Genomic DNA, 121,896 nt, shown 5'->3' with positions numbered 1-121,896 from the left:
CCCCGCCCACGCTCCTTCGTCCTTGTCCCCCACCCCCCCCTCGCGCCTCCCGCTCTCTACCGAGGGCCCGCTCCCCTTCATGGCCCCCCCGCTACCTCTGTCAACACCTGGGCGGCCGCGCGACTCCACGCGCGCCCGCTCGGCATCCATATCCCGCCGCCCGCCCGCTTCCCCGCCCCCCACCGCCCCCTGGAAACGCGGCGAGGCGCCCCTGGCAACGCGCCTCGCACGCGACCCTCCGTCATCCGGGGCCGCGCTCCTGACATCGGCGCGGCCCCGAAGACTCACCTGCAACTTCTGTGATTTCCTCGGTGGCGAGCAGGCCAGAACGGCCGCCGCCACCCCGAACGACGCCTGCCTCACCGGCCGCGCCTCCCGCGGCCCCACCAAGAGGTCCATCCGCCCTGCTTCACTCAGCAGGCGGATGGCCTCGAGTACACGAATATCCTCTGCTCCCGACATCACGAAGCACCAACCTACAATGACCGACGCAGCTACAAGCTAAAGCACCTCACACGACAAGCTAAAGTACTTCACACCCAGCCACCAGGTTACAATACCTAAAATGGTGGCTGGGCGGAAGCGGAGACCCGTTAAGAAGCCGTTATTTGGGCTTGCTAGTAGTATTTGGGCTGCCTTTGGGCTCTCCCAGGCAGCCCATCCGGCGGCAAAATGGCAGCGCCCATGAAACCCCTTCCCCCTCCCAAACCTGCCCGGGGGGCAGACCTCGTGGCTCGGCTGCCCCCCAAATCCCCCTTGTTAGACAGGAACAAATGCAGTGAAGTGACAGCACAATTTTCTTAATCAAAGAGATATCACGTAGTTGGTGAGGATAGTGTTATTTACCTCTCAGGTTTGTAAATATATAACAGCCATGAAAACAAATATTGAAAACGTGAATTTTCCTACTTTCAAATGAAATGAAGGCAGATATATACAAAGAACTGCTTTGAAACAGTTGTTTCAAGAGCAGAGGCAGAATTGGCAAGTAGCACCTATTGAGCAATGTGTCAGGTTTGGCACACCCCACCAGCACAAGGATACTGCCACGGTAGATGCTACAAGAGGTAAAATGTCGAATATATGTGCTTTGGGGACGGTATGAGTAAGTGGGTTTACGTAAATATGCTATTTTTAGATGTGCAAGAAACAAGTCTGCTTTGGAAAAATAATGGGCCATTGTGGTGCTGTGCTACCACATTAGCATCATGGCACATTCAGAGGGCTCTCACTTGGAGGAAGATGAACTATAGCGTTTACCCTCTCCATGCTCTTCTAGGATTTCTAAAAAAGCTAAAGTGCATCGTACAAACACTGACCATGTTGGGTGTGGGCAAGGGGACCAGTATGCTCTGTGCAAAGGAAATTCTATGACTCATACTCACGGTTACAGCTAAATTGAATTGTGATGGTCTAGTCGTATGATTATAATACCTTCATTGGCATCATTCCAATTATTTTCAGGGAGACAAATTGAAGTACTCCTGAGGCCAGGCTTACATCCCACACCCTAAAAAAAATATATAACATAGTGGGGAGCCGCCACCGACGGCTAATAGGTCAAGGGTGCCGTGGGTTGAAAACGTTTGGGAACCACTGCGCTAGCCGCAAAGATTTTTCCTGTTGCATACAATAAGGCAATCTGTCGGTAGTTGCCGGGATGTAAGCGAGAGCCCTTCTTAAAGATGGGAATCACAATACTCCCTTTCCATGATTTCGGAATTTTCCCTGTGGTGTAGCAGTGAGAATATAAGAAAACCAAAAATGTGCTCCACATTTCCGAGTTGCTTTTAAGAGCCTTTATCAGGATCTGGTCCGGACCCTTGGCGGCTGTAGACCTTGCAATCTTTATATACTGCTCTATTTGACATGCAACAGGGGCAAGATTGTCTTGAGTGTTTTCCTCCAGTTCACTTGGTGCTTGCCTCCAATTTTTCGCAGCTTGGGTTTGGCTTGTATAAATTGGTTAAGTCCCAGTCGGTTGGAGGAACTGGTGATGCTTGCAAACATTTCTTTGTTCCTGTTTGTTTAGCTATTAAATTCCAATATGTGTGAATATCATGATTATTAGCTACAATACGGATGTCAACCCAATTTTGGTCCTGTTGCCTTTTCCGGATTTTTCCTTTTTCCTTCCGTCGCCATTTTTTTAGATGTTTGATTTCTTTATCACCTGCCTCTGAAAATTGTAAAAATTGCTGACGGGTTAATTTGTTTAATGCACCAGTTTTTTTAATTCAAATTCTTTTTTGTATGTTTTATCACCGGAGTATCCCGGTGTTTTAAGGTCTCCTCCATGAGTTGCATTAACTTGATAAGGGTCATTTCATAATTCCCTATAGGATCTGAAGAGTAATTTATTTGTAGTACTTGAGTTTTAGTGATTGCAAAGTTGATTTTCTTAAATATGATAGAAGTCCATATTAGTCGCCCTTGAGCCTGGTTCACCATTATAGTACTGTGGGAATACATAATAGTTGGAGAAGAAGTAAGTTGCAGCGTAATTCCGGTTTCGAGGCTTAATATTGCGTGATCACTTCCTAGGACAAATGTTGTAGTTAATTTTAATACTTTTACAAACAAACCATGACTACATATCATATAGTCCAGGAATGATGAACTAAAGTTACCCTTTCCTGTCAAGGAAGCGGGGATATCTCCTTCTGTGCATCCATTTAATATGACGCCGTTTATTACTGGAAGAGAAGACAGTAGAATTTTTCCACGATTATCTGCTTTAATCCCTGCTGGTAATAGTGGACTATGGATTAGCAGTACTTCCTCTTGTTCGCCATAGTCACATTTTTCGAGAAGATCATTGGAGATCTTCCCATTAAAGTCACCTAATAGGAAAGCAGAAGGAACTCCTTCAGCTTCCACCACCTTTTCTATTTCCTCAAATGCTTTGTGGATATGGATGTCTATTGAGGAACCTGGTGGAAAATAACAGTTGAAAATTAGTGAATTGAATAAAGTGTCTGCGGGAGTACTCCAACATTTGACCTTTATACATTGAGTATTTGTTTGATGCATAGGTAAAAGTTCTTGGTCCCAACGGTAGTCCTCGTGTAGTAATATTGCTATACCTCCTTTGGAATGTCCCCGGCTTACCTATTCTGCTGGTATATCATATACGAAATAGACATTTTGGAGAAAAGATTTTGTTTGCCAAGTTTCTTGTAACGCGACTATCACAGGGGAATCTTTCAAAACTAGTGCCATTTTCTCCTCGTTCTTCCCTCCTATATTCCATGACATTATGTTCAGCCTTCTGTCAAAAAGGGAGTTTATTTTCTCGTCCCTGTTTGTATTTGTGTCTATTTAAATTTTCCGGTAGCCAGGACCAATGTTGTTCCTTAGAAATAGTCTCCTTTTTTTCTATGTTTTTGTTTCAGATCTCTCTCTCTCCATTTTTGATCGAGATAATTAAGTTTCCACCCTGATTACTGGTTAGATTTTTGGAACCCCTATTTTTTTGATCAAAAGCCTGTATTTTCATGTTATTTTTTCCTTTAAACATCTCCTGTGATTGGTCTCCTTCATTGCATATAGTTGCGACATCGTATCCATTTTTATATAGGATCTCGCTTTCTTTTAGGATTATTGTCGGAATTACATTAGACAAGAATTCAACAGTAGCCACCGTAGTTTTAGCCTTTATAGGAAACATCACTAATTTTATTTCAGAGCTTGTGATAAACTGAAGCACAGGGATCTTTTGGATTAAGTATATTATTCTTCCTCTATTTAAAGGGTCATTACCTGCAGGGAATAGATCAGAAATTTCCAGGCAACAAGACTGACTTTGATGTCTCTGAAGGCTAGTCACTCCAGACAATTTCTCTGTGTTTTGAACAGGGATCAATACCAAATTATCGTGATCAGGCCCTGATGTAGAAAAACTTGGAGCAGATGGATTCAGTTAGATGCGGGTCTTTCTCCCTTTAATTTGTAAATTATAATGGTCATTTGCCTGTGGGTCTATTTCAGTTTTTGTAGACTGCTTAATTACTGGAGATTTACATTCTGGGGTTAAAATCTTCGGGAATTTCAACTTCTGGGCTTTCTTTTTCAAGAATCGTCTTTTGGCTTTTTTCGTGTTTTTTTCACAATGAGCCTTTTTGGTCCTTTTTTCAATTTTTACTTAGGTCAGAGGATCCAAAGTTAAAGATAACATTTTTGTTGTAGCTTTTTTATTTATTGCATAATTATTAGAAATACCTTAGTCTCCTCGCTGATTAAAAATTGAATAATATGGAATTACTTCAGCTTGTTCTTTTTAAATATTTGACTCTTTAAATAACTTTTTTAGGGAGAAAATGTTTCCATAATCTGTTTTCTTCCTCATTCCTTTATGAGACTTCCATTCTGTTTGGGTCGCCTTTTGATTCTTACATAAGGTTGAAATTTCTGTTAGCATGTTATCCTTAGGTGTGTTAGGGTTTCTAACACCCTCCACTTCTCCTCTTGTTTTTGCAGATTGCTGATTAAGTTGTTGTAGTTTCTATTTCTTGTTGACTAAATATTGAAGCATACCTATTTGTGTGTCCGGAATTTGTTCAGAATTGTCCATTATATTTCCTAAAAGAGATAGTATTGACTCCAAGATTTTTTGTAGAGTGAATAGTGAATTGGACACCGAAATATGACCGTTTGTTGGAGATTGAAAGAAATTCTCTACTAGGGCTGATATTTTTTGTGAGGTACTGTTTGATGGAGCTGGCCTCTCCTTTGTTATTATCTTAACTTGGTGAGATAGGGTGTCATTAATATTAATATCAGGTAGGTAAAATCAGTATGAGAGATTTGACGGATCTTACTACCTTCTTGGCTAGTAGATGCATCTAGACCTCCTTGTTGGTCGTCGTTTTTCATAGATGGCAAAATTGTAGTGTCATTTGTCGTATCTTTGACATGCTCTTTATTTTTTCCTCTTGGAGTGTTGCCTGTCTAAGTTTTATCAATTCCTTTTTCATGAGCTGTTCCTTGTTCTGGTCGTACATTCCCTTGGTCGGTTTTTGAAGTTTTTACGAAGAATTTTGATATGTCTTTACTCCCTGAAAGAAATCCAATATGGGGCGCCTTACCAGGGCGTTTTCTTAATTGTTGTCCCGTACCTATCCTTTTCATGTGGATTGTACGTGTTCGTAATTCTTTGTAAGCTATTATGAAAAGAAGATAACACGTAGAGGACCAGAAAATGTTTAGTTATTTAAGCCTTTGTTTTAGCACTGCGATCAGTTACTGAATTGATCGTAGAGCGTTCAGGTGGAATTAAAGCGAGGTAGGGCTCTTTTTATGTTGCAAATTCCGGTCAGATATCCAAAAAGTGCTGGAGAAGGTTTCAGTTTACCCGCTCTCTCTTCCACCTCTCAGGAACTCTTACGCAGATTTTTCAGCAGATTATCCCACCTCTGGTAAGATTCTTTTCTGGTGCAGTAGATTACGATGTGCGGCCGAAAAAACGAGTGGGGCTCAACAGGTGGGCATGAGCTGCATCCGGTGCTAGCCGGGCCGCCTCTGCCTCTACCTGGAGCGCACTCTCAGCAGCCTCCGTCTAATGGGGCTGCACTCGCTGCATGCACAATACGCTCAGTTTCTGGTGTTGCTTGCTAAACACAAGGTCCGTTTGGTCTGAGTCCTGAATCTCACTCTCCCCAACGAGACCCGGAACCACAATACACCCGCAAGTATGTACACCTGCGTCTTGGATGGGACTGCATCCGTCTTGCCTGCCTTTTCTTGCCTCCCGTCCTTGCAGGGAGGCCGTGCACCTTCTGTCGCGTTTCCTCCAAGTTACCTCCGATGATTACCATGTTGTCCGGTGCCCCTGGTCGGGGCTGGGGGTGCAGCACCTAGGCCTGGACCCACGCGTTGCACATTACACTTGGACGCGATTATGCGGCGGGATAAAGCCAATCATGCCTCACTAGGCGCAGGAGCTGAAAGAAACGTCAGTGGGAAATATCAGTGGACGGGAGTGCCAGAAACCGGGGGTCAGCAGAGTTGGCCACAACAAGCCGCTGGTTACCGCCCGCGGGACACCGCTGTTGGAGCTGCTGCTGCTCTATGTCCTCTGCTCTCTCTCGCAGTTATGTTATGTTATGTTATATTTATTTATATGGCGCACGGCTGCCCCAGCAAAGGGGCGTCCCGGCGCAAGCTGATCGTATCAAGAAGGTGGTAGCTGCTGATGGAAATTCTGCAGAAAACATAACAAGACTAACAGAAGAGGTGAGTTTTTATGGCCTTTCTGAAGGACAGCAAGTCGTTAAGTCCACGTATCTGGGCTGGAAGTTTATTCCAAAGCCTTGCTGCTAGGTATCTAAAAGAACGACCGCCCATCCGGGCGAGTTTAACGCGGGAGACAATGGCCAAATGCTGTCCTTCCGACCGTAGATCGCGTTGTTGGCGGTCAATGCAAAACCGTGGCAACTGGAATCCTCACTCACTATGTCATAATGTGCTGTATTAATGTCAAAGCTACCACTTGGTAAAGAAATACACTACTTTAATTTTGAAGAGATGGCATCATATTTTAAGTGATGTTTGTTGCTCATGCACAGGCTCTATTAGCTGAGCCAGAAATTTGGCTCGCCTCTGGGTTGGCTCTCCCTGTTAATTTGTGAGCATGCCCACCTCTTCTTTATGTGCCTAAAAAATCTCAGGAGATAATAATAATGGCAAGATAACTCTGGAGGTTATTGCAATTGATGGAGAGATCTGTGTTTTGTCAAGTCCCAGTTTTGAATCAACGTAGCCTAGAGGGTTAATGTATCACCTGTAAAACACATCATGTAACATGCAAGTGGTAGGTTTTGTTTTACATAGATAGGTAAGTTTCTCCTTTTAATACAGAGTTCCTTTTGTTATTTACAGTTCATAAATTGTAATCCTTCAACTTTGGCACAATGAGCTATGAAGGGCATGAAACTCCTACACCTTGTAACCCTCACTTTTATGTAACACATCCTGTACATTGATTTACACACATGCATGATTTGTTGCCAATGCATTGTATATGTGTGATGTAAAGTTCTCTGACGCACTGCATTGTGATGAGTACTGCTATAAAAGAAACAAAACATAAAAGTGGTATTTAAAGTGTTAATTGTGTAAATACTTGGACAGACAAACACACTTGACATTCTTACAGTGCATGCATATCTCTTATATACAAGGATTGAACAAAGTCAAAACTAACACCTCTCTTGAGTACCTGTGAAGTGATAACAAGCTGTGTGCCTTTGTTTTCCCTCCATTTCATTGATGGAGCAAAGTGGAGAAACAACATTTTGTGTACCCTTGCAAATTAATACTTCCATAATAATAATTATTTAAAAAAAATCTTTTTATTATTTTCAACACAAACAACAAACATGAGGATGGGCTACCTCCTCTACATAGAGGCCGACAATTAGGAATAAAGGAAGCATTGACATTATCCCCGCAATCAAGATAAATCAACAATCCAGAATCAACCCATAGGCACAGATTCCCCGCATTATAACTATCAATACAGTGTCCTACGCATCAAGCTCATGCCCGACCCCATCCTCAGGTCTCCCCAACCCGAAAGCGCCCCCCCCCCCCCCCCGCCGGCACTACAATCTTAAGGCTAAGTGTAATCAAATGACAAATCATATTGTATAGGTTCCACAGGTGACACCATTCTAACAGTATTATTAAACATTCTGACTATTATGGAAGTCGGGAATCGCCTCACGCGGCTCCTCAATATCAAGGTAACTAGTCTACTGGTCCTCATCCACAGTTAGCGCGCTCGTCTCTGAGTCAGTTTCTAGCTCTGTCGCCTTCAGCTCTATTACAAGGGCCTCCCAAGCCCTCGCCGCCTCCAATGCCTTGTCATTATGTGACCCGTGGGATTGTTGCAGTCGAACTGAGCTCTCGCTGTTTGCCCACGTAAGTAATGCAGTCTTCCATCTAAGGTAGCTAGGCCCCGCCGCTGCTTTCCAGTGGGATGTAATTTCCCGCTTAGCAAGCAACAATCCTAAGTCTTTAAATTTGCTAGTCAAATTTGTTTTGCTAGTATGTGTAAACCAATGTAGCAAATAAGTCCCCCTATCTGGAGTAATCCTTCGCCCCCTTACACTACAGAGTAAAGTGGTTATCTCTTCCCAGTATGTACCCAACTGCGGGCAGTCCCACAGCATGTGCAATAGGTCAGCGCCCTCTAGTCTACATCGGGGGCAGAGTGCCGTATTAACATGGAAATATTGGTTGATTTTTTCCGGCGTAAGGTATGCCCTGTGCAGAATAAAAAATGGGATCAGCTGGAATCTAGCATTTCTGGTGCCCTTCCATGCCCTTTTAAGTATTTGCGACCAGGCTGCGTCGGGTATCTCTTTAGCTATATCCATCGCCCACTGCTCACGTAGCCTCTGCAGCGGTGCCAGCCCCTCTCCCAGGATACGTTTATACAAACAAGTGACCGCCTTATATGTGCCCGCTGCCATCATTACATATTAACACGCCTCGCTTGTTGGCGGTTCCGAAAGGCCAGTGCCCCAGTGTTTCTGGATGGCGGCAACCAGGGCCACATGCATTAAGAAGTAACCCCGCGGGAGGCCAAAAGTCTCCTGCAATGCGCCATAGGGCAGTAGCACACCGTCCCCAAACAGATCCCCACCATCTGTAGTCCCAGTGTTTCCCACTCCGTAAGGGCAGACCAATCCCCACCATGTGGTAGGGCTGTGCACATGTCCAACGGTATTTCTGGGGCATAATGTTGTTGCACCCCAATTCTATTGTGGTATAGTTTTCAGCAATGCCTCAGGGCGCATTCTGCAGTCGACAAACCACTAGCCCGCGAACGTTGCTGCAAGACCACAAATGATAGGACATGCCGTGGCACATCCGGTTCAGGCTCTCGCTCCGGCCCTCGAAACTCCTGCGCCACCGCCTGGGTGAGGTGCTGGAATTGTGCAGCTAAATAATATAGTTCAAAATCAGGGACAGCAAGGCCTCCTTCAGCTATTGGTCGCATCAAAGTACCTAACGCTACCTGACGCCTCCCTGCACCCCAAATAAAGCCCCCCACCACAGAGCGGAGCTGCCGAAATAGTGCCACGGGAATTGGTATGAGTAAGGTCTGGAAGAAATATAAAAGCTGAGGAAGCGCCACCATTTTTAACAGTGCTACTTGACCCGCTACTGATAATGGTAGAGTCCCCCAGAAGTGCATGCTGCCCTTAAGTCCCCTTAGTGCTCTACCTGTGTTACCTTCAAGAAGATCTTCCTGAGTGTGATAAATGTGCGTCCCCAAGTAGGGAAGGCACCTAGGTTCCCACACCAAATCAGGCGGTAGAGCAGGTGGGTCACATGCTCTAGCCACTGGAAACACACAAAACTTTGCCCAGTTGACTCGCAGGCCAGAGATATCTCTGATTCGGCTGAGCAAGGAACGCGCTCCCTGCAGTGCTCCTCCAGCATCTCTCAAAAACAGTAGGAGATCGTCCGCATATAGCGAGATGTAATGTGACTGACCGCCAAGTCTCAGGCCTCAGAACACCCTCCCCATCCTAGCCTGCGCCGCCAACGGTTCCATTGCTAGGGTATAGAGCAGCGGGGAGAGTGAGCAACCCTGTCTAGTGCCACGGTGTTGGACTTGGCCCTTCTGGCACGTTCACCACTAAACATTATGCTTTTGATAGGTGACTTGGTGCCAGTGATTTTTGGTTTCTGCGCACTTTACCACTGTGTCACAGGGTAAAGTGTGTGCATGTAGTGAGGTTGGCCAGCCCTTCCATAGGAATGCATGGGGAATGTATGTGTCCCTGGTAGTTACTGATGCGGGGGTGTGCAGACTCGAGTTTGGTATGTGCGGACTCGTGTGATTAAATGCTGCGCGATGATGTGTGCGGCATGATTGTGTCTAGTGTGGAAGTGCCACTTCTAGAAGTTGGCATACCTGTGTAATTTATGTCTGGCGTGTGATTGGCTGGAGGTGGCTGGTGAGCCTGGCTCCAGGAGTCAGGATGGGTCTGCCCAGATGGTGAGTGGAGAGATTAGCATGCTGATGTGAGGGAGGAGTGCACCTGGGACCTGAAAAGTGGTGTAGACTTGCTTGTGGGGCGCTGGGAGGGTAGAGCGGCCCCAGCATGCAGCGGGCTGCTCCCCCAGCGAGTCGCCATTGTAAAGAGCCCCGAGAGGCTCAGGGGGCATCCTGTGAATTCGAGTCCCCCAGGGAGGAACTCCAACGGCGGGCATTGTTGTTCTAGAGCCCCCGAGGCTCAAGGGGGCATATTGCAAAGAGCCCTGAGAGGCTCCGTGGCATAATTTTATCTCGAGTCCCCCAAGAGGGACTCCATTGATTTGGGGGCATTTTTGGGCATTCTTTCTTCGGAGCACCGAGGCTCCCACCTTGCCCCACAGTTGTTCTTGAGCCCAGCGAGGCTCACGGGGCCACGAGTGTTTTGGTGGCCAGAGCCCACAAGGCTCCACCGTGTTGGTCCCATTGTTGCTACAGCTGCTCAGCACTTAGTGGGCAGCTGCTCCGTTTAGGCCCCCTGACATTGCGGACATAGGGCGTCCTAGCCCCAGAGAGGCCAGTTGGCCTGAGGACAGTCACAGGTTGTAGCCTAGGTGATTTCTGCACAATTGTTCTTTGCTGCACCTCTGAATGTGTTGTTATGCGTCATGTGTTTTTCCCTACACCGCAGAATGTATGTTTATGCATCATGTGTTTTTCCCTACACCTCTGAATGTTGTGATGCATCATGTGTAATGTTCTTATGCCTATACCCCTAAACGTATAGTGATACTTAGGTGGTTGTTCTTACTAGTACACGTGTTGCTAGTGAGGTCCTGGTTCCCTGCGTGACATTCTCCTAAGGTGGTTAGGGTGGCGTAAGTGGTACTTACCTCTCACCAGTGATTACTGGTTGTGTGCTCTATTTTCTATTTTTGGTGCTACAGTGATTTTATATTCTGTGTTCTAAGTGCTAATTCTAACAAATATTCTAAGTCTAAAAGTGCATATTTCCGACAGTGGTCTATGTGGCCCTGTCCTGTACATATATTTCCCCTGTAAATTCTGCCCGTGCCTGTTGGCACATTGTAAAGTGTGTGTATTTATCTAATGTGTTTGCTACAATACAAAGGCTATTGTTGTATATAGGCTTGTGTGGAGTTTTCTTTGTGGTGGGCCTTGAGTGTTGTTGCTGGGTGCGCGTGCAAACACTTAACCTACATCGCCTCCGGGATATGCCTTACTGCTCGCCCCACGTTGCCTAGAGGGTGAGCAGGGGTTATCTTTGGCGTTTAGCTCCCTTTCCCTGACTAGAGTGGTGGTTTCTGCCTGGCTTTGGCGCAAGCCTCAGCCAACCGCAAATCCCATTTCTAACACACGCCCTACGGGGTATGAAGAGGAAATGACTCTACCAACCCTCACCCTGGCACTTGCCGATGAATATAATATTTCAGTCCAGCGGGTAAATCCCTCACCAAGCCCGGAGGCTTTCATGACTGAGAACAAATAGGGCCATTCCAGGCTGTCGAACGCCTTGGCAATGTCCACCGAGAGGACGACTGCCTGCTCTTCTGCTCCATAGCCCCCATCCAATAGCAGTATCAGACTGCGTATGTTGCCAGCAGTGTTGCGAGTCGGGATGAAGCCGGCCTGGTCAGAGTGAACCAGCCACGTCATAAAGGAAAGGAGTCGAGTAGCCAGCACACAACTCAGTATTTTATAACCAGTGGTGAGCATAGATAAAGGCTGATACGCGGACGGGTCGGTTGGGGATTTCCCAGGCTTAAGAAGGGGAATGATTATGGCCTCCCTGGTGGAGGTCGGCAGTACACCCCGCAGCTTGGCCTCTCTATACACCGCCAACAATCTGGGAGCTAGGAGGTCGATATATGCTAAATAGAATTCAATGGGTAGACCATCACTGCCCATAGTTTTGTTGCACGCCAATTGTTTAATGGCGCAACGAATTTCGGTAATCGTGATGTCCTGGCCAAGGGACTCTGCCTCTTCTGCCTCAATGGTAGGCAGCTCTAGTTCCTCCAAGAACGCCTGCACGTCCATCTGCCTGGTTTGCAAATGGCTCGTATACAAGTCCGCATAAAAGGACAGAAATCAATCATTTATTTGATGTTGAGTGTATTCTAATCATCCCGATGATGAAGTCAGCGCCAGTATGGGCACGCATCTAGGGGCGGGGTCAGCCAACCACGCCAATAGTGTGCCCACTTTATCCCTTTCAGCATGCTCGCGGGCCAAGTAAGCTCTGTGGTCGGAGCACCTTAAGCGCTCTACAACCACTGCCACTGCTACCCTCTGGGTCTGGACCGTGTCCTGTGCCTCGGAACCACTGGAGTGGGCTCTTTCAGCCTCCCTAAGGGCCTGCTCCCCAGTTTCAATTTCCTGCAGCAACAGCTTCCGCACTCCCACCCACTTAGTAATACAAATCCCGCAGACCACTACTTTAAAAGCGTCCCATTCCAGGGCAGTTGTCGTGGCCGTACCTTCATTCTCCGCAAAATATTGTTCAACCCCAACTCCCAGCTCAGCACAAAAGGCTGGGTCCTCCAGTAACTCCGGGCGCAGTTTTCAGGTCGGAACAGTAGGGCGCTCCGCAACCCAACAGAAACTCACCAGCAATGGATTGTGGTCTGAGATGTGCGCGATAAGTATTCGCTACTAAACACCATAGTCACCAGACCGGGGCTACACAAGACGGCATCAAGTCGTACATGCAAATCATGTAAAGCCGAGAAGTACGAATAGTCTCTATTGTCCGGGTTCTCCGCTCGCCAAACATCCACAAAGCCCCAGTGATCCTGCAACTGGGCCCTGATTTTCGCTAGCTTATGAATCGGGCCGTGGGTAGTGGAGGGTGTGATCTGTCCATGGTCACATCTGCAATAGAGATAAAATCTCCCCCCCATCAGGACCGGGTTCGTAAAATAATTTGCTAGGGTGACAGATAACCTCTCTAAGAAGGGCGCCTGTTCTACATTAGGCGGTACAAAAGGGGGTGGTGATGGACGGAGCATCTGAATCAATCAAACACTCACACCCAGTCAAAAGATCTGGGTTTAATCCATCACCGTTCTTTAGCCCACTCTGCCACCCCAGTTCAGACATGGCTATATGCAAATCAGTCTGACCCTGTGCCTCATGGGAACAGTCCAGCCCGAACTGCCAAGCCATGTCTTCCCTGGTGCGGAAACAAGCTTCCGAGGACCGGTTTCTGGCATTCCAGCCGTCTTCAGCCCGGCTTGCTTGAATCCAGTGGCAAAGTGAGCAAGAGACTCACGAACTGAGCATACCCTGTCACACTTATGGCGGCTAAAAGCGGTACAAAAGGGGGTGGTGATGGACGGAGCATCTGAATCAATCAAACACTCACACCCAGTCAAAAGATCTGGGTTTAATCCACCACCGTTCTTTAGCCCACTCTGCCACCCCAGTTCAGACATGGCTATATGCAAATCAGTCTGACCCTGTGCCTCGGGAACAGTCCAGCCCGAACTGCCAAGCCATGTCTTCCCAGGACCGGAAACAAGCTTCCGAGGACCGGTTTCTGGCATTCCAGCCGTCTTCAGCCCGGCTTGCTTGAATCCAGTGGCAAAGTGAGCAAGGGACTCACGTCTGAGCATACCCTGCCACACTTATGGCAGCCAAAAGCGGTACAAAAGGGGGTGGTGATGGACGGAGCATCTGAATCAATCTAACACTCACACCCAGTCAAAAGATCTGGGTTTAATCCATCACCGTTCTTTAGCCCACTCTGCCACCCCAGTTCAGACATGGCTATATGCAAATCAGTCTGACCCTGTGCCTCATGGGAACAGTCCAGCCCGAACTGCCAAGCCATGTCTTCCCTGGACCGGAAACAAGCTTCCGAGGACCGGTTTCTGGCATTCCAGCCGTCTTCAGCCCGGCTTGCTTGAATCCAGTGGCAAAGTGAGCAAGGGACTCACGTCTGAGCATACCCTGCCACACCTATGGGGGCCAAAAGCGGTACAAAAGGGGGTGGTGATAGACGGAGCATCTGAATCAATCAATCACTCACACCCAGTCAAAAGATCTGGGTTTAATCCATCACCGTTCTTTAGCCCACTCTGCCAACCCAGTTCAGACATGGCTATATGCAAAGCAGTCCAACCCTGTGCCTCATGGGAACAGTCCAGCCAGAACTGCCAAGCCATGTCTTCCCTGGACCGGAAACAAGCTTCCGAGGACCGGTTTCTGGCATTCCAGCCGTCTTCAGCCCGGCTTGCTTGAATCCAGTGGCAAAGTGAGCAAGGGACTCACGTCTGAGCATACCCTGCCACACTTATGCCGGCCAAAAGCGGTACAAAAGGGGGTGGTGATGGACGGAGCATCTGAATCAATCAAACACTCACACCCAGTCAAAAGATCTGGGTTTAATCCATCACCGTTCTTTAGCCCACTCTGCCACCCCAGTTCAGACATGGCTATATGCAAATCAGTCTGACCCTGTGTCTCATGGGAACAGTCCAGCCCGAACTGCCAAGCCATGTCTTCCCTGGACCGGAAACAAGTTTCCGAGGTGAGGAAAATTAAATTTTGGCCATGTTGTGTTCCCTAGCGCGTACCCCACCGACTCCATGTACCAGCTTAAAGTGCATGTAACTTCCCTCCTGTGCCAGCTATGAAGACGCAAATACATTTGCGTCCACCGTTAACTTGTCCTCTTTCAGATCCACCATGAATGGATTATGTAGTCCGTTCCTAAGTATGCTATGCCACCGTCTCTTTGTAGTACACTTTTCATGTATTCCTGCTCTAGCAAGAGTAGGCCCTGAATTCCTGCCATCTGAACCTCTTTTGTGGCTCCTGACTCTGCCCAGGCTACCTCTGTACCCGTGAACTCTGTCCTACTTTCAGCGCGGCCCCTCGCGCTCAGCTCAGCCTGCTTTCTGCCAAGACTGACTATAACCTTCGAGTTATCTGTTCCGCTCCCCGAGAATACATTCCTGCCTACTAGATCCTGTAAACATCCTCTCCAGCTGCAGAGCCAAAGGGCCGACCTGTCTTAATGCAAGTAATTCATAACCTCTGTTGCCATGCTTCCATGGAAGGCCCCGTGCCCCACGCTTCACATGTAGACACTTAGGCGCTTATACACGCATCCACAGTTAGCATAGAACAGCTTCTGCCCTAGAGACCTTTCCGCCCAGATAGTATAGTTCCTAAACACCAGATATCAGATATGATAGAAGTACAAGTTGATCTGACATGCCAGACTTCTGTCTCTTTCCGTCAGTGTAAATGTCAAGTCCCCTGCACCCCGTCAATCACACGTCATGCAGCTGCGCGCGCATCCAAGCTTCCGATTTCTGCTGACATTGCAACATTCTGTTAGCACCACCCCTTGGTGCCCCCCACTTTCGTCACCTATCAGTGACGTTTCTAGCACACACCTCTGGTTCACGCCTAGTTTACGCCTCTTGATGATGTATTAGTATCACGTGTATACTGTTATCTTGTCTTCTCTCAGCTGTTACGCCTCTTACATTGATTCTTATGGTATAAATCAAGTATATAAGCTATGTATTGTCAATAAACGAGAGCGCGCTCTATCCCTTCTGACACCCCTGTGGTGGTCAGAACATGATATCCTGATTCCTTTATGAGGAATAAAACCCTTAGAAACTCTAACACCACGGACTCTGTCTTTTTTCATTCCGATTGAGTTATTATTGATTAAGTACTTACCTGCATAGAAATTAAGAGAGTAAATTAATTATTTACGTCATTTTGGCGCCCGAACAGGGACCCCTCCCCCACCTCACGCGCCGGTTGGTGCGTTGCAAGCTGTGTCCCCTGCCATCAGTTAGATGGAACACACGTGTACTGGCAGGATTTCCTGCATCTCCCTCTGACCCACGGAGGTGACGAAGACTGCGATCAGTGCCCAGACGAGGCGGTGAGGAGTGCGGAGGATCCCGACCAGAGCCTAGCCGAAAGAAGCAAGGTCCGAGGTGTGAAGAGGCCCACCAGTTTTCCGAAGTTTTCCGAAGTTTCCCGAAATTTTCCGAAGTTTTCCGAAGTTCCGAGTCGAGTCCAGTCGAGTTTTCCGAGGCCTTCTGTTTCCGTGCTTCCCGGTGAGTACCGTTGCTGGGTCGTATCTAGACGGGTTTGGGTACGCAAGTCCGGTCTGCACTGTTTTTAGGCAGTGTATCTGTACTGTTTAGCAGTATATCTAGTATTCCGAATTTCTGCACTGTTACACCAGTGTATCCGTACTGTTGAGCAGTACATCCAGTATAGGGGGGTAGTCATCTATGTCTTCAATGTTTTTATGTGATTAATGTTGTGGTATGAATGTGACTGTTTAAACGTGTATTATTGTGTTTCTCGTATAACCTAGCTATCAAGAGTATTAAGGAATAAGGATCTAGCATTCAGTAATAAGTAAGCAAGATGCCGTTTTTCAACAAGTTAAAACAGATAGGAACTAGGAAAGGGTTACTGGAGGAAGAAATTCCTATCCCCCCTAGGGACACTCCAGGCAATTTTATGTATCAGAAACATGGCATAGATGCCATATTATATCTAGATTTATGGGCCGATTACACCAAACACCTAGACGAAAGACACAGATGGCCTGTTACCGGAACGTGGGATGCCGAGTGCATCATGAGGGTAGAAGAAGCATTATGGAAAAAGAAAGCTAGACAATCTCAGAAGGACGCCATAGAATTTTGGCGTAAGGAATCACGTAAGCGTGCTGACAAAGCACTCCGTAGAGAAGACAGACTTAAAGAATCAGATAAAGACCAAGAAAACGAATTAGTTACTGAAGGGATCCGAGTAAAAACAGAACAAATAGACCGTGCCCGAAACAATCTTGTAAACGGTATGTATCTTGCAGCAGATGGCACATCTGAAGCCCAATCAGAAACACCGAAAAACTTACCGACATCATTAGTTCCAACTAAAGTAATGCATAAAACTACTAAAGACCTATTCCTAAATTCATATCTAGAGGATGTAGCACCAGCTTACACCAATCTGCCTGTTCGTGCCCTGCCTACAGACAGGGATGGGGGTGGCACTGCGCCCCCAGATAATGTTCCGCCAGTATCACGACAGACCTCCCCTGTTCCGCCAGCTCCGCCACTTCCCGCACTCAAAACAGACCTACCGAAACCAGTCCTACCTGATCTTACTAAACGACAAATTCAGACTCAGATCCAGACTCCGCGGAGAGATAATGCTCAAGCATCCGCCTCAGGAGGGGCGACAGCGGGTCTACAGACCCCGCCACCGACACATAGATTAAATTTAAGGGACACGCAGAATCCTTTCCAGTCTCCCCACTTATCCCGGCTTGACGCATTTAAAGAGAAGATGTCAGTTTGCAGATATGATCCAGTACCCGGAAAAGACGATTTAATGATATTAGCATCACTACGATTAAGATCTGCCACCGATAGCTTGCTATGCTATGTAGGAATGCAGGAACGCCTCGACAGACTATATGAGTTTATACAGACAGGGAAAGACCCTGACAGTGTCAAAGATGCCATGCATAAACAGAAAGTTGACATTCAAGCACAGATATTACGATTTTTCATAAATTGTGTAATAAGAGAACGAGACAGGCCCGAGACAGACCAAAGTGAACTAGACGCATTAAACAAGTGGGGAGACAGCTCACTCCCGATCGCATTCAGTTAATTGTAAATATGCCGCGACCCCAGACACAAAAGGAAGTGCGGGCCTTCATAGGCCTCACCTCGTACTGCAGACAATGGATTCCTCAATATGCATTTCTAGCTAAACCACTCATTCAGTTAACGACGCAGGAGGCTGCAACTTCCATTGCCCTCCCTTGGACTCAGGAACACACACAAGCCTTTGAGGAATTAAAGAAAGCTTTATGCCAAGCACCAGTTTTAGCGACACCATGTTACAGCAAACCGTTTACACTTTTTGTTACAGAACGTGACGGTACAGCATTGTCTGTCCTCACTCAAGATCAAGCAGGTTCACATAAGCCTTGCGCTTATTTTTCAAGTACATTGGATTCAGTAGCACAGGCACTCCCTGCATGTTTAAAGTCAGTAGCAGCAACAGCGTTAGCAATCAGACAAAGCGACTCAATTGTTTTAGGTCATCAGTTAACAGTACAAGTTCCACACTCTGTAGAGGTTCTGTTAAACAGAACCCAGACTCAGCACTTGACTATAGCACGACTCACAGGTTACGAATTGACATTATTCCAGCCACACATAGAAATCAGACGCTGCAGTATCCTGAACCCAGCAACACTGTTACCTACAGTTATGACAGATCCAGCTCCACATGATTGTATAGAGATCATTAATGCAGTAACAAAGCCCCGACGAGATTTAACAGATGTTCCATTGACAAATCCAGACCTGACACTTTATGTGGATGGTTCATGCATGAGAACAAGTACAGGAGAGTTAGTGGCCGCGTATGCCGTGACCACTGAAACTGAAGTTAAAGAAACACATCGTATTGATACACTGTCTGCTCAAGCAGCAGAGCTCATTGCTCTGACCCGAGCCTGTATTCTAGCCAAGAACAGAAATGTTAACATATACACAGATTCCCGTTATGCGTTCGGAGTCGTACACGACTTCGGCATGCTGTGGCAAGAAAGAGGTTTTCTGACCTCTCATGGTACAAAGATCCAACATGGTCCTCTCATTCAAGCACTGTTAGACGCAATACATCTGCCTTCAGCCATATCCGTCATGAAGTGTAAAGCACATACTAAAGCCACAGATTCTGTTTCCCAGGGTAACGACCTGGCAGATCAGACAGCAAAACATACAGCACTGACCGACACTCAGATAAATGATACGACAAAAACAACAGATCCGATAAACTGTATGACAGTCAGGGATCCCACACTAGATGTTATCGACATTCAGACACATGCTACTCCAGAAGAAATAAAGAAATGGATTGAACTAGGAGGGATCCAGACAGATCAAGGTTGGATGACGAAGGGAAAATCTACATGGTTTCTCCCTGACTCTATGGTTCAAGTCATGATAAATACAGCACATAGTCCTGCACATCTAGGAGAGAAAGCAATGCTAGACAGTTTACAAAATCTCTGGAACAATAAACACTTACGAGCAGCCGCAAAACAGAAAGTGCGTACTTGCATGATCTGTTGTCAGTTCAATCCAGGTAAAAGCGTCCCTGTAGAGCAAGGTGGATTTCATCCTCCCGATCACCCTTTTGAAGTCCTCCAGATGGATTATATCCAGATGGACCGTTGTCGAGGATTTAAATATGTTCTCGTAGTTGTCTGTGCTCTGTCCCGCTGGACCGAAGCATACCCAGTCCCAGATTACACTGCTCCGACCACTGCCAAACAGTTGGTTCGTGAATTTTTCCCACGATACGGCCTGCCTCGTGTCGTGTACTCAGATAACGGTCAGCCATTCTCATCTGCCTTAATGAAAGAAGTTTCCTTATTACTAGGATACCAGTGGAAGTTCCATTGTGTCCGACACCCAGAAGCCGCAGGCCTTGTTGAAAGGCATAACCAGACACTAAAGATCCGCCTTGCCAAAATATGTCAGGATAAAGGGGTCGACTGGATAGTCGCCCTGCCAGTGGCACTATTCTATATGAGAATGGTCGCCCATTCGAGATCAGGGCTATCTCCGTACGAGGTGGTCTTTGGAAGACCACCGAATATGTGGGGGACGCCCATTCCAAAAAAGATTACTGATGTTGATTCTAATATGTTGACAGATTACCTTGCCTCCTTGATGTCTGCACTCCAATCATGTCGTTCACAGGTTGCCGCAGCCTTCCCTGACAACACTGATGTAAAGGCACATGACGTCCGTCCCGGTGATACTGTCCTCGTCCGCAACTTCGACAGAAAAAGTCCGTTGGAGCCCCGCTGGAAGTCTCCAAAGACCGTTCTTCTAACAACAAGGACGGCGGTGAAAATCGAGGGAAGAAAGGGGTGGGTACACACGAGTCATATAAAGAAATTTGCTGGACTGAAACCTGACCCAGACTCGTCCACCCCCACCAAAGACTGTGTTACCAAAGACTTTACCGAATCGCAACGAGAAAAGACTCCTCAAGAACAATATCGCATGAAATTACGATCTAGCAAGTCAGACAGTTTAATTGTTTAAGTCCTCCCCTAGGTGAATCGGTTAAATAGTTTCTGACATGTATCCCCTAGATCGAGATAGAGAGAGAGAAGCAAAGAAACGTACATATTGCAAATCACTTCGTAGTCACTGCATAGTGACACTAATAATCATGTTTATTCTCAGTATTTTAATTATTGTTGCTAGCATTTTATTGCCTATCTACTATCCTATTTTCAAGCGTGAACAATCTGCTTACAATGTCTCTGCTGAACACACTTTTAGTGAGTTACCTCCTCATGAGCTTTCCTACAGACTTGCGCTGCGCAACAATACATTCATTAGTATGTTACATCATTCTCATCAAACTAACAATGCTACAAATTGCTGGATATGTGGCCGACTCCCTCCCTACCAGAATTACAAGGGAGCTCTGCCCCTCTTTCCGTACCCGTTCTCTCACAATGGCTCCTGCGGAGCATGGTTCAGAATAATTAATTCTTTAGATCCCGACATTGCTGTTTTCGATGGGGGTTGGGTTTGGGGAAACTTGAACTTGGTCCTGCTAGACGTCTGTTACCCAGATAAGGAGGGACTTCCCACTAGAATAGGAACTGATCTAGAAAATGAAGTATATGGATTAGGTAATTACACAATCAGCCTTATGATTCTTACTGTCGAATCCGAAGCCACACCAGTTCTACCTATTATGTCAGTACTGCCAGTCACTGGTGAATTATGTATCAAGAAGAAAGGTTCAGTACACTTAGGTCATAGTAAATGCACTACTGTGGTCGAATTCAGTGATCATGGAAAGTCATCTTTCAAAGCTGTCAGTCATTCTTACTTTGTTTGTGGTCATACCGCATACATACGTCTACCTCCAGATTGGGATGGTACCTGTTACATTGCATTCCTTCTGCCACCTGTTTTTCTAGCTCCTCCTGATTACCATAGAAATAGCAATCTAGTAAAGAATAGACCCAGAAGAGATGTCCCACTTGTCGACTACACAGAAACGGCATGGGAACAGTACACCGATTTTAATAAAGGATTCTTTTTCTTTTTAGGACCTGTCCAGAATAGTAAATTAATACGCAGATTAACTAGAACACTTGAAGCAGTAGTAAATGAAACTGCCTCCGCCCTAGGTAACTTAACAGAAGAGCAGTCCGCTATGCGGGTTGTTGTCCTTCAGAATCGTCTTGTAATTGACGTCATCTTGGCAGATAGAGGTGGAGCCTGTAAGGTCATCGGGTCAAGTTGCTGTGTTTTCATTCCACAAAACGCACCATCAGTATATCAAGCTATTACCCGTCTTCATAATATTGCAAATCAGATACATCAGAATCCAGGCACCTGGACTTGGTCCGGTTGGTTCTGGACCACGTTAACAGCTTGGGGATGGAAGATCCTATCCTTCCTAGGCATTGGCCTAGTCCTTGTATTCAGTTGCTGCCTGTGCCTACAGTGTGGGCCAGCGATTTGTGGACTGTGTGCCACTTCTTGTATTGAACATTCCAGTTTCCTCTCAAAACGTAACCGAAAGAAAGAAGAACAAGTGATGTTACAAGAACAGACTGATCGATTCATGAGGATCGATATTTCATGAAGGGTCCGTAGGGAACAAGGAGGGAATGAGGAAAATTAAATTTTGGCCATGTTGTGTTCCCTAGCGCGTACCCCACCGACTCCATGTACCAGCTTAAAGTGCATGTAACTTCCCTCCTGTGCCAGCTATGAAGACGCAAATACATTTGCGTCCACCGTTAACTTGTCCTCTTTCAGATCCACCATGAATGGATTATGTAGTCCGTTCCTAAGTATGCTATGCCACCGTCTCTTTGTAGTACACTTTTCATGTATTCCTGCTCTAGCAAGAGTAGGCCCTGAATTCCTGCCATCTGAACCTCTTTTGTGGCTCCTGACTCTGCCCAGGCTACCTCTGTACCCGTGAACTCTGTCCTACTTTCAGCGCGGCCCCTCGCGCTCAGCTCAGCCTGCTTTCTGCCAAGACTGACTATAACCTTCGAGTTATCTGTTCCGCTCCCCGAGAATACATTCCTGCCTACTAGATCCTGTAAACATCCTCTCCAGCTGCAGAGCCAAAGGGCCGACCTGTCTTAATGCAAGTAATTCATAACCTCTGTTGCCATGCTTCCATGGAAGGCCCCGTGCCCCACGCTTCACATGTAGACACTTAGGCGCTTATACACGCATCCACAGTTAGCATAGAACAGCTTCTGCCCTAGAGACCTTTCCGCCCAGATAGTATAGTTCCTAAACACCAGATATCAGATATGATAGAAGTACAAGTTGATCTGACATGCCAGACTTCTGTCTCTTTCCGTCAGTGTAAATGTCAAGTCCCCTGCACCCCGTCAATCACACGTCATGCAGCTGCGCGCGCATCCAAGCTTCCGATTTCTGCTGACATTGCAACATTCTGTTAGCACCACCCCTTGGTGCCCCCCACTTTCGTCACCTATCAGTGACGTTTCTAGCACACACCTCTGGTTCACGCCTAGTTTACGCCTCTTGATGATGTATTAGTATCACGTGTATACTGTTATCTTGTCTTCTCTCAGCTGTTACGCCTCTTACATTGATTCTTATGGTATAAATCAAGTATATAAGCTATGTATTGTCAATAAACGAGAGCGCGCTCTATCCCTTCTGACACCCCTGTGGTGGTCAGAACATGATATCCTGATTCCTTTATGAGGAATAAAACCCTTAGAAACTCTAACACCACGGACTCTGTCTTTTTTCATTCCGATTGAGTTATTATTGATTAAGTACTTACCTGCATAGAAATTAAGAGAGTAAATTAATTATTTACGTCAGAGGACCGGTTTCTGGCATTCCAGCCGTCTTCAGCCCGGCTTGCTTGAATTCAGTGGCAAAGTGAGCAAGGGACTCACGTCTGAGCATACCCTGCCACACTTATGGCGGCCAAAAGCGGTACAAAAGGGGGTGGTGATGGACGGAGCATCTGAATCAATCAAACACTCACACCCAGTCAAAAGATCTGGGTTTAATCCATCACCGTTCTTTAGCCCACTCTGCCACCCCAGTTGCCAAGCCATGTCTTCCCTGGACCGGAAACAAGATTCCGAGGACCGGTTTCTGGCATTCCAGCCGTCTTCAGCCCAGCTTGCCTGAATCCAGTGGCAAAGTGAGCAAGGGACTCACGTCTGAGCATACCCTGCCACACTTATGGCGGCCAAAAGCGGTACAAAAGGGGGTGGTGATGGACGGGGGGCATAGATACTGCAGAGGGTCACCTCCCGCCCATAAAGGCGTCCTCTAACCACAGCATAGTGGCCCTCAGGATCTACTAGGTGGTCAGTCATTTGAAAGGGGACCCCAGCCTTAATCCAAATCAACACCCCTCGCGCAAAAGCTGAATAAGTGGTATAATAGAGCTGTCCTCGCCATCTGCGCTGCAGTGCCAACCCCTCTATTCTAGTCAAGTGAGTCTCCTGCAGGAAGGCTATCTGCGCGCCTCTACACACTAAATAAGAGTGGACTTTATATCTGCACTGCATGGAGTGCAATCCCTGCACATTCCAAGTCACACATTTCACATCAGGTGATGGACCCATAGTTTCGATGTAAAAAAAACAGGAACCTCTCATTCCTCCCTAGCCGCGCCAGCGGCACCATTCCCCGCCCAAACCATTCCCTTCCCCTAACAATCCCATCCCACCTGCAACATCTCCCTCCCCCCCAAGAACAGGCACTAACAAAGTGAATCCCATCCAAACTAACCCAACAATTGCCTTAAACTGTATTAAGGCCAACTAACTGGGGACCATTCGGTGGGGGCTGGATAGAGCCTAGCCATTAACCAGTAGTTAGTCAGTGCAACACCCAACCCCCGCCCCGGGACCCCCCACTACCCCATCCCCCGTACCCTCCAAGCATAATTCCACACATCACAATGGCCTAAGCATTAATCCGTACTGTCCACCTTGAGCCAAGCCCGGGGCCCCCTTCACCTTAGTACCAATTAGTCCCCTAGGGAGCTCACAACATTCGCATTTCCCCCATGCGCTCTTTCCACATCAGGTCAGGCCCCCCTCCACTGGACAACACACAAAGTCTACTCATCCATCAGGCCGTTCGCCGTTCTCGGTGTAACCAGTGGTAAATGCACACTGTCCGATGTTGAAGTGTCCGCCTCCGAAAGCGTCCTTGTCATTCTCCAGGTCCGAGCCTCTTGGTGAAGTAAGCAACAATTCCCCAGAGATCGCCGACACCGCCGCCAATGCCCCTTTGCGCTCCAACTCAGTTTGTCAGGTCGATGGTTTCCGCAGTCCCCGCTGCCGGCGACTTATACGCTGTGATCTTCGGGGAAGCGAGTCCTCAGCCAGTGCCCGTGCTTCTCATTCCGGTCCATCTCTTCCAGCACGATAAGATTCCAGCCAAGTCCACGCATCCTCGGGAGGTATAATGAAAGCAGGCTTTCCCATCCAGTATTGTGCGAAGTTTGGCCGGGAATAACAGGGAGTATTGTATCCCCTCTGCTCACAGTTCTTTCTTGACTGCTTGGAAGGTCGCTCGGCGCCGCTGAGTCTCAAATGATTCATCCAGGAATAGGGTGACTTTACTATTGCCGACCTGGTAGGGTCCATCCGTAGGAGCCTTCTGAAAAAGCAAGTCCCTGTCTCTAAAATGTAACAGGCGTCCCACCACTAGTTGAGGAAGGCGTCCCTGTTGTGGGAGTCTAGCAGGGACGCGGTGCGCACGTTCAAGAGTGTAGAAGGCGGACAAGCCCTCAGGGTCCACCTCCGTTCTCAGCCAGTCCTCCAGATATCGCACCATGTCGGAGCCCTCTGTTTTCTCTGGCAGGCCCACCACTCGAATGTTGTTCCGCCTGTTCCTTCCTTCTGCATCCTCCGCACGTTTCTACAGCACTGCGATCCGGTCCAAAGCGCTTGTCATCGTTGCGGCCAGGGTGGTCTGTGCAGGCGCTTCCTCTTGGATTATGTCTCCCACATGTTTCACCCGATCTGATAGTTTCGAGTGGTCCGCCCGCAGGAGGCCCAGCCCCGTCGCCACTTGTGCAATGTCCTGCTTTAGGGCAGTGCGTGAGTCCGCGATGGCGGATAGGATCTTATCCAGCTGTTGCTGCAAACCAGGCTCCTGCACCAGGTCTTGCGTATTTAGCTTGAGATGGGGACTCAGCATCAGAGGGCTGGGGGTCTTCATCCTTCTTCCCTCATGGCTTGCCCATGGCGTCGGTAGGCTGCACTCAGACGAAGGGCCTGCAGAGCCTAAACACACTGTACGTACTGGGCGGGCACGTGGGCCAGATCTTAGTCCAACGGATCATCCAGGGCTCCCATCGGGTGCTCAGCCCGTCTTCTGCCGGTATTGCCCCTATCAATATCACCATTTAGTGCCTTCCGTGCACTGCGCCATCCGCATAGGCTCTAGCAGGCCACCCAAAACAGGATTATCTAGTCCAACGTGCTCTCGAGCCTGGTGGTCACTCAGCGGCTCAAAGCATGACAGCACCCGGGTTCACGCCAGGTCTCATGTGTCGCAGCGGTCGCAGCCTCCGCGCTGCAGTGCAGTCCAAGCCCTCCTTCCCAGCTCTCCGTGAGATTACTCGTTCGTTAGGCCCGCTTCAATCATGAGCAAACGTTATGCGCGGGTGACCGGTATCTCCAGGCAGTGGGCCTCCCCTCTACTTCCTTTGCGGGCTCATCTCCGTAAAAGTTGCCCCCAGTGAGTCCAGGACGGACCGCCTTGATCGCCCCGCTATGGCCAGCCAGATTCTCGAGTCACTAGACTCTACTCTCGCCTCAGTGAGCCATTAGCCGCGTCCCAGGGCCATTCATCCACCTCCGACATCCATAGCTCCAGTAGCCGCCTCTCTGCGCTCTCCGGCATAGCCCCGACAAGCATGCAGGCCTCAGGGAGCCCCGGATCTCGGCCTCTGTCACAATGGCCTCTGGCTCATGGCGTGGATCAAGGGTAGGCCAGGGCCTGCTCGTCCGTCATCTGGGCGCTCCTGTCCCGTGCGACGCGATCACTGGCGCATCGGCCTTAAGTACCAGCCAGCGCGGGCCGCCCCCGCACCAGCGCCGCAGGGCAGGAGTCACCACCAACAGTGCCCCACACCCAGGGCTGAGCCGCTCCTCCGTTTCAGGGCCCGGCCGCCAGCCCTAGTATCCGCCGCAAAGCACAGCCCGGCGATCCTCCCCCTGCATCCTTGGGGACCCCAAGCCGATGCAGCGCAGCACCCACGCCTTAATCCGTCTGCTTTCCTGGCCTCCGGTGCCGCTCCAATGCGGCCATCCGCGGCCCATGCGGCGCTCCGTAGGCTCCTCTCAGCATAGTGGAGCTGCCATTTTGTGAGCACCGATTGCACTCAGCGCTGCCCTAGAAACCCCTCAATAATATCGGGTTTCGCCGTTGGGCAAGTCCGGATCGCCTAGGACCAGCTCCCCTCTGCCATGTCGCCCCCAGTGGTGCTTGGGGGGCCAAGGGGATCAATTTCCAGGCTAACAGCAGGGTTCGCGAGCGGAGCCCAGCGCTCACACCGCCGCCCGCATCGGCGTCCAAGCCACGCCCCCTTCTTAATACTTCCCCACAATCATAATCTGAATTAACTGAGAGACGCATGAAACTAATCAACTTAGAATGAAAGTTGCACTTACACAAAGACACTTGGGAAATTAACATTGCTTATGTTGCAATCATAAATAACTAATCCTGTGATTTTGTCATGTCCTAAACTAATGAGCAGCCGTAAGATAACGGAATGCAGCATAAATGTGCTTTTGTTTACGTATTATTGTGGCAAAACGCGAGGATAAGTGAGCATATTACGCTTAAATGTGGCTTTTTGCTAGGTAAATACTAATAGGGAAAACCTTAGAAAGGGGGGCGGTAAACAGATGGGTTAAATTACTTAAAATTAATATTCATTTGTGTTTGTTTCTATGATAGTTCCCATTTTTGACTTGTGAGGCCTAAAAGAAAATGGAGTCACTCGATTATTGTGGTTACAAAGGAAGTACGCACGCACGAGCAAAGTCTGAGTCTGAATGCAAGCTGCTTGTGCCTGGAGTGACTACGGTTCAAGGACGGAGTGGCCTGGAAGCATAGATGGCTGCCAAAATGATGAGCACAATTGTTCAGAACGTGGGAATACATGGCACAGTTGCGAGTAGAGAACAGGACTAGGCCGGACTTGGGCCAAAACAAAGGACCCATTAGAAATTTGCGAACGGAAGAAAATGTAATATTATGATGATGAGATGATGCTCATCCACCCCAAAATTGTCCAATCAGAACTCAAATTTAGGCTGAAAGTTACACTTTTAGATAGATAGAGCTAATGAAAAGGGTATAAAAAGTGCTGATTTTATTGAAGAAAAAACTTCTCTTCGATTTCCTCCAGAGATGCTGCTGGAATGCTGATTTTTCCTGAGATGTAAGACTCTGACTAATTTTTCTATTTCCTTTCACAGGGAGATGTACTTTAGCTGAGGGTTTAGTTAAGGAAGTTAGGAGAATACATGATTATTTGGGAACTATCTGTCTTTTGCTAATACTTGACTGATAAAATAAATGAAAATGTCTATTTCAGAGTTTTCTTAAATAAATGAATCTAACTGTCTTGAATTTAGAAATCCTTATTCTTTAAAATGTCGTTTTTTAAATAAAGAAATAAACAAAATGAATACATTTTAGACATGCTGAATTTGCTCTTAATAAAAATTAGATAAATGGAGAATTAAGCTGGTCTTGAGTTTTCCTACGCCTCATTTTTTACTAGCAGATCCGTCAACCTTAGTGGTGGCGTGTCTAATTAAATGTTTTATTAAATAAAAACCATGGCAAGCGCATTCAAACTGCAGGTGTAAATAGTATAAATATGTAGTTTTAGTTTAGACACTCTACCATGATACAGCAGCTCTCCTTTGAATGTTACCGATCCATGAAGTAGGATGGAAGTGTTTTGTGAGTGACTCACAGTGTCATGGGCCCCACTGTTGAGTATATATGATTTTGTACTTCAGGGAAAGGTGTTATGGTAATAGAAATTATTTCCGGAGTACCGCTGCATCAGTAATTAGCTTGGTAGCATAGCACTGGTTGCTATAGAATTAGTTAGGATTATGTATACAGTGATATATAAGGGTTTTGATGTACAGAATTATGACTAACATCTGTTAAGTTTGTATTATGTTATATGAAGTCCTGAAAAGGCTTCCGCGTATTGCGTGAAGCTGGTTACTCTGTCTTCAAGCAGAGGAAGTGTGGCAAGTGAAGTCACACATCGCATAGTCTGTTTCAAAGAAGTAGTATTGTCGTATACTGCTGTGGTATCGTCGTATATCACTGTTTAGGGACACTACGTGTGAAAGGATAAATGCATAGTGAGGATAGGGCACTGGAAGAAAGAGTGTAAGTATCCACCAAGGGTTAATCCGGAAAATACATAATTGAATCCACAGGTGCAGCATGAGGTAATTCAACAGCAACCGCAACAGCAGCAGATAGTTACTCAGCAAAGTCAGGTGCCACAACCGCCACTTCCAAACAGTATAAATCAACATAGATACAGTGCAGACACAGGATTCACCGGAGTCGAACAGGTAAACAGAGCACCTTGAGTGAATGTGAGTTAACAGTATTGGTTGCAAGAAGAAGGTGGAAGTGAGTCGGATGAAAGTTTCGGACGGTGCCTTAGACAGGGAGATAAGTGTGTGCTTGGAGCCTCTCTTGAGGTAGATCAGTCTGGTCCATTTGTAAATGGAAAAGTGAATGATGTAGAAATAACTTTCCTAGTGGACACTGGTGCTACCCGTTCTACTGTTAGATCAGTGGAAGTCCGAAATCTTCCTCTCTCGGGAGACTCCATCGAAGTTGTAGGTGTTGCCAATAGACCGATTAAAACTTCTTTAACACAACCAGTTGAAGTAGAAATTCGAAATTTCAAAGACATGCACCGGTTTGTGGTGTGTGATAGTAGCCCCGTAAATCTGTTAGGACGAGACATTCTGTGTAAGATGAACTGTGCCATATATTGTTCATCAGATGGCTTAGAATTGCAAACCCCAGATGAAGACAGTCTGTATAAATTGACCATGCTCATGATTGAGGCAGAACAAAACAAGTTGTTTCCTGTGTTTGATCGAGAGAAGATACCGGAGGATTTGAAAAAGGTAGTGACTGAAAAAGTGTGGGATTTGACAGGAGAAGATATTAGATTGATGAAAGATGTAGATCCTGTAAATGTCTCTATAAAATAATGTGTGAGTTACCCAAACATTCCCCAGTATAAAATGACGACAGAGATAATTGAAGGAATAACTCCAGTGATAAATAAAATGATTGAGCAAGGAATATTGAGAGAAATAGAGAGTAGTCCTTGTAATTCACCAATAATGGGATTGAAAAAGCCTAATGGAACATTTAGGATTGTACAAGACATTAGAAAGGTAAATAAAATTGTTGTTCCATGTTGTCTGATTGTACCAAATTCAGCAGTGATTTTATATCAAATTCTCCATGATGCAGAATGGTCCACTGTGATCGATTTATGTAATGCGTTCTTTACTGTTCCATTACATCCAGAAAGCCAACCAATTTTTGCGTTTAGATTCGGAGATCGAATTTTGGCATGGTGCCGAATTCCTCAAGGGTATACTGAAAGTCCATCTATCTTTAACCAGTTGCTAAAGAAATCATAAGAGAGTTTGAGCATGCCTGGAGAGTCTGTATTGGTCCAATATATTGATGATCTCCTAGTGGCATCAAAGACAAACGATGCATGTGTAACTGATGCCATAGCATTGTTAAATAATTTTGTTGAAGTATGACATAAAGTGTCTCCATATAAATTGCAATTTTGTCAGAAAGAAGTGCAGTACTTAGGTCATAAGATTGCTAAAGGAATCAGACAAGTCACTGTAGAAAGAATCAAAATGATACAGGGAATGCAACCACCAAAAACTAAAAGACAAGTAAGGATGTTCTTGGGAATGGTGGGTTTTTGTAGACAGTGGATAAGTGGATTCTCATTGATTGCAAGGCCATTGCAGAGATTAACCAAAGCAGATATCAGAGACCATATAATTTTGACCAAAACTGAAATGGAAGCATTTGAACAGCTGAAAACAAGCTTATGTGAAGCACCAGCTTTAGGGATGCCTGACTATGAGAAAGAGTTAGAATTATACTGCAGTGAACGGGAAGGCTGTGCGTTGTCTCTATTAATTCAGAGTCATGGAAAACTGAGAAAGCCTATTGCGTATTTCTCAGCTGTTTTGGACCCTGTTGCAAAAGCATTGCCAGGCTGTCTGAAAGCAGTAGCAGCTACAAGTGTCAGTCTTGAGCAAAGTGAAGGAATAGTGATGGGATTTCCTGTGAGGGTGTATGTACCTCATTCTGTGGAGATTCTCCTCACAAGAACGAAAACACAGTATCCGACCAATAACAGAATGACTCGATACGAAAAGACAATTCTGGGAGCAGAAAATGTGACAATTTCTAGATGTGTGAATAGAAATCCTTCTACATTATTGCCTGACACCATGGAAACTGAAGTGAGAAATGAAGTTGATCACAAGTGCCTAGATGTTCTTGAATACTGCACCAAACCAAGACCAGACATCAGAGATGAGCCTTTGCCTGAATCAGACTATGTGATGTTTGTCGATGGTTCATGTCTGAGAACAGATGAGGGTGCTCTGAGCGTAGCATATGCAGTCTGTACTGTAGCAGATGTAATGGAAGCTTCTTGTTTGAAAGGAATACGTTTTGCTCAAATAGCGGAATTGATTGCTTTGATTCGAGCATGTGAGTTGGGAAAAGAGATCAAGGTAACCATAGTGACCGACAGTCAATATGGTTTTGGAGTTGTCCATGATTACGGACAACTGTGGTCCCAAAGATGTTATTTGACTTCTGCAAGATCCCCCATTCGGAATGCAGAATTTGTGAGAATGTTGCTGGATGCAATACAACTACCTGATAAACTTGCTGTTGTTAAATGTGCAGCTCACTAAAAGGGGGATGACTATATCACCCGAGGTAACAGGTATGTAGACTCAATTGCTAAATACTGTGCTAGAAATCTTGCATCAATCAACAGGGACCTGGAGAAAGAACATGTTTCAAGTCCTTTAATGCTAACTAACGTAGTTGACACTTGGCAGGAAGTGAGACAAATGCAGGAAGAAGCTGATGAGGAAGAGAAAAATATCTGCTTAAAGGCAGGATGTAGACAAAGAGAGGAAGATGAAATTTGGGTTTACAAAGATGAAAGACCAGTAATGCCCGATAGTATGATTTCAAACATGACCGGAATGTACCATGGTCAAGCTCATATTGGGAGAGATGCCATGCTTCGCTTATTTAGGCAAACGTGGTACAATCCCATGTTCAGGATGATTGCTGAGAGCCTATGACAGAGATGTTTGGTGTGTCAGCAGTTTAATTGAAACAGGAAAACAATTGTGAGTTTGGGAATCATAGGACGGGAGGGAGGTCCATTTACACGAATGCAGTTGGACTTTATTGTGCTTCCGCCATGTAACAGACTCAGATATGTTTTGGTGATCATCTGTCTGTTCTCTCGATGGGTAGAAGCTTTCCCCACAAGAAGGAATGATGGGCTAACTGTTGCAAAATTACTTCTAAGGAAAATAATACCAAGGATCGGGTTCCCAGTGACAATTGAAACTGATCATGGCCTACATTTCCAAAATGAACTCATGCAAATGGTATGTGAAGCACTGGACATTCGTCAGAGGTTGCTTTGTGCTTACCGACCTGAGGCTTCTGGAGTGATAGAACAAGTGAACGGAACAATTAAGTGCAGGCTTGGAAAAATGTGCCTAGCAACAGGATTAAAGTGGCCTGATGCCTTGCCACTTGTTTTGATGACATTGAGAAGCATTCCTGACAGAAAAACTGGATTGAGTGCACCTGAGATCCAAATGGGTAGGGTAATGAGACAAGCATTTGTACCAGTTGCTAAATGGTTGACAATTAATGATGACATCATACTGGATTACTGCAAAAACCTGTCTGACATGGTGACTTCTGTGTTCCATCAGGTGGGAACTGAATCGAACACGAAAGAGAAAAATCCAGCTCATGATCTAGTGCCTAGAGACTGGGTGCAAATAAAAGTGCACCGCAGAAGAAACTGCTTGGTACCTCGTTGGCAGAGACCGAGAGAAGTCATATTAGTAAGCACCAAAGCAGTTAAATGTGCCGGATTAAAAAGATGGGTACATGCAAGCCACACAATCCGTGTGCCTGAACCTGAAAATATAAACGAAGAAGGAGAAAGTACAACTGATTCTGACTCTGAAGGTGAGCCAGAGAAAAATTCAGATACAGAAGATCGACAGGAACGTCGACATCTGGAAGTATCTGATACAAGCTCTGCATCTGAAGGAGAAGGAGAAATTCTTGAAGTACCGAATTCTGAAGATCAATCTGAAGATCGAGAATTGGTAAAGACTGACACCAGTAAGCACACTGAGCAAAGTGAAGATAAAACTGGTGAAAAGGAAAATTCTGAAGGACAGACTGGAAACTCTGAAAGCAGGAACGAAAATCCTGACACTTGAAAAGCGGAAACAGTTCACAAGATGGACTGGACTGTAGACGTTCAGTAACACAGGCCCTATTGGTTAGCCGCCTGGACTACGGCAATGCGCTATTTGTGGGGCTGAATGAACATCTATTCTCTCGACTACAGGTACTGCAGAACTCGGCCGTGAGACTTATTTGCGACAAGGGTAGGCTAGACTCGGCATCGGAATGTCTGAATACACTTCATTGGCTTCCAATGCGTCAGAGGGCTGCCTTCAAACTACTTTGCCATGCCCATAGGGTCCTGCATAGGACAGGCCCCACCATTCTCTCAGGGAAGATTGAATTTTACGTCCCCACTAGGAACCTAAGATCAGCTCAATCAGCATTAGCCAGGATGAAACGCATTTATAAAGTTAGAACAGGTGGCTGCTGCTTCTCTTATCTGGCAGCCAGGAGGTGGAAATGAGCTTCCGGATGACCTCAGACACACCACAAATTATCTCTTGTTTCGGAAAAAGCTGAAGACCCACCTCTTTCCTATTAATCGGTAGGTCCTATTGCCTCAGTCTTCAGTAGCGTTCACTTGGTATAAGCGCCGTGATATCCCTCGGGATGAGTGTCGCGCTCTACAAAAACGATAAATAAATAAATAAATAAATCAATAAATGGATGAGATTCCAAGGTCCAGCTATGGAGATGTTTCTTACAGAGTGAAAGAACTGTCTAAAGAGAAAACTGACTCTGAAAAAGAGAAAGATGCTGTAAAAATCATCATAAATGAAACTGTCAAAGATACTGAAAGTGAAACAGATGACAGTGGAGATGAAACTCCATTGAGAAAAAGTTCAAGAAAAAGGGCTTGGAAAGTGGAACATAACACCACGGAGCCTAAGACGAAAAGAATTTGCAAAGGAGATAATTGGCCTAAAGGAAATGATGGATTGCGATTCAAACTGGTTAACAAAGAAAGAAAACAAGAAGAACAGGTTAAGGAAATAACCAGTCAGAGAGAGACATTGGGAAAGAAAATAGAAGTTGTCCAGAGGCCAAAAAGAGTAAGAAGACCAAATCAGAAGTACAAATCACCTGAATGGACATACATTGTCCTACCTCCAATAGAAGAGGTGAACAGCAGTCAAGAAAACTTGAATTACCCAAAGACAAATGGGAAAAGTGAGTAAAGGACTGAATTGCAAAGAAAAGTAGTAATTGATCAAAGAAATAAAGTAAACTTAAATCCTGAAATCCTGATAAGAAAGGACACTGTAAGTGAAAAGTAAAAGTTTGTAGGTGACACAAGGTCAAAGAGATTTTGTTAGAAAAGAAAAAGATTGTAGGACACAAGGTCGAAGAAAATCTGTTAGAAAATGTTGCTGTGTAAAAAAAAAAAAAAAAAATTAATAACGAACATAAGACATGGGCCAGATGTAGGTCTGCAAATACAGGTCGGTAACGGCCCAAAATCGGTAAAATCGGCCGTTACCAAGCGCTATAGCGAGAAAGAGATGTAGGTGCCAAAAAAATACCGAATCAGTAAATATCAATCGGAAAAATTCCGACTCGGAATTCTCCGAGTTCATATTTACCGAATCGTTATTCACCGATAGGAAAATTACCGAGTCAGCATACACCGCATCGGTAAATAAGGAATCGGAAAACATGGCCATCGAGATGTAGGAAAGGCCAAAAATACCGAATTCATCCAAATTCGGTATTTCGGAGTCGGTATTTACCAAGGACTGAAAGGTGGTGGTAACCATGTGGATGCTATAAAAAGGCTCCCAAAATGCAACCCTCCAGTCAAAATGGCTGCACTCTATGTGATAGACAGGCAGCAGGACTGAGGGTATGGCAAAGGGAGGAACAGGTGTACAGGCAGAGGTTCACTCTGTTCCAATTGACTGAGCCTGAGATACTCCAGAGGTACAGGCTGCACCCCAATACCATCATGGACCTAATAAGGGACCTCCACCCATACCTGGATCATCCAACACCCAGGGCCCACGCCATACCTCCCCATGTTCAGGTGCTGTGCAGCATACACCTGCTTGCCTCTGGGAGCTACCAGAGTGTGATAGCTGCAGTAGGAGGTGTATCCCAGAGCTGTTGATCCCGTTTCTTCAGGAAGTTCCTGGATGTCATGACTCAGAGAATGGGACACTGCATACAGTTCCCTGACACACCTGAGGAACTTGCCAAAACTAAAACAGACTTCTATGGACTGGCTCACTTCCCGTATGTGATAGGCTGCATTGATGCCACCCACATTCCCCTATGCCCACCTGCAGCCACGGAACACATATATAGAAACCGTAAGTCTACGCACTCCATCAACGTGCAGGTGATATGCAATGCAGGGAACATCATCACCGACATAGTTATTAAATTTCCAGGGAGCACGCACGACTCCTACATATTCCACAACAGTGGAATATACACACGGCTACTGAATGGCGATTTTGGAGATGGTTATCTGCTAGGTAAATATGTAGCACACACCCTGAAATGTATCTCAGCTCTATGTGAAATGTGTATGAAACTCATGTACCTCTCATTCTCTCCCAGGTGATAGTGCATATGTCCTGCGTTCCTTTGTGCTGACACCGTACCTGAACCCAACCAACAGAGCAGAAAGGCGATACAATGTGGCACACAGGTCCACCCGCAATGTTGTGGAGAGAAACTTTGGACTCCTGAAGAGCAGGTTCCGTTGCCTCCACAAAAGTGGAGGTACGCGACAGTACACCCCCCTCCTGTGTTGCAAAATTATAGTGACCTGTGCCATATTGCACAATCTTGCTACCAAGGAAGGCACAGAGGTGGAGTTGACACATCATGAGAACATAGATGAGGACCAAGAACATGCAGAGCCCCAAGCAACAGGGCCAGCCGCACTAGATGGCAGATTGAGACGGACTGAAATTACACAATGCTATTTCTAGGTAAAGTATGACACACACACAGGTATACTTCAGGACATGAGTAGTTTATTCTGCACTACTTCATGATGGTCACATGACTGTACGTCAATGTCACTGGCTGCACATACTCAGTTGCTGTCACTGTGTGCAGTACAGTCAGTCCCCTACATAGTTCAGTGCTTGCGTCCTCGCACTACATTGCGGGATTTAGGTGCCTGTCCTTCAGGTTCCCTGCTGGTGCCTGACTCTGCATGGCTGTGCCTGCCGCTCCTGCGCATCTCCTGGACAGGTGTACTGGAGCCACTCCTGCTGGTTGACCCCTCAGTCTCCTCCACACCCGTGTCACCAGCATTGCCTAGGTTTGAGGTCAACATCTGCTCCATTGCAGAGGTCACTCTACCCATGCCCCGGGTTAAGTCAGTTCAGCAGTGCTCTATTGCTTCCTGCATTGAGATGGAGCGTCTGCAGAGGAGAGCTGTGTTGGCAGCAAACCTATTCATGGCCTTGGTCTGTTGGCGCATGTACTGCCGTTCCCTGGCACGCTGGAGATGTTCCCTGTCAAGCTTGTCGGAGAGGACCCCCATGTATGTTGATATGTCAGAGATCCCTTGTGCTATCAGGTCCAGGCTAGTAGCCATTTGGGTTATGCCCTTGTCCATGTTGGACATTGTTGCGCTCAAACCGCGCACCTGCCGCTGCATGGCTTGCAGTGATTTGGCCTGCTGGCGTTGCACCTTCACCATCGTGCCCTCCAGCCCACAGAACACGCTCTCCCCATCCTGGCCCTCCCCACCATCACGTGCCCTCCTGCCAAGGACAGTAGTGCGCGCTGAGCCTGCAGACATAGTTGGTCTTGGCCTGCCAGGCACTGGCGCACTCTTCTGGGGGACATCTTCCTCATCCTCTGAATCAGAGGTCTGCAGAATCCTCTGCGGGGGCTCCATCTGGCTACTTTCTCCTCCCGGCAAGGGCGTGTTTGTGAGGTCAGGGGACCCAAACAACAGAGGGGACATTGTGATCGGTGTAGTGGGTGGGTCCTGGGTAGGGTCGTCTCCACCTTCTCCTGCGCTGTGATGACTTTTCCTTTTTTCTTTCTCCCCTCTTTTAGATGGTGCTGCCCTCTCCTCCCTCAGCGGTGCAGAACTACGTGACGACTCTCCTGTGGAATGAAATTGACATAGGGTCAATGCTGTAGTTTGTCTGTGTGTGTTTCTTAATTAAATGGTCTGCACACCTTTGCACAGTCCACATTGCTTGTTTGGGGATGTGTGTGGCATGCCTTGCTGAGTCATGTGTGGTGTACTTTGCATCTGTGTGTACATGACTACGTCTACCATGATGCATTGCAGGAAGCAATTCTGACCTCTCCTGCTGTGTCATGTGTGTACACAGTGGGGTGCAGGGTTGGGATAGCTGGGGGTTCATGTGGGTACATGCCTCTTACCTTGTTTCTTGGCTGCTTTCGCTGTGCTATCCAGGTCTCCTATCCCATAGATGCATTCAGGCTCCATGGTGGCTGCAACTTGCTCCTCTATTGGTGTCAGTTTTGGGGCTTTGCTCCTGCTACCTCCAGTCATACCTGCATCCTTTTTCAGTCCTGCAATCTTCTTCTTGGTCACTATGCGCAGGTCATACCACCGCTTTTTGATGTCCTCAATGTCCCGGTGGGTGACTCCTATGGCATTCACTTTGCCCTGAATTGCTAGCCAGATGTTCCTCTTCACAGTCTCTGCAAACTGCAGAGACTGCCTCCCAAATATTTGGCTGTAGTGGATGACAATTTCATCCACAGCCACCTGTAGTTCCTCTGGGCTGAACATCAGCTTCCTTTTCCTCTCAGCAGCATCCTTCTGTCCTTCCTGTGCCTCCATTCTGTCAGTCTGCTTGCCTGTGGATGCTCTGCTCCTCTCTGCTCTGCAAATTTGTTTGTTCAGTTGGTTTCCACCTGCATGGATGTGGCCACTCCCAGGTACTGGGGTGGGGTGCTTCTCTCTCATTGGTTGGATTCACAGGGCCTTGGCTGTGGGGTGTGTAGGCTCTCCCTGATTGGTTGACAGGCTCACATGGCGTGTTTCAAACTCCCAAATCGGTAATTACCGATTCGGTAAATTCCGAGTCGGTGAAATCCGATTCGGGATTTTTCGACTCGGTGAATCCCATTCATTCCTATGGGCAATGTGGCCCATAGGATTGCTTGGGTTTCACCGACTCGGAGTTTACCGACTCGGTCAATTCCGAATTGGTAATTACCGATTTGGCTTACCGAATCATACCGAGTCGGTAACTTTTACCGACTTTTTAGCTACATACCATTTACCGATTTAGAAATACCGATTCGGTATGAGTCGGTATTTTCCAATCGGTAAATGGAATTTACCTACATCTGGCCCAAAGTGTTCTATTTTTAGAAAATGGTCCAGATCCTTCCTAATTTGTACTGGATTACTAATATTTTTTTTTTTAAGTAAGTAACTTTAGCTTTATTCGATTTAAATATAAAATCATAAAAGCACATTGCAAAATATATACACAATTACAAATCAGATTAATTCAGTTCATTTCAAATCATGTCACATAAAATAAAAAACTTTTTTTGTTTTTTAAAAAGTCAGGTAGCGAATCAATGGAGTGACCAGAGAGGGTCTGTATATTAAAAGCCCTTCACCCCGGAGGTGTATTGGCCCAACCAAAAGTTAATCTCGGCGATGATCTTGTATGAGGGTGTAGTGCTTCTCTAGGATAAAAATCGGATAAACCCCAGGTGTGTATAGGTCCGTCTCCTATCTGTGGTTTCCAAGATTGGAGGTAAGGGACAACATTGTTATTAATGAACTTTATTAGCACCAGATCACCAGATCTCTCTTTTCGGAGCGGGCCTAACCATCCCACCCTTCTAACACATTTTATTCTACCATCAATGTATGGGGGTAGGGGTCTATTTTTTGTTAGCCAAAATAGTGTCTTATTTCTCAGCTCCTGTTCGCTTTCAGATTTACCCTTTGGGAGTTCCGGCACCCCAGACAGGACACCCACGAACGGAGCAGCCTCCGGTGGTAGATGGATGTGGTTAGTTTTCCTTTGCATGTTCCGTATCATGGGGGGTGGCGCTTTCGGTGGAATTTTAGCATTATTCAGCCTCGTTGTGGAGGAACAGCTAGGTATTGTTTTTGTTTTGATGGGGGCTTTCCCGCTAGATTGAGTTGGCGTACCTGCGCTTGTCCGTTGGGGTTGGGATACTCTATTTTTTGAAGTTGTTGAAGGCTTAACATTATTACGTGGAGACTGTGATAGATTGGGGTCTGCCACGTTATTTTGGGGGAGAGAGTTTGTCTGGATCTTTTCCTCCATTGCCGTGATCCGGACCCCGAGGTCCTTTATTTTTTCGATTAGCGGGTGTATTGCGGCATTGATCATAGTCTGTATCTGGGCCAAGAGTGTTGGTGTGATTGAGTGGGCAAACGATATCTCCTTAGCATGAGTGCCTATATGTTTGTCCGCAGCATGATTCCTTTCACCAGAGGGGTCCTGGAAAGACATTATTGGGTTCATGTTACTTAATTCTGGTGGGCCGAGAGGAGTATCCAAGCGGTTTCCATAGGGTGAGCATAAAGGACTGAGGTGGGGGCTTGAAATGGCTGTAGGACAAAAGGAGGCGTTGGTGTGCTCTGATGTCGACTTAACGGCCGCATATTTGGTATGGCATAAGCTGTTAAGTTCCCCCAAGAAGGATAAGTTTGGAGAGGCGACGATAGACTGAGGCTGAGGGGGAGTAATGTCATTATTGGGATGGTCGATAAACAATTGATCTTGTGCTAATCTTACTGGTTGTTGAACAGTGGACGGTGCCGTATGTATTAGGTATTGTACCATTGACCCCTTGGCCCGATCACTAAACCCAGTATGCAGTTTCTTGGCCCCTTTACAAGACATGTTGACAGTAGCAGCAGGCACCTAAAGGGATTTGAAAGACTTAGCACAAGAAGTCTTACCTATTTCAAAGGAACGGCCAGGGGGGATGGCCCGTCCCGGCCTCCTCTGGCCTATGATGGCCTTAGATGGTCCCGCCTTGTCCCGGCCTTAACCTGGCCGCTCCCGCGCGCGACTCGCGGTGCGAGAGGTTCTCCTCCTTTTCTCCCGCGCCTCCGGGCGCTCCGCTGACGTCACCCGACCGCCGGGGCACCTGGGGGATGTAGTCCCTTGCCCTCGCGGCGGTTGGGTTGCTGGCACAAAGTTCGTTCTTTCCTGCCGTTCCCCTCACGGCGCCTGGGTCTCAATGCAGACCTCCCCAGAGCGTTTTGCCTCCCTGGGCGTCTGGCTTCCCGGTGGCTGCTTCCCCCGCTGCGCTCACCTGCAGCGCTCGGCTCTCCTCCTTTTCTCCCGCGCCTCCGGGCGCTCCGCTGACGTCACCCGACCGCCGGGGCACCTGGGGGATGTAGTCCCTTGCCCTCGCGGCGGTCGGGTTGCTGGCACAAAGTTCGTTCTTTCCTGCTGTTCCCCTCACGGCGCCTGGGTCTCAATGCAGACCTCCCCAGAGCGTTTTGCCTCCCTGGGCGTCTGGCTTCCCGGTGGCTGCTTCCCCCGCTGCGCTCACCTGCAGCGCTCGGCTCTCCTCCTTTTCTCCCGCGCCTCCGGGCGCTCCGCTGACGTCACCCGACCGCCGGGGCACCTGGGGGATGTAGTCCCTTGCCCTCGCGGCGGTCGGGTTGCTGGCACAAAGTTCGTTCTTTCCTGCCGTTCCCCTCACGGCGCCTGGGTCTCAATGCAGACCTCCCCAGAGCGTTTTGCCTCCCTGGGCGTCTGGCTTCCCGGTGGCTGCTTCCCCCGCTGCGCTCACCTGCAGCGCTCGGCTCTCCTCCTTTTCTCCCGCGCCTCCGGGCGCTCCGCTGACGTCACCCGACCGCCGGGGCACCTGGGGGATGTAGTCCCTTGCCCTCGCGGCGGTCGGGTTGCTGGCACAAAGTTCGTTCTTTCCTGCCGTTCCCCTCACGGCGCCTGGGTCTCAATGCAGACCTCCCCAGAGCGTTTTGCCTCCCTGGGCGTCTGGCTTCCCGGTGGCTGCTTCCCCCGCTGCGCTCACCTGCAGCGCTCGGCTCTCCTCCTTTTCTCCCGCGCCTCCGGGCGCTCCGCTGACGTCACCCGACCGCCGGGGCACCTGGGGGATGTAGTCCCTTGCCCTCGCGGCGGTCGGGTTGCTGGCACAAAGTTCGTTCTTTCCTGCCGTTCCCCTCACGGCGCCTGGGTCTCAATGCAGACCTCCCCAGAGCGTTTTGCCTCCCTGGGCGTCTGGCTTCCCGGTGGCTGCTTCCCCCGCTGCGCTCCGGATATGGATAATATTAGCTATTGTTATTCCTTTTCGAGATAACTTAGTGAAGTTGAAGCATAATGAAAGTACAGGTGAACAAGATGTGGAATCAAAGTCTAAAAAGCAGCAGTATATAGGCCAGAATTACATCAAGATAGCTCAATTAGTGACTTAACGAAGAATACATTTTCAAGATTGTTATCAGAATATGTCAGGACAATGGATGCTAGCGATTGTAAAGTTACCTGCATCTGTTTCCGAAGGGGTGACATATCACCACGCTCCGCTTACATATGGAGTTACTTGTAGTGTGATTGCCAGCCTGTTTTACCAAACAGGAAAGCTAGAGTACTATTATTCAAATTCAGATGAGGTGTTTGCGAAGTTGAGAATTGATAAAGCCTTAAATAAAAAGAAAGATGCTACAATTATGGGAGAATACTTTTTAGAAATAGATGAATTAACACACGATTATGCTTTTAAGAATAATTTGACAGGTAAAATGAGAGTGGAAGAGAAAGCATTTTTAGATATGGTTGAAGAAAGGAAAATGGCTTATAAACGTAAAGAAAAAATAAAGCATGAGAAATCAAAATATTGGACATTTGATGATGAAAATCTTGATGAAAATAATGTGAATGTAGCTATAAACATAGACACTCCATTGTTAGGGAAATTATGTATTAGGAGAGACAATACCATGTATGACAATTACTTTGTGGGAGCAAGTCAATGTAAAAACACTTATTGAATTCAAGGGGGTTTGGGATTTAAAGGGGGAAAAGATCCAGTTTTTCCTGGCATCTATTTTATTTGTAGAAACAAAGCTTATTATAGGTTACCTGACCACTGGTACGGGACTTGGTCTTTCCTAAAATCTTTCATGTAGACAGAGGTACTAACGGTATACATGAGATAGGTAAACCTTTAAGTCGTAGAAAAAGAGAGAGTGTAATAGAAATAATAGGTGAAATCTTTGGAGCACTGATACCAGCAGTGGGAATATCTTTCAATGCAAATCGAATTCGAAGATTGTCAACGATAGAAGATCGTTTGTAAATTGACACAGCAGGTGGATTCTTTTTTTTTATTTATTTTTAAAAATTTTTGTAAACCTTTATTGTGCATGAAAATATAACAAATACGGGCCCACAACCGTCAGGCCGGCCACGGTACGTTTGAGCACAAGAGCGAACAATACAATTCCTCAGCAGCACCAGGTTAAGAGCAGCAATCAATTAACAGTACACTAGACAGATTCGTGTCGCCGAGAAACAGGAGCATTGAAGGTTAATTTTAAAGTTTTTTTTGGTCTTAAAATATATAACAGTGAAGAGTAGAAATCAAGGAGAACTGAGTCCGTACAGTTACTTCACATGAACCAATCGTGAAAGCCATTCCAGGCAGTATGGCGGGTACGAGTAAAACAACAAGGTCGTCAGTTTAGCAATTCCACGCCATGTACAGAGCAGCCCACTTCCCACTCGTCCCTATCCCGGACCCAGAGCGGAAATTAGGTAAGAAAAGCGCAGAGAAATAATAAAAATAAGGCCCATAGAAACCAACATGAGAACTAAAATCTTCCCCCCACCCTACATCATTGCAGAGGCTACGGCCTCCCCCCCCCCCCCCCGCAGTGTGTCTGTCGCCCGCTAAAGAACCCAAAATATAGACAAAGGAAAAAGAGAAAGGGAAATCCCTAAGAAAGAGAAAGAAAGAAAAAATGTAACTTCTGAAATATAGGGAGAAAGAACAGACAATCCTAATCTATAACTCCCAATAAAGAAGAAATGAGGGGAGGAGCCCACCAAACACTAAGTCTCTCCGGCACCCCATCCATGCAGCAACTCCCATCCTATTTGCCACCGGAAGAGTATAAAATATGCAGTACGAAATAAATAGGGAGAGATCACACGTATCCTATCAGCACGCACATCAAGGGTGTCCCGTCCCGAGGTCCCACTCGCCTGACAAGTCTATCCATCCCATCCCCCATGTGTACCAGCAAGAACAATGAGCTGCGAACATCGTACAACACAAGGAGAGTTACACTCGCACAATGTAGGGAACCGTTTCAATCTGAGATTTAGTCAGCCAGGAAAACACAGTCCACCAAAAAAGTCTGCTAACCCTGGCCAGTCCGTATTCGCCCCCACAGCCAAAACCCTCGTAGGGCAGCCCACACGGGCCGAACAAAGGGACAAGATGGCCGCCCTCGGCAGGGAGATGTTGTTCCAAAACAAAATGGATGGGTCCGTCCTCGACCAGTTCCATGTACCCCGCTAGATAGCGCCAGCAGTTGCTCCCTGGTCAGCGAAAGAATGAAAGTCAGAAGCAGGGCCAAATGAGCACGGACAAGCAGGCTAACTAGTTGCTGCGTCTGTGGCGCCATTACCAAAGGTAGCAAAGCTTCGAAGGAAACCATGAGCTCTGGTAGAGGCAAAAACATTGTAGCGCCGGTGAAGTAAACAGGCAGCAAATCGCATCCGCCAACACTGCCGGGGAGCTGAAGGGTAGAGCACTCGTTTGGCAACAATGTAGCCTGGGCAGGAGAATTGACAGACAAAGCATCCCAGTGAGAGAGGCAGATCTGCGATGTGCTATTCACCCCGGGCGTAGCAGCCCCAAGCTTCTCGGTCAACGATAGAAAGCTCACACGCATCTCTGCCCAAAAGTCATGAAGTGCATCGAGAATGGAGCCATAAGTTGGGGCCGCCGGGGGTTTCATCCTCGCCTCGATCACAGGCGCGGTACCCCAGTCAGGATAGTGTCCAGGGGACCTCAGCACAGTCCAGGTCTCATCCGAGGCAGCGCTTGCAGTAAAAGCAGCCGGATCAGCCATCGCAGTAGCCCCACCGGGGGACGCACAGGGGCGCGGGGGCGCAAGTGCCACCGAGAACACAGGGATGCAGATAGCTGTTCTAGCGCGGACACACAAGCAGTGGGCGACCCGTAATGGAAGCCCCACGATGGTCACAACGGGTCGGGAGCAGGCTTGAGGGGGAGCTGCGGTGTTTAAATGTCCGCCATCATGGGGGGACGCTGCGTACCTCTATTGTAGATCTCGGCAGTGGAGGCGCCTGTGAAAGCTCCCGGTCGGCAGGCACACCGTGCACAAGTGAGTGGCAGGCGCAGATAGTAGCAGGTAGAGGCGCCAGTCAGGGCGCTAGGTTCACTCCGCCTCCGTAACCTCGGTAGCTCCGGCAGCCGCCATGCCAGCGTCCCCGCCCGGGTCTCGGTCTCAGGGGTAAGATGAGCTCCGCAGTTCACTCAGCCGTGCAGTGGGTTCCAGGCAGGCAGGAACGTCGGGAGAGCACCAGTCAATTCAGCACACTGTCCCCGTCCCCTCGCTAGCGTTCCGTGGCAGGATAAGGTCAGGATTTCGGCGAGAGGAACAAAGGATCGGGGAGCCGAGAGACTACACGTCCGTTCCCATCGCCATCTTGGCTCCTCCCCCCATTGTTCAGCAGGTGGATTCTTAATGGTAAACACCGAAATGATTGCTATGAGGACTATGGTAATGCAAAATTGTCTTGCTCTTGATATAATTTTAGCAAAATAAGGAGGAGTTTGTGGAATTTTGAAGGTGCAGCATTGCTGCACCTACATACCTGATAAAAGTCAAAACATTGAAAAGTATATTACAAATATTACAGACTTGCATAGAGAAATTGAACCACTGGAGGTTGATGGTATTCTTGAGCGACTTGGAAGAAGTTTACAGCAGTTAAACATTGGTTTCAAGAAATAGGTAGCTCAATTATAGGCAAGATACTAATTCTGATAACAATAATAGTATTATTAATTTTTATGATAAGATTATGTTGCATATATAGAAAGAGAAGGAATATTAGAAAGTCATTGAAGAAGATGATCCAAGAAAAACGAGAAAGAGAAAAAGGTGATATAGAATTCTGAGAAAAAGTATTTAAAGAAACTAAAGAGAAAGATACTAGAGTATAAACCTGTACTAATCTGAAGAATTTGAAACATGTTTTGATAGATTTTGGGAAATATTTGGTGACAAATCACCAAAAGGGGGAGTTGATGGAGCAAGTTGGAGACACAAAATGTTGTGTACCCTTGCAAATTCATACTTCCATAATCATAATCTGAATTAACTGAGTAACGCATGAAACTAATCAACTTAGAATAAAAGTTGCGCTTACACAAAGACACGTGGGACATTAACATTGCTTATGTTGCAATCATAAATAACTAATCCTGTAATTATGTCATGTCCTAAACTAATGAGCAGCCTTAAGATAATGGAATGCAGCATAAATGTGCTTTTTTTATGTATTATTGTGGCAAAACGCGAGGATAAGTGAGTATATTACGCTTAAATGTGGCTATTTGCTAGGTAATTACTAAAAACGAAAATCTTAGAAAGGAGGGCGGTAAACAGAAGGGTTAAATTACTTAAAATTAATGTTTATTTGTGTTTGTTTCTATGATAGTTCCCATTTTTGACTGGTGAGGCATAAAAGAAAATGGAGTCACTCGATTATTGTGGTTACAAAGGAAGTATGCATGCGCGAGCAAAGTCCGAGTCTGAATGCGAGCTGCTTGTGCCTGGAGTGACTATGGTTCAAGGACAGAGTGGCCTGGATGTATAGATGGCTGCCAAAATGATGAGCACAATGGTGCAGAACGTGGGAATACATGGCAAAGTTGCGACTAGATAACAGGACTAGGCCGGACTTGGGCCAAAACAAAGGACGCATTAGAAATATGCAAACAAAAGAAAATGTAATATTATGATGATGAGATGATGCTCATTGTTAGATTTGGGGGTCTCTGGTTTACACAGGTATGTACTTGTGTCAAACAGGGTAAAGGGGCTCACTCCTCTGAATAACCCCTGCTCACCCTCTAGGTAGTGTGGCACGAGCAGACAAGGCTAAACTTCAGGGCGATCATTGGTGAAGCAGTTATGACAATATACAGTACTTCAATAAGCAACCACAAAAGGGACACCAGTCTAGGATGTATGTAAAAATAAGTATTCTGTTTATAGATGTATTAAATGCAGGCTTAAATACAAGACCAAATAACGTTTTTAGATTATGCCACAATACTTTCTGGATAAGAAGAGTTCTTTTCAAAATGCTTGGTTTTAGAATTGTCTGGTGCAAGTCGGGCCTCTTAGGTTGACCCTGCGGTGTTAAAATGCTGCCACCGTGTGCAAACACATGAAGCGGACCCTCGGGTCTAAAAGTGCTTCAATTACAGGGGCGAGTCGCAGACAGTACCTGGGCTTGTCACGGACACAGCGTTGAGCAAACTTGGCATTACAGGCGGCGTTGTCTCCCTTCGTGTTGCGAGCTACGGCTCATATGGGCCCAAAGTCACGTTACTGGGGGAGACTGGGCTTTCCAGGTTGCGGGGGCTGCTTGTTGCGGCGTACACGCCGAACTTGAGGAGCGGGTGCTGGGATATGCTTCCTAGCACAGTGCAATGCTGGTAGTACGCTCCAATTGTGCGAGACGTACTGCCTGGACGATCCTCTCAGCGCAGTGCGATGCGGGTGGTACGCTCCTGGAGTGCGAGCCGTACTTGCTGGGGACAATCCTTTGCACACAGGCGGAGGCTGGTAGTACGCTCCTGGAGTGCGAGATGTACCCGCCGGTGCGATTCTTTGCACGCAGGCTGAGGCTGGCAGTACGCTCCACTTTGCGAGACGTACCTGCCAGAGATGCTTCTTGAAGCGCTGCAGCCAGTCGAGGTTGGAAGCAGGGTGCGGGGAGAACAGGACGGTGCGAAGGGCTGCAGCCAGGGGACACAGCAGAGTCCTGCCTTCGCGTTGCGAGCTACGGCTCATAGGGGGCCAATTTAGTCGTGTTGCTCGGGCCAGGCGAGTTCTGCCTTCGCGTTGCGAGCTACGGCTCGTAGGGGGCCAAGTAGTCCCGTTGCTCGGGCCGAGCGAGTCCTGCCTTCACGTTGCGAGCTATGGCTCTTATGGGGCCAATTAGTCGCGTTGGTAGGGCGGACAGCTGGGCACAGGTCCTTCAAGTGCGCGGTGATTCTCCACTCGGCGCGCACAGCTCTCTGCTTCAGGGTGGCGGGGAAGACGGCAGTTTCGGCTCCTCTCCAAGTCGTTAGAGCCCAATGGTCCTGGGGCTCTGTTCAGGGGGCAAGCTCAGACACAAGCCCTTGGAGATCGTTTTTCAAAGATGCACAAGTTGAAAATCAAAGTCTTTATCAGTCTTAGGGTTCTCTCCTTTTTGCAGCAAGGCACCCACCACAGGCCAGTCTCTCAGGCTAGAGACAGTAATCCTCCATGTAGCTTTCCTGGGTCCTCCTCTTCGGGCAGAGTTTCTTCTTGGCGAAAACAGGATCGACTTTCTTGGGCGCTGGGCTCCTCTTTTTATACCCAATTTCCTTTGTTCTCGCAGGCCAGGGGGGCCTTTGCCTAATCCAGTCAGTCTCTGAGCACTTTGTTTTGCTGTTCCTGGCTCCTTCTTTCAGAGAGCAGGGCAGTGACATCAGACGCTCTCCAGGAGGTGGAGCCAGCATTGTGGGGACAAGTACAGTAAGGGGCACTCTGCTGACAGTCTTCCCTCTTCCTGGACCAGGTGCAGGGCAGAGTCATCAGTCGCTCTCCAGGGGGCGGAGCCAGCATTGTGGTGGCAGACCACAGCCCTATTCAGAGTCAAGGGGCACTCCCACCACCCATCCTTGTGTAATCCCTCTATTCACCACCTGTCATCTCCAGCCCTGTCACTCACAGAACCCAGACAGCAGATACACATTCTAGCAGAGGTGGGCTGAAATGGTTAGGCAAGCAAATGCTAACTTTCTAAAAGTAGCATTTGCAATCACAGGATATTAAAATAAACGTTACTAAAATAAGTATTTTATTATTCTGAGTTCAGGCATACTAAACTTGACTTTCTACCATGCTCCCTGAGTCTGTTGGAATTATATAGTGTAATAATTCCAGCAGCCCATATTGGCCTATGGAGAGCAGGTAGCCTTACAATAGTGAAATACGAAAATGGCTGTAATTCACTATTAGGACATGCCACACACCTCAGGGCGTGTCCTACCTTATGCTTACAATGCACCCTGCCCTAGGGCCTACCATAGGGGTGACTCACATGAAGTAAAGGGAAGGTTTAGACAGTACCAGACTGCACGCAGGTTCTGCAATGGCAGACCTTAGACACATTTTAAAAGGCCCACTAGCAGTATTTGTATGTACAAGCCCTGGCACTCCTGGTGCACTTTACTGGGGACTGACAGTAAATCAAATGAGGCAATCATGGAAATCAATTACAGGTACACTTTACATTGGGAGCACTTGCACTGCTGCACGGATTGGCCTGAGCAGCTAACACCAGCAAAACATCTGAGGCACATCAGTAAAAAGTGGGAGGGAGACTCATGCCAAGGTGCCAGGTCTAACACTCATCCACCCCACATTTGTCCAATCAGAACTCGAATTTAGGCTGAAAGTTACACTTTTAGATAGATAGAGCGAGTGAAAACGGTATAAAAAGTGCTGATTTTATTGAAGAAAAAACTTCTCTGCGATTTCCTCCAGAGATGCTGCTGCAATGCTGATTTTTCCTGAGATGTAAGACTCTGACTAATTTTTCTATTTCCTTTCACAGGGAGATGTACTTTAGCTGAGGGTTTAGTTAGGGAAGTTAGGAGAATAAATGATTATTTGGGAACTATCTGTCTTTTGCTAATACTTGACTGATAAAATAAATGAAAAAGTCTATTTCAGAGTTTTCTTAAATAAATGAATCTAACTGTCTTGAATTTAGAAATCCTTATTCTTTAAAATGTCGTTTTTGAAATAAAGAAATAAACAAAATTAATAAATTTTAGATATGTTAAATTTGCTCTTAATACAAATTATATAAATGGAGAATTAAGCTGGTCTTGAGTTTTCCTACGCCTAATTTTTTACTAGCATATCCGTCAACCTTAGTGGTGGCATGTCTAATTAAATGTTTTATTAAATAAAAACCATGGTAAGCTCATTTTCTGCAGGTGTAATAGTATAAATATCCAGTTTTAGTTTAGACACTCCACCATGATACAGCAGCTCTCCTTTGAATTTCCCCGATCCATGAAGTAGGATGGAAGTGTTTTGTGAGCGACTCGCAGTGTCATGGGCCCCACTGTTGAGTATATGAATGATTTTCTACTTCAGGGAAAGGTGTTATGGTAATAGAAATTATTTCCGGAGAACTGCTGCATCACATTTGCATCTAGGTGTGAGACTCCAGGTAGCTCCCAGCCAGGAAACTCGAACAAAAGGAGGCCTGATGGTCCCTTAAATTCGGCCTTTGTTTTGGGCCTAGCTGGAATATAAAATAACAAAGTTTCCGCACCACAGATAACATGCAGGAACTGTTGAATGTGTACTGGTTTCCGAAAATTAGACTGGAACCAGTGAAGCATATTTAATGGTGTCCAGCTTCTTGGCAGAGAGGACGGTGTCCACCCTGTGAAAATAGTGGCTGGACTTATTCTACCCATGTGTACCGCTGACTTGTGCCCTGCCCTCCGTGGGTTAATAATTAGAGCCGAATGTTGAATTTACCTGCCTTTATCGGGGTCGCGTTTTTGCTGGCTTCGATGCTGGCTCTCTGGCCCATAACAAAAGTTTGAATTTTCGCACACAATTGCATAAACTGCCATTAGGCACCACCTCCCTCCGCCTGCTCGCCCATGACTAAATGCCCGTGGCTCCAACATGGAACCCCCTTTATTAGGTTTCGCTGGGGAACGGAGCTGTAAGCTCCGCCTCCAGAGAAATCTCTTGATTTCAGTAGTGACTCTGGAATACGCCCCCCTGTCCCATTGGCTAGCTCCATAAATGGAGGCTAGCCATTGGAACAGAGAGGCGTCCGTCATGGCCGGACCAGATTCGGGGGCGTTTGGCTACGTCATGATACGTCAGCCAAAAGCCGGGAACGCCCCCGAATCTGGTCCGGCCGGGCCGTGCTTGCTGCTGTCCTGCCTTACTCTGTGTCCCTCCTCCCGCCGTCCCCCTCCCGCTCTCCGTGAGCCTGTCTTTCTCTGTCTGTAAAGTGTATATTGACAAACGAAATCGGACCCGGAAAGACGCTCCTCTGAATACCGCCGCAATCACGCCTCTTCTCGAGGAGATTCAAAAACGGCAGCGCATCTCAATGCCCATAGGCGGTCCCGGGATAGGAGAGCGCCCCCCCCCCCCCCCCCCCCGGCACTGCTTGTGCCGCACTCCGGTAAGCGCCGCTCAGCCCTGCAGCGCATCTCAATGCCCATAGGCGGTCCCGGGATAAGAGAGCGGCCCCCCCAGCACTGCTTGTGCCGCACTCCGGTAAGCGCCGCTCAGCCCTGCTGTTCACGGGGTGTACGCGCCAGAAGTCTCCTCACCCCTGCCGCTCCCGACACCCTGACCGCTCTCCCTCCTGCCGCGTCCGATGCCCCACGCAACCGGCAGTTCAAAAACTTGATGGGGGGCATACGGACTCTTTGTTGCACACACAACCTTACCGCTTACTGTGTAGTCGCGCTCAGGGTTCCCACCGGCTCCATGCGAGTCTCTCTGCGCCCACACACCGAGCCGCAGCCACCTCAGCCGGGACCAGCATCTGCCCTGAATTGCATGCGTTTCTTCGGCACCATAGGGGGAGCCCACCGGCCCGAACCGCTACTTTCCTCCACCTTGCGTGACTTGCGTCACGGCAGCAGCGCTCACCACCGCCCGCGGCTACAGTTTCGGTTTCGCCAGCCAGGGCTCCCGGACGCCTGTGTTCTCCGAGCGGCCGCAGACGGTGTCCAGAGCAGAACTCCTCACAAGTTGGACTCGCTATGCCAGCTCGAGTCGTCTCACCACATTTCTTGACGGTCAGCACCAGTTACTTGTAGGATTATGTATAATTGTGGGCACTGAGGTTGTGATGTTTTCTGTGCTGTCTCCCACAATTCTGCCCATCACTGTTGCAAAGTGATTTAAACTTGCTAAAAGGGCTGCTAGCCTCCTTAAATGTGTGTTTTAGGCACAGGAAGGTGTGAGCGTGTCCGCTTTGTAACCAGTTTAGAAAATAATCGTTTCTTTCGTCACCAAAGCCGGGTCAAATGTTCCTGTGACGTGGTTTGTGCTTCCCTTGTCATGGGTTTTTTGTGTGTTGCTTTACATCCTCCCCTGGCCAGGTTGTTATTGATGTACTGCCGGAAAACATCTGGAGAGGACCGGGTTCCTTTCATACCTCATTAAACGGAAATGGACTCTGCGACCGGACTGGTTTTCAACCTATGGTTTTACTAGGGTGTGTTTTTCTGGTTGTGAACGTTGGCCTTCAGCACTGTTGACGTGGCCCTCCCCCCCCCTCGCTGTCCTGTGCCCCGTTCCCGCCCCCCCCCTCCCCCCCCCTCTCCCCCCCCCCTCCCCCCCCCCCCTCGCTGTCCTGTGCCCCGTTCCGGGGACCTTCATTGTGTTTTAAAACAAGCATTTACAATGCAATGGTTTCGCCTTTGTTAAAGTTAGAGCTATTGGCATTGCTCTTGACATTATTTTTATTTATGTATTTTTTAACATAAATAAATGGCATTGTCATTTACAATGCCACTAGCTTTATCTCTCGCAAATGACACACACAGAGCCCCCCCCACACACACAGCCACACAAAGCTCCCCACACACACAGCCGCACAAAGCTCCCCACACACACAGCCGCACAAAGCTCCCCACACACACAGCCACACAAAGCTCCCCACACACACAGCCACACAAAGCTCCCCACACACACAGCCACACAAACCTCCCCACACACACAGCCACACAGAGCCCTCCACACACACCCACATGGCACAAGCAGGCAACAGGGGCACACTGAGGCACAAGCAGGCAACAGGGGCACACGGACGCACAAGCAGGCAACAGGGGCCGACTCACAAAAAAACGTAATGTACACATCGCAGACTTAGCGCTCCAAAATGCAAAATCCAGTGCATATTTATGGATTCAGAAAAATCCTCATCTTATATGCATAGACATATAGAGAAATTGTCGATTTCAATACATTGCTACTTCTGCACATCTTTGTGGATCTGTGCCTGCATATGGCACATTCGGTGTGCCTGTGAAGTGAAATTCAGATGCACAAGAAGTCTCGTGAACGGAGACGAAAATATTTTAGTTTCACATTTCTAGGTTCTACGATGATCTTTTCTGCCCTTACCTTTTCAATAAAAAAAATTAAAAGCAACTTTCCTAATAGTTCCATATTTTGGGTCAAAATCTCTTGTTTCAATACAGAACCCCCCCCCCCCCCCCTCCCCCACCACCCATCTCCCAATATTAATCAAACCCTCCCTGTGGAGTGATTATTTTGTGATTTACAGCATAATTATTCCATGACTAACTGACTTAATACCAGTTTTCCAATATCCATTCTACCCACCACTATGCAGTACTAAGCCTGAATGAGGCAACACTGGTTGCTTACAATAATGCCATTAGAAGAACAACATTATCTTTAAAAAAATGAAATGCCATTGAATGCTTTCATTAGTTCTCTTTAAGTCACTTTGTGTAGTACTACAATTCACAAGTTTTGGCTTTATTTTGTCTTGTTTTTCATCATAAGTAAGGCAAGTAAAAAGTGAAATCATTAATAGTGTCCAAAGATAGCACCAGCCCTATGCACCGATTTCTGCCTCTCCACGGCACTCTGAGAATACTAAGATGAGGGGGTGCAGCTACCCTTACTGTAGTATACACAGAGGCGAAAATGCCCAGGGATGCATTCTTTGTGCACCCCTTTGCTCGAAGCCTTCCTGATAAAGGATTTAATTTCCCCCCTAATAAAGAGTGGGGTGACGTCAAAGTAATAGGAATTTGGCTGTTAGTATCTGGATAGGCGCACCCTACACACTGGCTCCACATGTTGACCCTGAAGGCTCCCATAAGTGTAGGTGTGGTCACACCTATCCAGGGATGGCAGAGTTATGTGGTGTGCCCGTTTCCAACATATATACTAAACTGGACATGTTAGAGATAGCAATTTTGCTTTTAATGGGGCACATGAACCTCGCACTAGCACATTGGGGCACAACCAAGGCTATACAACATGCCGCCATAAACGATAGTAATACGGTGCCTTGGACGGGTGAAATCCCGACTCCCTGCCAAGTCTCACGCTTCCCGCGTGAGACGCGATCGGCCCGGTCGGGTCTTGTAGAGCGGATGGCCCCCCTGGTCTACAGGACCCACTCGGTGGGGAACCACCGACCTCAGGGCTATCCAGGGGGAGGGAAGGCCCAAGGACCCAGCGCCGCCTCAGTCACGCGGGCGGGGGCTTCGTTTGCAGCCTGCTGGACCCGACCGCTAAAGGATTCCAGCGGGAGGGGCTGGAGCGCTCTCGCAGCGCGGAGCTGCAGGCAGGCAGAGAGACACAGAGCGATTTCTGCCTCTCCACGGCACTCTGAGAATACTAAGATGAGGGGGTGCAGCTACCCTTACTGTAGTATACACAGAGGCGAAAATGCCCAGGGATGCATTCTTTGTGCACCCCTTTGCTCGAAGCCTTCCTGATAAAGGATTTAATTTCCCCCCTAATAAAGAGTGGGGTGACGTCAAAGTAATAGGAATTTGGCTGTTAGTATCTGGATAGGCGCACCCTACACACTGGCTCCACATGTTGACCCTGAAGGCTCCCATAAGTGTAGGTGTGGTCACACCTATCCAGGGATGGCAGAGTTATGTGGTGTGCCCGTTTCCAACATATATACTAAACTGGACATGTTAGAGATAGCAATTTTGCTTTTAATGGGGCACATGAACACCTATCCAGGGATGGCAGAGTTATGTGGTGTGCCCGTTTCCAACATATATACTAAACTGGACATGTTAGAGATAGCAATTTTGCTTTTAATGGGGCACATGAACCTCGCACTAGCACATTGGGGCACAACCAAGGCTATACAACATGCCGCCATAAACGATAGTAATACGGTGCCTTGGACGGGTGAAATCCCGACTCCCTGCCAAGTCTCACGCTTCCCGCGTGAGACGCGATCGGCCCGGTCGGGTCTTGTAGAGCGGATGGCCCCCCTGGTCTACAGGACCCACTCGGGGGGGAACCACCGACCTCAGGGCTATCCAGGGGGAGGGAAGGCCCAAGGACCCAGCGCCGCCTCAGTCACGCGGGCGGGGGCTTCGTTTGCAGCCTGCTGGACCCGACCGCTAAAGGATTCCAGCGGGAGGGGCTGGAGCGCTCTCGCAGCGCGGAGCTGCAGGCAGGCAGAGAGACACAGAGCGGTGCGAGTCAGCGGGAAGGGGCGGCTCGCACCGCGGGGGATATCAACAATACCTTGGCACTTGCAGGCAGGCTGGCAACCCCAAAACCAAGGGGGGAAACAAACGTTGCGGGCCCCGAGCCCGATGATAGTCTCGGTGGCGGCTTTTCTCCGGGGACAGATGCGACACGGGGCAGGAGAGACGTAGAAGTGCCGGCAATGCCGGACCAGACACGGGGGCGTTCCCGGCGTCCCGTGACGTCGGCAAAAGCCAAAGAATGTCGGGAACGCCCCCGTGTCTGGTCCGGCATTGACGGACAGGCCCCTCGTCCAATGGCAAGGCTCCGTTTACGGAGCCAGCCAATCAAGGACGAGGGCCGAACCAAGCCACCCTACGGTTCTCAACAGGATTTCGCCTGCGCCGAAAAGATGCGCAGAGCGCATCTTCGGCGAGGCGAAACCTAAAAACAAGCATTTACAATGCAATGGTTTCGCCTTTGGAAAAGTTAGAGCTATTGGCATTGTAAATGACAACTTTTGTATTTATGTTTTGGTTTTGAAAACAGATAAATAAATGGCATTGTCATTTACATTGCCATTAGGTTAATCTCTCGCAAATGTGAGACCTATTGTACCCTACGGATGAGCTCAGCAGACAGCAATTACTACCACACACACACACCCAGAGCCACACACACACCCAGAGCAACACACACACCTTAACCGGTATTATTTCATGGTGCTCTCAAATGGGAGGACAATGATAAAGGAGAAACCGTGAAGAAAACTAATTGCTCACAGTGACACCGTTTGGAAAAGCTGGGAAGCCAGGAGTGAACCCAAGGTTTTTGGGTCAGAGAACCGCTGCTACGTTTTGCCTCCGGTTCTACAAAAGAAAGTTTCTGACTGATCATTTTACGCAAGTGCACTCACAACATAATTTGCTTTTTCATAAATTGGGGCAGCAACAGTGGGAACATTCCAGTATAGAGCAGGTACACCTTGGACAGAAAGAGTACAGCCTTTTGCAATTACAGAACAGGTCAAATTCGGGCAGCAGCAAAGCAAGCTTTACTTCCTCACAGAACAGGCATGTCAGCAGGAAAGCAAGCTTTCTTTACTCATAAAAGGACGCAAGTCCAATATTTCATTCCCTACTGAACATATCCAGAAGCGTAAACAAAAACAAAAACAAACTTTCAGCGCTCACAGAATATGTACAGTTAAGGAATGACTGACAAGTAGATTACAGACATATCTGGAATGTGCTCAAGTCTCAGAGTACTGTATAGGTGGATAAACAAATGAATACTTGAGTTCTGACACAAATTCTCACTTAGACGATACTCCATGTCAGCATCCTGAAAGCCCTGCTGCTAGGACAGGGAGACTTGCCTACTGTTTGTGTTGATTCTTGGGGTTTCCATGGATTTAGAAGTAGCAATACCCATAATATCACTGTATTTTGGATCAGCACAGCTCAATATGCTCAGGACAGGTACACATGCACCATTCTCTTCTAAAATATTCTGAATGCGTGTGCGCAGGGCTGGATTAAGCAAAATAAGCATGTGCTTAGGGCATCAAGGGAAAAGGGACACCACAGACATTTTCAATTGCCGGATTTACCATGAACCATATAATGCAAACTTGCAAATGGTGCAGCTGAACCTATAAAGTGGAAGTATACAAAAACAAACTTTATCCATCTTACTCGAAGTTTTATTTCATTGTGAAATAATAAAATGTTACTTTACAAGTTATTGATTATTTTTGGAATTAGAAATATATGGGGCACCAAAATCTTACGTGTTTAGAGCCTCTAAAGGTCCCTACGTAATCCCAGTCTCGGAGCGACACTCGTTCAGTGTTAAGAGCCATAACAGATATTTGAAACAAAGATCAGTGGGGAAAAAGGGGGGGGGGGGAGGCAAATGAGGGTCATGAAGACCCAGTAAGGACAGCAAGGGGGCGGGACGGCAGTGAAACCTCTACAAGCTAATTAGATGCAGCGAGTGATCCACAAACCAGGTAAGTCTTTTTTTATGAAAACCCCTGCTGTGCACTCCACCCGCTGTACACTCCCCCGCACCTCCTCCGCCACTCTTTACTTGTGTCAGCCGCCACTTAGGGTTAGTGCAGGTTCCCATTCAGTGCAGGGTGAGAGCATTGGAGCAGAGGATGCAGGCTGAGTGTGCGGCAGCAGAGGGTGCAGGGTTAGTGTGCGGCAGCAGAGGGTGCAGGGTGACTGTCAGAAGCAGATGTTGTGGCGTGAGTGCACGGGAGCAGATGATGCAGGATGACTGTCAGAAGCAGATGTTGTGGGGTGAGTGCACGGGAGCAGATGAAGCAGGATGATTGTCAGAAGCAGATGTTGTGGGGTGAGTGCATGGGCGGGAGACGATGATGCAGGATGACTGTCAGAAGCAGATGTTTCAGAGTGAGTGTCAGAAGCAGACGATTCAGGATGAGTGCATGGGAGCAGACAATTCAGGATGAGTGCATGGGAAGAGACAATTCAGGATGAGTGCATGGGAGCAGACAATTCAGAACGAGTGAGTGGGATCCAACAATGAAGAGTGAGTGTCAGGATCAGACTATGCAGGGTGAGTGGGTGGGATCAGACAATGAAAAGTGAAGTGTCAGGAGCAGACTATGCAGGGTGAGTGGGTGGGATCAGACAATGAAAAGTGAGTGTCAGGAGCAGACTATGCAGGGTGAGTGGGTGGGATTAGACGATGAAGGGTGAGTGTCAGGAGCAGACTATGCAGGGTGAGTGGGTGGGATTCGACAACGAAAAGTGAGTGTCAGGAGCAGACTATGCAGGATGAGTGGGTGGGATTAGACGATGAAGGGTGAGTGTCAGGAGCCGACTATGCCGGGTGAGTGGGTGGGATCAGACAATGAAAAGTGAGTGTCCGGAGCAGACTATGCAGGGTGAGTGGGTGGGATTAGACGATGAAGGGTGAGTGTCAGGAGCAGACTATGCCGGGTGAGTGGGTGGGATCAGACAATGAAAAGTGAGTGTCAGGAGCAGACTATGCAGGATGAGTGGGTGGGATTAGACGATGAAGGGTGAGTGTCAGGAGCAGACTATGCAGGGTGAGTGCATGGGATCGGACGATGAAGGGTGAGTGCCAGGAGCAAACGAGGCAGGGTGAGTGCGCAGGAGCAGATGGTGCAAAGTGAGTGCATGAAAACGAATGGTGCACATTGTTTGCAGGGGAGCATAGACTGCAGGATGAGTGGGCGCATATAGTGCAGGGTGAGTGCACAAGAACAGACAGTGCCAGGTCAGTGCACAGGAGCAGATGGTGCAGAGTGAGTGTGTGAAAGCATATGGTGCACATTAATTGCAGGAGAGCATACACTGCAGGCTGAGTACGTATGAGTAGACGGTGCAGAGTGGGTGTGTGGGAGCAGACAAGGAGGGTCAGTGTGCTGGAGCATACGGTGCAGGGTGAATGCACGGGAGGTTATGTTACAGTGTGAGTGTGAGTGTGTGGGGGCAGAAGTTGCCGGTTGAATGCCTGGATCATAAAACATGGGCCCACCATCACATAAATAATATATGGGCCTCTGAGTCACGGTGACTTGACGTAGGGCTTCTGGACAAATGCATCATAGGAACCAGTGATTAATAATACAGCGACGCATGTCTTTCAATAACAGGGTACCTCAGTGAGGTGGTCATTTAAGGGGCCTGGCATTGTTCCTGCTCTGCGGCTTCTGCTACAATGCACTAACCTAAGCAGAGGCCACAACTGCGGCACTTCCAGAGTGCAGTGATGACGCCGTGGCAGGGGGGCGTATCAGTCTGTGACTGCAGACAGAGAGTGTGACACCAACACCACGAGGCTCCTACATTGCCCTTCACTGCACACAGGGACAGTGACACCAACACCACGAGGCTCCTACATTGCCCTTCACTGCACACAGGGACAGTGACACCAACACCACGAGGCACCTACAATGCCCTTCACTGCGCATAGGGACGGTGACACCAACAACACGAGGCTGCTACAAGGCCCTTCACTGCGCATAGGGACGGTGACACCAACAACACGAGGCTGCTACAAGGCCCTTCACTGCGCATAGGGACGGTGACACCAACAACACGAGGCTGCTACAAGGCCCTTCACTGCACTCTCAGCAGCAGCCGCACACCAGACGCCACTGGAGGGACGCCACCCGCAGCAGCGGTACTCACCCCGCACCGCGGTTCTCGCACCCACCGCCACTCCACTCCTTCCAATGAAAGGCCCTTCACTGCACTCTCAGCAGCAGCCGCACACCAGACGCCACTGGAGGGACGCCACCCGCAGCAGCGGTACTCACCCCGCACCGCGGTTCTCGCACCCACCGCCACTCCACTCCTTCCAATGAAAGGCCCTTCACTGCACTCTCAGCAGCAGCCGCACACCAGACGCCACTGGAGGGACGCCACCCGCAGCAGCGGTACTCACCCCGCACCGCGGTTCTCGCACCCACCGCCACTCCACTCCTTCCAATGAAAGGCCCTTCACTGCACTCTCAGCAGCAGCCGCACACCAGACGCCACTGGAGGGACGCCACCCGCAGCAGCGGTACTCACCCCGCACCGCGGTTCTCGCACCCACCGCCGCTCCACTCCTTCCAATGCTGTTCAACTACCTCGGACACAGCTCATTCAACAGCGGGACCAGGACACAGCAAGGGGCTGGCCTCCGAAGGGGGCGGAGCTGGGTGTAAACAGCAAGCCATGTTCCGTGCAGCAGGCGGGAGAGGAACGGACGGCGGGAGGGGGCGGGAGGGGGGCGGGAAAGGACACTAGAGGAACGGACGGCGGGAGGGGGCGGGGGCGCGCGCGGCTGCACCAAGTACCTCACAACTAGGGAACAAGAGCGAGTGGTCTTAGGTTACGAATGTTGACGGGCCCATGTGGAACAGCAGGGCTGAAAGAGGCACGCCAAGCGCGTGAGCTTACCCCATGGTCCTGCCTTCGGAAGCAGCCGGACCAGCTTGCAGCTCTGCCCAACTTTCTTTTCCTGAAGTCTCGAAGAGCCGCTGCGAGCGAAGTGAAAGCGAGTCACTTCCTGAAACAGCACGTGTTTAATTTCCCACACCAGGAAACAAGCGGGAGGGGGAGCAAGGGAGGTGCCGGCAATGCCGGACCAGACACGGGGGCGTTCCCGGCGTCCCGTGACGTCGGCAAAAGCCAAAGAATGTCGGGAACGCCCCCGTGTCTGGTCCGGCATTGACGGACAGGCCCCTCGTCCAATGGCAAGGCTCCGTTTACGGAGCCAGCCAATCAACGACGAGGGCCGAACCAAAGCACCCTACGGTTCTCAACAGGATTTCGCCTGCGCGGAAAAGCTGCGCAGAGCGCAGCTTCCGCTAGGCGAAACCTAAAAAGTGAGCTTGGCGACTGATCTTGCAAGTTTACTTTTCACGGTCTGCGTACTCCTTCGCCGGTCTGGACTGAAGCAGCACGACTGAAATGACTCTCGAGGCTGCAACTTCTTAACTTTTATTCTTTTTGGCTTGTTTATTTGTAAGAGTGGAGCCCGGGCGCCTTATGTTTGCTGCGCTGTAGAGTACCCGCTGTGAATTTGCTCCGGGAGGGAGGGGAGGTGCGGTTGAGCTTGTGAGTAAACTGTAAAAAAAAACAAGAGTCAGATGTTTCCTCCATACTCGGACGGGTGGTCTTCTCGTCTGCAGAACGTATACTGATGTATTGAGAAACGGAGCATATACTTTATAAGCTAAGGAATGTTTTATGTGCATTACTGTACACTCCTGTAGCGGGCACCGGGCTTGTTCCTGGTGCGCCGGAAGGGTAGGGGTCGGTTTTGTTACTGGGGCCAGCTATGCAGCGGTTCTGCAATATGGGCACCGGCCCCCTGTAGCAAAAGCGGCAGTATTGAAACTCGTATTCGTGCCATCCTTCACGGCCCTCAGCTTCCCAGTTACCATCCCGTGGCCGGTCTGTTCCCTGTCCGGTGTGAGTGTTTGTAGAGCGTCCTTATAGTATTTTATAGGTTGTCGGGGACCTTCCTTGTGTTTAAAAAAAAAAGTGTGTAGAGATATATATCTAGATCCATATTGTTCAGTCTTCTTTGTGCCCATTCCCGTACCCCCCTCCCGCTGTCCGTGCCTTTCCCACCCCCCTCCGCCTGGCTGCTTTCAATGCCGCGCCACTTGTAAAGAAACTGAACGTTTCACTATCAAAGCCGAGCTAAGATTCACAGGCTTTGATCTGTGTTGCTTCCCCCAATCCCCCGTCTCTCTCGGCTTTTCTTCATTCTCCGTGTTGCTTCTCCTGCCCCTACTCCAGCTCGTCCTTTGCTTCCTATGTCACATCCCTCTTTTTTTTAAACATATCCAGCCCTCACCCGGCTCTTTCCTTGTTCCTATTATTTTATTTTAAAACACCCCCCTCGGCCCCCACCTCCGCGCGATTCCAGGGGTAGAACTAATCTGACTGGGCAGAGACTGGTGCAACTTCGTGATGGCGGAGGGCAGGGGATAGCAGTCTCACTCTCGACGTTTCACAACATCCTGTGAATCTGCGCAAATCACTTAATGCTGGAGCCTAGCGATCAGGTAAGGTTTCCTCATAATAAGAATGTGTTTTTACCTATTTGTGCATTTTTTATGTAGCGGGAACTCCACTAGAAGGCATCGGAGCGCTTTTCACGAGCACCGGTTACATTTCGGAAGTGTTATTGTTCACAAGCACGGGGAGATTGAGTGATCTGCCCAAGATCACAGGTGTAGAGCGGACGCCGGGACTTGAAATTACGCAGTCGGCAGTTCTGACGTAACAGAAGCCACATGAAAGCTCGGCTCCTGGTGGGTTCCAACAGCACCTCGAGCCGAGCCAAAGCCAGGCTTCGGGCTGCCCCAGCGCTCACAGGCAGCGCCTAGATTCCCGACTCTGGGGCAGTGGTTCTGTGCCAGTCCCTGGTCTGTGCTCTCTGCCCCTGTGGTGAGCACACACCCTCTCCCTGGGGTCTTTGGCTCGACCAGGGCCTGTCAGCGGTCTGTCGGTCCGTCCGTGGGCGCTTTGAGGTTTTAACCACAGTGGTAATATTTTACAAGTTGGCGGAAGCAATGTCCTTGGATGTTAAATTGCCCTGGAGTTGTGCCTAGGACCATCATCCTGGGTGAGTGTAACGACCCTCCGTGGTCGTTGCCGCCCCCCTCCTCCCCTTCTTCCTGTGTTGGTGGATTCCTGGGTGTGGGTGGGGTCCTGTGGTCCTGGGATCTTAAGACATGGCTGCAGCACTTCTTTCATGATTTCGGTATTTCATCTTTCAACGCCCCTGTGTCTTGTTGAACCCACGGGGTCCCCCCCCCCCATGCTGCCCCCTCGGTGGTGGCGGATGCTCTCCCATTTACACTGAATTTGTCTCTACAGAGGGGGGGGGGGCGTTTTCTGCTCCCCATTGACCTCTTGGAAGGCCAGCACGATAGCTCAGTGAGCTAAGCTCCACCGGCATCAATCTGTGCCTAGCGCCCTGAAGCCCCCATACTGCTGGCAGTCTGGGTGCTGGGCAGTGGGGTAGTGAAACTTGAATCCCCCCTCGCACCCCTGCAAAGTACATGGAGCCCTCCCCCCACCTTCCGGCCCACCTCCTACCAGTATTGCTGAGGGACCCCCCTGGAGCTAATCCCCTCCCCACCCCCCACCCCCACTGCGGGGTGGGGGGTGGGGCGCATTGTTACACCTCTGGTGCTCAGATGTTGATAAAATGGGGTGTTTTCAAGCGAGCCCCCCCCTCCTCCAGATTAGACCCCGTCCGCATTCAGTGCCCTCCCTGCTGAAAAAGGTACAAATCGTTTATTTTACCAGAAGAACCTTAACCCTCCTCCCTGGCTGTCCCTTCTTTGTCTTCCTCCCTGGCTGTCCCTTCTTTGTCTTCTTACGCGGCTGTCCCTTCTGTGTCTTCCTACCCGACTGTCCCTTCTGTGTCTTCCTACCCGGCTGTCCCTTCTGTGTCTTCCTACCCGGCTGTCCCTTCTTTGTCTTCCTACCCGGCTGTCCCTTCTGTGTCTTCCTACCCGGCTGTCCCTTCTTTGTGTTCCTACCCGGCTGTCCCTTCTTTGTGTTCCTACCCGGCTGTCCCTTCTGTGTCTTACTACCCGGCTGTCCCTTCTGTGTCTTCCTACCCGGCTGTCCCTTCTGTGTCTTCCTACCCGGCTGTCCCTTCTGTGTCTTCCTACCCGGCTGTCCCTTCTTTGTCTTCCTCCCTGGCTGTCCCTTCTTTGTCTTCTTACCCGGCTGTCCCTTCTGTGTCTTCCTACCCGGCTGTCCCTTCTGTGTCTTCCTACCCGGCTGTCCCTTCTGTGTCTTCCTACCCGGCTGTCCCTTCTGTGTCTTCCTACCCGGCTGTCCCTTCTGTGTCTTCCTACCCGGCTGTCCCTTCTGTGTCTTCCTACCCGGCTGTCCCTTCTGTGTCTTCCTACCCGGCTGTCCCTTCTTTGTGTTCCTACCCGGCTCTCCCTTCTGTGTCTGCCTACCTGGCTGACCCTTCTTTGTGTTCCTACCCGGCTGTCCCTTCTGTGTCTTCCTACCTGGCTGACCCTTCTTTGTCTTCCTACCCAGCTGTCCCTTCTGTGTCTTCCTACCCGGCTGTCCCTTCTTTGTCTTCCTACCCGGCTGTCCCTTCTGTGTCTTCCTACCCGACTGTCCCTTCTTTGTGTTCCTACCCGGCTGTCCCTTCTGTGTCTTCCTACCTGGCTGACCCTTCTTTGTGTTCCTACCCGGCTGTCCCTTCTGTGTCTTCCTACCTGGCTGACCCTTCTTTGTCTTCCTACCCGGCTGTCCCTTCTGTGTCTTTCTACCCAGCTGTCCCTTCTGTGTCTTCCTACCCGGCTGTCCCTTCTTTGTGTTCCTACCCGGCTGTCCCTTCTGTGTCTTCCTACCCGGCTGTCCCTTCTGTGTCTTCCTACCTGGCTGACCCTTCTTTGTCTTCCTACCCGGCTGTCCCTTCTGTGTCTTCCTACCCGGCTGTCCCTTCTGTGTCTTCCTACCCGGCTGTCCCTTCTGTGTCTTCCTACCCGGCTGTCCCTTCTGTGTCTTCCTACCCGGCTGTCCCTTCTTTGTGTTCCTACCCGGCTGTCCCTTCTGTGTCTTCCTACCCGGCTGTCCCTTCTGTGTCTTCCTACCCGGCTGTCCCTTCCGTGTCTTCCTACCCGGCTGTCCCTTCTTTGTGTTCCTACCCGGCTGTCCCTTCTTTGTGTTCCTACCTGGCTGACCCTTCTTTGTCTTCCTACCCGGCTGTCCCTTCTGTGTCTTCCTACCTGACTGTCTCTTCTTTGTCTTCCTTCCCGGCTGTCCCTTCTTTGTCTTCCTACTCGGCTGTCCGAGTATATATGCAACCATTATAAGTGCACAGAAAGTGCCTGCTGCTTTTCAGGCTGGGGTCGCATCACGCTTCAACAAGGAACTTATCCGCATGCAGTGCCTACTGCCTTCCGTGTTCTGGGTGGAAACACTGACTCTCATTCACATCTAAAGCCTGATGCAAGTAGTAACGTTTATTGAGACCCCCCTCTCCCTGTACTTGGCACAGGCCTGCCTGTTTTTATGCGTTATCTTCTTTTTTTTTTCTCAAGTTGTTGTATCTGTTTTTTCCAAAACACTCCTACTCTAGGTTACAACCCGCTGCTCCCTCTGTCCCATGTCCCTGTGTTTCTATGCCCCTTGTTTTCCTGCCCAACCGGTGTTATTCTCTCTAAGGTTACCTTTCCTCAAGGCTACTTGCCCCCTGGGTCTAGGTGCCTGGAGATCCTCTTTCCTCCATCCTGTCCTTCCCAGGCTCCGCGGATAGATATTGATAAATGTGTAGACAGGTCGCTGAATCAGAGGCATAGGTAGGTAGATGGACAGACAGGTATGTCAGTAATGAAGGATAAACCCTAGGATAAAGGCAAAGCTCGACTATCTGTGACCAGTGGAAGAGGACAGTGAAAGAACAAACATCTACAGAGGATAAGATACTCTGATGGGCCAGACATGTGTGTATATATATATATATGGCATTGGAAGGCCTGGGCCAAGAGCCGTAATCTGTCTGAGTTTTTCTCAATTTTGGTCTCAATGTAACATTGTGTGGGATATTGGTCATAGGACAAAAAGTGCATGCGATATCTTTCCCTAATGAAAATATAGAGAGTAAGTAAGACTTTTTGTTACGAGGGACAAATAAGTAAAATATTATTGTTGTATTTTATTACAAAATGACTACTTGTTGGCCGCACTATTATAAAGCATTCCCCAAGCGGGGCCAATCCGAGCCGCAACGTAGGACCGAATGCCATGGGCTGAGGTGCAAGTAACGAAAATGCAAGAGGCTCACACACAACCACACACACTACCACACACACAACTACACAAACACAATCACACACACACAAACTAACAATCCCAATCCAACCCACATAATTCCACTACACACCACATGCATACACTCCAAAACACATGGCTAAAAGACATTGCCATTTACAATGCCATTAGCTCTAACTCAAATAAATCCGAGACCTATTGCATTTCCAATGCTTGTTTCTCTCTGTCTCTCGATAAACCTGTTTGCCAGGGTCCTCCCCTGGGCATCCCACTCAGGGCGTATGAGGCTTCCTTACTATTTTATGTTTCATTTCCGGATGTACTGCACAACGCTTTGTTGCCCATGTGATTAAGTTGGCAAAGAAGTTGCTCAACTCTTGCAAGCTTTTTACAAGCCTTGGGGTGCTTTCTTTTATCAAATCCTCGTCTCGGGACGATGTTTACAAAGCTGGAGGCCATCCATCTCTACAAAGAAAGTGATAATCTGTCTGGGGAGTCGGTTTCTAAGCACTAGAATGCCAGAGTGTGTAGGCATACACTTCCAAGAAGGGGCCTTGGGTTATGAAATAAAATAGTAGTGGAGAAAATATTGAGAGGAAGAATGGATAAAGATCTGTTATCAGATAGTGCTCACTCTCTATTATAAGTAGGTGTTACTGCCTGCTTCTTAGGGCATTAACAGCTGTTAAAATCCTCTGAGGAATAGGGTAATTAACTGTTGGTAACACCTTGCCACCATTTGGTAATAAGGCTATTACAACTCATGCCCCTATTCACACCTGCCTAACGCAGCCAGAAAAAACATACCTACCCCCGCTGTCTACCTAATGTTTCTGAAACTATAAGATGCTAGGAAACAACAGTGATAGTGCATTAAGCGTTCTGATTGGCTGACCCAATCTCAGTATCCAATACAGTTTCATCTGTCGAATCTCTTCACTCAGTAGTTTGCACCTCTGGTTTTAGGATGGATGTCACAGGAGTAATACAATTCACAAGACTTGTCACGATAAGATTCTGGTCAAACATGTTAGAATTGTGTATATTACTGTATGCAACTGTTAATTTGAGCTTGCCTCCACCGCACGATTATACCACCCCCACTGCTCCCGTCCTTCCCCAAAACTCTGGCGACCAAGAGGGTCATGCACGTCTGCGCTAGATTCAGCAAATAAAACTAAATAACTCTTTAAACTAAAAAAAAGTGAAAAAATGCTTATTTTTGACGTTCATTTTTGCGGACTGGTGAGGTGGAATGTGTCTGTATTCAGTCAGCAGGGAGAGCACACCGTTGCATATGGGGTGGCTGGTTTTGTGTGTGTGTGGGTGCAAATGCAATAGGTGACGCATTTGCGAGAGATTAGGCTATTGGCTTTGTAAATGACAATGCCATTTATTTATGTTGTCAATGCCAACACATAAATAAAAATGTTGTCATTTACAATGCCAATAGCTCTAACTTTTCCAAAGGCGAAACCGTTGCATTGTAAATGCTTGTTAATATTATTTCTTTGTCTTTTGCTTTTCTGCTCATATTTGTGAAAGTGGGAGTGCTGCCACCACTTTCCTTTCAGTGGCATTCTGATAGCATGTGTGTATTCACGCTCTCTTAAGATGTTGTTAAAAAGGCTTCTGACATTACCTGAAACTTCTGAAGCCTGTCACATTGAGTCCTGCTGTTACCACAACTCCTACTTTTGTGAAATTCTTGAGCCTTGCTGCTGTCACTGTGTCTTGCTTTCAGTACCTGCAGGTCTTACTGCTGTGGTGCCCCGCAAATCGTGCTCTTGTGATTGCTTCTGCTATCATGTTCCATCAGTTCCTGCTGCTGTCACGCTGAGTACTGCGTTCAATGACTATAACTCATGCCAGTGCTCCGCTTCTTCATACACAATGATGTCACCCACTGGCGATCCAGCTGTCAGTCCTTATGCACCATCTCTCCAGACTTGGTTGCAGCAGGCACACCCCAAATTGAGTGGATGAATGTACGAAGCATGCAGCCTGTGAGAGCAGGTCAGTTTCAATGGTACAGGAAGAGGGATATCCTTCATTAGCCTAAAGCTCCAATCATAGTGCCATCAGCAGACAAAAGGTCAAAGGTGTAAAACCTCACCTAGACTGCCAGCTATTGCTTCCATCTTCCTGTTAGAGATCATCAGGTATCTGTTCATATGGAAGAATCTGCGCACCTCACTAGTTGGTCGTGTAGGTGTTGTATACCAGCTGGAGCTACAGCATCTCAGTGTCCGGGGGCCACTATTAAACAATGGGGATACCCAGTATCGCGCAGAACTTGGGTGCAATCACTTTAAATAAACAGTGGTTCTGCCATGTTTTTTTCTTTAAAAAGACAAATAGCTTTGAGAATATTTCTCCCAGATTTCATCGGGATATCAATTAATGATTCTGGCAAAGATTATCTAAACACATGTTGTGAATCCCAGAATACACACTACTTATGAATGATTTACAATTATTTATTTGATCAATATGCTGGGGGTCACGTATTTAGTTAGCATGGAGGAGTCTCGTTCGTTATAAGAATGAATTCCGAGAACGAAAGAGGTTCATTAATTCATTAATCATTAATTGATACCCTAGTGTCAGGGGGAAGCAGGTCCATGAGCATGCTTACACCTTCTTACATACATGGGTCTATGCCCAGGTCTCTGTCTGGTTATTCTCATGTCTCTCAGTCTGATCCTTCAGCAGTGTCTTGTGCTCACTATAATAAGATGTATTCTGACTTTTCCACAGCTTCAGCTTCTTCATCAACATTGCTGACATTATTTACCATAATGAATTTCTGGTGAAGTATCTGCACATTTACATTATGGCACCTTTAGCTAACCCCCTTTCGTTCAGACAAAAATAAAATGCTTGACCTTAGGCATGTGTTTGCATTTTTAACAGATATGCTGTATTTAAAAGCAAACACAGTTATGGTGGTCTGCTGTCCCCAGCAGACCACCATCCCTGTGTTTTTAGCGATTCCCAATGGGTCGCAAATTGCAACCTACCTCCTGAATATTGATGAGGTAGGTCAATTGCGACCTGTTAGGGATAACTAACAGCCTGATTCATCATTCATATTTGCGCTCGCAAAGGGCCAGATTCTGAGAATCTGGCCCTTTGCGAGTGCAATTTTTGCATTTGGGATTCATCATCCCAAATGCAAAAATCGCTATTTGGAAACTCGCAAATTTGCGAGGAATAGCATTTAAGGAATCTCTATTAGAGATTCCTTAAATGCTATTCTTGAAACATTTTAAAATTGCGAATTCGCAAATTTTGGCCGCTATTTACCGCAAAGTCAAACCTCGTGGTAAATAGCGAAAACTTAGAAAATGCTTTTAAAAGAATTTTTCTAAGTTGCATGTTACACACACACATGTCCTTAGGACATGAGTGTGCGCAACACCTGTTGAAATGTGCATTTAAGGGGTGCTACAGGGTGTCCTTTGGACACCCCTGGCACCCTTCAAATCGCTATCTTATTTGCGATTAGCAAATTGCTAATCGCCTTTTGGCCCATAGGAATGAATGGGGAGTTATTCCTTATTTGCGACTAGCAATTTGCTAATCGCAAATAAGGAATCTGTAGGAATCGCATTTAATTTTGCGATTCCTACATGAATCCCGTTTTGCGAGTCTGTAATAGCGATTCCTTATGAATCGCTATTTCAGACTCGCAAAACGGGTCTTTCATGAATCTGGCCGTAAATGTATCTGAGACAGATTGGTACATCGCATTTTGCAACTTCCTAATTGCAAATTGAAAAAAGTAACAATTAGAAACTCACAAAATGAAGCGGTCGTACGTGTGGCCCATAATATTTTATAATGGTGTAATTGTGTGTCACTAGATAAATCAAAGATTTAAACTCTAACTTGATGTATGCTATCTCACTCCTCAAAATATACAATGTCCTGGTACTCCCCAACTAATTCTGTGCAAATAAATATAAACACATACATGTTTTACATTGTTTAGTTATTCCACTTATTTCACTCTGTAATGCCCCTTCCTTTGGAGCTATTCGTGAAACCCCTCATCAGGGGTGCAGCTTCATTCAGTGAAGGTGTTTGTGGTGTTACAGCCCCCTACAAATTCTATTCTGCAGTAAATAGTTGGGTACAAGTGCTTTCAGTTGGGTATGGTGAGATGTTTGTTGTGTTTCTCCTGGTCTTTTTACAAACACACACACACGTGTTTTCTCATCTTTTTTTATAGGTCTTTAAAAAATGGTCTTATAAGTGTTGCATTGCCCCTTAGGCCCCCTCACGTCCCCCCTCACGTCCCGCTTCTCATATACTGTATTTTACCAAGATATGCCAGTGTGATTGTTGGTAAATCTAAAGATCACCCCCCCACAATCTTACTGAACAAGCTACGCCCCTGCCGCTCATTTTTAAGACATTCTGATAGAAGCCCCATGTAATTTTCTCTATCTCAGTGCAGATCCACACCTTCAATAAGGTTCATTAAAGATGTCTGTGGGAGCGCTTTCTTGTATTTATTAGGAGATCCGCAATACACATTTTCTTGTTCCATGGAAAGCTTTGTTTTTTATGTGCCCTCTGTTTCTTTTAGCATTACGACACCTTTCAACAGGGTTTCAATGCTTTCTTTTCCATGTGTTAAATATGCGCTGAGGCACACGATTCTCTGTGGATCAAACATCTTGCTGACACATCCGATCCTTCATTGTTTAGAGTCTGACTAAAATTCTTTAGCAAAGCCTATACATTTGGCATTAATGTGCTAAAGCATGAAAATACAGGTATGCACAAATGCTGCTTGCATGCGTTCTCACCTTAAAGCCAAACATCTTGGCAATATGTGCTCTCATACTGGCTCTCATACTGGCTCTGACCGCATTGCGTGAAGTGGAAGTCCCATCACTGTGGCTTGAAGTACTAGCTCCCCCCCCTGAAGTTTGTGTCTAGTTGTGCCCCTTACTTGAAGCATCCTTTATCTAGAGCATGTCTTTCCCTGCACGACACAGGGATTCCTATAGACCATTGATATATATTAAATAAAAAGCATGGCAGGGGCGGCTCCAGGCTCATGGTGGCCCTGAGCAAGGAGCGTAGGTAGGGGGCCCTGGAAGAGGGGGTCCGGGCGGGGCGAAGCACGGAGGCCAGTGAAGTGGGGGGGGGGGGGGGGAGAGGGGGGTCAGGGTGTTTGGAAGTGGAACAGAGCCAGAGGCCACCAAATCCCTGCCAGGGGCCGCCACACAAATATGTATCCATCCTCAGAGGATTATTATATTAAGGATATATATTGGCGTGGTGGCCCCTGGGATTTGGTGGCCCTGTGCAGGTGCACAGCTTGCACATGCCTAAGGCCGCCCCTGAGCATGGGGGTGTAATGGCTGGATTTTCTGAGTAGGTGGGATCAGCCCCCAGGGGCTCCTCCAACCCAGCCAGAACGTACTCACCTTCCCTCCTCAGGACCACCTATCCAGGCACCTGGTACCTACCTGAGGATGGGGAACTCGCAAAATTACAAGCTCATATTATTAAAAACACCACTAAATCTATAGGGATACTAAGAATACTCACTGATTACTAGGGATATCCATACCCTACACCACACTTATTCACATCAGTTGGTCTCGCGGCCACCCTGACCCAGACCGTTCTACCCTAGGGCAGATATGACACACAATCCGGTGCGTCTACACACGGGCCTGCAGAACCCAATGCTCCCTTTTCCAAAGTGTTTGCAATCCTGCAAAACTACACACTGATCTCCCACTCAGTGCTCTCATTTACTCAAGCCACAATCCAGTGGGTATCCACACTGGTCTCCCACCCAGTGTTCTCACTAACGCCGCATATCAACGACGACCACATTCCTATGAACACCTATACATATATATATATATATTGGGAAGTCTCTTCACTAAGGGTCTGCTACTACAATATTAGGAGTTAGCCAATTAATATCGTGTGTTCCCTATTCTCGGCATCATAGGTCCACTCACTCCCTATTTATGTGATCACCACTTACCTGATTGGGATTACTCATCCATTCACGTACCTAGTAACTACCTAGGAGCTTTGTTCACCTGGATTGAACAAGAATACAAGGGGACACGTGCCAGTTTTCTACAAACTGGGGGTTGTTTTATTACAACAATATAAACATTTACACAGATCTGACAAAGACTATAGGTAGAACACACCGCTGAAAGAGAAAAGATTAAACATAACAGGAACACTCCGCTGAAAGGGAAAAGATTAGACATAAAGTGTAAGTGTAACTAATGTGCTGAAAACAATATCACCTGATTAGTGTGAAGTCTTGTTCTAGCTGTCATCTGGGTTCCTCTCTCGTCTGTGCCTTGGCTCATCTCAGACTCCCTCTCTCTCCTGCACTCTTGGGTACACCTCTGCGCTGATCGCTCTGTCTCTGGACTCCTCTCCCCCACACGAACTGTCTCCACCTTCTATCTTCAATCTTAATGGTTCCTGCCGCTCTGATCACCGTTCATTCCACTAGCTTATTCACTCTGTCTCTGCGCCAATGTCCAATTAACTCCATCTGCTCCCATTGGTTAGTCCACGATCTCTCCTCCGTCTCTTCTAAAAGGCATTACTTCAGACTCCAGCTATTCACACCTCCTCCTGATAAGCAACTGCTTCTGACTGCTTCCTTCAGTTCCAGCTCACTATTCAACTCAGCTCTTCTCCAGCTTGAACCCTCTCTCTCTCTCTGCCAACTCCACTCCACTGCTCGACTCTCTGCTGGACTCCCTCTGCTCGACTCACACTCTGCTTGACTCTCTGGCTGACTGACTGACTCCGCCTCTGCACTTCACTGATATAGAATGCTGTTTCCTCATGGAAAGTTCCAGCCAGCAGCTTCCTCCCACCAATCCCATGCACCAGGCTCCTTGCGCTAGACGCTCCCACAGTGACCAGTCTGCTTGTTTCGTCTAGAGACCTGAGCCCGGGAACAATTCCTGATTAGATTCAGCTCTGGCCGGTTCTCTCCGGTCCGCTTAGGGCGAACAACAGTTATAACTATAAACTTTGCCTTTGCCCTGAAAAGCCTCTCAGCTTCATCAAGATGGAGTCCCTCTAGCTCTAGGCCTGTAGGCCTGAAAGGGGTGAAATGCTCCTTAGCTCTGTCAGAATACCTACATAAACCATACCAATGTGTCTAATATGTCAAAGCCAATAGGCAATAGACAGGTTAAAGTCAAGAATAAAGGCATATTAAGCAGCTATCCTCTTCTAGGTCTGGAAAAAGGCTTAAAAGGGCCAACACAGGCTATGAATACCTATACTAGATGCGAGCAAGATTAATGATCTATATCACTGCTAAACAAAGCCAAAAACTCAGCCATTACAGGGGGCCAACACATATCCTTGGCGGACACCCATATTGGACTTGATCTCCGGTTAGAGATCTCCTTGTGGCCCCTAGCGTACTTTGGCAACCGTGTGCAAGTGCATCCTATGTAGCAGGACGATCAGTGCTTTATCAAATCCTTGTTTCTCCACGATGGACAACAATACATTATAGTTTACTAAGTTAAATGCAATGGAGAGGTCCCTAAATGCTAAATGTATGGACCCTCCCTTGCCTTTGACACATTTGCCTAGTATAAGCTGTACATTTAAGCACTGATCAATGGCACCCATGCCTCTACGAAACCCATATTGCACGCTAGAGAGGAACTGTTTCTATTACCTTTCATAAAGATTGGAACCACCACCGCATAATTCCAAGATGAAATTCATTGGCCAGAAACCGCAGCCCTTAAAACATGTGTAAAGGAGGGTGCACAAAAAATACAATTTGCTTTACACAAGTTAATAAAGACCCCAGTAGGGTCTGGAGTTTTCCCAGAGGCACTCAGGTTAACTGCTGTGATAATATCCTTAACTTCTATTGACTGGCTGAGTGAAAAAATATCTTCCTGGGCCAGCTATGTGACTTTTGAGAAAGCTGACAGAGAGATGTCATGATCTCTAATAAAGACAGCAGAGACATTTTCTACCGCGGAGTGTAGAGTAATATTTGAGTAAATTGTAGGTTTGTTATAACCTGCGAATAAAAGGTTTATTCACAATATTCCATAATGCAGCATTATCTTTTAGGTTAGTTGCCCTTTCCAAATATTCCCATGCTCCCTCCTGAGCTCCTGTTTCCTTCACTCAACAGCCTTTATATATTCACTTCTACGTATTTTAATTTCTACCTTAGACCATGGGCTTTTCGTTAAAGACTTTTTTAATAGTTTGTCAGCTACTGTGCATGCACAATCTAACCAACCTATAGGAGGTTTATCGATAAGGGGGTTGTTAATTAGCTCCTCGGAACAGATAGATGAGCATAGTTCTCTAAAAGCTTCTACAATTTTCACAGGGGTTTCATCAAATGAGGTTAAGATTGAAATAACATACTGGTTGTCCCAGATAAGCTCTTGTGTAAATTGTTCTTTATCGATCCTTCCCCATTTAAGCCTTATACCTCCACCTTAGGATTACTCAATTTTATTACCCTCATCTTGACATTTACTCATCAACCAGGTTTAGAGAAAAAGTGAGATAAGCGGATTGTGGTCACTGCTTCAATTAACAACAACCTTATAATTTAACACCAAGAGGCTAAAATCAGCCGAGATAATTACATAATCTATATTGCTGCAATTCCTGTTCCCCTTGAATGTTGGGAAGTAGGGGTATATCAGAACTCCTGTAGCCATTGGCAAAGCCCAAATCCATTGAGGACATTACTCTGTTGACTGCCTCTTTGTAAAGCACATGTTTAAAATGCACCCATTGAATCATGTCCAAATCCCTCAGACCACAGGGTATGATGTGAGGTTCCGTGAATTCTGAACCTGGGTCATAAAGGTCGTGGTTCTGTTACGATTTTGGTAACAGCGAACCGTAAACAGTGAGCTCAGCAAGCATGAGTGTTTTCGTCATGTTACACCGATGGATTCACTGTGTATTTGAAGATTTCGTTCTGAACCCTTGGGTTCCTATATTGTGCATGACAGCCATTTTGTGGTTGCCCTCACATAGGCCGATGACTGTGGCTGAACAAGTCTTAAGGACACGTACACCTTAGCTTGAGTTCGTGCAGACTCCTGTTTGACCTGAGTAAACTGACCCTGTTGCCTGAAGCTGACCTTGCCAAACCAGTTCTTGCCCTTTAGCCGATCAAGATTAAGGATCAGAGCACAGGACATCGTAAAGTTTTACTACACAAAAACATGCCTTATCCTACTTCTATCTGTTTCTGTTTCTTCCTTTATGGTCTATTTATGATGTGGGTTGTGGTCCTTTTATTATGGGTTTGTCCGGCTTGTCTAAAGAAGAATGTTTATCTTGGGTTTGTTTGATGATTAATTATGGGCTGGACAAACTGAAAAATGGGTTTGTCATCATGCAATGCTTTTTGTCGTGGAAACATGTGAGTGGTCAAACTGTAAATAAGAAATGTTTGCCTGAAGCACAATTTTTTGTATAAAAAGGGATGGCTTGCTTTGTAAAGTTGAGCAGTCTCCTGAGAACATACACCGTGTTGTACTTCTAGGACCTCTGTTACTGGCTACAGCCAATAAATTTGATCTTTCAAGCCACCAAGAAGTATCCTGTGTCTCTGTATTCTAAGACAGGAGAACCCGAAGACTTTGGGCGTGCCCCTGGCGCAGCTGGGTTTAAATCCCGGTTCTTCAGTTGGCGCTTCCAACGTGGGGCGACTTCAGCGGTACCGGTCCAAGCCCGAGGATTGTGAGGAGCTTCGTGAGGAAACTCTGGAGGAGGGCCCCCACTTCAGCGCCCCCTGCATGTCAAAAACGTGGACCGAAGGTCTTTTCCACAAGGTTTCCCGCTTTCCAGACGGCTACGAAAGGACTGCTGCCCTGATTGTCTCCCTGTCTTGGACCCCTCTTTGTGAAGCTTTGTAAGGCGAGACGATAGACGGGTCTTCTGGTGAAGTGAAACAAAATTCAGTTAAGTATAAGTGGGTCGCTCCCAGTCCTTTGTTCTTTGGTTCTTTGGTTCTTTGAGTCCTTAGTTTTTGGTTCTTTGGTCCTTAGTTTGATTGGTTATTAGTTTTGCTTGGTCCTTAGTTTGGTTCTTAGTTTGTTTGGTCCTTAGTTTTTATTTGAAGATTGCAATTTTCAAAAACCGAGGGTCTTGTATATTTACGAGTGTATCGATAGAGATAGCCCCTTGAAGTTTGAAGCTCGATTAGTGAGCGAAGATGCCTAGTCGCAGCAAATTTGTTACTTGGTTTTGTTTTGGTTGCAATAGGGATTCCCGATTGGAGGACTCGTGTCCGATACCTCCAGTTGGAACTCCGACTTATGAGCTCTATTCTTAACACGGCGTGGGCCCCATTACGTTGAATGAATTATGGGTCCGCTACACTAGGAAAGATGGTGTCTTACGATGGCCCCAACATGGTAGCTTTGATACAGAGATTTTAGATAATCTGGAAACAAAATTATTTAATAAGAAAGCCCGGCCGGCAATGTTTGACTCTTTCCGCCTTTGGCGTAAAGAAGCCAGACAACGAGAAATTAAACAAGCTAAAAGAGATAAAAGAGAAAAGGATGTATCAATAATGCAAGCTGCTAGGCAGTTTAAAGAAAACGAAGAAGATAAAGCAATTGAGGTGTCAGATAGGCAACATAATATGGCTATTGATAAATGTTATCCAGCTTTGCCATCTCTTCTTGAGAATGCAACGAGGGACCCTGAGAAGGATCCTTTGATGTCACATTTGTTGAGATTACCACCCCCTTATGCACAGAGTGCTACGGCACCTCCGCAACCTCCAGTTGCACAACCTCTTGTTGCTGTTCAGCCACCGGCTCCTCTTCAGCCGGTTCTTCCTCCTACGGCGCAGCCTCCTCTGGGGCCGCCGACTTTGCTATCAGTTTTGCCTGGACTTTCTTTGCCTCACTCTCCTTTTCCTTTGACTTCTGCTACTTTGCCTCAAAATATTTTGTCTCCTGTCCTTATGACAGCTTCTCCTTCTGCTCGACAGCGAATGACTGAAACTGTTACTGGTCTTTTGTCTCCTTTCTTTGGGTCATTGAGTGTAACCCCTGTTTCTGCACGTAAACAACTGCGTAGTCAGTTACCTAGTCCCGAAGAGCAGGCAGTGTTGGATCTCTTGGCTCGCAGATGGGTTTCGAATGTTTCTAGGTATAATTTAGAGTCAGTTATGGATGTTTTCCAGCAGTGGGAACCACCCAAGCAAAGATATGTGTTTGATGAAATGTGTACTTTCCTCCGTGAGGAATAGGAAGATAATGATTTGGGTTCAATCCCAGTGGAGTTGCTAAATGTACAGTCCGAGTTTGCGAAAGGGACGATAGTGGGTCCCGGAGTTGAGAAAGCAGTTGCGATGGTGCTTGCGTTTAGGAGCGATTCTCCTTCTCAGCGCCTGATCCTGCCGTTAGGAGGAAAGTGAGACAATATCCGATGAGAGAGGTTCCCCCAGTTTGGAGAGAAGGAGATGCAGCCGCTAATCCACCTATTCTGCCACATTTTCAGAGGGTATGGGTACATGTTCCGTGGAAGAGAGCTGAGGTTTTGGCTCTTAAACAGTCTTTACCTGATCCCCGTAAGAATTCAGCTGGCTATTACAAGGAATTGTCCGAGACAGTTGGTGCATGCATCATGAATTTAGCCGACATAGATATGCTGTTGGGTAACGTAGTTCCTCAGCCTTTGTGGGCTAAGATTCGTCATGAGGATCATGCGATAGAACTAGGCGACTCATGGGCCAATATTACTGCTGCAGATGCTAGACAAGTTGGTGGTTCTAAACCTGAGCCTTTAGGGCAAATTTACCTGGCAGAATTATAGATCTTATGAAAACGATGATGCCAGCGTTGCGAGTGAATTGGGACAAGTTGGCAGCATGTAAGCAGAAGGACGAAAGCGAGTCTGATTTCTTCACTAGGTTTGAAGAAACATTTGTAGATCACAGTGGTCAGGATATGAGTACGGAAGGTGGCCAAAGATTATTCGTGGATAAGTTTGACTTTAACTTACTTCCTGAACTGTGTAATAAGTTGAAAGATTCTGAGAGTTCTTGGGCTGTTTCTTCGTCGGCCCAGATACTAGCAACTGCTCAGTACTATGAGAATAGGGATAAGGACGAGAAAGAGCGAGTAGAGAAAAAGACGAAAGATTTAAAGACTAAGGTTCTTTTACAGCAGGCGTATCCGCCCTGCTTGACTCAGCAAGAGTCACAGCAACGTCCACAGTTTCAGCAACCCCCACAGTTTCAGAGAATATCACAGAAACCTGAGTATTTTACTCGAAGGCCTCCGTTAGGTTTGAATCAGTGTGCGTATTGTAGAGTGGAAGGTCATTACAAGAATGAGTGTCCTGCTTTGCGCCAACGTGCGAGTGTTATGTCGGTTCCGTGAGGTCGTGGTGGTTTCCAGCAAGTGTCTAGGGGTAGAGGACCTGGTGCGTTTCCTCAGAACGAACGTTCTTTTCCCCCACAGAATTCAATGAATTATTTTGATCAACAGAATGTACAGACTGGTAGATCTCCACAGTATTACGCTGATGATTACCATGTTGAGAGTGAGAGTATTGATTATAATGATTACTAGGACAGCCATGGACAAAGAAAGGGAGTAGTGTCAGTTCCAGTAGATCAGAGTGGACCTTATGTTGCAGTAGTTACATCGGGTGTGGTAGAGCCTTTTCTTTTGGATACTGGTGCAGCAAAGAGTTCTATCATGCACTCTAAACTCCCTGGCGCACCTTTGTCTGGCTTAACAAATGTTTCAGTATGATTCTCTGGCGCCCCAGTTTGTAATCCAGTTTCTAGTCCCTTGTCTCTTTCTATTGGACCTCGTGAACTGGAAGCACCCCTCATTCTGACGACAGGTTGTGGTGAGAATTTGTTGGGTCTGGATTTGTTAAAGAGATTGCATGCAACATTGTATTGTTCTCCTTCGGGAGTACATCTTACATTGGGTAAGAAAGTGATCTCTCCGATGTATCTGTCTAAAGATCGGCTTCCACTGGAATTGCGTTCTCTCCTTGATACTCTTTGGGCTACTGGTCCTAATGACGTGGGTCTTTTGGAGATTCCACCATATGTTGTGACGCTTAAATCGAATGTTAAATTGCCACGTATTCCCCAATATCGGATTTCTAGTGATGGTGAAAGAGCACTTTTGGCAATTATCTATGATTTAATTGAGAAAGGTGTGATTGAAGAAACGAGAGGTAATGTGTGTAACAGTCCTGTTTTGCCTGTTCTGAAGCACACAGACTTGTCACAGCCGCCTGTGTATTGCTTTGTGATCGACCTTCGAGAGGTTAATAAGATTGTCGTGCCACAGTTTCCTGTTGTTCCGGACATTACTGCTTTGTTGACTTTGATTCCTGCTTCAGCAGCCTGGTTTTCAGTTATAGACTTAAAGAATGCTTTCTTTAGCATTCCGATTGCCGAAGAGAGTAGAGACATTTTTGGCTTCTCTTTAGGAGGACGAAGCTTCCGATTTAAGTGCCCTCCTCAAGGGTACTGCGAAAGTCCCTCTATCTATAGTCAGACTTTGAAAACTCAGCTTGATACTCTTGTATTGCCTGCTGGTGCTGCTCTTATTCAGTATGTGGATGATCTGTTAGTTGCCGCTGATGATGAGGAAACTTGTAAAGAAGCTACTCTTTCTTTGTTGCGACATTTGTCTGACTTGCATCATAAAGCGTCACCTTCGAAGTTGCAGTATTGTCACCAAGAAGTGACCTATTTAGGTCATCTCTTGTCGAAGGAGGGAAGAAGGTTGACCCCAGAACGAATTTGAGCGATTGCTCAAATGACTGTGCCAAGCACACAGAGAGAAGTGCGTGCTTTCTTGGGTATCACATCGTACTGTAGACAATGGATCCCACATTTTTCTTTGTTGGCGAAGCCTTTGTTGGCTTTGACTTGTAAGGATACACCGAATCCTCTTCCTTGGTCTGACGATTGTCAGAAAAGTTTTTCTGAATTGCGTGAAGCATTGTGTTCGGCTCCGGTGTTGGGTACTCCTGACTACAGTAAGCCTTCTACACTCTATGTTCATGAGAGAGAGAGTTGCGCATTGTCAGTTTTGACGCAACAGTTCGTCGATAAACAGCGTCCATGTGCGTATTTTTCGTCGACTTTGGATCCAGTAGCTAGAGCGTTGCCGAGTTGCTTGAGAGCTACAGCGGCAGCGGCTGTTTCTATCCGACAGTCTGCTGGTTTGGTGATGGATAATCAGCTGTTTGTGATGGTTCCACATGCAGTGGATACTTTATTGAATAGAACAAAGACTCAGCATCTTACTAGTGCGAGGTTGTCGGGTTATGAGTTGACGCTTTTAGCTAGTCATGTGCATATAAAGCGGTGCAATGTATTGAATACTGCGACATTGTTGCCGATTTCTGTAGATACAGATGGTCAGGAACAGCATGATTGCTTTCTTAGGACAGAAGAGGAAATGAAGGGTAGAGTAGATCTGAGAGACACTCCTCTTGTGAATCCGGATGGTACGCTATGGGTTGACGGATCATGCTATAAGCTTCCGAATGGTGATGTGACTGCAGCATATGCGGTGACGACATTGAGTACGATTTTGGAAACTGCACGAATTAGTCACAATTCTGCGCAAGCAGCGGAATTGATTGCATTAACAAGAGCGTGTGTTTTGTCGAAGGAAAGAGAGTGAATGTGTATACCGATAGTCAGTATGCGTTTGGTGTAGCACACAGTTTTGGACGCTTGTGGAAAGAGAGAGAATTTCTTACGTCGCATGGGACTAAGATCCAGCACGGGCAATTGGTGAATGAGCTTCTTGAGTCACTTAAGTTGCCGAAGCAAGTTGCGATTGTGAAGTGTAGTGCTCACCGGAAGGTTACGGATGATGTTGGCCGCGGTAATGCGTTTGCGGATGAAGTTGCGAAAGAAACAGCGAGGAATGTGTTGGGTCGAATGTATATTGCAGGCCCTGCAAGATGGATTGGTGCAGTTGGAATGTGTGAGGATACAATCGAGAGTGTGAAATCGATTCAAGCTGAAGCTACTGAGAGTGAGAAGAATGTGTGGAGAGAAACTACGGGAAGATTGGTTGTTGGGTTGAGTTGTCTGAACACCAAAGATGGTTGTTGCCTGATGCGTATGTGCTTGCAGTGGTTACGATGGCACATGGAATGTCTCACATTAGTGCGAAAGGGATTTGTAAGTTGTTGGCTCCAGTGTGGGAGAATGGTGGGATTCCTAAATGTGCGGAGAATGTGGTTAAGAATTGTATGGTTTGTTTGATGCATAATCCTGGCAAGGGAACCCCAACTCCAGCTGGTCACTTTGCGCCTCCGACGTATCCGTTTGAGGTTTTGCAATTGGATTTTATCCACATGGAAAGGTGTAACAATTTGAAATACGCCCTTGTAGTTGTCTGTGCCTTTTCTAGATGGGTAGAGGCATATCCCCTAAAAGATAATACTGCCCTGTCCACAGCTAAAGTCTTGCTCAAGGAGTACTTCCCTAGATTTGGTTTGCCACGGATGGTGTGGAGTGATAACAGAAGTGAGTTTGTGGGGAAGATCATGAAGAGAGTGTGTGAGGGTTTGGGCATAAGACAAAAATTTCATGCTGCTAATCATCCCCAATCAGCTGGTTTAGTGGAATGCTATAATGGCACCCTAAAGCTGAAGCTGGCTAAGATTCAGGCGAGTTCTGGTTTTCAATGGCCCGATGCTTTGCCGTTGGCACTTTTGTCAACTAGAACCACAGTGCATTCACGAATTGGACTAAGTCCGTATGAGATAGTTTTTGGTCACCCGGCAAATGTGTGGGGAGTGCCGAGACCAACAAAGTTCAGTGACATTGAATATCCTGTGTTGGTGGATTATCTGTATGACCTGACGGATAAATTGCGTGTCTTACATCAACAGGTTCATGATAGCCTCCACCAGCGTCTGTGGACCCAGGTCATACCATCAATCCAGGTGACCGGGTGTTAACGCGCAATTTTCAACGGACCAAGAATGATTAGCCCCGTTGGACACGCCCTCATCAAGTGCTTTTGTCCACGAGAACATCTGTGAAGGTCTTCGGTAAAAGAAACTGGATCCACGGCGTACACTGTAAGAGGGTACCTTTACTTCTGCTGTACGACCAGTGGGTCCAGAAAGGAATTAGTGATTCAGAAACAGAGCGTGTGCCGAAGTTTATGCCTTTTAGTGATGCACACTTGACATGGACGAGGTCTGAGAAAGAGGATGATGATGTCTTGCAAGCAGCTGTGCCCTCATCTTTGAGACTGGACACCACTGAGCCGGAAACTTTGTTCCGAGATCATACAGTACCTGGCAAAGATCGTTATAACTTGAAACCAAGAAAAATTGACAAATAAATAAATAATCTTTCCATTTTTCCTTTTGAAAACTGCACTCTCTCAGCCAAGAAACTGTTTTGACCTATTTTTGTTTTTCGAACCGCCATCCGGGTTCAGCTGTAGGGTCCCGGTGTAAAGACTTGGGAGTGCAAGCCGAAGACACAAGGTTGAGGTTCTGGTTGGTCCTAGGGCGTTCCCTGGACTGACAGACGCATTCCTTAGCGGAAGAAAACCAACCGCCGCGAACAGCACGGTTAGAGGATTGAGTTTTTTGAGTTTGAGAGAGCTGTTGAGAATATGAACTTGAAAATGAAAATGCGTAGTGTAATGCATAGCAAATGTTTCCTGATCACACGTATTCTGATGTGCCTTAGTATGACGTTAGCTTTGGTGGGTGGGATTGTTTTTGCTACCCAATTGACTTCTGTACCCACTTCCCAACCTATGTCTTTTCCTACTACTGTTTCTATGCATTCTTTTCACCCTTTTACTGAACATGAGCAGGTTAGAAGATCAGAATTCGTAAACAATTCTTTTGTACAGCTCCTGCATCAACACCAGTTGGTAGTGAACACCACTAATTGTTGGGTGTGTGGTCTTATGCCACATACTACGGATAGAGGTATTCCCTATCTGGTTCTGCCATTTAGTCAGAATGGGTCTTTATGGGCTTTCCATACTATGTTCATTTATGCCATCGAATTCTATCCCCTGCGTTCCATGAGAGATAACTCAAGTAATAAAGCCTTGGTAAAGGGAATTACGAATATGAGTAGAGATATTAATGCGTATAGGGCCATTCCCAAGGATGAGTTGTTAGCTTATGTTTGTTGGAACGCGACCGGATATAGTATTATGCTGAGTGAGAAGCAGAGACAAAAGAGATCACCTCCGATTTGGATCGTACCCCACCGAGGTAATTTTTATCTGCAAGGTAATGGCAAGAATCCAAAAGCTAAGTTAGGGAAGAGTGTTTGTACTCAGACGTACGTTTTTGCGTCTCAGTCTTCCCCGCCCTTTTTGGCAGCTAAGGGTACGTATTTTATTTGCTACAACAGAGCATATACATGGTTTCCCCCTGATTTTTCGGGAACATGTTATGTTGGATATCTGTTGCCTCCTATGTAAACTGCTGCTGCAGATTACCACAAGACGAGAGTTGTTAGAGGTGTCTTCGATCAGGAAGATACCGCTGGACAAGAAGTGGGAGACTTCTTTAAGGGTTTCCTACCGTTTTGGGGGCCTATGGTTAACAGTAGAAATCTGCGGCAATTGACAAGAGTGGTTAAGTCCACTGTAAACAAAACTGCCGGTGCCCTTAGTAATTTGACAGCTGAGCTTCAAGCGGATCGCCTTATGACATTACAGAATCATATGGTTTTAGATGTCATACTTGCAGATTGAGGTGGCGTATGTAAAGTGATCCAATCAAGTTGCTGCGTTTTCATTTCAGATAATGCTCCGACAGTGTACCAGGCCATTTCCAGGTTACATAAGATCTCTGAGTCAATATATGTGGACGAAGGAGATTGGTCGTTAACTGGATGGTTTTGGGAACTGTTATCCGCGTGGGGATGGAAGATTCTGACGGTCATTGGTGTGGCTTTAGTGATTCTTTTCTCGTGTTGTCTTTGTGTACAGTGTGGTCCTGCCATATGTGGCCTTTGTGCTACTACGTGTGTAAGGAGACCGCCTGTCTCAAGAGAAGTACAGAGAGATAGGATGATGCATCCAACAACACCTTGATGACCTGATGAATATTGACATCGATTCAGATATAGACTGAGTGGTTGCCTATGTAAGGACAAAAGGAGGGTCTGAGGTTCTGTGAATTCTGAACCTGGGTCATAAAGGTCGTGGTTCTGTTACGATTTTGGTAACAGCGAACCGTAAACAGTGAGCTCAGCAAGCATGAGTGTTTTCGTCATGTTACACCGATGGATTCACTGTGTATTTGAAGATTTCGTTCTGAACCCTCGGGTTCCATTTTGTGTATGACAGCCATTTTGTGGTTGCCCTCACATAGGCCGATGACTGTGGCTGAACAAGTCTTAAGGACACGTACACCTTAGCTTGAGTTCGTGCAGACTCCTGTTTGACCTGAGTAAACTGACCCTGTTGCCTGAAGCTGACCTTGCCAAACCAGTTCTTGCCCTTTAGCTGATCAAGATTAAGGATCAGAGCACAGGACATCGTAAAATTTTACTACACACAAACATGCCTTATCCTACTTCTATCTGTTTATGTGTCTTCCTTTATGGTCTATTTATGATGTGGGTTGTGGTCCTTTTATTATGGGTTTGTCCGGCTTGTCTAAAGAAGAATGTTTATCTTGGGTTTGTTTGATGATTAATTATGGGCTGGACAAACTGAAAAATGGGTTTGTCATCATGCAATGCTTTTTGTCGTGGAAACATGTGAGTGGTCAAACTGTAAATAAGGAATGTTTGCCTGAAGCACAATTTTTTGTATAAAAAGGGATGGTTTGCTTTGTAAAGTTGAGCAGTCTCCTGAGAACATGCACAGTGTTGTACTTCTGGGACCTCTGTTACTGGCTACAGCCAATAAATTTGATCTTTGACGCCACCAAGAAGTATCCTGTGTCTCTGTATTCTAAGACAGGTGATCCCGAAGACTTTGGGCGTGCCCCTGGCGCCGCTGTGTTTAAATCCCGGTTCTTCAGATGGCACTATTCTTGCATATGTGTAGATTAAAAGCCCTACCCAAGTGGCTAGAGCTTCCTTGTTATATCTGTGCTGAAAATCAACAATATTATCTTCAAATATATCAATAATTTTCATTGAATTGAGATCAAATTCATTACAATAGAAATGTATCAGAATAATATCAAACTAGTCAGGCAGTTTCAATAAAATCATCTGGGAGAGACAAGTAGAGTTAACTTCCCTAAAATTATGTTTGGGCAACTTAACTGCAATAAAAGTGGATACTCCACCCTTAATTCTTCCTGATCGAGATGGGGTTTCTGGGTAATTTGAATAACTAAAGCCATTTAAAATGAGATTGTCTAAGGGCCACCAAGTCTATTGTGGGAAAACTATGTTGTGTTCACTAATAAATAATGTCCAATGAGGGTTAGAGAGCTTTTCCCGAACACCAGCCACATCCATGACAATACCTTAATAGAATCTCTCTTGATAGAATAGTATATTGAGTAACCATACATGTACCATACAAGTTAAATGGAGAGAGAAACCAATGGAACCCACTCTGAAGTCTCGGATAATGTTGAATACGTTATAATCCACTGCACAAGTCATCCATGGGGGTGAGTGTGATAAATCCCTCAAAGGATGCTCTGAGGTGCAGATATTTTTTGACGACTTGATTGACTCTCTTAGATGTAGTCTGGCCTGGGCATCGAAGGTGGCTGTTTCTAGTGGGAACATTGAAGGGTGGCTGAATAGGGCAGACAAGTATAGTATTTGCCACGGGGTGTGCTTCCAATTGTGGTCTATAAGGTGTATAAAAATAACCCAGAAACAGGGCCTTTATTGTACTTTTGCTGTACTTGTTCAAGATTGGCACTGCAGCTGGGATTTGACAATGTGGGGGTTCCTAAAGTTAATGATGACAAAATCTCCAGGAAATTCCTTAGGGTGGAGGCCTAACCAAGGAGTCCTCCTAACAGAAGCACTTTCTTCGATAAGTCATGGGACCACCCTGAATTGGATTTCAGCCGGAAAAATTGTTTTATTTTTTGAGGTCATATGATCCTCCCTGAAAATATGTAGTAACACTGAGACATCCTTTAAAATGATTGAGTGCTGTGCAAACTCTGGGGGGAAGGGGTAGTTATGGATAGTCTTTGCAGGGCCTCCTAGGCCTGCGCAGCCTACTAATGCAGGATTCCACCTCCAAACGTTCTTGTGTCACTTGGGGCACATTTGACTGTTGTATTATCTGATCTGTACTGCCCCAGATAGTCGAGGAGTTGGCTCAATGCGCATAGTTGGAGATGGATAAATGTAGGGTCTCCCGAGCCCTCATGTTGAGGGGATGCTTCTAGGACCATTGGAGTAGCCTCTAATTCTGACAATATCTTGAAAAAAAGGACTGAAGGTCACTGAGCAAACCCTCCAGTTTATCAAAACGCTTAGTGCAGCAGTCAAGAATCCTTGCTTCCATGTCCTGATGATTATTACTTTCTAATTGCTTAGTTTTTCCATTCTGCTTCACTGAAATACAGCTAATCTCCACCTTCTTGGAAGCTGGCGAATGGCTCGAAGACTCTACAGCCATTGTAGTAACAGCATGAGCCCTTTGTTCCTCTTCACCAGAGGTGAATTGGGGTGGATTGATGTATTGACAGAGCATTTACCCTGATATCTGTGGTATGACTACTAGATGCAATTAATACATACCCCATTTTATATCATTGTTGCCCTTTGTTTATAACTTCTTTTACAACTATTTTTGCATCGCTTTCCACACTAGTACTCTCTGTCAATGGTGGGGGAGAAGCAGTGTCTGCAGACATAGATTACCTCCTGACTGCATCAATCTTGCCCTCCACCATGACCGATGTTAAACTGGTGTTCTCCTCGCGGTCTCGAGGTTATTCGTAGCTTTTCTCTTCCCCAAACGATGTAATGTAGACAGGCAATCAAACTGTACTGCCTAGCATCAAGAAGGTGGTTGTTAGATGTACGGTCAGTATGTTTTTCAATTGTTATGTTCTGTGCCCAAAACAACCAGTAACCAAGAGAGCGGGCCATGCCTCCTCCGGGCTCTGACGAGCGCAGACGGCCCTGCTCTTGGGCCTGTTCCTGTGTGCGGGCCATGCCCGCGAGAGAAGCGGCTGCAATTAAGCGCACGCTGGAGCTGACGGGCTCCTTCCTCCCTTTCTTGTGTGTCTCTTGGCCGTGTGGTCCTAGGCCTCCTCTTTCCCACCACAGGCAGCACAGGGAAGACTGGAGAGGCATTCGACCAACCTTTTGTTGTATTTAGCCTGTCTCTTTTCTGCCTGTGGGATTTCATTATCATTCACATGATGTCACCACTAGAACCTCTGGTGACATCATGGAGTGTTTGGGGCTTAGCCTGGTGACAACTGGCATTTGGAACCAGGCAGGCCGAGTGACAAGCTGGTTACTCCTGGTGGGTCTTCACTATATCTTTTATATTAACATCTTGAAGACTTGACTATCTTGAATAAAGCAACCTAAATCATACCCGGCTCCAGGCTTCTATTTACAACACCTTTGTTATATTTAATTGAATTAATGTATTAAAGAGTTCAAATATCAAAATATAAGTACATTCCAAAATAGAAAAACATCACAATATTTCTTAACATTTCTAAATGTTTTTCATATGAAGCATTCTTATTTCATCAGCATGTTGATAAATGTTAATCCAAGTACTGAACATGTCCCTGATGCATTTCGGGCCTTACAGGTCCTTCATTAGGAGTAATGTACTTGACTCAGCGAAGAAGTAGCACAGGTAGGTGTGTGCACGTGCCAATAGTGGGGCAGCAAGAGTGAGGAAAGTACACCCTGAAACTTTCATCTCCTCTCTTTCAGGTAGCATGTCATGAAAAGGAGATCCAGCGAGTCCAACAACCTGTGTACAGGACCTCAGCCACCCCAACAAAAGTGGTAAACTAGCACTGCCTGGGGAGGCTTACTGCTGGTGAGTTCTCTGGCTGTCTGACAGAAGCTGAACTACCATTACGTTATTTGGCTTTTCCAGGAAAGTGCAAAACGAGTACAGCTCTGCCCCATTGCCTCACCCTAGCATTTTTTTAGGTCGACCCTAGGCAGCATGCACTTTCTGCAAGACAAGCTGTATTCAATCACTGGGCTTTCAACACGCCTAGCACTTTTGCAGTGGCGTAGCAAGGCTAGGTGGTACCTGGTGCAGAAAATTTCTTGTCACCCCTGGCTTGACAAAATGGCAAAAATATGTGTTTTAAACACTTATTTTTGCCATTTGGTCACTACCCTCAGTGATGCCACTCGGGGCGGCCCACACCCACAGCACCCCCTTGCTACGCCACTGCACTTTTAATTGGTTGTTTGGTCCGCCTTTCAAAGTTCCTTTGCTCTGGTTGGTGAATAGTGTATGGTGGACCTGGCACCATTGGCGTGGGTCTCCCTTCCATTTTTTCTGTTGCCTCATGTGTTAGATGCTTTGGGCACTGTGCTACTGCTGTCCAGTGCCACAATGCGAGAGCTCCCTACTGTAAATTGATGTGTGGATTAGTGATTCCATGGTTTCCATGATTGGCTTGTTTACTTGTCAGACCCTAGTACAGTGCACTGAGTGTGCCCAGGCCTTGCAAATCCAGATGCTGCTGGTGGGCTTGCAGCACTGGTTGTGCCACCCACAGAAGCAGCCTTGTAAAATGTGTCTAAGGCCTGCCATTGCCGAGCCTGTGTGCAATCTGGTACTGTCGTTCTGACTGGGCAAGTGCACCCACTTGCCAGTCCCTAAACCTTCCCTTTTCTTCATATCAGACACCCCTATGGTAGGCTCAAGGGCAGGGTGCATTGTGAGTATAAGGTAGGACAAGCCCTGAGGTGTGTGGCATGTCCTAATAGTGAATTGCAGCCATTTTCGTTTTTCACTATTGCAAGGCTAACTGTTCTCCTTAGGCCAGAATGGGCAGTTAGATTATTACATTTTATAATCCTAAACATAGACAGAGCAGATTGATCCCAACCAGCAAAGTTATTTTAATCCAAAATTCATGTAACAAATTCTGTTCAGCCAGCAATCTTCATGACAGTTGTTTTACACCATTGATACAGCTTCCGCCAGCCGACACGTGTTTTGTCGCCATTCACAACTTTTTCAAGGCTTCTATATAACGTAAGAACAAAAAATCGAAAATCAAATCTAATTTGATGGATCAAAGCACGCAAAATCTGGATAGAATAGTCCAGAGCTAAAAGTAGTAGTTCGAATATAGCCTGTACATCAGGTCTGTATATCAATTTTCTTCGTATTTTCACTTCAATGTTTAGAGAAATCGGTTCCTAAAAATGTTGTTTGCCGCATTAGCCTCCAAAAGCAAGTCTTTAAATGTGTAGTGTCCGATGAGACGCTCTCTCGAGTATAATTAATCGTCAAGCAGCATCCAAACGTTATTGAGGTAGTCTAGTGGCAGGGCACCAATATCGTCAATAATCAATTTGTAAGCAGTGTCCAGACTCAAACACCGTGCAGTCTGGTCCCCACCAGTAGGCCATGTATCTTATAATCCTAACTGACTCAGGGAACATGGTAGAAATTCAAATTTAGTAAGCCTGAACTCAGAATGATAAAATACATCTTTTAGCAAAGTTGGTTTTAACATTCTTTGTTTGAAAATACCACTTTTAGACAGTAGGTATTTTCTTGTCTAACTATCCAAAGCCTGCCTCTGCTAGGTTGTGTATACTTTGTCTGGAGTTTGAGTGACAGGTCTGGGGGATTCCAGGAGACAGAATGAGTCAGCCCAGTGGTGAATAGAGAGATCGCCATCTAGATGGGTGTGAGGAGTTGCACCTGGGACCTGAATAGGGCTGTGCCTGCCTTCCGCAATGCTGGCTCCACCTCCTGTGGTGCGGCTGATCTCTCTGCCCTGCACTGTGAAAGAAGAGAAGGAATCATGTCAACAAAGTGCTCCAGGGCTGTGCATTCCCTCCAAAATGCTGGCTCCTACTCCTGTGGGGCGTATGATGTTTCTGCCCTGCACTGTGAAAGGAAAGAAGGAGTCTTGTCAACAGAGTGCTTCAGAACTGGTTTGGACTGGGCAAAGGCCCCTCTGCCCTCAGAGGACAAAGGATTTGGGGTATAAGTTTTGGGACCCTGATCCCAAGAAATTAGATTACTTTTGGACTCCAAAAAGAAACCTTTGCTGAGGAGAGGAACCTGAAGAAACTGAGGAGAGACTATCCCTAAGCTGAAGTGCTGCTTGGGGGATTGGCCAGCAGTGGTTGACTGACTGCCAAAGGAAGGATAGAAAACTTTGTATACTCTATTTTCAACTTGTAAAGGATCTCCAAGGGCTTGCATCCTGCTGAAGTGTCAGGGACCCCCAGCTCCCAAGAGTCCTTTTGGAAGTGCCTGCTGCTGTTTTGGGCCTCATGAGGGACTGCGTGTCGCAAGGAGCCAGAAGCACGACTCAAGAGGAAGAAGCGTGTCGCCATCGCTGCTGCTGTGGTCGCATCTTTAATGTCGCCGCTATAGGTGTAGTATTGCACCGCATCGAGAGAAGTGTCTCGCAACAAAGAGGATGCGTGTTGCCGTCGCTGCTGCTGCCGTTGCATCGTGGATGTCACCGCTATAGCTGTCGTATTGCACCGCATCGAGAAAAGCGCCTCTCATTCACAGAGAAGCGTGCCGCCGTCGGAGCTGCTGCCGTCGCATCTTGGATGGCGCCGCTGTAGTTGTCGCATTGTGCGAAAGCGTCTCGCAAACGTCGGGAGAAGAGTGTCTCAGCGGAGGCTGTTGCAGTCGCATCGCTGAACAAGGGTGTCACCGCTGCAGTTGACGCATCGAATCGAGACTTCTCGCATCATCGGAGAAGTGTGCCGCATCTGGAAGATCTTCACGTCTTTATTTCTTTGCACCGGAACATTGCCGCATTTCCATCGCTGCAACACTTTTGTTGTGGAAGCGTCACGCATCGTAAGGTACATTGACTTAAAGTGCTGCATCTTAAGAACTGAACTGAACTAAGCTAAAACTACCATCTTAAGTATAGTATTGTGGATGTTGTCATTTGTGGTCTTGTGTTCAGTCTATATAAAGAATACTTATTTTTAATATACAACTGTGTGGTGTCCGTCTGTAGTGTTGTCACTGGATTACTGTATGTGGTCACAAATGCTTTACACACTGCCCCAGAGATAAGGCTATTTTAGGAGTGTACCCCCTTACCTTGACCAGAGGCAAGGATCCCTATTTGTCACAAGTACCTACCTCTGCCAACTAGAGACCCCCACATCTAACATTGGTGGTTAGCAGTGAGGATTATGGACTTGCATTTGTCACTTATGTACAGTGATTGGTGAACACTACTAGTGAGTGCAGACCAAAACGCAACCACATACTTTTTGGTAGATTTCTTTTTGGGATTTTTCTATTTTTGAGAGATGCCTAATTTAGCTGCCATTGAGAGAGCAGCCTCTGTGTATTGTGATTGGGAAGAGGAGAGGCTGGAAAGATACAAAGTCTCACAGCTGAAGCACTTCTGCAAGAAATTCAATGTTTCTATTGTTGGGCTCAAAAAGAAGGAAGAGTTCTACAAGGCGCTGAGGGCCTGGGTAGGATCAAGGAAAACCCCTGAGAATGAGGATGGGGTGAGAATGCAGATGTGCAGCTGGAAGGGCCAGTGAGTCCTGGAGGAAGGAGAGCACCTTCCCCCACAGGTAGCAGTGTTTCTGGCAAGAGTCTGTCTCCAGAGGAGCTGGAGGACAGAGAAAGATGCAGAAGGCATGAGATGGAGCTGACAAAACTGAAGTTAAATGGGCAGTTGGAATTAGAAATGCAAACCAGGAAGGTAGCCCTGGAAGAAAATAAATTGCAGTTTGAATGTGAGAAGGTTTTGAGGGTGTTGGATTTGAAGGCCAAAAGCTTAGAGAATACTCCCTCTGGTGACAGCATACCATCAGCGCCTGTGGAAGCTAGAGTGTATATTCCTAAAGATGCGGTAAAGGAGTTTTATAAGAATGATGATATTGGGCAGTGGTTCAGAGCCTATGAGGTGGCCATGTCTTCCTACCGGGTCCCTGAGAGAGATTGGGGAGCGGGGTTGTGGGGGCGGTTCTTAGTGAGGGGCGGGACACACTGTTAGACTTGCCTTCTGAAGTCCATAATTCTTATAGCCACATGAAGGATGCATTAATGTCTAGGAATAGTTTAACCCCTGAACTCTATAGGCAGAGGTTTAGGAGTTGCAAAAAGATAGAAAAGAGTACCTGGGTGGAATATGTCACTTTCTTTTGCAGACCATTGGATGGTTGGGTAAAGGGCAGCAAAGTTAATGATTTTCAAGGTCTCTTTGATTTGATTGCAAGGGAGCACTTGTCCAATAATTTTTTTCCAGAGCTGCGCCAGCACCTGATTGATAGCAGGCTGACCCTAGGAAGCTTGCTGAGGAGGCGGACCGCTGGGTTAGTACCCGGGTCCACAAGGGTCACATGGGAGATTCAGCCAAAGGTGGGCAGGGTCCCCAGCAGAAGAGTGGGGGGGGGAGAAGGGTAAACAGAAGGAGTTCTGTAAAGGGCCCCAAAGTAATTCCCCAGGGAAAGGTTCCCAGCCTCCCCCGAGAGAAAGCAAGGGGTCCCGACAGGTAGTCCTGTTCCCGAGGGACCCCTGAAATGTTACAAGTGTGGTGACCTGGGTCATATGGCGAATGACCCCAGGTACCGCCTATTTGGAAAATCAGCACCCCCTGGTGCTCCGCCCCGGCAGATGGCAAGTGTAGCCCTGGGGGAGGAGATTGGTGTCCAAGGTGGGTGGGGTCCCGCAGAGATGTCCCTAGTCTCCTTAGGAGACTGTGAGGTGGTCCCAGGGACGAAACTGCCCACTAACACTAAGAAATATGGGCAGTGGGTGACCATCAATGGCCATAAGGTGGAGGCTCTTAGAGATACAGGAGACAGTATGACAGCTGTCAAGTGTCACCTGGTTTCTCAAGAGCAGATTGTCCCTTATGCATTTTGCTGAGTTGTTGCTGCCAACAACTCAGGTTCCCTTTAGGTGGAGGTGGGGGTCTCTGGTACTCTTCAGGTAGCTGTGAGGCCCGCCATGCCTGTTGACTGTTTGCTGGGGAACGATTTAAAGAGCCCATCTTGGGGAAAGGTAGAGAAGAGTACTCACTTGGAGATGGTGGATCTGCCTGACTGGGCGTGTGACCACCCGGTCAATGGCAGCCCGTAAGGGTGCTCAAGAGGACCTGGAGCCTGAGAGGGAGGCCCAGGAACCTGCCTTAGAGAGAAGAGGCAGGGGGCAAGGGAAACCGGCCCCGAAGTTCCCACGGCCCAGGAGGCTGTAGACCCTGAGGAGGATGCCCTGGAGCCTACCGGGGAGCAGGTAGCTTAACTGGGGGACCTGCCTGAGCTGACCCATTGGCAGCAGGAAGGAGGCCCCTCCAGGGAAGAATTCGGCCAGGAGCAGAGAAAATGAAATGCCCTTCTCTTCAGGGTTTGTGGCAACAGGCTGTAAGCCAGGCAGCAGGTGATCAGTCTTGATCACATTGGATCTACTAGGAGAATGGTCTCCTGTATAGTGAGCTTAAGGTTGCTGAGCCTGGGTCAGCCTGTGTGCTGGTGGTACCCCAGTGCTTCAGAGCTTTCGTACTGGGACCGGCTCATGATGTACCATTGGCATGACATTTTGGGCAGGACAAGACCTTTGAGAGGCTTATCACTCACCTTCATTGGCCCCAAATGTGCAAGAGTTCAGACACTCATTGCAGGATATGTCAGACTTGCCAGGCAAGTGGAAAGAGTGGGAGGAAGCAGAAGGCTCCTCTCCAGCCATTCCCTGTGGTCAGCACCCCCTTTGAACGGGTGGGTATTGACATAGTGGGGCCACTGGACCCCAAGACAGCCATGGGCAACAGGTTTATCCTGGTCTTGGTTGGCCATGCCACCTGGTACCCGGAAGCCATACCTCTGAGGACAGTGACGGCCCCCGTGGTGAGACGAGCACTGATGGGAATTTTCTCCCAAGTGGGATTCCCTCGCGAGGTAGTGTCTGACCGGGAGACCAACTTCATTTCTAAGTATATGAAGTCCCTGTGGCAGGAGTGTGGGGTAACTTACAAGTGCACCACTTCTTACCACCCCCAAGGCAATGGGTTGGTTCAACTGAACCCTAAAGGGCATGATTATGGGTCTTGAGGAACCAATGAGGCGTAAGTTGGACGTCCTCTTGCCATGCCTGCTATTTGCATACCGTGATGTGCCACAGAAATCTCTAGGGTTCCGCCCCTTTGAGCTTCTCTATGGACACCCAGTCAGAGGACCTCTGAGTCTGGCCAAAGAAGGCTGGGAACAATCTCCCAGGAAACCGCCACAGGATGTTTATAGCTACATGCTGGCCTTCAGGAACCAGACTCGGGGTTTCAGATAACTCGCTGAGGCGAATCTGAAAGCCAGCCAGGAGGAGATGAAGCGATGGTATGACCAGAATGCTACTCTGGTAGGGCTTCAGCCTGGTCAGAAAGTGTGGGTCATGGCCCCAGTGGATCCCTGCACGCTCCAAGATAAGTGGACCGGACCGTTTGAGGTTATGGAGCGCAAGAGTCCAGTTACCTACTTGGTGGACTTGCGGTCTCCCAGCAACCCCTTGCGGGTCCAGCATGTCAACTGCCTTGAGCCCCGTTTGGAGAGGTCCGAAGTGGGCATGCTCTTAGCAACAGATGCTGGAATAGAGGAGGAGACTGAGCCTCTTCCTGACCTCCTGTCTGCAGCAGAGCAAGATGGGTCAGTGGATGGTGTTAACCTCTCTTCCAACCTGACCCCTGAGCAACAGAATGTTTGCCGCCAGTAGCTGGGACAGTTTTCTGACCTGTTCTCCCTGGTTCCTGGTATCACAGATTGGTGCGTCCATGATGTGGACACAGGAGACAGCTTACCTGTGAAGCACAAAACTTACAGGGTAACTGACAGGGTGAGGGCTTGCATCAAAGAGGAGGTCTCAAAGATGCTTGCCCTATGGGTGTTTGAGTCCTGTAGCAGTCCTTGGGCCAGCCCAGTGGTCTTGGTCCTGAAGGCTGCCGCGCCGGGTTCAACACACCCGAACTCTGGTTCTGCGGGGACTACGGAGGGCTCAATTCAGACACAAAGACTGACTTGGTCCCGAAGGCTGCCGCGCCGTGTGCCACACCCAAACTCCGGTTCTGAGTGGACTACAGAGGGCTCAATTCAGTCACAAAGACTGATGTGCACCCCATCCCCAGAGCTGATGAACCTATTGATCAGCTAGGGGCTGCACGGTACCTCAGCACATTTGACTTAACGTCTGGGTACTGGCAGATCGCCTTGACTGATGGGGCCAAGGAGAGGTCAGCATTCTCCACATCAGATGGGCATTTCCAGTTCCGGGTTATGCCCTTTGGGATGAAGAATGCCCCTGCCACCTTTCAGAGATTGGTCAACCAGGTGTTGGTGGACTGGATGAGTTCAGTGTCGCCTACCTGGATGACAGCACAAGTTGGGAAGAACATGGCGTCACCTCTGGGAAGTGTTGTTGGCGCTGCGGGAGGCAGGCCTCACGATTAAGGAGAGTAAGTGCCAGATTGGGCAGGGTTCCGTGGTATACTTTTGACACCAGGTTGGGAGCGGCCAGGTGACGCCCCTATAGCCCAAGATTGAAATCATCCTGGCTTGGGAGCCCCCAAAACCCAGACAGAGGTCAGAGCCTTTTTAGGACTTACGGGGTATTACAGGAGGTTTGTCAAGTGGTATGGCAACATTGTTGCACCCTTGACAGACCTGACTTCCAGGAAGCAGGCCAAGAAAGTGATTTGGACTGACACCTGTCAGAAAGCTTTTGAGGCCATGAAAGCTGCCATGTGCAAGGCACCCGTGCTCCTGGCACCCAACTTCTCCAGAGAGTTTATTGTTCAGACAGACGCTTCTGTGCATGGTGTGGGGGATGTTTTGTCACAGATTAATGAGGAGGACCTAGATCAACCTGTAGCCTTCATCAGTAGGAGGTTACTTCCACAGGAACAGAGGTGGAGTGCTATTGAATGTGAGTCTGGGCACTGAAGAAGCTGAGATCATACATGTTTGGGACTCACTTCTGGGTCTGGGTTCAGATAGACCACAGGCCCCTCAGATGGTTTATGCAGATGAGGGGTGAGAATCCAAAGCTGTAGAGGTGGTCCATTTCCCTACAGGGTATGGACTTTACGGTGGAACACCGCCCTGGTTCAGAACACACCAGCGCTGATGGTCTGTCCAGATTTGTCCGCCTTAGTGATGAGAACTCCCAGGAGGTAGGGTAGTTCTCCCCACATTTCAGCTGGAGGGGACAGGTGTTAGACCTTGCACCATTGGTGTGGGTCTCCCTTCCATTTTTGCTGTTGCCTCATGTGTTTTTGCTGGTGTTAGATGCTTTGGGCACTGTGCCACTGCTGTCCAGTGCCACAGTACGAGTGCGCCCTACTGTAAATTGATGTGTGGATTAGTGATTCCATGATTGGCTTGTTTGGTTTACTTGTCAGACCCTAGTACAGTGCACTGAGTGTGCCCAGGGCTTGTAAATCCAAATGCTGCTGGTGGGCTAGCAGCACTGGCTGTGCCACCCACAGAAGCAGTCTTGTAAGATGTGTCTAAGGCCTGCCATTGCAGAGCATGTGTGCAGTCTGGTAGGCATGCTGACTGTTCAAGTGCACTTTGTGTACTTTATTTTCATCTTGTAAAGGATCTCCAAGGCTTGGAACAGAGCTTGTCTCCTGCTGAAGTTTCAGGAACATCACACTTCAACCCCCAGCTCTCCAGAGTCCTTTTGGAAGTGCCTGCTGCTGTTTTGGGCCTTCTGAGGGACTGCGTGTTTTTAAGGAGCTAGTAGTGCGACTCAAGAGGAAGAAGTGTGCCGCCGTCGCTGCTGCTGCTGTCGCATATTGGATGTCACCGCTGTAGCTGTCGTATTGCACCGCATCGAGAGAAGCGCCTCGCAACGAAGAGGAAGTGTGTCGCCGTCGCTGCTGCTGCCGTCGCATCTTGGATGTCGCTGCTGTAGACGTCGTATTGCACCGCATCAAGAGAAGTGTCTCGCAACGAGGAAGAAGCGTGTCGCCGTCGCTGCTGCTGCCGTTGCATCATGGATGTCGCCACTATAGCTGTCGTATTGCACCGCATCGAGAAAAGTGCCTCACATCCACAGAGAAGCGTGCCGCCATTGGAGCTGCTGCCGTCGCATCTTGGATGTCGCCGCTGTAGTTGTCGCATTGTGCGAAAGCGTCTCGCAAACGTCGGAGAAGAGTGCCGCAGCCGAGGCTGTTGCTGTTGCATCGCTGAACAAGGGTAATGCCGCTGCAGTTAACGCATCGAAACAAGACTTCTCGCATCATCGGAGAAGTGTCCTGCATCTGGAAGATCTTCACGTCCTTATTTCTTTGTACCTGAACTTTGCCGCATTTCCATCGCTGCAACACTTTTGCTGTGGAAGCGTCACGCATCGTAAGGTACATTGACTTAAAGTGTCGCATCTGAAGAACTGAACTGAACTAAGCTAAACCTCCCATCTTAAGTATAGTATTGTGGATTTTTACTGTTTGTGGTCTTGTGTTAAGTCTATATAAGGAATACTTATTTTTAATATACAACTGTGTGGTGTCCATCTGTAGTGTTGTCACTGCATTACTGAATGTGGTCACAATGCTTTACACACTGCCTCTGAGATAAGCCTGTCTGCTCCTGCCAAGCTACTAAGGGGGTGAGCAGGGGTTATTTTAGGAGTGTACCCCCTTTCCCTGACTAGAGGCAAGGGTCCCTATTTGTCACAAGTACCTACCTGTGCCAAGTGGAGACCCCCAAATCTAACAGTGTACACATCTGTCCCACCTTTGGGTTCCCTACCATCGAATTTCACTCATGCTCATTTCTGTTGGCCCTCTCTGGCAATCTGTTACCTCTTTGTTCACTCCCACTTCCTTCCGTCATTACTCCTGTCTTTCGTGCTCATTGTTCCTTTTTGTTGGCCATCTCTAGCCATCTGTTGACTCCTTGCTCACACCCCTTCCCTGTCGTTTTGCTGCCATCCTACGTGCGCCGCTACTTGTGAGTTTAATTATGCCTTTAAATTGTTTGGGATTCAGGCTTGTTTTCCTTTATCTAGACCTTTCATTGCTCCCTTTCCCTGCCTCCTCGCTCACTCCTGTTTATTCCTACTTCCCCACTCAGTGTCTTTCTCATAACGGCAGTCCTTTAGCCTCCCTTCACTTCAGCATGTTATGAATTGCACCCCACATAGTTTCGATGTTTTAATGCTACATAATCCAACTTTTATTTCTTATTCCTTGTGCACTCTCTTGTGGCTTTTTCCAGTATATCGTGCTCGTGTATCATCTCTCTAAGAAATCATATATATGTAAAACCTTTATGTAAACATTATACTGCATTTCCAGCTTTTAATAATGTTCTAAGATATCTGTATAAAATGTAAAGAATCAAGCTTCTGGATACCTTGTTACCATTTTGTGAAAAGCACACACATGCAGATGTTGAATGTACAGGAAACACGCGCCATACAGATGAATGGGAAAATAAATAATTGTTTATCACTATGAACACGACCAGTCTATAACATGCAGTGGTCAAAGTGGGAAAATAAAGCAGGGGAACTGTGGGTGGAGAATCAGGGGGCGGGAATAACCGAAGATTGAATCAGTGGGCGGAGTCAGGGGTGTGGCTAGAAATAGCAAAACATACCAATTTTTTTGTACGTTTAGCATTTCACTGACCAGTTACAGCTTATAACATTATTTAATTCAAACAATGGATAAACATGTTTATTTGAGGTTTAATTCAGGAAAAAGCAAACACTCATAGGGAATACAGGTTTATGTAAAGCATGCGAAATATAAGCAGGAACAACATGTTACCTTAATGCTTTTACTCTCATTGTTCAGAAATCCAGGATTATGTTTTGTCTCAAGCACTGAGGTTATGAACACAGGGCTCCTCCTGTACACATGTGTTAAGCAGGGCTCAGAAGAGAAAGGGACTCTTCAGGAGAATATAGACTCATGGAAACCCACAAAGTCTCCTTCACATTCATGTCAGCCAATTAGCAGCTCAATCATAATATAGCAAAAAGAATAACTAATTGACAGAATGCAGAACAATGTCATACATTCACCCCAGTATAGAGATCTGGGCCTAAATCCATTGTTTCTTTGCTCGCCATTTCAGTTTGGCCCCAGCCATATGCAAATCAGTCTTGATCCTACGCCCAATGGGAACAGTCCAGCCCGAACTGCCAGGCCAGGTCCTCCCTGGACTGGAAATAAGCATCCTGGGACTGGTTTCGGGCTTTCAGCCCTCATCAGCCAGGATAGCTTGATTCCAGTAGCATGGAGAGCACAGGACTCACATCTGAGCATACCTGTCCCACTCGGGTTGACAAATACGAAAAGAACAATTGATGGACAGAATGCAGAAAAATGTCATACATTCACCCCAGTTCAGAGATCTGGGCTTAAATCCATCGTTTTTTGCCCACCATGCCTTTCCAGTTTGGACCCAGCCATATGCAAATCAGTCTTGATCCTGCACCCAATGTGAACAGTCCAGCCCGAACTGCCAGGCCATATGTATTCAAGTGTCCTTTCATTCCGGAAGTGAACACAAAGCAGTACCCACTGAACTATGCACATAAAATATTGCTCTTTGATATGCATGGTACATGTTCTTTGCAGCAGGCATATTACCCCTTTGAGCTACCTTAGATGAGTAAAACAGCCACTAGACAAAACATGCTCCCATCTCTCTCCAGCAGGTACATTGATCACCAAAGTTATCTTGGCACTTGTATTGTTGACCGAAACCTGCCGAATATACAAATAACTTTGCAGTGTTTTTAAAACTCCTGCACTTGTACAAAACCGGTCCCCCAAAGTAAACTAGCCCCCTACCCTTCCAGTCGCCCTGGGAAACGCCTGCTCCTACCCTTTCACTGCTCCTGTCCAGTCAGTATTCCTGCTCATGCTCGATCAACACTCCTGCTTCGTCAATTCCTCTGCTCCTGTCCCATTCACTGCTCCTGCGTGGTTACTGCTCCTGCCCATGCCTAATCACCGCTCCTGCCCCTTCACTTCTCCTGCCCCATCACTTTTCCTGCCCTGTTACCTCTCCTTTCCCGTCACCTCTCCTTTCCCTTCACCTCTCCTGCCCCGTCACTTCTCCTGTCCGTTACTTCTCCTGCCCGTCACTTCTCCTGCCCGTCACTTCTCCTGCCCGGTCACCTCTCCTGCCCTATTACCTCTCCTTTCCTGTTGCCTCTTCTGTCCCGTCACTGCTCCTGCCCAGTTCACTCTGTGTACAACATTGACAAATTACACAAGGGGCCAAGTTCCCCAGAGTACTCTGTTTGGGGAAAGCTCCTATGTAATCACTCACTAGGATCTCACTGGCTGGCACAAGGTATGCTAAAGGCAGATGGCGGGCGCAGGCGCATTGTCATTCAAAAGGGGATAATCGGCCTCAATCGGAATGACAATGGGCCTGCCCCACAGTCTGTGGAGCTCAGGGAGGGGCTGCTGCAGCCTCTGGAGTTCAACAGTGAAGTGTGAGCCGCACCTGGAAGCTGAAAGGAAAAGTTATCGTTTTTAAGGAAGACTATTTTTGCCGTCCAGGGATGCTTTTTTGAAAGTAAGAAGTAGGGGAACGGACTGGAATAATGTTTATGTAATCTACCATGTGTCCCCCGGATCGAGGTGTAGACGGTAAGCCAACAGAAAACAGTCCACACACTTGATACTGTTCGATGGAGTTTTAATAATAAGAGTAGAACAAATAAAGTACGATAATAGTCTGTAGGTTCTAACGCTTATCAACCTGGAGTACTTGTAGGGTAAGCGAACCAACCGTTCTCCGCATGAATACCGGTCCCGGTATTCCCCAACGGAGGGCACTGTGCTGAGTAACGGCCGACAATGCCATTCGAATCCTGATGTACTCCACAAGGGCTAACAGCATTAATGAGTCTGATGAGCCTGTTAGATGAGCAGGCTAAAGCAGCACAAAAGTTAGAGCACTTTAAAGCGGGAGCTCTTTCCCTGTCTCTCAACCGCTTTACAAGCTTAGGCACTTAAAGGAGCAGCCGCTCAACCTTAATCTCGCTTGTAGCAATGTCTCTCCCGTTCAAGCACGGGCTGTACTTCGAGGGAGCAGCCGCTCCACCTCGCAGACCTAGGAACGTAGTATTCCAACAGAGGACGCTGGCAAAACACCTCCACGGTGCGCGTCTCTGTGCACTCCATTCACGGGAATGCCTGGCCAGGCACTCGACCGTGAGGAGCACCAAAGCTTCTCAAGCTGGATAGAAGCTCCGTCCAAGACTGTAAGAGCTTCCCTGGAGACGCGGTCCGTAGTCTCCAATTCCCGAATACGCCGGCAAGGATCACAATATCCGACGCCCGTTCTACAGGGCGGACGTCTTTTATGGGCGTGTTCTTCCTGCTCGTGACCCGCGCTAGGCATGCTGGGTCATGTAGTCCTCCCGCATGCCGACTTCCTTTCAGCCAACCCGTCCGGAATGGAAGTTAGAGAGCGGCATGGGGGGGTTGGGAGAAGGTGATTCCTGACAGTTTAGAAGTAGGGCACGCCGTGCCCTTCCGATCCCGCACACTTCTACCAATGTGTGACACACAGTAGTCCAGCCACTCCCACAAGTTAACTTGCAACAGGACATGACGTCCCATCCCCACTGCACACAAGTCAGTGTTTCACTTTCTGCTACTAATACCTCAGCCAGCGGAGCGAGCCCCTAGCATATGGGAGCAGTGCGCGCTGCCAGCTGCCACTCCATTTGAACAGTTTTAGGCAGTGCTAACTGCTTGAGTGACAGCTGTGGCGATATTCCTAAATGCGTGACAATATATTTCAGTGCGGTGATGCAGAGCGCCGCACTGAAATGCGTTAGTCTAGCGAGTGATGCGTGGTACTTGGCAGGACTGAAGCGTGCCATACTCCAAACTCCACCACTAAAGAAATCCATATAAAAACCCTTTAATACGGGATACTTTAAAGGTGGCTGCAAGAACCTTGGCAGGTCTCCAATTTTAAGGACATCCTCCCTCAGCATCATCGACAGGAACACCATTCATCCAAACTCCTAACACATTCTCATATTCTCACTACAAACAGAGCTAGACAAGGGCGCAAGTGGCGTGGAAGTGTGAGCGTCAAAGCTCTCACTGGTGATGATACAGAACTGTATCCTGACAAGCTACTGGTAGAACATGTCCTCTGACCCTCCCTGTGAGCGTGGGCTTCTTTGCCAGAGCAGATCATTACCTACTCCTTGCCTGGTATCTGCACCCTGGCAACATCCCCCTTACTTAAATAGGGGGTTCCATCTATTCGTCCCTAGCTTAAACAAGCATTGGAAAAGCCAATAGGCCTGGTGTTTTTGTTAGGGGAAATGTTTGGGAATAGCTGGTTGTCTTTACCTAGGCTGCGGTCCTAGAATCAAAATCCCCTAATGAAACAACATCTTGGGTTGCGACATAGCTATGGGACGACCCTTGCTGAACAGACTATGTTAGCAGAGTTAGGCTGTACACTCAAAGAAGAGTGTTATAAAGAGTCCAAAGATTTTGTTTGCCTTGTAGTGGTGCTTCACTTAAAAAGGCAGCCGCGGCTGGTGCAGGTAAGACCGGTGAGGCCGGGTTGGGGGGATTCGACAGATGACCACAAGGGAAAACGAAGTAAATAATTAATTTTCCCTTGTCGCGCCTGTTGAAATCACCCCTCCGCTCCTCAACCCGGCTCCACCCCTCTTATCTGCACAGGCTGCGACTGTTAAAAGGAATACCAACAAAACCGTGCATAGTGGATACTTTTCACAAAGGGATGGCATTTATCTATTTATTTTATAACTTCAAGAAAGTCTCTATGCACAAAGGATTTTCCTTTATGAAAAAAAGCTGTAACCCCAGGGGCAGATTTACAGGAAAGTGACGCATCTGTAGAGATGCGACACTTTTCCCGCACCATCATGCAAAACCCTTGCGTCATAATGGATGCGAGGAGTCAAAGAGTGAACAGGAATTACAACCTGCTGCCACTCATTCCTGCTGTTGCAGAAAAAAAGCTTTCCTGGACGGCCACGGAGGGCAAAAGGGGGTCCTGTAGCTCTACCACCACAATTTTCAGGTTCACAAGTTTTGTAGTGACTAACAGAAGCAGATGCTCGCTTTACTACTAGATCTTCTTGGGGGAGTTTGAAAGGGGACTTTAAACTCACAAAGGTGCCAAGTAATTGTGGGAAAACATACATAGTGGAAGTAGTCACGTATTCTCCCATTGGTACTCATTAAATATGGTTACAGTCATGAAACTTATAGAGTGCATTTTCACCCTAAGGTATCATGGCGCTAATACTCTGGGGAATATTTACAACAAGGGGTGGTGAGGGACAGAGTCTCTGAATTAAGCAGAAAGCTCTCACCCAGTCAAGAGATCAGGGCTACATCCAACACCGTTTTTTAGCTCACTGCACCATCCCAGTTTCAGAACCTGGCTGGATGCAAATTAGTCTGTTACTGTCCCAGTGCATGATGGGAACAGGGCAAACCAAACTACAAAAGCCAATTCTTACACTGGGAAGGAAACAAGCTCCCGGGGACCGGTTTCTGGCATTACAGCCGTCTTCGGCCCGGTTTGCTTGAATCCTGATGGTGCAATGAGCAAGGGTCTCACATCTGAGAATACCCTTCCACGCTTAGGGTGGACAAAAATATTTACAACAAGGGGTGGTGAGGGACAGAGTCTCTGAATTAAGCAGAAAGCTCTCACCCAGTCAAGAGATCAGGGCTAGATCCAACACCGTTTTTTAGCTCACTGCACCATCCCAGTTTCAGAACCTGGCTGTATGCAAATTAGTCTGTTCCTGTCCCAGTGCATGATGGGAACAGGGCAAACCAAACTACAAAAGCCAATTCTTACACTGGGAAGGAAACAAGCTCCCGGGGACCGGTTTCTGGCATTACAGCCGTCTTCGGCCCAGTTTGCTTGAATCCTGATGGTGCAATGAGCAAGGGTCTCACATCTGAGAATACCCTTCCACGCATAGGGTGGACAAAAATATTTACAACAAGGGGTGGTGAGGGACAGAGTCTCTGAATTAAGCAGAAAGCTCTCACCCAGTCAAGAGATCAGGGCTAAACCCAACACCGTTTTTTAGCTCACTGCACCATCCCAGTTTCAGAACCTGGCTGTATGCAAATTAGTCTGTTCCTGTCCCAGTGCATGATGGGAACAGGGCAAACCAAACTACAAAAGCCAATTCTTACACTGGGAAGGAAACAAGCTCCCGGGGACCGGTTTCTGGCATTACAGCCGTCTTCGGCCCGGTTTGCTTGAATCCTGATGGTGCAATGAGCAAGGGTCTCACATCTGAGAATACCCTTCCACGCTTAGGGTGGACAAAAATATTTACAAGGGGTGGTGAGGAACAGAGTCTCTGAATTAAGCAGAAAGCTCTCACCCAGTCAAGAGATCAGGGCTAGATCCAACACCGTTTTTTAGTTCACTGCACCATCCCAGTTTCAGAACCTGGCTGTATGCAAATTAGTCTGTTCCTGTCCCAGTGCATGATGGGAACAGGGCAAACCAAACTACAAAAGCCAATTCTTACACTGGGAAGGAAACAAGCTCCCGGGGACCGGTTTCTGGCATTACAGCCGTCTTCGGCCCGGTTTGCTTGAATCCTGATGGTGCAATGAGCAAGGGTCTCACATCTGAGAATACCCTTCCACGCTTAGGGTGGACAAAAATATTTACAACAAGGGGTGGTGAGGGACAGAGTCTCTGAATTAAGCAGAAAGCTCTCACCCAGTCAAGAGATCAGGGCTAGATCCAACACCGTTTTTTAGCTCACTGCACCATCCCAGTTTCAGAACCTGGCTGTATGCAAATTAGTCTGTTCCTGTCCCAGTGCACGATGGGAACAGGGCAAACCAAACTACAAAAGCCAATTCTTACACTGGGAAGGAAACAAGCTCCCGGGGACCGGTTTCTGGCATTACAGCCGTCTTCGGCCCGGTTTGCTTGAATCCTGATGGTGCAATGAGCAAGGGTCCGGGGAGAGCAGCCATTATGTGTCAGAGCCAAACACTTTACTAAATAGCCAAGTTTTAAGTGAGCATGGCGGGCGCGGGCGCATTGTCATTCGAAAGGGGCTAATCGACCTCAATCGGTCTGTCTCTGAGAGCTCAGGGAGGGGCTGTTGCAGCCTCTGGAGATCAAAAGAAGTGAGAAAGGCCCCAAGAAGCTGAAAGGAAAAGTTATCGTTTTTAAGGAGGACTGCTCTTGCCGTCCCGGGATGCTTTTTTGAAAGTAAGAAGTAGGGGAACGGACTGGAATAATTTTTAGAAGTAGGGGCACGCCGTGCCCTTCCGATCCCGCCCACTTCTACCACTGATAACATGCCAATATACACATGACACGTCTTTCAACATTAGCATACGTGGTTTACATTCTGTGGTCACAGTCCCACCCAAAGCCTCTGAAAACACGATGATGAGCCTAGAAACTCCTGATTTTATTGTATTTGCTGGGAGAGAGAGCTTGGGGTCTGCGGCATAAAAGCTAAATGGGCCATGTCACTCAGCGATGACATCCGGAGCATCCATCAACAACAAAAAGGCCTGCCTCCGAGGCTTGTGCTGTAATCAAGAGTTAGAGGCACAATGTGAGTGCCAAAATAACACTAAAAGAGAATCTACTCATTTCCAGTTCCATGTTACTGATGCAGGAGTTATAGACACAAATTAGAAAACATAAAAGTAGTTTATTGTATAATAAACATCCCAGTCACTGGACGAAGGTGCCCCTCTTCCATCAACTAAACCGGTGGGGCCAGTTTTGTTTCTGGGGCAGTTTTGCAGCAGTGCTGCTGTATCGCCCCCCAGTAACAAAAGCAGCAGCAGTGCTTTACACTTGCAACCCACCTAGTGCCAATATCAGCAACACTCCCCACCCCTCCCACAGCAATATCCTAGAGAAATAATCAGACAAGACACATTCTTTATGGAGAAAATTGCTGCAGGTTTATTTGCATAACAAATATGCCAACATGGTGGGTTATCTTATGGGCGATCCCAGGGCAGGTAGCCCCTCGCCGCCTGCCCACCAGGTGAGCCAAATTACACCGTGGCCCTAACCAACCGGTGTTTGTCATATTTGGGGGAGGGGATAGCCCCTCCCAACGGTGGACCGCCAGTCCACCCCCTTACTCACACCCCCCAAGAAGGGGGCAGAGCGTTGCAGGCAACCCCCGGTTGCTCAGGTCCACAACCGCCCGTAGGACTAATGGGGCGCCGTCGTTCCTCCAGGGTCCAACTCAAGGACCTCCCTGGAGATATTTGGCTTTAGCACTCTTACTGTGCTCCTGAAGAGGGTACACTTTGTACCTTACAGCCTCTAGATCACCATGTAATTCCGCCTGCAACACAAAATAATAAGTTAGATAAACACACACCCCTGCCTGTACGCCGGTTAAGTGTTGGGGAGGAAAACGGCGTCAGGGCAGTAGACAAAAAGAGCGACCAGTGGGGGGGAGTGGTATAAGTACCCCCCTTCTGCCTGGAAGTGACGTGGACATGGGGACCCTCGAGGGTTCCAAAACACTGGGCGGCTGACTCCTGTGCCATCCTGTGGCACTAAGGGGCGGCCGCCCTCTTAGGAGGGCCCCCTGCGTGGGCCCGTAGCAGCCCTGCATAGTGCTAATATCGACAGCACTCCCCACCCCTTTCACAGCGATATCCTAGAGAAATAATTAGACAAGACACATTCTTTATGGAGAAAATTGCTGAAGGTTTAGTTGCATAACAAATATGCCAACATGGTGGGTTATCTTACGGGCGATCCCAGGGCAGGCAGCCCCTCGCCGCCTGCCCACCTGATGAGCCAAATTACACGTGGCCCTCGCCAACCGGTGTTTGTCATATTTGGGGAAGGAGATAGCTCTTCCCACTGGTGGACTGCCAGTCCACCCCCTTCCTCATGCCCCCCAAGAAGGGGGCGGAGCGTTGCAGGCAACCCCCGGTTGCTCAGGTCCACAACCGCCATAGGACTAACGGGGGCACAGTCGTACCTCCAGGGTCCAACGCAAGGACCTCCCTGGGGATATTTGGCTTTAGCACCCTTACTGTGCTCCTGCAGAGGGTACCCTTCTGTACCTTACAACCTCTGGATCGCCCTGTAACTCCGCCACAGCTCTGGCTGTGTCCAACGTCACAGCCAGGGCCCCCCACCAAGGTAGGTCTCTTCACCTCCATCTAGCTGATTGCAGGGCCTCTCCCATCTCCAGCAAAACAAGTCAATGCCCACTCTGGCAGGTGCCTCCCACCCTCTTTCAAACTCCCAGTGGACATAGCATGCAGCAGGCCATGCCTGATTGACCAAACCCCGTGTTCATTGAATCTGCGCATGGCACTAAACTCTCCTGCATGAGGAATCCCTGGCAACCTCTGACCGAGCCCCTCGCCACACTCTAAGTGGGGTTATCTCTGCACATCATAACACCCATGCCCACCATAGGTTGCCTAACTTACACCAGGAGGATTTCATTACTGACCGCAGTGCCCTCCTACACGGGAAAGTAGAAACATGCCTCCCCGGTGTATGACCAAACTGTTGAGAGGGGAGACACTCCCCCCTTCAGTCCGTCCCATAGCTTCTACAGCAAGCTGTTCCATCGCATGCCTGGGACCCCAAACCAAATTACAGTGGAGTGCCTCAGTTTCTCCAGCAAGCAGTTCTAGCGTATGCCTGGGCCCCTCAACCAACTAAGTCAGTGGTGGAAACCCCCTGCCTTCACTTCTAGAATTCTACCCGTCGTATCAATCACAGGACGCACAGACAGCCCTTCACCCAGACCTTTGCTCCTCGCAAAATAAAGGAAAGCTAGGTTGTTAACACCCTTTATTGAAAACTGCACACCAGTATAAACAACTACTCCAAAGCTGGCACATAGTTGCACAATAACACTGCACCCAATCAAACCTCTGGTGCCTCACAGTGTGCCTTTGAAATACTCCAAGTTTGCCTGTACATGATACCTTAAATTGTCTTCCGGCCACTCCCCGGGGTGGCTGCGGACGGCTGTACCTTTTAAAACCTTTGGATTCCCACCTACCCCCTGCCTGATGCACTCCGCTGCTGATTGCCCAAAGCTAGCTTCAGGGGTCACGCGGTTCCTGGCACTGTACTCATCTGCCCTTGCAGGGCCCAGTAATGCCATGGCATTGCACCTGACCCCCGTGTTCTGCATCATAAGTATGACAATCTAGCGCAACCCGCCATGCTTACTGAAAAAACTAGTAATGTAGCCCATTAGCCAGCGGTTTTTAGAGGTATCCTGGTGTGTCAAACAGGGGCCATGCTTTGGCTAGTGGGACCCTGGAGAAAATAATACGCACAATTAGCCTGCCCTTTAATATTCCAAATGCCTGCAGGTTCCTCCCCGTCTGACCGCGATCTATCGCTGCTGCGTCACCCTCCTTCTGACCCAACCCTGACGTGAGTGGCCCTATGCCAAACCTCTGTTAGTATATATAAGGCAGGCGGCAAGGGGGTGGTGAGAACAGGGGTACAGGCTGAATTGACTCCAATCCCCATCCTACTAAGGGTTATGACTGATGATGCGTAGCTGTAACGTTGCAGACCCTGGTTATGCTGAGGGACGATACTGTTAACTGGCCACAGGGTGGCCCCTTCACCGGATTGTTGATACAACTGATGAAGCAATGTTGCTGCGTGGTCCGGTACTCTAGGGGAATTGTCTTTTGTGCCTCCCCAAGTCAGTCCCCTGCTGTTTGACCCTGTTCAAAATCTTGCAGTACTATATGCTAATTGGGATGATCGTCAGATAGACCCGACAGGGAGTGATCCTGTGAAAAGTGGTAGGGATCACCACCCCCAGCAGGTAAATCGGTCCAGGTTTACCTTGCCATGACCCCTCCTATGCCCGTAGGAATCACCATAAACAACCTTCAAGTGGCCATGTGTCAGAGACCCAGCGGGACCTGCCAGTCCTTTTTCCCTTCATCTCCTTGCCGCATTGTGGCAATCACTGCTGCAGGTGTCTTGTTGCAAACCACTACTCCCCACTCTTGACCAGTAATGTTAAAAATTACTGAAGATTTGTGGTTACCTCTACTGGGTAGGTGGAACATAAAGCATGTGTCCTGAATGCACAATATATGTGATGTTGTGCAGGTCTAGAGGAATCATAACACTAATAACTGTGCATAGTACACCCAGTGCAAATGGATTTTTTTTCCTGATGCTTAATAAAAGCTGTTATTTGTAATGCAACTTCCTGGTACTACTTTTATCACATTTTACGAGTAAACGAATGAGCTAGCTACTTATGCACTGAACATTACAGGTGGGGTTTGCGGCAGGCACATGCCTCGGGAAGCTATCTTGTTAGGAAAGGATCTTCGACCTGAGGAATACACCTCGATCTCTATGCCAAATGCAAGAACACTTTAGGAAATGTACTAGTATTCAAATCTGTGACAAATTGCTTAAGCACAGTGCTTTGCAGCAGAAAATGCCAGAGACTTCTGATGCCACAAGCGAGGTGAAAAGGACCATCAGATCTGAGAAACAGCCCCTTGGAGGTAAACCAAGCAGACCCCAAAATTTGCTTCCACCTGGCCATGAACTGAAACCTCTACATCCCACTTCTGGAATACAATCATGTGCTTCATTATTGCCGACTTACTGCATAAGTGTGCCCAGTTCAAACACTGCTCTTTCTTTACATTTTCTTTCTCTGAACTGCAAAATGCAAGGAGATTGAAAGCCCCCGTCCCATTGTTAAAACGACTCAAATGCAAGCAAGACTTGTCAGGCGACATTCAACCTCTGCCCGTGAAGCGCAACAAGTGTTGCAAGTTGACTGGAGTTAAAACCCTTTTATTTGACTTGAACTTAAAAGCCCCGGTACTAACTGCTCCTATTACCTGGAAAGGTGTGGTGCGTCCCACAGATGGTAAACTTATGGGTTCGCACAGACCCATGCATCGTATAACATGCGAGGCCCAAGTTGTATTAGCAGTTCCCTCCAACAAATAACCCAGACAAAAAATTCCTGTTAGAACTTTGTCTGTGTCCTTTCGAACCATTCTGAACAGCTCTGCCTTTTATGTTGATCAGTGGCCATATCTTTCTTTGAACCTAAACCTCCCTAGTATGCCAAGTCATGAATATTCGAGAATTACCTTTTATTAGCCTACCTCTTGTAATGTTAACAATGATGTAAATCCAATCTCACTCATGGGAGGGCAACCTACTTTCTACAATCCTTCCGATAGCCATCAGCAAGGACTTTTCCAGGTGTATAAAGCTTCCGTCGCATCCGAGATTGGTGCGACGTGATCCTCATAATGTGTGAAGAGCACAAAATTCTCAAAGTTGGTCGAGCGGAAACTACCAGGGCTGCTTTGGGTTCCCAGCCAGACCCTGAGCATTATCATTTTTCCATGACAAACCGAATAGAAAATCCTCATCATATTTTAATAAAGATACTCTTTTTATGTTCCATATATGACCATCACTAGTTTTAATAGCATTCCTGAACAACTTCTCCACACGTTTTCAAATAGTATACTTAGACCATTTTACCCTTGCAGATGAACTTTAGTTAGCCTCAACTAAATCAATAAGCCAGTTTTGCAGAAATGTTCCTGTGAAACCACTCTTTTGTTTTGTATTTCTTTGACTCTCCAATCATCATCATTAACATGCACAACTTCTCCTTTGTTCCAAGCCATCCATCCAGGATATTTGTATTTGTATTTGTATTTAATTTATTTATAAAGCGCTAACAATCATCCTAGGTAGGATATCACGGCACTGAGGTTTGGTGCTGAGGGGTACAGTAACCGCATTGATTACTGATTATTCTGGTTTAGGGAAGAGTAGTGTCTTTAATTGTTTCCTAAATGATAAGAGACATTCTGTCAGTCTGAGATTGGGAGGTAGTTCATTCCACTCATTCTCACTCTCGCTTCCTCTGTCTCTCTCTCTCAAGCACATACAAACACACAATTTCTTGCTCTTTCTCTCGCTCTTGTTTCTCTGTCACCCTTTGTCCTTCCTGAGGCCATCATCTTTCTTTTCTATTGCTCTCCTCTCATAATATCTCAGTCTGTCTTTCTCAAATGTTTATTTTATTTCCTCCTATACACACCCTCTTACCTCAGTGTTTCATTATCTATCTCTGCTCTCAATGCTTCTATATATATTATACTGATTTCAGACTCTGCCCACACAGATTCTAATGTGCCCCATTGACATAAGTGCAGTCTGCCCTTGGAATCTAGCATCTGTTAATTCTCCCCTATTGTCCATCCACTGCCTATGTTGTATTTCAGGTACTATTTCCCAACCTACACCCTCATGTTGTTTATGTGTTCCCCTCCCGTAACAAAAAGCTAAAACAAACAAACATTAGAACAGGCAGGAAGAAGATGTCAGCATTGCAAGGACAAAAAAATAACCAGAAGCCATATTTTATGTTAATTCTTTCTTTAATAGGGTTGTTTAGTTTTACATAATGTCCTCTAGGTTATATATAAGGTAACACAAATGCTTATAAAACTTTTTTATCACAACCTTTCAACATGCAGCACAGCAGCCACATAGCTTAAAGACATTGGCAAAGCCAATAGCTCTGGTTAAACACTTATAAGGTTCCAAAGGTGAGACCGATTGGCTATGCCAATGCTTGTTTTAAAGTGCAAACAAGCAAAATGAAGTCAGCCTGACGGAGCATTGTTCTCAGTTGGCCTCATAAGATAAGAGCCAGGGCAGCATCTACAGGCTTCATACAGACGGACACATGGAAGAGCTCATCAGCCACTCATCGATGCATTCCATGTGGTAGATATGCATTCAGGGCATGAACCATAAACAAAGTCCAACATGCAGATCACACACTCTTTCACTTTTTTTCCTAAAGGCTCGGACCCTGGGTCATAGACAGGGCCAGCCTTAGTGCTGGTGGCACACGGTGCGACATGATTTTTGGGCCCAGTCCCCCATGACCTCCTCCTCGGATTCCCTCACTACCTACCTGGCAAAAGTGTACCTTATCTTTCCATAGCCCCACTCTCACATACATTTATTTGTTTTAAAGCACTGGTAAAGGCTGGCTTAACAAATTCACTCAGCTATCCACATAAAATACAGATTTGTTCTTTGCAGGAGGCATATTAACCCTCTACGCTACATTATGATGAGTTAAAACTGCTGCTAGACAAAACTCTGCTCTCTCTCTAGCAGAAACCTTAATCACAAGAATTATCTTGACATTTTAATTACTACCAGAAAGCTGGATGCAGGAGGAACTTTGCAGCAGGTGCTTAAGTTAAATCATAAGTTATTGATAAACACAGTGCCCCCGCCAGGTCAGTGCCTCCTACCACGTCAGTGCCCCCTACCACCTCCAGTACAGCGCTCAGAGCAGCCTCACCAGTCGCACCGCCTTAAAGCCGGCCCTGGTCGTAAAACGTTTTGGTGAAATACTCCGATACTCCGGGCGTTGCGAATCTGCTCCTCTTCAGTGAGCTGCAGGGTCGGATTGGTAAGGCGTCCACTTGGGCAATGAGCGAGGGGCCGGTATCCGAGTTCCAGCAGTGGGTTGCTTTTTGTGCATCCTGAGTGTGATTTGGGCAGTGTCTGTGTTGTTCGGATGCTGCCAGTGGCCCAGTGGGTGTGTGAATGGTCTTTCTGAAGGTGGATGGGCCTCCATTACCTCCCTTTTATCGACGAGCAGAGGTGTCACACCCTTTCTCTGACTGGGCCAGCCATTAATGTATGCATATTGAGCAGGCGGCCTGAGCAAAAATGGCCTCACTTGTTTTCAGGTGTGTTTCACCAGTGTGAACTACTCCGTGCATTTTTTTTAAATCTAAGTAAAGTTAAGAAAACATACCTCTGTCAGAGACCAACCCCTCCTTCTTTTTATAAAACTTTGCCGAAGCAGTGTTTTGCGGAAAGGAAATATGCAAATGTGGGCTACTTTTGTTTAGCAAGCCTGGGTCGATTTTTATTCCCAAGTCAACCCTGGTGAGCTGTGTGGTGAGGCGGCTCTGGCGAGGGGTAGGGTGATACATTGGAACTTCGATTATCAAGGTTGTTAATGGACTTACTACAGAGATCTATGTGTAATATATAATCATTGTAGTTTCAGTCATTTGAAAACAATATAGAAGATATCAGAGCACTAGATGTATCCCATGGGTCACATATCCGTATCCCAATAATTTAGCTCAGTTGGTTAACTCCTATATGGCAGAGGTGGTATAACCAGGGGCTCTCAAACTACAGACCTGGTAATATAGCTCACATGCTTATTCGTCCGATGTAAACACCTGCAAGTAAGTTATACATGTTTCATTCTTCTGAGGTTCATAGTAATGAGTATTGTTGAGTAGTAAGAAATACCAGTTTTCATTGACTGCTTGCATAAATGATCAACAATAGTGTAATTCCACACTGTCCTACACACATTCAGAGCTTGGAAATGTAAAACTTTTCCATTTCTCAGGTTATGACGAAGAAGACCAAGAAATAACGAGAAAGTCAGCAGGCAGCTTCATCTGTGCGCCCAAGAATGACACCCCTGCATCCATAATGACCGCCCTTACCCTTCTATAAATTGGGAAATAATTAAAGACACACACCACTACATTTTAACATTGTTTATAAACCACTTCCCCTCTCAGGACTCCGCCTTCCACCCTTTCCAGTACTCCGCTGCCCCTCGGCTGGGCCTGCATTATCCAAATCCAAATAACCACGGTCAAAGCTACAGGAAGCATTTGGGGGCCAGGCCAACCCAGCCCATATTTCTACCTGCACCACTGTAGGAAAGACGCAGGAGAGCAAGCATGTACACTCCGCTTCTCAACCTCTCTCAACTGTCGTTCCCAGCTCAACTTTCTCCCAACATTCCAGAACTCACTTACCCACATGGCAACCAGTAACCCAGCTACGACACATCCCTTCCATTAACTTAGCTATACTACACATATGTATAACATTCCTGTCAAAATGTATAATACTGCACTACTTGCTCTAATACCATGGGTAGTGGTAACACTCCAAGACATAATAGCAATATACCCATTTACATGGGTTCAACATTTCCATAACAAATTATTTTCAGCTAACGGAATAACAAAATATCAGCCTACCACCTCATCCTTGAAATTGGCATGAAGTACAGCTGTCCTATCTGAATGGGTAGAAACACCAGACTTCCCAGGTTGAATTGCTTTGATTTCTAGACAAATTGTGAAATTATTCACCAGATGGTCTATTTATGTGTTGCGCCGCTTGCTGATTCCTGTATCCAGTTAGGAAGCGAACACCCTGGTCTGCACCCTTCTTTTGTCCACCAGCCAGACTAGCTTTAATACAGTGGGCCCCTTGTTGACATCACAGTGTCAGATCCTGCTCAAGTGTCAAGATCAGCTTGACAGGTCTGCTGGGGATTTTCATATGATATTGTGGGCACTCTTCAAAGGAGGGAAACGCAATGCCAAAACTATGTGTGTATCCATTGCCTGGCTGCTGAAAGCTCTGCTTTGTTCTACCAGACTTCTCTCTCTGAGTTTGTTTGGCAGACAGGGAATGTCTAAAACTGGATATTAGTGCTAGATGTCGGAGCATACTAGGATTAAAGTAGTACTCTCCCCACACACCCTAAGGCCTCAGAGCCCAAGTTTAGTGAAGGCTTTTCCTACATCTACCCTCTTGTTGGCCTTCTGGGTGCCTCCTGTGAGTCTCTATGGGCACCTCGTGGTCTCTCGAAATGTACTCCTGTGGTGCATTGGGATTTAAAGAACTAAAGCTAGAAGTTAATGTTTTTGAGCAGGACAGGGCAGGTTTGACTATATGACCTGCCCTCCATCCCAATCAGCATCAAATAGTGCCTAGATCCCAGACTATTCACTATTATTGCCACTTTGTGCTTCTTGCGCTAGTTCTACCTCAAAGGTTAAAAATTCATATCTCTGGTTCCTCTTATTGTTTTTTTGTCATATTGGTGTCATTTTGATTGTTAAATTTTACTTTCGTTTTCTAATTTTGTTTTGGGAATTTCAGCATTCGTACTGTTTTAGTACTGCATAATACTTCACACATTGCTTCTAAGTTAAGCCTGTCTACTCTGTGCCATAGCTAACAGGAGTTGAGCTTAGGTTATTATGTTGACTTTAAGGGTCCACGCTGATAAGGATTGTGATTAATACTTGAGTACTGAAATAATAACCCCATTTCTTACAACTTTCAACATCAATTAATAGTGTGGCATACAGGATCCTGTCACAAATTTTAAGCTACAGGGCTCTGAACCTTATGCAGGTACAGCATGCCCTAATAAGGACAAAGGAGAGATATGCGTTCTTCAAAGCATAGGGAAGAAAAGAAGAATTGGAATAAGAATAGAGGGAAGCAGAAAAGAAGCACTCCCTCTTCAGGGAATGTCGAACAGATTTGACACACACAAGTTGATGGAGTGCTTTGAGCAGAAGAGCTAAGTGTCACAAGCATGCTTGAAACTTGAAGGGTGTAGGCTGTACATTGTGGAGTGTTGATTAGTGGGGACTGTTTTTAAGGAAGACATAACGAATAAAGACCCACTTTAAATGACATCGTCTGGGAATACTTATATATATTGACTGTTAGACTTTGCTCTAAAAACCTTTGCAAGTGGATTTGATATAACTGTTGCCTCTTTTATAGCTTATATATTTTCTTATGTTGGATTGTTTGACACCCAACCCAAGGAGGTGGGCAAAATTCTGATATACATAACATTCCACATCCCAACATTCTATCACACAATCATTCTGGCTGAGCAGCAGGATACCACACCACCTTTTTTTTCAAATGCCTATCGAACCAACTGCCACCCGTCTCATAGTGGGTTTACTCAAATTTCACCCAGTTTTGAGTGGCGGCTCCTCTGCTAGATCGGAGGAGCGTCACCCCACTGCTTTTTGGCAGAAAAATAAAGGGAAAATAAAATGAAATTAACTTGCGTTATTATCATTTTATTTTCCCTTACTTCCACAGCTTTGCGGGCCAGGGGAGAAGTGGTAGCCCCCTCCTAAGTGCGCAGTGACTGCTTGGCTGGCCCTCTCATACCGGGTAAACAGTGTTGCGCACTTTGCATGTTCTCCATGCAGGCTACATTACAGCCTGTGTGTAGTATTCCTGGTGCTCTTACCATCAGAAATATCAGGAAAACGTTCATCAATATAAAATGCCTCCACCTGACGTATGAAGTATTATTCAAATCTAGACATGCCCTATGGCACAAAGTATATATCGGTCCTAACTAAGATGAAGACCGATCCCAGAAAATCAGACTTTGGAGATCTATCAGTAAAGGACCTCTGGAAGGTGGTGGTACATTGTTAGTACCCTAGTAATTGTGGACCATACTACCGGTGGTACCACTATGGTTGATGCCATCATAATTAAGTATGGTATTTCTTATTTTTTTTAATATGATTTTTACACTTGAATAGCAAAGTGACAAGAAGTGGGTCCTGATGAATGCCATGAACCGACAGGTCATTTAAGGCAGAAACATGTTGACCTTACTCTAATAGGGCACATCCATACCCCTATTCACTAAGCTTTTTAGTCCTAACCATTGGAGACACCAATTAAAGTAGATTTTGTCTCCCTTGAGCTCGTTTTAATACACTTTTCACTTTATTTGCACTCTGCCCCTTACTCTGTACTTCCATTGGATGATTTACGATCAAAACACCTCTCGCTTCTCTTCTTATAGGAGAGTTGTAGCCCATGTTGTGAACCTTGCGGTCACAGTGTGCAAGAGGGAACCCAGTGATGAAGCATGTCACCTTTGGGTGAGTGAGGGTTCTCGTCTTTAAAAGACACATGCCCTATCACTTCCAGGCACCGACACCATAGTCAGTAATAGATAACATCCCAATATATTTTTTGTGAGATTCCAAAGTATATAAGCACAACAATAGGTCTCCACAGCTCAGCTTGAATTATTATTCATCAGTTTCTGAAAGTGCGCATTTTTCTATGAAATACCACTTTCCACTGTGGGCAAACAAACTAAATTTTCCAGAAGAAAACCCATTTTTGAAAACAAAAACTTCTGTTAAAATATCAGTTTTCAGATTTTAGGAAATGCATGGTCCCAAAACATCAGCTGGTCATTTTGATCAAGTACTCCCATGTACAAATGCCTCATATGGACAGACTACTTTGAATACCCAGGTATTACAGTCTTGTGCCATAGATGCTCACCCCAGCACCATGGATGCCTGTATTATGCCAATGATGCCTGTATTAAGCCAATAATGCCCACCATTATACTAGGGCCGCATTTGGGCCAAGGCTTGAAACCATAAGAGTCAAAGCAGAGACCATATATCAGTCATAACCATTATTACTCCAGGAATAGGTAAATGTAGGCCAGTCATTCTCCCAGTATGTAAATGATGGCTGCCAGTATACCACAACTAGACCAAAAATACCCCAAATAGTCATGGATAACCATTATTATGCCATTAGCACTATTATGCCAGGAATGGGCACAATTATGTCAGAGATAACACCCTTATGATGGGGACTAGCATAGACATTTGGTGGTCCTTAACACCAGGCGTAGCTTTCAAGAAGCAATAGTGTTTATTAGGGATGCACACACATGCTAATGAGTCTCTTCATTTTCTCTGGTCTGAATCATGCACTGTTCTCCTCAGGTCTTGAGCTGGTTATACACCCAACTTACAAATTTTACCTCTTACTCCTGTAGTCCCACAGTTTGGTGGGTCAGCACTCATTACTGCTCAGGCTACTACTAAAGTCGTACTTCTTTTATGGTCCACTGGTCACACACATGTTGTGACTGATAACACAGGGATACAAGATGGTCATTCTCCTTGTGGCTTAGTTATATTGAGATTAGATAAAGACTGGCAAGTGGCAGGCCCTATAGGCCAATACTTTGTGTGTTTGAGTGTTTAGTATGAGTTACTGCCATAAGTTTGGCTGGCTATCACTCTTAGGATCTTGAGATCAGCAGTGCTGCATTTTTTAATAGGTGCCTACTCTCCGAATTTGATACTGGGCTTGGCATCATCTGTGAGAGCTACTTTGAAGGTACTGGCGAGCTACCAGTAGCTCCCGAGCTACTCATTGGAGACTCCTTGTGTAGAGCATGTCCAGGCCCACAGTCAGCGTCTGACCGCCGAACCACGGCGATCAGACCAATCACAACACTGCTAAGGCAGCGTTGTGATTGGCGGACTGGGAGCATGGACGTGCTTCCTGTTCAGGCCAGCGAGAGAGGAATATGGAGGAGAGGTACGTTTTTTATTTTATTTTTTAATACCCGCTTCCCTTATGTCCTCAGCACCTCCGAACCGTGCTGGTCGCCACTTGAAGCTAGCATTACATTGGTTCCTCTCATAGATCAGTGGGCATGAATCAATGTTATTTGTATTAAGCACCAAATACCCTCTGAAACTGCTCTTAAGTTCCCTACTTCTAAGTAAACTGAAAGCAAACATTCTATCTGGAGCCTTTACCACTGCTGATCAGTGCTAAAGTGCATATGCGCTCCCTATTGTAAATTGATGTATGGATTAGTGACTCCATGATTGGCTTTTTTGATTTACTGTCAGACCCTAGTACAGTGCACTGCGGGTGCCCAGGACTGGTAAATCAAATGCTGCTGGTGGGCTTGCAGCACTGGTTGTGCCACCCACGGAAGCAATCTGTAAAGTGTGTCTCAGTTCTGCCATTGCAGAGCCTGTGTACAGTCTGGTACTGCCATGTTGACTGGGCAAATGCACCCACTCGCCTGTCCCTAAACCTTCCCTTTTCTGCATATTAGTAACCCCTATGGTAGGCCCAAGGCCAGGGTGCATTATAGGTAAAAGGTAGGACAAGCGTTGATATGTGTGGCATGTCCTAATAGTGAATTACAGCCATTTTCGTTTTTCACTATCACAAGGCTACCTGTCCCCCATGGGCCAGAATTGGCAATTTGATTATAACATCTTATAATCCTAACTGACTCAGGGAGCTAGGTAGAAATGCGTGTTTAGTATGACTGAACTCAGAATGATAAAAAACATCTTTGTTTGAAAATACCACTTTTAGAAAGTAGGTCATTTTCTTGCCTAACTATCTAAGCTTGTCTCTGCTAGGTTGTGTATTCCTTGTCTGGAGTTTAAGTGATAGGGGCTGGGGGATTCCAGGAGACAGGGTGCGTCAGCACAGGGCTGAATAGATCCATCTGCATGTAGAGTGGTGGGAGGAGTTGCACCTGGGACCTGAATAGGGCTGTGCCTGCCTTCCACAATGCAGGCTCCACCTCCTGTGGTGCGTCTGATGTCCCTGACCTACACTGTGAAAGGAAAGGAGGAGTCATGTAAACAGAGTGCTCCAGGACTGACCAGAACTGGTTTGGACTAGGCAAAGGCCTCTCTGCCTTCAGAGAACAAAAGATAATAGTAGTATAAATATTGGGGCCCAGACCCCAGGACTTTAGATCACTTTTAGGAAAGAAGAAGAACCTTTGCGGAGGAGAGGAACCAGAGAAACTGAGGAGGAGACTATCCCTAAGCTGAGTGCTGTTTGGGGGATTGACTGGCAGTGATTGCCTGACTGCCAAAGAAAGGAGAAAGGACTTTGTGCTGCTTTCAAATCAACTTGTAAAGGATCTCCAAGGGCTTGAGATAGAGCTTGCCTCCTGCTGAAGTCTCAAGGACAACAGACTTCACCAACCAGCTCCCCTGCCTTCCCTTGCTGGGAATTGCAGTGCCTGCTGTTGAGCTGGGCCTTCTGAGAGACTGCATGTGGCGTGTCGCCGCCACAGCCATTGTCGTCGCATCGCTGGAGAAGAGTGTCACTGTCACAGCAGACGCCGTCGCATCACCGGAGAAGCGTGCCTCAGCTGCCGCTATCGCATCACCCGAAGCGCCTCGCATCACTGGAGAAGAGTGTCGCCGTTGCATCAGACACAGTCGCATCACCGGAGAAGCGTGTCGCAGGGCCTGTTGCGGCTCAGAAGAATCATTGAGTCGCCGCACGGCTGTCTGGCGTGCACCCATCGTTGTCGCATCAAGAAGAAGACGCCATTTTATTTTATTGCATGGGATCTTCATCGCATGAAGGTGCTGCTGGTCGCATCGCCACGGAAGTGCAGTAATAAATCGACGCATTACCGCCCCACGCTGAGAAGAACCGATGAATCCCCTATGCAGCAGTAGGGACTCAACGCATCACCGTTCTTGCGTGTAAGGAACTGATGTATCACCTTTCCTGCAACACTTTTGTTGTATAGCGTTACGCATTCAAAGGTACATTAACCTCAAAGTGTTGCATTTTACATCTAAAGAGAACTAAGCTATTTCTACCATTATTAAAGTACAGTATTGTGTACTCTTGTCATTTGTGGTCTTGTGTTAAGTCTATATAAAAATACTTATTTTTATGTTAAACTTGTGTGGTTTCCGCCTGTAGTGCTGTCTCTGGGTTACTGTATGTGTTCACAAATGCTTTACACACTGCCTCTGAGATAAGCCTGTCTGCTCATGCCAAGCTACCAAGGGGGTGAGCAGGGGTTATTTTAGGGGTGTACCCCCTTACCCTGACTAGACACAAGGGTCGCTATTTGGTCAAAGGTACCTACCTCTGCCAACTAGAGGCCCCCAAATCTAACAAGGCACATAGAATCATAGTATACACATAAAGGGTATATTAGTGTGGGCAACTGTAGACACGTCTGTGAGGCGTGGAACTTGGGTGAGTGTGTAATCGACAGACAAAAACATATGCAGCCTAAGTTATGTATGCTAGTTGAGTAGCTCAGCTACATAAGAACGAAGGAAGAGAGCCCAACAGAGTGGGAATAGAGGAAAGAAGTGAATGCTGTAAAGTATTCAGTTGTTTTGCAAATCAGTAATCATTGGGTTTGCTTTTCAACACTGGTTTGATCGATCTGATTGGGCTCCAGTGCAAATGTCCCTCAAAAGTAAATAAATTAAATCAAAATGAGACGCAACAGGGTCTGGGGTATTGCGGAGATTCAGTTTACCACTCTGTGAGTGCATCTGGATGTTTGTGAGAGGTTTGTAAGGATAAAGGCCAGGGTTCAGCAGGTATATGGAATGATGGAGGTTTGGCATTCAGGGAGTGCGAGCATGCCTTCAGAGGCACTGAATGCACTTGGCCTTTTGGCAGGAGACATACCCGATGTAAGATGGTTATAATAAGTTATGTACAACTCTTATGAGTCAGGTATCTATATCATGATTTCTCTATTGTACCAGAGGCACTCTAATTTGGATGTCCTGCAAAATACAATTAGCAAAGCAGCTTAAGCATTTGGATAATGATGGCCAGTATGTACTGGCTAGAGAACTTTACTTCCATAACACATATGGCCTGATGCTACAGTGTTAAAATAACAATACTATACCAAAGGGACACTAACAGTCCATTTGTTTGGGTTGAGGTTGTCAAATTACTACCATCTCCAGTGGTTTTTGGCATACCTGCAATCAGGGCTTTAAGTGGAATTAAAACACTGGGTGGTCTCTCCAAGAGGTGTGGCTGATGTAATTAAGGGTGTGGCTTAAAAACATGTAAGCTAAACATCTTTGTTTAGCATAGTATCCCACCAAAGTGGTATTTTGCTGCTTCTGCCAGTGCATCCAGATATATAATGCAACAAGTAGCATTTCACCTACAATAAGCCAGAATTATCAATGGTTGTTTGTTGCATAAGATAAATAACAAATATGGCTTCTTTATATAGAACACTGATAATGCTTCAGTTTTGAATTGATGAGACTGAAAGAACTAAAGCAAGTGAAATGAAATGAAATGAAATAGGGATTTATAGAGCGCATGGCTGCCCGTGAGCGTCCCAGCGCTAATGACAGAGGTAGTGGCAGAGGAGAAAAGAAATCAGGGAAAGAGCCAGGTTTTCAGCCCCTTGCGGAATGTGAGATGGTTGGGTTCCACTCGGAGGGTAAGGGGAAGGGAGTTCCACAGTTTGGGAGCGATAAAAGAGAAAAGACGCCCTCCCGAGCGGGCCTTTTTGATCTTAGGTACATATGCCAGATGGAGATGAGCGGAGTGCAGGTTTCTTTTAGTAACATGGTGTCTGATAAGATGTTTGAGAATGGGTGGGCCTTTGTTGTGGAGGATTTTATGGGTCAGAGAGAGCGCTTTGAAATTAACCCGCTCCTGCACCGGGAGCCAGTGGAGAAGCCTTAGGGCTGGTTTTGCCGAGCTCCTACGGGTAGTGCCTGTTAGCAGCCGAGCTGCCGAGTTCTGTACGCTCTGAAGTTTGGCAATTACTCTCTTTGGGGCGCCAAGATAAAGGGCATTGCCGTAGTCGAGTCTGGATATTAAAAGACTCTGGATGATGAGTTTCCTAGTGTCTTGAGGAAGCAAAGGTAGGATTTTGCGGGTGGTCCTGAGGATACCGTAGCATGCTCCGGCAGATTTCCTAGCTTGGGTTGTGAAGGAAAGATCTTGGTCTAACCATAAGCCCAGGCTTTTAATAGCAGGTTTAGGGGTTGGAGCTGGACCCATACAGGAAGGCCACAGAGAGCTTGGATTAAAGTAGGCTGGGTTACCCAGTACCATAATCTCTGTTTTCTCGGCGTTGAGCCTGAGGTGGGAGCGGTCCATCCAGCGAGAAATGTCACACAGGCATGAGTAGAGATTGTCGGGGGAACGGTCAGGTTGGTTAAGGGATACTACAAGCTGCGTGTCGTCCGCATACGTCACTAGCTTGAGGCCATGAGGGGACACGATATCCTGAAGGGGAGACATGTAGGCATTAAAAAGGGTGGGGCTCAAAGAAGAGCCCTAGGGAACGCCACAGGATACGGGATTGGAGTGAGATTTAGAGGATCCCTCCCAAATTTGGAAGGATCGGTTGTGGAGGAAGGAATCCAGCCAGGCTAGAGCCGGCCCTGAGATACCTAAAGCCCTTAGCCTATGGATCAGGATGTGATGGTTCACGGTGTCGAACGCCGCGCTTAGATCCTGTAGGATCACTGCCACTGATCCTCCTGAGTCCAAGATTTTGCGCGTTTCTTCGACGACAGCCATTATGGCTGTCTCCGTGCCCTGACCAGGGCGGAAGACCGTTTGGGAAGGGTGAAGGAGGTTATTATTTTCAAAATAAATTGAGAGCTGCTTGTTGACAAATTTTTCTGCCGTTTTGCTCACTATGGGCAGAAGGGAGATGGGGCGGTAATTACCCAATTCGGTTGGGTCGAGATGTG

General features: G+C 47.2%; 1 protein-coding gene across 1 annotated transcript; it reads right to left on the bottom strand.

Annotated features, from left to right (window-relative positions):
• Nucleotides 1-2,232: 2,232 nt before the first annotated feature.
• On the bottom strand, nt 2,233-63,522 carry LOC147733329 (uncharacterized). The gene is made up of 3 exons (XM_086956336.1): nt 63,198-63,522; nt 62,361-63,089; nt 2,233-2,933 (listed from the first exon to the last, which is right to left on the bottom strand). Exons 1-3 carry the CDS (start codon nt 63,520-63,522, stop codon nt 2,233-2,235), a joined length of 1,755 nt encoding a protein of 584 aa, XP_086812462.1.
• Between the last annotated feature and the right edge of the window lie 58,374 nt (nt 63,523-121,896).

Source organism: Lissotriton vulgaris, chromosome 2_1 (assembly GCF_964263255.1).
Source record: "Lissotriton vulgaris chromosome 2_1, aLisVul1.2, whole genome shotgun sequence".
NCBI classification, from domain to species: Eukaryota; Metazoa; Chordata; class Amphibia; order Caudata; family Salamandridae; genus Lissotriton; species Lissotriton vulgaris.
This window is presented reverse-complemented; position numbering and strand designations above follow the sequence as displayed.

What these genes read in the sequence shown, in the direction of transcription:
- LOC147733329 (XM_086956336.1), bottom strand. Translation starts at nt 63,522, where the DNA reads ATGGTTGCATATATACTCGGACAGCCGAGTAGGAAGACAAAGAAGGGA. An exon ending in GACACAGAAGGGACAGCCGG is followed by an intron (nt 63,090 to 63,197) that starts GTAGGAAGACAC and finishes AGGGTCAGCCAG; the next exon opens with GTAGGAAGACACAGAAGGGA. An exon ending in GACAAAGAAGGGACAGCCGG is followed by an intron (nt 2,934 to 62,360) that starts GTAGGAAGACAC and finishes ATTTTCCACCAG; the next exon opens with GTTCCTCAATAGACATCCAT.